This window comes from Oncorhynchus gorbuscha, linkage group LG19 (genome assembly GCF_021184085.1).
Source record: "Oncorhynchus gorbuscha isolate QuinsamMale2020 ecotype Even-year linkage group LG19, OgorEven_v1.0, whole genome shotgun sequence".
Lineage (NCBI taxonomy): Eukaryota > Metazoa > Chordata > Actinopteri > Salmoniformes > Salmonidae > Oncorhynchus > Oncorhynchus gorbuscha.
The window spans coordinates 26,947,231-27,091,409 of record NC_060191.1 but is presented as its reverse complement, the minus strand read 5'-3'; the positions used below and the strand labels follow the sequence as shown (position 1 = coordinate 27,091,409).

The 144,179-nt window shown below is 43.2% G+C and overlaps 7 protein-coding genes and 1 long non-coding RNA gene across 11 annotated transcripts in view; 3 read left to right on the top strand and 5 right to left on the bottom strand.

Moving 5' to 3' along the window:
* znf407 (zinc finger protein 407) overlaps window positions 1-35,802 on the bottom strand; it is a 195,093-nt gene extending 159,291 nt beyond the window's left edge. The window contains exons 1-3 of the mRNA XM_046314326.1: window positions 35,713-35,802; window positions 28,247-32,000; window positions 22,544-22,658 (exon numbers count right to left, since the gene is read on the bottom strand). Coding sequence (XP_046170282.1) covers window positions 22,544-22,658; window positions 28,247-31,919 — 3,788 coding nt within the window. The 5' untranslated portion in view covers window positions 31,920-32,000; window positions 35,713-35,802. The remainder of the gene's footprint in view (window positions 1-22,543; window positions 22,659-28,246; window positions 32,001-35,712) is intronic.
* Window positions 35,803-44,401: 8,599 nt separating this feature from the next.
* On the top strand, window positions 44,402-46,135 carry LOC124006140 (nuclear receptor subfamily 0 group B member 2-like). The gene is made up of 2 exons (XM_046315948.1): window positions 44,402-45,102; window positions 45,364-46,135. The coding sequence occupies exons 1-2, from the start codon at window positions 44,571-44,573 to the stop codon at window positions 45,603-45,605; spliced, it is 774 nt and encodes a 257-aa protein (XP_046171904.1). The 5' UTR covers window positions 44,402-44,570; the 3' UTR covers window positions 45,606-46,135.
* A 5,351-nt stretch (window positions 46,136-51,486) lies between these two features.
* LOC124006410 (keratinocyte differentiation factor 1-like) lies at window positions 51,487-57,653 on the bottom strand. 2 transcript variants are annotated; one of them, XM_046316414.1, is made up of 4 exons: window positions 57,378-57,653; window positions 55,726-56,845; window positions 55,305-55,382; window positions 51,487-52,384 (listed from the first exon to the last, which is right to left on the bottom strand). In XM_046316414.1, the coding sequence occupies exons 2-4, from the start codon at window positions 56,825-56,827 to the stop codon at window positions 52,371-52,373; spliced, it is 1,194 nt and encodes a 397-aa protein (XP_046172370.1). In that variant the 5' UTR covers window positions 56,828-56,845; window positions 57,378-57,653; the 3' UTR covers window positions 51,487-52,370. The 2 variants fall into 2 exon arrangements, with proteins under 2 accessions (XP_046172370.1, XP_046172369.1); XM_046316413.1 differs by having other exon boundaries at window positions 51,487-52,374.
* A 12,668-nt stretch (window positions 57,654-70,321) lies between these two features.
* LOC124006526 (trophoblast glycoprotein-like) lies at window positions 70,322-73,512 on the bottom strand. The gene is made up of 2 exons (XM_046316595.1): window positions 73,079-73,512; window positions 70,322-72,342 (listed from the first exon to the last, which is right to left on the bottom strand). The coding sequence occupies exons 1-2, from the start codon at window positions 73,336-73,338 to the stop codon at window positions 71,946-71,948; spliced, it is 657 nt and encodes a 218-aa protein (XP_046172551.1). The 5' UTR covers window positions 73,339-73,512; the 3' UTR covers window positions 70,322-71,945.
* Window positions 73,513-74,781: 1,269 nt separating this feature from the next.
* On the bottom strand, window positions 74,782-78,002 carry LOC124005909 (transmembrane protein 222-like). Its single transcript, XM_046315552.1, has 6 exons — window positions 77,694-78,002; window positions 77,349-77,433; window positions 77,191-77,222; window positions 76,974-77,070; window positions 76,608-76,738; window positions 74,782-75,216 (listed from the first exon to the last, which is right to left on the bottom strand). Exons 1-6 carry the CDS (start codon window positions 77,804-77,806, stop codon window positions 75,129-75,131), a joined length of 546 nt encoding a protein of 181 aa, XP_046171508.1. The 5' UTR covers window positions 77,807-78,002; the 3' UTR covers window positions 74,782-75,128.
* A 1,030-nt stretch (window positions 78,003-79,032) lies between these two features.
* Window positions 79,033-122,753, bottom strand: LOC124006130 (WD and tetratricopeptide repeats protein 1-like). 3 transcript variants are annotated; one of them, XM_046315924.1, is made up of 21 exons: window positions 122,400-122,753; window positions 121,744-121,871; window positions 121,323-121,392; window positions 121,154-121,227; window positions 120,856-121,007; window positions 93,835-93,980; window positions 90,367-90,502; window positions 90,081-90,164; window positions 89,871-89,917; window positions 89,658-89,769; window positions 89,363-89,550; window positions 88,445-88,627; window positions 88,021-88,115; window positions 87,657-87,772; window positions 87,367-87,439; window positions 86,881-86,974; window positions 86,538-86,708; window positions 86,051-86,286; window positions 85,617-85,785; window positions 81,612-81,804; window positions 79,033-81,134 (listed from the first exon to the last, which is right to left on the bottom strand). In XM_046315924.1, exons 7-21 carry the CDS (start codon window positions 90,430-90,432, stop codon window positions 80,931-80,933), a joined length of 2,031 nt encoding a protein of 676 aa, XP_046171880.1. In that variant the 5' UTR covers window positions 90,433-90,502; window positions 93,835-93,980; window positions 120,856-121,007; window positions 121,154-121,227; window positions 121,323-121,392; window positions 121,744-121,871; window positions 122,400-122,753; the 3' UTR covers window positions 79,033-80,930. The 3 variants fall into 3 exon arrangements, with proteins under 3 accessions (XP_046171880.1, XP_046171881.1, XP_046171879.1); XM_046315925.1 differs by lacking the exons at window positions 93,835-93,980; window positions 120,856-121,007; window positions 121,154-121,227; ... (1 more) ...; window positions 121,744-121,871; window positions 122,400-122,753 and adding an exon at window positions 91,244-91,473; XM_046315923.1 differs by lacking the exons at window positions 93,835-93,980; window positions 120,856-121,007; window positions 121,154-121,227; ... (1 more) ...; window positions 121,744-121,871; window positions 122,400-122,753 and adding an exon at window positions 90,979-91,472.
* Window positions 92,657-112,521, top strand: LOC124006129 (centrosomal protein of 85 kDa-like). Its single transcript, XM_046315922.1, is given in 17 exon segments — window positions 92,657-92,733; window positions 93,114-93,377; window positions 93,579-93,681; window positions 93,769-94,743; window positions 96,626-96,757; window positions 101,482-102,269; window positions 105,729-105,862; window positions 106,296-106,413; window positions 106,562-106,747; window positions 106,931-107,083; window positions 107,351-107,505; window positions 107,723-107,840; window positions 107,971-108,021; window positions 109,709-109,755; window positions 109,757-109,814; window positions 110,277-110,520; window positions 110,989-112,521. Coding segments are annotated over 13 exon segments (2,334 nt in total). The 5' UTR covers window positions 92,657-92,733; window positions 93,114-93,377; window positions 93,579-93,681; window positions 93,769-94,743; window positions 96,626-96,639; the 3' UTR covers window positions 111,153-112,521.
* A 9,866-nt stretch (window positions 122,754-132,619) lies between the features above and the next one.
* LOC124006158 lies at window positions 132,620-136,049 on the top strand. Its single transcript, XR_006833737.1, has 3 exons — window positions 132,620-132,754; window positions 132,950-132,976; window positions 135,767-136,049. It is a non-coding gene; the product is annotated as an uncharacterized LOC124006158 (long non-coding RNA).
* The last annotated feature ends 8,130 nt before the right edge of the window (window positions 136,050-144,179 follow it).

Here is a 144,179-nt window from a genome sequence, read left to right as displayed (position 1 = left end):
CTGTTACAGACCTATATCCATGCTGCCCTGACTTTCTAAAGTCTTTGAAAGCTAAGTTAACCTCTTGAAGCTAGGGGCACTATTTTTATGTTTGGAAAAATAACGTTCCCAAAGTAAAGGCCTATTTCTCAGGACCAGATGCTAGAATATGCATGTAATTGACAGATTGGGATAGAAAACACTCTAAAGTTTCCAAAACTGTAAAAATAGTGTCTGTGAGTATAACAGAACTGATATTGCAGGCGAAAGCCTGAGGAAAATCCAATCAGGAAGTGCCTCTTATTTTGAAACCTCTGTGTTCCTATGCATGCCTATCCTTCATTTAAAGGGATATCAAACAGATTCCTTTTTCTGTGGCGTTCCTAATGTGTCAACAGTCTTTAGACATAGTTTCAGGCTTTTATTTTGAAAAATGAGCGTGAAGGATCACATTGCGTAAGTGGAGAGTTGGGGGCTCTCAGAGTGAGTTTGTGTGCAATTGAGTAAAGCCGCCATTGTTCCTCCCGCTGTTATGGAAAAAGCTACACACTCGGTTGATATATTATCGAATATATATTTTAAAAACTACCTGAGGAATGATTATAAAAAACGTTTGACATGTTTCTGTGGACATTATGAAGACGTCTGCGTTTTCGTGACCGCTCTTTCCTGTGGATTTCTGAACATATCGCGACAAACAAACGTCGGCCTTTTGGATATAAAAAAAGAATCTTTATGGAACAAAAGAAACATTTTCTGTGGAACTGGGAGTCTCAGGAGTGAAAACATCCGAAAATCATCAAAGGTAAACGGTTCATTTGATTGCTTTTCTGATTTTCATGACCAAGCTTCATGATGCTAAGTGTACATAATGCTATGCTAGGCTGTCGATAAACTTACACAAACACTTGGATTGCTTTCGCTGTAAAGCATAATTTCAAAATCTGAGACGACAGGGTGATTAACAAAAGGCTAAGCTGTGTTTCGCAATATTGCAATTGTGATTTCATGAATATGAATATTTGTTAGTGATATAATTTGGCTGTCGCGCTATGCTATTCAGCGGTTGTTGACGAAAATGATCCCGCTACAGGGATGGGTCGCGTCAAGAAATTAACAAACAGATCACCGACCATTTAGAATCCCACCATGACTTCTCCACTGTGCAATCCGGTTTCCGAGCTGGTCACGGGTGCACCTCAGCCATGCTCAAGGTCCTAAACGACATCATAACCGCCATCGGTAATAGACAGTACTGTGCAGCCGTCTTCATTGACCTTCTCTGTATATATCAATGATGTCGCGATTACTGCTGGTGATTCTCTGATCCACCTCTACGCAGACGACACCATTCTGTATACATCTGTCCCTTATTTGGACACTGTGTTAACAAACCTCCAAACGAGCGTCAACGCCATACAACACTCCTTCCGTGGCCTGTTCTTAAATGCTAATAAAACTAAGTACATGCTCTTCAAACGATTTCTGCCCACACCCTCCCGCCCGACTAGCATAACTACTCTGGACAGTTCTGACCTAGAATTTGTGGACAACTTCAAATACCTAGGTGTCTGGTTAGACTGTAAACTCTCCTTACAGACTCACATCAAGCATCTCCAATCCAAAATTAAATCTAGAATCGGCTTCCTGTTTCGCAAACAAAGCCTCCTTCACTCACACTGCCAAACATACCTTTGTAAAACTGACTATCCTACCGATCCTAGACTTCGATGTCATTTATAAAATAGCCTCCAACACTTTACTCAGCAAACTTGATGTAGTCTATCACAGTGCCATCCGTTTTGTCACCAAAGCCCCTTATACCACCCACAACTGCGACCTGTACGCTCTAGTCGGCTGGCCCTCGCTACATATTAGCCTTTCCTTCCAGTTCTCTGCTGCCAATGACTGGAACGAATTGCAAAAAACACTGAAGCTGGAGTCTTATATCTCCCTCTCTAACTTTAAGCATCATCTGTCAGATCACTGTACCTGTACACAGCCCATCTGTAAATAGCACACCCAACTCCCTCATCCCCATATTATTACTTACGCTCTTGCTCTTTTGCACCCCAGTATCTCTACTAAGAAACATCATCATCTGCACATCTATCACTCCAGTGTTAATGTTAATTGTAATTATTTCGCCTCTATGGCCTATTTATTGCCTACCTCCCTACTCTTCTACATTTGCACACACTGTACATAGATTTGTCTATTGTGTAATCGACGTTTGTTTATGTACGTTTGTTTATGTGTAACTCTGTTGTTGTTTTTGTCGCACTGCTTTGCTTTATCTTGGCCAGGTCGCAGTTGTAAATGAGAACATGTTCTCAACTGGCCTAACTGGTTAAATAAAGGTGAAATAAATCAAATAAAAATGTAAAAGACCTAGTCATGTTTCCTGCCTTTTCACAGACCCTGTAACCAAAATACAGGTATCAGGTCTGTGTGAATGGTTTTCTGCTACCATTGTTAAAACACCTCTCTAATTTGAAATGCAAACAGCACCGATGGTTTAACCACACCTCTAAGCCCCCATCCATTCTCTACCAATTTTCCAGTTACCCACTGATATTTATAAAAGGGGTATACCTGCAATAAAGTGGTAAATAAGGGGCTGTTTGAAAGGGGCTCATATAAACATTGCCGTATATTTTTTACGGGTAATATACCACACCACGTATTCTGTCTGAAATGGGTCTCTCTCTCTCCTTTGTACTTCATACACCGTGGTAAACGTGTGCTGGAGTGGGTGACAAGAATGCGAGGTCTGTTTTAATGTTACTTCATTTTTACTCCAAGCGACAATATTTCCGTTAATGTGACATCGTCAAAGTTTCCCTAGACAAAGCACATCTATAATCCCAGCCCCCGTCCCCGCAGGAGGTCTTTTGCCTTTTGGTAGGCCGTCATTGTAAATAAGAATTTGTTCTTAACTGACTTGCCCAGTTAAATAAATGTTAAATTTAAAAAATATATATATATATATCCTACACTGATACGTGTGTTTGGTGATTGAAAGTACAGTGCTTCACGGTCCTGTGTGTGGCCACTCCGGCCAATGTGTGTGTCTCGGTCTACACATGGGGTGCTGGACATCACATACAGTACGCATATGTGCTGTGTAAGCGTATAGACTAACTGGTCAGTCTGAATTAAACCCGAATGAAGCCTTTTCGCTCTAAGGAGTGTTCTCTCCCAGTGCAGCCTTATGCCATTAGCTGTACAGTAAATGGGATTACACGGCAGCCATTGAGTCCTTCACCATGGATTTGCTCTGAAGCATCCAAGCAGGCTTTAACATAGAGAACAGAGAGGCCCATCAACAACCGGCACGTCTAATTGAGCGCTGGTATGTTTAACACAATCACACACACACATGCCCACAACCAGGCTCTGTCCATCGTGGAGGGGTAGGGCCAAGACTGCCATTCCACTACGAGCTAATCGGCCTGGAAGTAATAAAATAGAGGAGTCGGACTAAATCCGTGTCTTTTCAACTGAGCCTAGATCAGATCAGTGAACAGTCACATTATCTTATAAAACGAGGGATTTCTCGACGTAAGTGTCCTCTTGAGCATCGTGTGAAGTTCAACTGGGAATAAATGATAAATCGGGGTTTGCATATTCGAGGCAGGGCGAGTGTCTGTACGACAAGAAGCACTGTCCGTTTCAATCAGGGATATACGGTGCAGTACGCAACGCAACGGCAAGCTGCCAGTGTATCTCCGTTACAGAAATGCTACAAATACAAAAGCAGAGTAAGCCACTTCATCCTCTCTGCTGGTCAATATCTGGCGGCGCCACGAGAAGAGCACTGACCCCAAGAAACACACAGTGTCAGACACCCCCCCCCCCCCCACACACACACACACACACACACACACACACACACACACACACACACACACAGAGCACGGGTAAACTCCACAGATAAAATAAAAACCGAAAACATTTTGTTTTTTCCCAAGGAGGTGCTCCTCGGCAGGTTTTTAACCCGACACTCTAACCCGCGTGTTAATGCTCAAAGAGACATCATGTCCATCGATCCACTGGTGCCGGTGTGTCTTTAAAAAGGCCTAGGGACAACAACACTGGGGTTTTTACGTTTCTGGACCGGTCGCTGCCTCTGTGGATAGAAATACATGGATATGACACGGAAACTTCTATTAGCCCGCTTGCATGTTAAATACGGTTCAATTACATTCATATCTGATCAATTGATCTACAATTACTACTATTATCATCCTCAACTTACAAGAACTTTATGAAAAATGATTTACCGTGTTGATCTGCCTTGAGACTCTCATACACGTTTAACAACAAACCGTATTTGAGATTCAGCACAAAGTTTGCAAATGCACCTGCCTGCAACAGAGGGATAGGATAAAGAAACCACTTCACCCTCTGGTGTTGCATATCCTGTGTGCTAATTATTGTAAAAATACCAATAATGAATAATACATTAAAGACAGGGGGGGGGGGGTCCCAGCCACAAAACATATGTATTTTTAATATGAATCTCCCTGAATCAATACCCTCAATTAGCAACTGCAACCAAATTTCTAGGCGAAGCGTAATTACTGTAAGGTCACTAGGTGTTATTCACAGTCACTTTAGTTTACCACATTAGGACAAGACAGGACGCCAGGCTAAAAATGATAAATTCTGTCCCCCATAATCTGTCCTTTTCTGATTTAGATGGATGAAGAATAATTAACTGCTAATTATTCAGATCACTTAAGGCACTTTCTGGATCCACAAAAGCGGATGCAGCTGTGTCTGTCAACCCACTTCGTCTAGCGATCATTTATAACAATCCTACTTGACCAGGGATGAGTCTTTAAAATTAAAATAACTGCCTGATTTCCCACCAACCCCGTTCTACCTCAGAGTGTCTTGGGAAGCACACTTCCTTTAAATTCACCCATATGCAAATGTTGAGACGTGATTTGCATTTTAAAGTATTTAACTCCCCATATTTATTGGGCTCTGAGGCCTTGCTGATCATTGATTTATGTGCTTCTGGCAATCATATTTCCATATTTTGTGTGGTTTTAATGACAGTAATAATTCAAATATGCAAAAAGTTGTTCTTTGAACGATATCTTTAATTATATCCTCAAAGCATCGTTCCTTTTTATTTTTTTCAAACAAGGATTGTCCTGAAAAAGGCAAAAAAAATCATAATAATTGCAGTGAAGTCTCAGACATTGATGGGCCAAACATATAGGCCTAGTCAGTTACGTGTGTGTATGAAGACAAGTTCTCATGTTTGCCAGTCTAGAAACACAGAAACAGACCAGGTAGAGGACAAGGGATGGTCTGCTGCAGAAGGACCCCGTTCGACCTTGTCCCCAAACCCCTTGATTAATGCTGACATTCTTTCACGACAAATACAATCTCAGATTCCTGAAATTAATCTCCCTGCTCAAAAAACAAGAACACCTTCCCCCTCTGTTATGCCGGTAACATACAACTTTCTCTGTCACATCTGCTTATTAGAGTTCTCGTGGTCGCTGTGTGCTCTTATAAAAAGCCATCATGGTCCAGATGATTAAACGTTTTGGCCCATCAGCGTCATGAAGCAGCCGTCAAACGTGTCCAACGTCCTCGCGCAGCCGGAGCGGGTCCTCGCGCATATTCCCTTTGTCACCCCTGCACGCGGTGGAAACTTTTTAGAATCATTCCTCACTCGTGTACAAACGCGGGTGAGTAATATATTAGAGGAGTCGCGTTCGGTTGCAGAGGGGGGTATATTTTATTATCTTTTCAGTTGTGAGGCTGCATACGGTGTCAGTCGACATAAAAATAAATGAAGAGATAATTTATCTAGACTGCAATCGCCTACTGTACATTGCAGATTTATGATGTGTCCGATAGTTCAGCAAACAGGCTATCAATAGAATTAACAACATATCATATTGCTCCTCTCCTCTGCATGAATTAAAATATATTGAATAAATATACATCTCCAAATGATACAGTATATAGATAATACAATTTGAACATATCAGTATTGGTTGGACTTTTCAAAATGCATATATAGCGATTGATTTAAAATAAAATCAAAAATATATGGTATCTGTCTGGATGTCCATATCACATCGTTCTCGTTGTCAATATGTCTTGTGTATAGACACACATTTACATTCATTATGTACATCTAGTTCTGGATTTATACCCCTAAGACGAAACAGCCTTATTTGTTAACAAGTTAACATGTTAAACCAATTACAATAAGTTGTCATTTAATACTGCCAGCATAAATATTACTATGTTATTCAAATGCATGGGTAAACAAATTAACATCAACAGAACCAACACTATTTTGTATTATTATTATTAATTATTATTCATTATTATTATCATCATTATTAGTAGTATTATTCTAATATATCCACAATATGTGCCATTCAGCACCATTTGACCCTGTGTTATACACAGGGCATTCGTGTTTTAACTGGTGAGGACCGCAGTGGCTGAGTTTAAAACAAGCCCAACACATTAACCCACAGCCCCTTAGAGGGTACACTTCACCCTAATGTTTAACTATCACTGCTGAGCCTTGCAACTGAGTGCAAGCAACATATGTTTCAACCCCCTCTGCCCCTGAGAATGCTGGCATACCACTCTCTCCCTCTCTCCATGCTCACACTTACCAAAGTTTTCCCAAATCATGCATATCTTCAACACGCTGAAAGAAAAATGCAATAACAAAACTAAATGGCAAAACAATTATGGATAAAATACCCTAGCTACTGTATTAAGGTGTAATTTCAGTTGTGATACAGATGCAAGCCAACATGCATGCCCACACACACACACACACACACACACACACACACACACACACACACACACACACACACACACACACACACACACACACACACACACACACACACACACACACACACACACACACACACACACACACACACACACACACACAAGAGAAAGGAGTGGCCAGCCAAACCTGGTTAACAAGGATGGTAAAATAAGCTATTTACAAAGCAAATTTAAAAAAATCACCAGCATGTCTCAGACAGTGATGCCATACAGGAAAACAAACAATCAACCATCTAATACATGACCCCCCATGGTCAACGTGGTAATTCTCAGCAAAAGTTTTTTTTAATCTAGAGAGAATAAATATGTTAGAGGCTGTGAAAACTGTTCATGTATTGCACAATGCACCCACTGTGAATCCCACTGAATCCGATTGTAAACTATTCTCTTCTCCTCTCCCAGAAAGGTTATCGCATCGTATCTTATTGCCTTTACCTGGTCCTATTCACTCTGAACATGCACTGATTTGAATAAGCACTGCACCAGCAGCTCGCTTATCTGATCACAGACCTGTGTGCAAACACAGCAGTATCAAGTGCATCTCTCTCTACTGCATCTGGGATCTGTTGCCCTGATAACAGAATCCGAGCATCAATCAGAAACAGGCTGGAAATGCAAAGTGACCCAAGTAACGGAGAAAGGGATGCAATACCTCTCTCTGAAAATGATTCACTTTACTTTCTTACAATGACTTGTTCATCACATTCAACAACAACAAAAGTGTGTGAGGCAGTATGTGCAATATGTTACGTTTATAATTTAGATCAGAAACATTTAGACATGACATGTTAGATTTTAAGGGAGAGATGAATATAAAATCCTCGTTAATTAAATGTGTTCACACATAAAATGCGTGTATTTTAAGGTGCGACAATGAGCCACATATATAGGCATATGTAATCCATGGTACCTGTTTTTAAAATATTATTTTTTATCTTGGATTGAGATTTTTTCCCCCGGCTACGGTCATGGTCAAATGAGTCCCTAACGATGAGCAGGTTTTGAGTTTAACACCGGGCAGTGTTTGGCTTCCCTGTATTATAGGGCACAGATCAGGTTAAGGAGGCAACAGTCAGTGAGGTAGGCCTGAATAGTAACAATATGACCTCAGAAAAATTATCCCCGGGAGGGTTACACACACATACGCATGCACGTACACACACACAACTGACCAATGCTCATTTCCCCACTCTTTGTAGTTGGCTAACCTGCTCTCTTCATTAGGGTGCCCCTGTGGGGACTTATCACTGTGTAGTCTTTGTCCTTGCTGTAATTGCCCTCTCGGTATGTCGCCTCCCACCACCCCTCCACCACCATGCAACCCCACCACCCACCCAACGTCAGCCCCCTCGTGACAGCACGGCGCGGCGCTCTAGTGGGGGGGCTCTCCTGAGACCGGCTGATCGGCCCCTGAGGTCCGCCAGCGTAGAGGAGCGTGTCCTAGTTAAAGCAGTACCAGGAGGGACACCCAGACTGAGACAGATACCACTGCCTGCCTGTGCCCAGCCTCTCTCCCGCTCTCTCCACCTACACTCACTTCTGTTTCTGTATATCAGAAAAGTCCAGGGATTGAGTCCATGAAAAATGTACCATATTGAAACTAGGCCCCCTGTTAAGTATTAATGTGTGTTTTTTTTTATGCATTTCTTTATATGTTTTTGCATTTCATTATCTTGGTTGATGGTTTTTTGCTGAATTCAATTGTGTATGAAAGCATACTGATATTTTCACGTGGGCATGATATAAAATGGTATCGTAATTTTGGTGAAAAATAAAATATATATAAATAGAATTGCACGTAAACCATTCAACTGTACCCTTATACTAATTATACTGCTAAATTGTACAGCTATTTTACTTCACTTGAATGCAAAAATGTAACAAATATAGATCGCTATTTTAGTATTCATAAGACGAAACAAAGCCGGTACGCTACTTCTTGAACTTTTAGAGGATACATCACATGTGTACCATAAGACCTAAACGTACGACACATTCTGCATTTAGCACAACTCAGACATAACATTATAGAGGCTCTCTTGACATTCTAAAAAGTCAAATGGCGCCATCTACTGTCCATTACCGACTACACACAAAATCATCGACGGTTCTCTCCTACTGACTCCCACGAAAAGGATATTTGAGAACATAAAACTCTCAAAGAGAAAATGTGTACATGCTGTCTTTCATCATCGGTGAAAATAAATATTGGGGCTGGTGAAATGAGGGAGTTTGGCCACGTGGAAGTTAATTTGGAGAGACAAATAGTGGTCCACTGTAACACTGACCTATGTTAGTTGACTGAATAAACTGAATTAATAAATAAATGGTTCCTCACAGAGAGCGTGATCCCCCACCCCCTCGTCGCCAACCCCGTGCTGCTGCGTTCCAGTTCTGGTAATCGATGTGGCAGCGGTTTCACGGACGGCTGCAGGGTTCAGGCCGTAGCCCGCTTGGTAAGGGTTAATGCGGCAGGGAATGAGGAAGACAGTATGGCAGACTCTCGCTGTGGCGGAACTCTGGCAGAACGCGCCACCTCCCTCTGACCCGTGTCTGCCTCTCCCCTACGAGAAGCCAACCGGGTCCGACACTAGTGGATGTCCGAGGGGGAACGTGCGTCTCGGCCACTGTCGCTGACCAGCACCCTCACAGTCTTGACACTTCCCCATGTCCCAAATGTATCCCCCTCGCCCCTTGTGAGGAGCCGGAGGGCAATCTGGTGGCAGTTGTGATGACGGGGAGATTTTAGAGGGAGCCATAGACAGAGCCTGTTGTAACCTCTCAGTGACCAGGGTCCTCCAACCCGCTAAACTCCCACATCAGCCTTTAGGCTAGAGGGGATACAGCCGGGCAACAGGCAGGCAAGCGCATGTATAGGACTAGATTATGTCTTTACCACAAAACATACAAAAACACACACAGGCACATAGGGAAACAATGTGTGTGAGAGAGTAGTGACGCGTATACGAGCGTGCACAGAGTACACACATCGCGCACACAAGCACAGACACATAGGCTATACAAATACACACACAGTACAAAAACAGACATTGTACTGCTGCATCCACATCTACAAGCCTTGGTGGAGTTTTCCTGGGGGCATTTGAGGTCTTCTGAGGGACCTGGAGCGAGGGGGCTTGTAGATATAGCTCACAGAGGATCCCAGTCAAGGACACAAACAACATCCCTCATCCGCCAATACTTCCTCGTATTTAAAAGACGGAAGGCTGTGGGGCTACCTGGGGGGGCCATATATACCCGTCCAGGGAGCCGCGGCTGGCAGGGAGGCCCGGTGATTTCAGGCTCCGAGGGTGTGTTGAGAGAGCTATAGGAGAGCTGGGCGGTGGGAGTGACGGAGGGCTTTCTATGTTTTATGGCGGAATATTTTTGCTGTCAGAGATGGATAAGGAATCGCCATAAGGAGAGGGGCAGGGATACGAGCCTCGAGGGCCACGGTGTCTACTGATCATGTTTACGGTTGACTTTCAATCATTTACTGTAGGTACAGTAGAAATACAATGAATCTAAGACTTTAATGAATCAATTAAGCGGGCAATGGAAAGCACCGGGCTAATATGGTTGTGTAGTCTACGAGCTCTCACAGTCACAGGTCAGAATTAGACGTTAATCTCTTTGTCTCAAACGTCAAAATGTCAAAGTTGTTCCAAACGTCGAATTTCTAAGTGTTTAATGGTTAAATTCAGGTATTAACTCTGAATGGTTAAGGTTAGGGATTAACTCTGAATGGTTAAGGTTTGGGATAGGCTTAAAACAAAAATATATTTAAAAAAAAAAAAAAACGTTTTAATGCTGGATTTGTACTTGCAACCTTTGGAATCAGAGGCAGATGCCCATCCACAACTGAAACCTACTTAAAGATAACAGCACTCACTGCTGCCCCTAGTGGCCAATTCCTAAGTTCTATACCAACATCTTCAGACATTGAGGTCCAATCCTGCCTTGTATCACGGGTGACCTGGCTGGTGGAGTAAATGTCTCTCTGATTGGTTGTTTGAGCTGGCGTGTAATCTAATTTCTAATATCGATCCCATTTATCATTATTGAATATTAACGGCTTTTTCAAAGAAAATGGTGCATATTGCCAACGAAACCTGAGGGATCGGCTGGATTTCTTGAATGTAAAATATGACCTAAAGCACGTGTCAAACTCATTCCACGGAGGGCCAAGCGTCTGCGGGTTTTCGTTCCTCCCTTGTACTTGATTGATGATTTACAGGCACCGTACAAAACTCCCCTCACCTGGTTGTCTAGGTCTTAATTTAAAGGGGGGAAAAATGTACGCAGACACTCGGCCCTCCATGGAATGAGTTTGACACCCCTGACCTAAAGAATTCCTGAAAACATGAATGTTTAAAGAGAACTAGGGCCTAATGTGGTCTACTGGACTGTCTGACCAACTAACTTGGTTAAGTCCTGATTCACACACTCTCCTAAGCAATAGCAGCCGAATCCTAACTTGAGAATAGCACACGTAACTCTTGACTTTATGCAAGGTCCTCAAGTTAGAACACAAAACCTGGGCAAAGACGTCAGTTCAACATCTTATTCTGTTTTACATTTGATGAAGTTGTCAATAACGTGAATTCAATGTGAAATCAACATACATTTGAACCACGACAAGTTGAACAATTCCACAAATTCATTTTTGTTGTTGAAATGGCGTGAAAACAATGAATCAACCAGTTTGTACCCAGTGGGAACCACTGGATGGTTAGTCAACAAAGCACCAGACCGGCTCACGTAAACGACAAGCTCACTGAACGTTGGTCTCTCCTCACAGACAACAAACTGACATTATGATTCCTGACGAGACAGTTCACCTTCCCCCAGTCAAATAAAAACACTGCAAGTGTACTTCCTGTGAGGGAGGATATGAGTCGATTTAGTAAAACGGATGTCCGTTCCCGAGTGTGACAGACGCGGGGCCAGAGTGTGTGTGACAGAGTGAGAGGGGATCAGACATCCTAACCAGGACTACTCTCAGACACAAAGCGCTCCACACACACACACACGTCCCATCCACTCCTCTCCCCTGTCAGAGTAGGGCCACCACAGAGCAGGTACATCAGCTCAATTATGATGATGGCAATGAGTGATTGCATTTAGTCTCTCACCCATTTTAATAAGTCTGGGCCATCACAGATGGAGGGAGGGAAGGAGAGAGAGAAAAGGACAGAGAATGATGAAAGTCCATGGAGAATAAGAGCACCTCCTCCCAGCTGCCCACTGCACTGAGGATAGGAAACACTGTCACCACCGATAAATCTACGATAATTGGGAATTTCAATGAGCATTTCTCTACGGCTGGCCATGCTTTCCTCATGGCTACCCCAACCCCGGCCAACAGCTCCGCACCCACCGCAGCAACTTTCCCAAGCCTCCCTAGCTTCTCCTTCACCCAAATCCAGACAGCTGGTGTTCTGAAAGAGCTGCAAAACCTGGACCCCGTACAAATCAGCTGGGCTAGACAATCTGGATCCTCCGCCATTGTTGCAAACCATATTATTGGTCTGTTCAACCTCTCTTTCGCATCGTCCAAGATTCCTAAAGATTGGAAAGCTGCCGCGGTCACCCCTCTTCAAAGGGGGTGACACTCTAGACCCAAACTGTTACAGACCTATGTCCATCCTGCCCTACCTTTCTAAAGTCTTCGAAAGCCAAGTTAACAAACAGATCACTGACCATTTCGAATCTCACCGTATCTTCTCCACTGTGCAATCTGGTTTCCGAGCTGGTCACAGGTGCACCACAGCCACGCTCAAGGTTCTAAACGATATCATAACCGCCATCGATAAAAGAAAGTACTATGCAGCCGTCTTCATCGACCTGGCCAAGGCTTTCGACTGTGTCAATCATCGTATTCTCATCGGCAGACTCAACAGCCTTGGTTTCTCAAATGATTGCCTCGCCTGGTTCACCAAATACTTCTACTTCTCAGATAGAGTTCAGTGTGTCAAATCGGAGGGCCTTTTGTCTGGACCCCTGGCAGTCTCTATGGGGGTGCCACAGGGTTCAATTCTCGGGCCGACTCTCTTCTCTGTATATATCAATGATGTCGTTCTTGCTGTGGGTGATTCCTTGATCCACCTCTATGCAGACGACACCATTGTGTATACATCTGGTCCTTCTTTGGACACTGTGTTAACAAACCTTCAAACAAGCTTCAATGCCATACAACACTCCTTCCATGGCCTCCAAATGTTCTTAAACGTTAGTAACACTCAATGCAAGCTCTTCAACCGATCGCTGCCCATACCCTCCTGCCCGACTAGCATCACTACTCTGGATGGTTCTGACCTAGAATATGTGGACAACTACAAATACCTAGGTGTCTGGTTAGACTGTAAACCCTTCCAGACTCACATTAAGCATCCCCAATCCAAAATTAAATCTAGAATCGGCCTCCTATTTCACAACAAATCCTCCTTCACTCACACTGCCAAACATAACCTCGTAAAACTGACTATCCTACTGACCCTCGACTTTGGCGATGTAATTTACAAAATAGCCTCCAACACTCTACTCAGAAAACTGGATGCAGTCTATCATAGTGCCATCTGTGTTGTCACCAAAGCCTCATATACTAGCCACCACTGCTGCGACCTCTATGCTCTCGTTGACTGGCCCCTGCTACATATTCATCACCAGACCCACTGGCTCCAGCTCATCTATAAGTCTTAGCTAGGTAAAGCTCCACCTTATCTCAACTCACTGGTCACCATAACAACACCCACCCGTAGCACTCACTCCTCTAGGTATATCTCACTGGTCATTCCCAAAGCCAACACCTCATTTGGCCGCCTTTCCTTCCAGTTCTCTGCTGCCAATGACTGGAACAAATTGCAAAAATTGCTGAAGATGGAGACTTATATATCCCTCACTAACTTTGAGCATCAGCTATCTGAGCAGCTTACCGATCGCTGCAGCTGTACATAGCCCATCTGCAAATAGCCTATCCAACTACCTACCTCATCCCCACATTGTTTTTATTTACTTTTTTGCTCTTTTGTAAACCAGTATTTCTACTTGCACATCATCATCTGCACATCTATCACTCCAGTGTTCAATTTCTCAATTGTAGTTACTTCGCTACTATGGCCTATTTATTGCCTTACCTCCTCACTCCATTTGCCCACACTGTATAGTATATAGATTTTTCTATTGTGTTGACTGTACGTTTGTTTATGTGTAACTCTGTGTTGTTTTTTGTTGCACTGCTTTGCTTTATCTTGGCCAGGTTGCAGTTGTGAATGAGAACTTGTTCTCAACTGGCCTACCTGGTCAAATAAAGGTGAAATACATTGTTTTATCATTTAAAAAAAGAGAGAGAGAGAGAGAGGTGAAAGATAAAGACATAGGGAGAAAGTGAGAAGAAGAGAGAGATAGGAAAGGGAGGAAGAGACAGTCGATGGATGGGTGGCTCATCTCTAGCCGGCTAACAGCATCCCAGATGCCTCCTGGATGGTATCAAACATCTCCACAATGAACTCGCCATGAAATAATCTATACCTACAGGAAGTCAATTAAAAAGTGTCAGGGGAGATTAAAAGCAGCATGACAAGCTTTTCACTGGGACACGGGTTCACCTGATGGCACCATGGTGTGTGTGTGTGTGTATATACACTTGTGTGTGTGTGCACATGGTGGGGGGACCAACCGCTCTCCAGCATCACTGAACCCCCTTTTAAAAGCCCCCTCATGCATATTTAAAAGGCCCTCAGTAGCCGGGCAGCTCCGACACAAGTTTGCAAACCAGCGTAATGTGCCTGTTTGTACTGAGAGGGGGGGCTCACTCCGGATATCAATTAACTCAAACGCTGTCACTCTGAATGGAGGGACAGCCCATTCCCCTCTACACTTCAACTCAGCTTTGCGTCAACCCACACAGTGCCACCCATCTCTCACACTTCCGCTCATCCTCCCCTCCTCTCCCCCTGGCCTCCCTCCTACCGACTCTCACTCCCTCTATCTTTATCAACCCATCCCCTTCTTGCCCTCTTTCCCCTCACTCCCACCGCTCTCTCTCTCTCTCTCTCTTGCCCCCCCCCCCCCCCCGTCTCTCAAGCAGCGGTAACTGAATGCACAAATGACTCTCCCCCTCCACCTTTAACTCCCACTAAATCTTTCCCCTTTTCCACTTTGCTGAGCTGGGATATTTTATTCCTCCATCAAATATGCATCCCATTAATTAAGTTAAATTACTCCTGACTGCCAAATATCCCCTGCCCCAATGGGTGTCAACACAGAAAGGCATGAATGTGAACCTGCAATGACACGGCCGCACACTTAAACATGAGTTACAGCCTTCCTCCGCTTCCATCCGCGGGCATATTACCAGACACTTCAGGAGTGCTGGAATTAAGCACTGTTCTCTCCTTCCCCTGCCGGCTTTTAATAAGTGCACAATGGATGACACACGCACTTTTGACAAAGAGAGGGACTGATATTTTAATTATACACTTTTTTCTCTCCATTCTCTCTCTCTCTCTCTCTCTCGCTCTCTCTCTCTCTCTCTCTCTCTCATCTTTTAATTGCTGTTGTTAATCACTCATTAACTTCTCCTCCCCGGTTGGTGTGCAACTCCTACATCTACCTACGACAGGATTTGCTCAATGGAATCAACCGCTTGGCTTTTATCTCTCGAACAAGGGATTTCTTCCTTTTTAAACTAGGAGATGTGTTTCTGAGCCACAGCAGAGATGTTTGTTCTTCCTTTGCATTAACTGCATTTGAAATCATTGATGGAGTTGCAATTAAACACACCTTCGTTCAACTTACAGACATCCCCATAATGCCTAAGGACATGTGTAATAGTGTGCCATTTGCGGTCCCCTGATACCAACACACAAAGAGAGCAATGCACGGGTGATATCTATCTTACGTACTTTCTCTCCCTCTCCTCATATTCCTCCCTCTATCTCTCTCTCCATCTCTCTCGCTCTCGACCCTCTTCACCTTCCCTCCTTCCTTGCTTCCTCTCTCGCTCTATTTTGTCACCATTCTCACCCCAGACATCGCCATGGGAGCTGTTTTGTTGTGTATAAAACTACGTTGAGACATCAGGTCCACTCGTCTCTTCTGGCGAGATGGAGGTCTCTGTGTGTCGTGATTGGGAGTGACGTGTGCCAGACGGGCACCAAGCGGGGGGGGGGGGACGTACTCACAAGGGCATTGAGCCTTTGGGAACTAGCCAAGTCTCCCTTTCACTCAGAGCGAAGGCCAGAAGAGAATGACAATCATGGATCGTCTGGATATTTAAAGAATATCTTGAACTGACTTTTCCAGAATGTCTAAGCGAACCAATAAAGCATGCCATTTCAGAGGGGAGCATTTTGCGCTTACCGTAAAACAAGGCTGCGATCAGACAAACCCTTCCATAAATCTCTATCATAATCCTAACCCATTGCAGCTTTCTACGTAAGTTTTCATTGTACCACACGGTACAGTGTAGCAAGGCCAATTGACTCCAACAGGCCCACCCAAACTCAGCCAGTGACAATGCAGACTTTTTTGCTGATGTGATGACCAAGCCAGCCCTCCAGAGTGTATGTGCTGAGTTAGCTGCTTTAGCTAAAACACTGATCTTGCCATTTATGGAGCCTGGCTTTTGTTTGTTTTTGTTTGATTAAAGGGGAATGTTTTGTTTTTATAGCCCCTCAGCCCCCATTTCGAGGCCACTAAAGAGGAAGCAGGACCTCGACCTTGACCGTTAAGTGTCTGAAGATCTTACTAAAAGGTAGGCCTAATAGGATGGATAAGCTCAGAGAGAGTACGTACGCTAGATGCAAAAGAGACGCTCAGTTGGGCCCATTCAGCCAATAAAAAAACATACTCACAAATATTTCCACCTAAAGTGTCATTTGAAGCATACATCTGATATTGCAAAAGAGGTTTGGGGTCACATTACTTAGAGTAACATTACAAAGTTTTGATTAACAGGTCTAGACTGATCCCAGCTCACAGAACAAAGATGCTCATTAAATTATTGAATATTTCCTCAATTACTGCATGCCTAATACCAGCATATAGGTCAGTGGAATATACTGTAGAATCTAACGCAAACTGACTGTGAAATATTTACGAACTGTGTTGCATATTGTATATGACTGTTAAAGATACTACCCTGTCATGGCTTTAGTGTGTGTGTGTGTGTGTGTGTGTGTGTGTGTGTGTGTGTGTGTGTGTGTGTGTGTGTGTGTGTGTGTGTGTGTGTGTGTGTGTGTGTGTGTGTGTGTGTGTGTGTGTGTGTGTGTGTGTGTGTGTGTGTGTGTGTGTGTGTGTGTGTGTGTGTGTTCCTTTCTGCAAAAACATTAATTTTACAAACATCAGCCCAAGGCTACTAAACACATCCAATCTATTAGGGTGTGCTTCATCATGTTATAGCGGGCTAACGGGCTGTAAAGCTGTCCCGGTCATAAAGAGCGATCACACACAAAGTGAAGTCAGAAACAGAAGCCCGAGCTCTCCGATCAGACGGACCCCTCCTCGTTATCATCCAAAGAGCTCTGTCACATATCTAACCTTTCTAGACCAGCCTTTCTGCATTATTTTCCGTATGACCTTTAGGGCTACTTCTTTCATTTCCGGATAATGCCGCACTAAATAAAGTTAAGCGAATCAAAGCAAAACGTGTTTGTTTTGGTCGATAAGGATCGTGTGCGCGCTGACGTAATAGTGAAGATGGGTAGCAAAACGGTAAACATTGATACTTCTTTTTAATGTGGATAAACACCATGTGTGTTTCTGATTGGGGGAAGGGGGGAATTATTTTTTCATTTAAAAAGGACAACGTGACCTAAAAAAATAAAGCATACAAAAGAACCCTGAGTTTGGTAAATGCGAGGAGAAATGTCTATTCAATCAAGATACAAGCTCATTGAGAACTTTTTCAGAACGGTTGCAAATGAATTATGCAAACATAACGCGGCTCGTGGTTTCTGGCTTGTTGAGAGTAAATATGAAATGTTTTCATCTGTTGTGTGATAATGAATTCAGTGTTTTTGCATACCATTTCGTTCCGCATGCACATGGGTGGGGGATCCTTTTCGTTCACACAAACCTATATCATTTACTGAGGCAATGAGCTTTCAAATGTCGTCTCCTCACATAAGTACAGAGCTATAGCCTGGGTGTTGTACTTTCAGACACAATCCAAAGCCTAAACAGTGAGAGAGAGACTGCTTCACACCAGAGTAGAAATGCGATGGAGTCGCTAATGCACATGATGATTAAGTGTAACTCAAATACCGACTGTGTTGTTCACCGACCTGACAGGCCGTAATTTCCTGTATTATATTCGCCGGTTTTAATTGCACGCCACCAACACCCCTCTGACACGTTATGAAGCGATGATGTACAATTATTTTGGGGGGCGGCGGAGAGATCAGGGGGGAGTGACGTTGTAAACCCTCCTCATCGGGATCCCAACCATTAACACCGAAAAAAATAGTCTGAGTTAAAACCAGATTCTGTTTGAGGATTAAAGAGTATCACGTCAGGGAGGAAGAGGGGTGGGAGTGGTGGTGGCGGGGGACACACAATGGAGGGGCTGAGATAAGTGACGGCTTTCTCTGGATAAGCAGAGCGCTAAGATGCTCCTCTCCTGTCAAGGCCCGGACTCTCTCTCTCTCACACACACACACACACACACACACACACACACACACACACACACACACACACACACACACACACACACACACACACACACACACACACACACACACACACACACAGGCCTGGGCATTAAGACATATTACAGAGGATGAGCTGGGGAAAGGAGAGGGGAGGGCGGAACTGAACTGATGGGGCTATTCTGGGACCAGCAGAAGACACACTCACAGACGGGGAGACACAAAAGCCTGACAAGAGCCAGCCCTATCCTGTTCCATTCAAATCACATGACACCAACATGAAACGATGACTAAATATACTCACTCCGGACTCGGCTACTAAGTCAACGGAGGGAGAGGGGGAGAAAAGACCTCTCAGATACCGAAAAGACAGACAACTTTTTGGGGGAGATGAAGAGAGTAACCGTTAAAGTTTAAACTGGAGCTAGTTGACGGGTAGTTCCAACTATAGTGGCCGTCTGGCTCGATATGATATCATAGAACCAGGTCCAATGGGAGGACCATCCAGGATGCTGTTAATTCTTCCAACGCCTTGGCCCCCAGATATTAAACCAATGCTTCACAGAGTTTAGACTCCTGATGCATAATTTAACACCTACAAACAGCACTGGCTGGCCATGGCATCTTTGGGGAGGATGAGGCGAGAGCGGTGGGGCTATGGGGGTGGGGGGTGGGGAGGGGGGTGGTACGGGTAAGGGATGCTGAAACGCTGAATCCAGGGCCTTTTGGGAGGAGAGCACATGATGGGGGAAAGGAAATGGAGTGCTCATTAAATGGCCCACAGTGGACCGACACACACCACACACAGAGAAAAGACAAGAAACAGCCTTGTGTTTAAAATGATTTTTGTTTACCAATTAAATACAGTATGAGGAATCTTTCCGTACTGTATGTGCTAGGGAGGCAATTTGTGTTTTTCTGCTGGTTTTGCAGGTTATGTTTTTATGGCCAACTTCGGACTACATCAATCAGTTAGGAGATGTCATTGCTGCAAGATTCAGTATTTTAATTCTTAAAAGTCTAAGCCGGGGGGGGGGCTTTAGGTATCAAAAAAATATATGTAAAGAATTATTTGAAAAATATTGAATTTGGTCTGTACTACTATAGCCCATAGAAATGCATTGAATAACACTTTCATAAATGGCAAAAAAGACAGTCGCAGCCATCTAAAGCACTGCATCAGAGTGTTTGAGGTGTCACTACAGACCCGAGTTTGATCTCGGGTTGTGTCTCAGCCGGCCGTGACCGGGAGACCTATGAGGCGGCGCACAATTGGCCCAACATAGTCCGAGTTAGTGGAGGGTTTGGCCGGCCGGGATGTCCTTATCCCACCGTGCTCTAGCGACTCCTTATGGCGGGCCAGGCGCAGTGCACGCTGACTCTGGTCGCCAGTTGTACAGTGTTTCCTCCAACACATTGATGCGGCTGGCTTCCGGGTTAAGCGAGCAGTGTGTCAAGAAGCAGTGTGGCTTGGCAGGGTCGTGTTTTCGAAGGACGCATGGCTCTCGACCTTCGCCTCTCCCGAGTCCGTACTTTTCCCAGTGATGGGACAAGACTACTACCAATTGGATATCACAAAATTGGGGAGAAAAGGGGGTACAAAATAAATACAAATTTAAAAAAAAACTTGCTGTAAAAAGCTGAGGATATCAGCTAAGAGACGTGTCAATCTGAAGGACAAGAAAGACACAACGAAAGAGAGAGGAACCGAAACAGAAAAGAAGAGAAAGTAACTGTTAGCTAAAAGAAGGGGGGAGAGAGAGAGAGAGAGAGAGAGAGAGAGAGAGAGAGAGAGAGAGAGAGAGAGAGAGAGAGTGTGTAAAGGCATGGTGTACACACGACACAACCTACCTATACTGAACAGCCCTCTCACAGCCGTCTCACGTTTGATTGGCAGCTGGGTCAGAGGTGCCTATCTGTCCTGGCCTTGATTTGCATTTGTTAATTAAATGCCACAACAATATGATCTTTAACTATCAACAACTTCCCAGAGTCCTCTGCGGAGACAAGCAGCCCTCCGTGGCTCTCGGCTCAGCTAAAGTGAGGTGGACAGCAGAGGTGCACCACATCCATTTGGGGGCGTCTCAATCGTTAGCGCACAGTGTCAAAAGCGGGTAATATTCGCAGCCACAGAGTTCACCGGGGGGGCAATCGATGGCGCAGGGAGAAGGACCCCACGCGTATTTAGATTGAGTTAAACAAACGCTGCTCCTCCTCAACATTCTAACGAGAGCAGGATGAGCTCGCTCTGTGACAGCAATGGGAAATGAATGAACAGACTACTAGGTAACGTTACATTGGCTTGTCTCGCAAAGCAGGGAAGCCATGTAGAACCATAGAAATAGAATTACTGATGAATGTTCCAGTCAAATTGCCATGGTCTGAGGGGCTTTGTGCGTTCCAGTAATTGTAACTCTGCGTGTAAAACCACCCCATTTTGCTTAAACGTATGAATTTCAATTTTGTAGTGCCAGAAACGTCGGTCGAGTGAACTTAAAACGAACGCTTCAGCTATAGTAATCAAGATGATAAATCGTAATAAGGAGAAACGATTTCATTAGATAAAGAGGGTTTTGTTTCGCAAAATATCACCTCACCCAGTGGGTGTAACAGAATGCCTAATGGCCAGCCTACATTGTAATCTCACTTTCTAGGTCAGCCCAAACCCGAAAAAGGGAAATTGCATTAACTGAGACATGAACAACCATTAGCAACATCTCTGCATTCAGATTAACCACCAATACGTAGGCCTATATTATTTAATCTGAATACTTTAGGAAGAGAGAGTATGTCTACTTTGGCCTTAATGAGGGTGTTTCTGGTCTGTTCTTTGTTTGCTGCTCTTTAGTCAAGAGGAAAGTTGCCCCAGTGATCAGTCAGTAGTGAGCGCACGCACGCAAACACACACACACACACTCACAGGGCCGATTTGTCACCAGTGTCTGGCTCAGACGGGAGGTAGCTCCTCCATCCGCAGTGATTTGTGAAACCAGAAGCTGTATTTAGTACACTCATTTAAAGGCAGTCAGGCACATTGGAGAACTGCGTTCTCTCTCTCTGTGTCTGTCTGTCTGTCTGTCTGTCTGTCTGTCTGTCTGTCTGTCTGTCTGTCTGTCTGTCTGTCTGTCTGTCTGTCTGTCTGTCTGTCTGTCTGTCTGTCTGTCTGTCTGTCTGTCTGTCTGTCTGTCTGTCTGTCTGTCTGTCTGTCTGTCTGTCTGTCTGTCTGTCTGTCTGTCTGTCTGTCTGTATTCTCTTGGTCAAAGCCCAAACACATTTATAGCACAAAGGGATAAGGCTTTAGCTGGAGGGCTTGTGAAACATGAGCCTTTCTCCTCATTAGAGGTAGCTGTGTTTAACAAAATCCGTTTGCCTCGGCGACAAATAAACACGCTCATTCCACTCGAACGTGGCAGAAAGAAGAGGGAGAAAAACATAGTGACCGAACTGAAACGGAACACATTGAAACAAGCAGTTTTACACAGAAGCATCGCGGGGGACTAAATAACTACACGTCCTGGACTATGTACCACATAGCCGCAGAGAACGTGGTACAAGCTGAAGATCCTGCCATTTGGTCCATTTCCAAATGACACAGAAACACTCCCACGTGTCCATTTGAACACAGTAAGATGGTAGGAAGATCAAGCATGGGAACAGAACCGACTGAACTGAACTTGGCCTAAACGCAGTGCTTCTGTGGCTGTAGGAAAAAGACGCAGAAGCTTTTTACGTTGAGTTTATGGCCTTTAATGTTGACTACGGTGAGATATGACAGATTGTATTGAAACATATCACAATAAGAGAGGAAATAATGGTTTGCCGAGAAAGAGTGTCTTTTTCTTGTGATCCAACCTGAATGGCAAAAAAATGACTTAAAAACTCAATAAGACCTTAGCAACGTAAAAAGGAAAACAAGCGTTTCTTCTTAAGTTCAGATAGTACCTTGCCGTTTCCTTCCGTTTAGGACCTTTTTTCTTCCGTTTGGAACTTAACGAACACAACCCGGGCATCCCCAGTTGAAAAGGTAGTGACTAGTCACTGACTGTGGTACTCACCCACAGATGTGGCACTTGTACTCTCTCATGCCCAGATGTCTCTTCACGTGGTTCCTGGCGTCACCCAGCTGGGCGGTGGCAAAGTTGCAGATTTTGCACTTAAACGGCTTCGATCCTGCAAAACAATAAGTGGCGTCAATTTATCCTACTTTATGTATTGGGGAAAAAATACACAAATGATTATGAACAGTATGATAAAAAAGAAAGGAGTGGTTGTAGACGTAAGGGTGAAGGTAGAGGAGAGCTATAACGCCGAGGAGGGAGGGACATTCTTTACTAGCATTCTAACAGAAAGATCGTTGCACAATTGCAGAGATGGTGACACTGTGAACGATGACGTGCTGTATTCTGGTTGTTAGTCAGGTTGTTGAAATCTGGAGTATTGTTAACAGCTACTGTACTACTTTACTACCCAAGATTGACTGTAAAACAACCAGACGGCCTGAGTCCAGGACATACATCAAAACTATGAAATAAGATGGTTGAGAGAATGCCAAAAGTGTGCAAAGCTGTCATCAAGGCAAAGGGTGGCTACTTTGAAGAATCTAAAATCTAAAATATTTATTTGGTTAAGACATGATTCCATATGTGTTATTTCATAGTTTTGATGTCTTCACTATTATTCTACAATGTAGAAAATAGTACAAATAGAGAAAAGCCTTTGAATGAGTAGGTGTGTCCAAACTTTTGACTGGTACTGTAAAAAAAATTAAAAAAACACAAGCTCCTACAGTGAGTACATGGCTTTTCTCTCCTTCAATCTCCTCTCTATCTTTCCTCGTCACTCTCTCCATCTCTCTTACCTACTCTTCCTTCCTTTGCTTCTGGATGCATAAATTGGATACCAAAGGTCAGGCAGAATACGTAAATCAATTTTGTGTGCACTCACTACCACGTTCCATCATTAAAAGCGCTAATCACTCTGCCTGGCTTTGCAGGGAGGTTTCCTTCTAATCATTGTCACTAATAAATGGGGAGGGGGGGGGTGGCGCTGGCGTTTGAGAGGGGCACAGTCTCTGCCCGCCATTTGTCATTTAAGAGCAGCAGAGAGAGAGGGGGTTGGGGGGGGGGGCTGCTATGGATCATCAGCGCCCATGATGGCTCGAAGGGACACCACGCCCTAGGCTAATAGAACACACCTACTGGGGAAGGCCTATTCAATCAAACAAGCGCTGCAGCATGCTGCAGAATAGTACTGTAGCATTGTAAATATGCCACAGTGCCACAGTGATAACATTTATGCATAAGTCAATTCATGATTGCAACAACAGTGCTATTTTTCCTAAATGAATTTAACCCCAGCCATTGTTATTTCTTTGTGTAGATAGAATATACACAAGATGTGTATGCAACTACAAGTAAGGACCATTCATGTGGATGGGCCAGGTCCCATGCAGACAGCATGCAGACAAACTAGGGCCAGGTCCCATGCAGACAGACTAGGGCCAGGTCCCATGTAGACAGACTAGGGCCAGGTCCCATGCAGACAGACTAGGGCCAGGTCCCATGTAGACAGACTAGGGCCAGGACCCATGCAGACAGACTAGGGCCAGGACCCATGCAGACAGACTAGGGCCAGGACCCATGCAGACAGACTAGGGCCAGGACCCATGCAGACAGACTAGGGCCAGGACCCATGCAGACAGACTAGGGCCAGGACCCATGCAGACAGACTAGGGCCAGGTCCCATGCAGACAGACTAGGGCCAGGACCCATGCAGACAGACTAGGGCCAGGACCCATGCAGACAGACTAGGGCCAGGTCCCATGCAGACAGACTAGGGCCAGGTCCCATGTAGACAGACTAGGGCCAGGACCCATGCAGACAGACTAGGGCCAGGACCCATGCAGACAGACTAGGGCCAGGTCCCATGCAGACAGACTAGGGCCAGGTCCCATGTAGACAGACTAGGGCCGGGACCCATGTAGACAAACTAGGGCCAGGACCCATGCAGACAGACTAGGGCCAGGACCCATGCAGACAGACTAGGGCCAGGTCCCATGTAGACAGACTAGGGCCAGGTCCCATGCAGACAGACTAGGGCCAGGTCCCATGCAGACAAACTAGGGCCAGGACCCATGCAGACAGACTAGGGCCATGTCCCATGCAGACAGACTAGGGCAGCAGTTCTCCAGTATGACAAACAATTATGTCTGGGAACCTCCTATAAAATACTCCCTATGCATTTTTTACAATCCTTTCTCCCAGTGAATATCCCAATACGCATTGCAATATTTATTTCAGGGGCAGCCGCTGATTTGATTAAGCACTTTGTGTAGATTACTAATTCGTTCATACACGGTTCACTTGCCGCGAGCTGGAAGTACGACGCGTTGAATGTTAAACTTGTAACGAAGATTGAAAGGCAAGCGCGTACTAACAAGGCCTGCAAACAGACGAGGGAGGGGCGTTAGCACATGAGCGCCGGTGAATCGGGCCTCTTCATTTAGCCTCGACACACACACCCCTATGATGCGCACCCAAAACAAACATACAAATACACACGCACAGACACACGGACACGCGCCCAAGCCGAGGTGAAGCGAGAGACAGGCGCAGAGGGAGAGGATCTGGCCAGATGGCTGTGTGAGTGAGTATGAGACATGGCAGGAGGAGAGAGATGTAGTATTTCTCCCTTCCCACGTCTCATCATGTTAATACACCACCACTCCACTTAAACAGCCTACATGAAACTGAAATTGACCATCAATGCAGTGTCATGTTAAATTTATATTGCCAACCACAATGTGGCTCCCTCACATCCCAGATGAGATGGGTAATGACTAATTCATTTCCTTGAGAACCCTCCCGCAATGTTTAACCCTCTCTCTCTCTCTCGCTCGCTCTATCCACCCTCATCTCTCCCATATCTAAAGCCTAAGGGATAGTTCAGGATTTTGGCAATGCTAGCAGATACCCATAGACTTCCAGTCATTGCGTTAACGCTAGTTAGCATTAGCTTGCACAACTACCTGGAACTTCCTTCATAGTGGACACTGAGACATAAACATGGTGTCCACGAGTTCATCTGACTCTGGGGAAGTAGATAAAGGGCATCGTTGCCAAAACATCCAGAAATACCACGTCTGTGGTATTTATCCATGTCTGTCTACCACCCCAAGATAAAAATTTTTTTATCAAGAGAGGCCCGATCAGACATCATACAGCCAGACCAACACATACAAACCAAGCTTCTGTAATTAGCTTTTATACACCTTCAGAAACTCACTGTGTCTGTGTGTGTATGTGTTAGAGAGAAGAAGTGTGTGTGTGCACGCATGTTTGGCAAGTGTGTGTGGTGATTATGTGTGTGTGTGCCCATTATTTCAACCCACCCCAGGCCTCAGGAGGTCAGACAGCTCTCTCAAGTGAAAAAGTGACCAATTTAGCTCAAAATGCAAATCCAGTTGCATCCTCATTGGCAAAAATGGAAGTCTTTTTTTTCTTCTCCAGGGGACAAATTGACAAATATGCGTGCAGCCTCCCACCATCTCCTGATTTCACTGATTAATCAGGTAAATAAAATCTTGGTTTAATTAAAACCATCTGGACGTGCTCCCAGTCCAAACACTGGCGGAGCCCACAGTCCTGTTCCACAGCACTGGAAGAAGTGTACACGATAAATGACCACATACAAATAGAGAATAACTCAATGTTATGAGGGAACTTAGCAATAATAATAACTAGAATAAGCTGTCAAAATGCTAAGAAATAGGTGCATTCTACAAATAGGCAAAGAAAAAAAAGAAAGAGCAAACTCATAAATAAAAGAGATAATTCAATCGAAAAAATAACGACAATACTCAGTCGAGACCTCCAAATGTGCCCTTGACTTTGATAAACACATATTCTTAAAGTGTCACTGTTTTCATTTGCTTAAGTAACACTTTTCCTCAGCTGGAACCAGAGTAATGGCGTTGTTTACATGGCAACATGAAACGCTGTAGTAGGCTCATAAACGGATATTACAGAATCAACAAAACATCACACAAAGGATACATCAAAATGTTGATCATTGGGCCTCACAAGCATTCTCTTATTCATGTTGTCCGTCCTTTCTGACTACTCGACTGTACAACAAACAGAATTGCAATTCAGTCTTATTGTACAGTAATGTGTGTCTCCCCATAACCACGTAACCACAAAGAGTGGTTTTGTTGAGCCATTAGAGACACGAGGGGAATGCCAAATTCAAGACAGTTAATTGCTCTGCTCGTATGCTTTTATTTTGCGGAATTAATCAATAGTAGGACGTACCTCAGCAAAACAGACCATTTGCCAACCTGAACCGGTTCGCAATGGTGAAACCACGGTGACTCTTCCCCCATATTAGAAGTTGAGAGGTCATCACAAACAGAAGTAGGCCTCATCATGTCGTCTCAGTGATGGGTGAGGGCACACACTTAGAGAAAGAAGCAGCAGCCTGAGTAGGTGAGGATTCTGACCCACATGACCAGACTACCATAGTGTGTCGTGGCAGCACTCTCATTGACTTTGCTACTGGCAACCTCTCCGTCAACTCTCCGAGACGGTCCACACATCTTAACACTCCGCGGCCATTAGTCAGTCACTCCACACACACAGAGAGAGACACAGACACACACACAGACACATAATCCACCCAGACCCGGCCATAGAGCTCTGCCTGTACTCCAATTAAAGTTCCATTAAAGTTTGGGCTGTAAGGGGGACGTACCGGAGGAAGCAGAGAAGGGCATTTATTGATGGCGCCCTCACTTCTCATTCCTACATTAAGTTGATTTTAAAAGCAATTAATACACATGGTCAAGGAAGAGTAATGGAGCGCCCTCTATTCTTAACCCGCCAGACATTCCCCAGTCATAGACCTGACCAGCCGAACCCTGATTTGCATTATAAATGACAAGATAAATCTTAATGGATTGAGGATAATCAGCTCACCATGTAGGCTGACACACATACACAAATTACACATACAAACACATACACACACAAATTACACACACACACACACACACACACACACACACACACACACACACACACACACACACACACACACACACACACACACACACACACACACACACACACACACACACACACACACACACACACACACACACACACACACACACACACACACACACATGCACACACACACAAGGAAATTAAGGGCTTTGAATACGCCTGCATTGATTATTTTAAATTATTAGCCCACCTCTCTTTGGGTCTCCAATGCTTTTAGCCTAAGCTTTAACACATTTACAGAGACTTATTGACTATAATTACAACTGAGTCTTGGTAATGGACACATCAATTATGAGTCGCACATGTCTTTGACCAGGCGGTGCACAGGGAATCCTAATCTGTGGTCCATTAGCATCTCTCCTCCAGCAGCTCAGTCTTTACCTTCTCCTTTTCTCCAACGCGTGGCCTAAGCTCCCACCACTACACAAACCACGTCTCTCCTCTGATACCTGGCCAGCCCCTAATATAGGCTCGACCCCAGTATCTCAGAACCTGATGTCCAAACGCATGCAATGATTGACACGGCTGGTAAATTCTAAGTGGGGAATACACTATATAATAACACCGATGAATATGAGTGACGCAGTTACCATTGACTTTATAATAACTTGTAAAAAAATGAAGTATGTATCATAAAAATAAAAAACTATATCAGTGAAGGTTTTCAAATAAGTGTGTTGGGAGACGACGTACCTGTGTGTGTGCGGATGTGAGCCAGGAAGGCCATGGAGTTGCTGCTCTTGCACACCTTGCCGCAGTGCTTGCACACGCTGCCCTGGTTCTCCTCGCGCTCGCGGTTGATCTGCTCCGTGTCCTCCAGGACGTACTTGTTGACCTCGCGCAACAGCTCCTCATGCTTCTCCTTGATGTGCACGAAGAGCTCCTGCTCCGTCTCGAACGGGTCCGTGCACTTCACGCACTTGAAGGTGGCGCCGCCTTCCGGAAGCTCCTCGATGCTGGCCTGCTCGTTGCGCAGGTGGGCGGCGCTGGTCAGGTGCTGGTGCAGGTTGCTCTCTGTGTAGAAGGACTTGCCGCACAGCATGCAGTGGAAGTGCTTCTCCTTGGACGGGTGCTTCATGGAGATGTGCACATTGAGGCCGCTCATGCCGTCCGCCACGAAGCCACAGTCCTCGCAGCGGATGCGGGGGTTGGGAGTTAACCGCTTGGACAGACCTAAAGCCCCTACAGGTTTGGTTCTTTTGATCTTCTGAAAACTGCCCGCCCCGGCCAGGCCACTTACAGCCGGGCCAGATTGTCCCTCAACAGAGTGAGCCATTCGTTCTTCATGCAGAGCCAGCTCGGCTTCAGTCAAGGACTTGAGAGGTACGATGCAAGCATCAAATGGCAGTGCCCTGGTGAGCTGTTTCTCTGGGGAAGAGATGTGAGGTTTCTCATCTGCCATCTCAACGTCGTCGTCGGAACAGACTGGCTCTGCCTCTGCCTCTGCCTCGACCCCTTCCTTCTGGCCTTCCTCAGGCGGTGTTATGGTGATTTCTGCTGGTGCTACCTGAGGATCAATTGTACCTGGGGCTTCGTTGCTGGTTAGTTCCGCGCCACCACCGGATGCCTCACCAGCCACCTGGATCTCTGTGTTTTCCTCAACAACACTTCCACTAACTTCCACTATTGGGGCTGCATGCTCGTTCCTCAAAACGTCAGAAGTCTGTGTGGGGTGTTCGGTGTCTGTGGGCTGATCTGTAGCTGTGTCTGTGGGTTGCTCTGTATTGGTGATAGGGGGCTGGTCTGTGTCTGTGATGTTGGGCTGGTCTATGTCAGTGATGTTGGGCTGGTCTATGTCTTTGGATTGGTCTGTATCTGTGTTAGTGGGTTGGTCTGTATCAGTGCAAGGGGGCTGTTCCAATTCTGTATCGTTGGGCTGGTCTGTGTCTGTAGGTTGGTCTGCATCTGTGTCTGTGGGTTTCTCTGCATCGATGATAGGGAGCTGGTCTGTGTCTGTGTTGTTGGGCTGGTCTGTGTCTGTAGCTTGGTCTGCATCTGTGTCTGTGGGTTTCTCTGCATCGATGATAGGGAGCTGGTCCGTGCCTGTGTTGTTGGGCTGGTCTGTGTCTGTAGGTTGGTCTGCATCTGTGTCTGTGGGTTTCTCTGCATCGATGATAGGGAGCTGGTCTGTGTCTGTGTTGTTGGGCTGGTCGGTGTCTATGGGTTGGTCTGTATCTGTGTCTGTGGGTTGGTCTGTGTCTATAATGTTAGGCTGGTCTGTAGTTGTGTCTGTGTTAGTGGGCTGCTCCATGTCTGTGTCAGGGGGCACTGAAGGGGAAGGATCCTCAGTGCGAGCATTGTTGTCAGCTCTGTTCCCCAGCTCCGTGGCCTCCTCCTCCGGCTGCGCCAGGTCTTTCGCCACGAAGCTCTCCAGGTTCTCTAGGTAGACCTCGCTCTTCTGCTTATGCTTGTCCGTGGAGGCGTGGCGAGACATCTCTCGACGCGTGACCGCATAGTAGCTGCACGCCAGGCACACAAACTCAAAGTCCCGGGTGTGTCTCCTCTTCACGTGGAGGTCGAGGGAGGGAATCGAATGAGCTACGAACTTGCAATGGCTGCAGGAGTTGACCAAGTCGTACTTGCTCTTTTTCGGGCTGCTCACTTGTGCTTTGTCGTCGTCTTGCGACAGCTCCCCTCCCTCTCCTTTGGACCCTCCTCTGACTGGACTATTCTGATGTATAGCCTCACCCTCGCTGACCTGAGAGCCTGACTCTGTATTCACGACCTGCACTGATGTATCCAGGTCCACTTGGCCATCGCTGCTAACATCCTCCACGCGTTTAAGGTGCTTCTTTGTGACACAGTGGCGGTCCATGTCGCCTTTCGTCACACAGTTGTAAGAACAAAGCCTGCAGGTGTAGCTGTACTGCCGGCTGTGCTTACGACGAATATGCACGTTTAGATTGGTACTATTGGAGGCGAGAAGGCCACAGTATTCACATGTAGTTGCAGCAGGCCCCTTTGGCCTGCCTCTCCTCCTCTTGGGAGGGATTCTCTCGTCCATGTGCTCTTCCATGTCCTCCAACACGGCCTTCGCAGCCCCAATAGCTTCCTCATTAACATCAGGGTGCAGCTCTCCATCGTGTCTAATGACCCCTACTGCCACGTCATCTGTCAGCATGTCGTCACCGACCGCATCTACGCTCACCTTCTCAACGCAGTCCTCAAAGGAGGACCCTGCGTTTTTCTCCTCAGCCACACGCTGGTGGCTCTCCGAGGACACGTGTGTGTCCATCCACTCGGATGTAGCGGTGTAGTAGTGGCAGACGTTACAGAGGAAGCGATGCTCGCCGTGGTGCTTTAGCCGAGCGTGGCTCTCCAGCAAAGCAGAGTTGCTGACCCTGAATTCGCAACTCCCGCACTGCAGCTGGAACCTGGCACCGAGGGCACGCTTGGACGCCCGGGTCTGAGTCGTCGTGGAGGCAAAGATTTGAGCCTGTTCGGCTGTCTTCTTGTCCGTGGGTGACGAGAGGCCAGAGGATTCCCTGCTTTCCGTGACTCGTTTGTTGTGCTTGTTACTAAGACAGTGCTTTTCGTAGTCGCACTTTGCCACACAGGCGTACAAGCAGAATTCACAGAAGTAATTCATCTCCTTGGTGTGGCGTCTCTTGATGTGTGTATCTAGGCTCGGCTTGTCCTTAAACTCGTGACCACAGTAGCTGCAAGCATGTATAGTCTTTGGCTTGGTGCCCCGTTTACCTACCATCTTCTTACCGGGGGTCTTTTCTTGCTCCTCCTTTGCAATCTCCTCTGTAGCTATTGGAGTCACCTTCCTGTCAAAAGCTTCTCTCCCTGTCCCTTGTTTCTCAGCTATTTCCTCTTTGGCTATTATTGTAGTCACCTCCCCCTCAGAACCTCCTGCCTCTGAGCCCTGACTCTCTGTGGCATCCTGATGTCTCTCTCTGCTGCTCACTTTCCACTCAGTGTCTCCACCTATTTTGTCATTTGAACTCTGTGCTGTTGCTCCGGTTGTGGAGCCATCTATTTCAACAAGTACCTCAGCTGAGCTCACACCCCTGGTCTTTCCTCTACCGGTGTGCTTCCTTTTCGAGTGAATCTTCAAGGACGTTGGAGTTTTGGCCACAAAGCCACAGATGGGACAGGCACAGCCGTGACATGTCTCCGGGGTAATGTTCATCTCAGCCCGAGGGGGCTGGTCTGACTCCTTCCCATCAGCCACCTCACCGCCGGTGTCCTCTTCAATCTCTCCTGTGCTGTCAGCTGTGACATCATCAGGCCTGGGCCTCTTTGCTAGGGAAGGACTTCCTCCACTCTCCATTTCCTCTGTGGAGACATTTTCTGTGTCACCATGATGAGGCACCTTGTCCTCGTTAATTTCCTTCCCTGACCTTAATTCTCCGTCCATGTTAGACACCTCCTGATGCCTTTACATGAGAAGAGGAAATTGGACTCTGTTCCAGCAATCAATTAAGTTATGATCCTGTTCCTGTAAAGTAACATTTAAGATGGGCAATCCACATATAATCCTCATATAATTGACTCATATAATTGACTGTGAACAAAATAATAATCACATAACAATACTGTTTCATATAGCAAAAATGTGTTTCATATTGTATAGATGGAGTAGGCTACTCAGAGATCATTCTGCATGTACAAAATGAAGTAGGCCAAATGTAGCTATTGGTCGCCATCTAGTGCTTTTAGAACGAAGCTGTTCAATGATAAGGTGGTTGATGTTGGATATTTGCATGTGATCAAGTAACTAAATCTAGATAAAAAGAAGCTAAACCCCAGGGAAAGACAGTGAGTGGTCAGTAGCATAGATTGAAGTAGGTTACAATTAATTAGGCCTAGATTCGATTTACCTCTCCCTTTTAAATATATTTAACTTCAAAATATTTTACAATAGACTTTGTACAGCTGTTGACACAGACGAGTCTCCTAAAAATAGTTCACTCTCCCTTCTAGTGACCTATCTACTTGTTATGGGATTTTTATGAATAATGACTAAATTATGTATACATTTAACTTAGAACCATAACTAAACAGAATACTACTATGTTACTTTATGAATGTGAATCTTATTATAATCATAATACTGAATATAATGTGTGTAGTTTTAGTCAAGAATTAGAACAAGGACTTTCTGTTCCTTGTTAGAAACGAATTGAGCTATCGTCAGACCGGCTGGAATACTGTGTTCCTTACAGGACATTCTGTCCCTACCCAGGGAGGGGAGAGACCTTGGGCTTGTAGTAGATTGTTTAACAGGTGGCAGACAATCTGAGAAGGCTTGTGAACTACAGTGCCTTGCGAAAGTATTCGGCCCCCTTGAACTTTGAGACCTTTTGCCACATTTCAGGCTTCAAACATAAAGATATAAAACTGTATTTTTTGTGAAGAATCAACAACAAGTGGGACACAATCATGTGTTCCTTGTTCTTCATGATGCTCTCTGCGCTTTTAACGGACCTCTGAGACTATCACAGTGCAGGTGCATTTATACGGAGACTTTATTACACACAGGTGGATTGAATTTATCATCATTAGTCATTTAGGTCAACATTGGATCATTCAGAGATCCTCACTGAACTTCTGGAGAGAGTTTGCTGCACTGAAAGTAAAGGGGCTGAATAATTTTGCACGCCCAATTTTTCAGTTTTTGATTTGTTAAAAAAGTTTGAAATATCCAATAAATGTCCTTCCACTTCATGACTGTGTCCCACTTGTTGTTGATTCTTCACAAAAAAATACAGTTTTATATCTTTATGTTTGAAGCCTGAAATGTGGCAAAAGGTTGCAAAGTTCAAGGGGGCCGAATACTTTCGCAAGGCACTGTATATTGCCATGGTATCTGAGAGGAGGGACATTTATGACAAAATGTGAGGTATATAAACCAATGTACATGGTATTATGACCAGAGCTCTCGAGAATAAACGCTATTGGCTAATTTTGGTGGCTGGTCTCTGTCCATTTTATGTAAATAAGAACCTTACAAATTCTTAGAAACGGACAGAGTGTTTTAATTGAATTGGTTAATGAACACATAAGAACTAAATTCATCCAACAACACTGCAGTCTACATTTAGGCACCATCTCTCTGGATGTGGTGCCAATCACTTGTGAGAATCAAAACCTCATTGCTATGCAATATCTTTTTCAACCTGATGCCAAAAATATAATTCCCAATTACATGGGACTTCGCCCCACCTTGACATTACATTAACTCATTTTTGTTCCCCATCAAATTTTATGACTACTCTCCTCAAACTTTTAGATACTACGTCAAATTAATTATAAGCGTGGTCAAGTTTGGTTTAAAAGTAGGCAATGATTTATACAAAAAAAAAATCTAAATTAACTAAACCTGACCTGAACCTCTTCCCACCTGTTCCAGTAGCCAGTCTAGCCACCCTCTCACATGCCTTGCCAGGACACGTCGTCAAAGTATTGATTTATCTCAAGATAGTTTCCAAATTGATGAGATTATATTTTTGTTTAGTATACATGCCATGTAAACACAACATGAAACAATTTCTAAGATTTTGCTGAGTTACAATTCATATAAGGACATAAGTGAATAGAAATAAATAAATTAGTCCCTAATCTATGGATTTCACATGACTGGGCAGGGGCGCAGCCATGGCTGGGCATAGGCCCACCCACTGGGCGCCAGACCTAGTCACAGGTGAAGAAACCTGATTTGGAGTACCTGGGCTGGCGTGGTTACACATGGTCTGCGGTTGAGATCGGTTGGACATACTACCAAATTCTCTAAAACTATGTTGGAGGTAGCTTATGGTAGAGAAATTAACATGTAATTATTTGGCAAAAGCTCTAGTGGATATTCCTGAAGTCAGCATGCCAATTGCACTCCCTCAAAACTGGAGACATCTGTGGCATTGTGTTGTGACAAAACTGCTCAATTTAGAGTGGCCGGTTATTGTCCCCAGCACAAGGTGCACCTATGTAATGATCGCGCTGTTTAATCAGCTTGTGATATGCCACTCTTGTCAGATGGATGGATTATCTTGACTAAGGATAAAATGCTCAGGAACAGAGACGTAAACATATTTGTCCACAAAATTTGAGAGAAATAAGCTTTTTGTGCATATGGAACATTTCTGGGATCTTTTTTTCAGCTCATGAAACATGGGACCAGCCATTAACATTGTGTTTATATTTTTGTTCCGTGTAATTTAAAGATTTGAAGTCAGGTGGTTACTGGAGTGAGAAAATACCGTAAACACCGTACTAAAGTAGAATCATTAAGGGCATATTTAATCAGTCAGGGAGTACAATTATATGACGAGCTGTGTTTATCACTTGACAGCCAACCAGGTACATTTCACATATTACTACACGAATTCAAACTTTATTTTCCTGCTGAAGACTCGTTTTTTCAGTCCCTTTCTCCAGGCTACCCTGGACAGCGGAATGTTACGCAGAGCTAGGCTCTTGCAACTGGGAGTCCAGCTTTCCTACCTAGTAGCTCCTTAGCTAACTAGCTTAGCATTAGCCAGTTACAGCCACGCGGGTCTAACTAACTAGCTATCATGGTTGGTCCGGTGGTTATGCATGTACGAGATAGTTAATGTCGACAGTATGCATATAAATTGGCAACAAAATGACTTAACGTCACCTAATTTGACGACACTGCTGGTCGGCTATCACACTGGCTAGTTGCTACCAAAAGTAGCTCAAGTAACCTTAGGTGCGGCAAAACTTCTCAATTTATGGGTCATCCTTCCAAACGTATTTAAAATCATTTGAGAACAAGGGTATCAAGTAATAATCGACTTTGGGGAAATTAGCGTCAAACTCGGTTCGGATGTAGCGTTTTGATTTCGACTGGTTCCTATGTGTCAACCATCAATCCGATTCCGATATGTTCAAAAATATTCATGAAAATACAGACGAGACAGTAATTTAAGTTACGTGAAGCCAGCCCTATCAAATAACAATATTTTCACTGTCGTCCAATGAGTGCGGCATAGAGGTGGGACTTGTTTGCGCATTTGCCCTAAAAACGACGGCAGCACAGAGGCCCAAAAAGGAAGCTAATGTTGACCTTTGAAATACAGGTGTTTGTAAGCTAAACAGTTGCTGTATATAAATTGGAAATAACCATAATGCTTCAGGAATTCCATACCCGTATTTAAGTAATCCTCATGATGGTAGTTTTAATAGCTTACCTACAATTTCCCCAGTATTCTCAATGTCCGCGCTTTTCTCCCTTGGTCACAAGTGGCGTACCGTAGCACGTACTATACGTCACTCTAGCAAGCTGATGCGGTGTTCCGGACAATTCGGAAAGTTCCGATTTAGATGGATGATGGACACTTCATTTTGGAATTTCATCCGTCATTATATCTTCTCCCGTTTTGGTGGCTTCAATTTTATGTTACTTTGTAACAATAACATTGATAAGATTCCTACAAAATTATCTGCTGTTCATAGACAATTCTTAGCGTGGTCGTTAATATATAAAAAACATTTTTACCCACATAGGTATTTAATTTGGAACCACAATGATATTTTGTATAGAAACCAGTCTTTCTTTTTTAAGAACTGGTTTAATAATAATATCCTGCGTGTGAGTCAACTTTTTAATGCAGAAGGATTGTTACTCAATTATGACTATTTTTATTTATTTATCTCATTACAATATCCAGGCTACACCTACAGAGTTCGCCATAGTCTTTGATGCTATTCCATCTGGAACTCTCATGTTATTTAGAGGTGTAGCCAGACCTCTTCTTCTTGACCTACCCTCGCTTAATCCAGTTGACTCTTCAGTAGGGAAAATATGTTTCTCTTTGCTCCCTCAGAAGAACAGATCTTTATTTCAAAGGGATATTGTATCCATTCCTTATGTCACAAGTTACTGGAATACATTGGTCGCTAATATATGTTGGGAAAAAAGTTGAGTTTTACCACACAAATATTTCCTTGTTAACAAGGTCAGAGGCCTCAGAATGACACATAAGTATTACCCTGCGAATCATTACCTGAAGAAACTCAAAAAAGACAATACCATTGATTGTACTTTTTGTGTTGCGCATCCAGAAATAGTTTAGCATTTATTTCGCCATTGTCTACATATAAAGAAATTATGACAATATATTCATAGTTTTATAATTGTTAATATTCTTTCTTTATAGGAGAATGTGCTGCTCGGTTTCCTTAACTATAATAAGGATAAAGAAATACAATTTTACCTCAATCTAATTGTGCTAATGGAAAAATGTCACATTCATAAATGTAAATTCACGAATAAAAAAACACTCTTCCTTGTTTTCTGTAAGGAATTCAAGTAGTACATTAAGAACATTCTACATTATTCTAATAAGAAAGCTGTTAAAACAATCAATATGTTTGTATATTTTCATCTTTGTGTAATTTGTTGTACCCCATAGCCTAGCATGTGTTATCATTGTCCGTTTGTATTTATCCTGTTTTTGGCGATTAAAAAAAAGAAGAATGATTATGGATTGGGGTTTAATGCCGGGTTCATATGCTAGTCTGAACTAGGAAATTCAGAAATGTCTGACTTGCTGAGTCGTTGAACGCAGCACATGTATAACTTCAAATTGTATAACTATTTCAGAGTTTCCTAGTTCTGACTAGTACGTGAACGCGGCATTATGGTGGGGACATCCCAAGGATCACAGATGGCACTGACCAAGATTCAAAACAACTGGGAGCTCGAAAATCTGCCCTCAAAGACATGATAGCCTGGGTGAAATATGGAGGCTGATAACCAGGCTTTCACTTGTAGGCCTATGTTCTTACACATAATTGCAGATGAAAGAAATTAGATGGCAGAAAGGAAACTAGCCTAGTTTTTAGACAATTGAGATGCTCAACGACAGGTATCAAATGATCTCAAATGTGATCAGGGGCTCAGTTCCAGCAAGGCAAGGAAGGCAGAATCAATCTCATAGTGAGTAGATTTGGGACGCAAGGTGATTTGTAGATCAGTGATTCTGCACGGTCTGACTGCAATGTTGTTGATCTCAAACATGCACTATTTCTCACTGTAATTCACCTTCGACCCTAGACTTCTTTTGCACTGTCCCTGTATTCCACTGCTCTGTTTCATTGGCAATTGTATACAGCCCACAAGTGGGAGCATCACTCCAGACAGACACACAATGTATCAATTAACATTGGTCAGTGATTAATCACCGTAGCCGTGTGACATCCCTGTTCGTTGGGGAAGTTTTGAAAATTGATTAATGCATGTGCCTTAATTGATACGGTAGTCTATCAGGTCAGGAGATGATAAATGATGCCCGTGCATTGAGTACACTGTTTACTTTCCCAGTAATTTTGCTTAATTCATCACAGTCAAAATTATATGACATGGATGGTTAGAAACGCAGCCCCCGTCTCCAATTTTTCATAACGTTCATTAGTCATTTGTATCTAGCGGTCTTTACTAAGAGAGGATGGGTTGGCTTTGTTGGACACTGATTGAAACTCTGCCCGTCTTCCTTGCAGGATGCCTCGTCATCAATAAATAGATTTTACGCAACAAACCAGCATTTGCTCTTTGGTCCTTTTGATTAGTTATCTCAAAGAAGCATGACATAATTGCAAGTAGAAATGCAAATGGTTATTGATTTTTAACGACGGCTTGATATACAATTTAATGTAAACCCATTGCAAATATTTTAAAAATTAAAAACACTGCTTGAAAGGCTGACCATGTTTCTCCTAGAAAAACACTAGAGGGCGCTAAAATGTTCCCAGGGTTAGTAATACATGTAATAACACATAACCCATAATATCTGCTTTTAGGTATTTGCCTGGATTAGATACAGAATGGATGGTGCGCAGTATTGCTACCAGGGTTGTGTCGTCTCGTCATTTCTCATTCCTTTATACTGAAGGGGCTGATTTGCGATCAAATCGCTGATTTGCGATCAAATGTCCAGGTGTTTCAGATCAGTGCAGAAATTGAGATGAGAAGAGGACCCCACTTAGGCTTTTAGGCTGCATCCCAAATTCCCTACCCAGAACCCTGAGCAGTCTTGATGAGATGGTCATATTTGACAGGTTTTGTCCCTCCAACGTAGACTTTGGAACAACAGGTTACTTGCTTACTTGAATCGATGAATCACAACCGTATTTTCCACAAGGACGCTCTGTGTAAAACGTAACAACATATGTCATGCAATGCTGTGAAAATCAATCTCTTTCTGAGTTCCTTTGTTACTACTGTCTTGCCCTCGACACAACCTTTGTAGAATACCTGTAGGTTATCACAGTTCAGCAACCTGGAGATGACAAAGAGGAAGGCCTCTCCTTGGCCTTGAACTCTGCTTTTATGGCAGTATTTTTGAATTGGAGACAATAAAGTGAGAAATATAGGTGGCTTCTGGGTGCTGACACACCAAGTGACACAATTCCACTTCAGCCTGAAAAGTCTAGATAATGGGGCTGATGAAATGCACTTTCACAAGGGTCTCTCAACTTTGAATTCAGAACCCTTCAGTAAGAGTTTAGGATACAGGTCAAATTAAAATAGAGTTGGAGAAATAAAATGGTGGCAATGTATAAGTCTCCAAAACTACAGCATACTCTTGAGGAATTGAAACAAATATTTGTATTTTCCCATAAAACTGAATTAATAGTGAAAATAAGAAAAAGCACACGAAAAAAGACTAGTTATCCAAACAGTGAAGCAATGAAAATCACATCCTTTTGTAAGCGTCATGATATACACATACTAGACGGTGTCAGAGGAAGGCCAAAAACTTCCAACAGACTCTAGTCACCCAAGTCACAGACTCTCTGCTACCGCACGGCACGGGGTACCAGAGCGACAAGTCTAGGTCCAATAGGTTCCTTAACAGCTTCTACCCCCCCCCCCCCCCCTGTATATATCCTAATTATTGTTATTATTATTATTATTTTGTAAATATTTTATTTAACTCTATTGTCTTAGAACTGTATTGTTGGTAAGGTCTACCTGTTGTATTCAACGCATGTGACAAATACAATGTGATTTGATTTGATATTGGCCTACTGTACACATTTGAGGGAGCTCCACATCCAGTTGGGAGTTTGACATGGTGTCACGAGGAGGCGACGTCACCGACCGGGTCTGGTGCCCACAAGAACGTTGACTCGTGAACCTTTGTGACATGTATAGTACATCAAGGCCAATAAGAGTTGTGCCCGTACACACACCGAGTTAGACAGGATGGTATTCCCCGCTCTAGAACTCAATGACCGTGGTAGCAGAGAGGAGAGATGCTGCAGTTTACTATCTATTCCTGTGCTTAGTACGTGATGTTGTTCAGGGGAATTGAATATGACAAAGAAATATACCACGATAATTACAGTTGTATAGTATGGCAATAATTCAATTCTTGGTGGAACTGCGCAATAAACTTCCTCACGGGAAAACGTTCCAGTAATGATTGCTATCAAATGTTTCTGTTTTTCCAACACAGTATAAACAGTGTAACAAGCTGAAAGTAGAGGCATTGGACATTGGCTGGGGTGTATTAAAAGCAGTGTGAAAGCAATAAAGCATGTCAACAACTTGTTGCAAGGACGTCACCGCAGGTGACAGCGATGGCCATTGCGTCATACGCCTCAGAGCAAATGTAGCACTTTAGGGGTCTTGTTCTCCAAAGATCGAAGAATGCAGCCCTTACGACATTCTTCCAGAATGAAGGACAGTGTTTGCTTTTTTTTTACTATCTCTACGGTGATAAGCGTCTGTCCTCCGTGCCCGTCTCAGACTGCTCCTCACCTCAATAAAAAAGCAGCCTTATCAAAGGCATTTACAACTGCCAGCATGCCTCACGACTTACAATAGCTGGATGCTTGCCCTGGGACGTGGAGACCTGCATGTCTGACTATATCCCTGTAGAGAATGTATCTGGCAAAATATCCCCATGTTTCCGTTAAACTAGCTAGTTACACCCTTGAGAATACAGATACATTACAAAAGAGCCCTAGGAGACGACGCAATACCGATCTCACACCTCCCTGTGCAGACCGTAACAGGTTATTGCCAGAGAAATGTTGTCTGTCTTAAATTCAGTTGCCTTTTTAGCCAGTTTGCCTCTTCGTCCTTACTCAATAAGGGCTTTATATCTGAAATTATGGATTTCAAGTCAGATGCACACCAATTATGCACACCACTCCACCAATGTATTTCAGCAAACCACATCTTGCATCAACCACATGTTGCGTGAGCGCTGGCCTCCTGTGAGCTACTCAATTTGTTATGGGGGAGAGGTTGAGGTGTTTGGCCTAGTGCGAGTGGCTGAACCAGGGCGGATCCTATTTCCACACCTTCCTCCAAAATCCCCCCAGCCAAGTCCATGGGCCTGTCTCACCCTGACCATAGTTTGCTTTGTATGTTTCTATGTTTTGTTTGGTCAGGGTGTGATCTGAGTGGGCATGCTATGTTATATGTCTAGTTTGTCTAGTTCTATGTTTGGCCTGATATGGTTCTCAATCAGAGGCAGGTGTTAGTCATTGTCTCTGATTGGGAACCATATTTAGGTAGCCTGGTTTGTGTTGGGTTTTGTGAGTGGTTGTCTCCTGTGTCAGTGTTTGTACAACATGGGACTGTTTCGGGTTTTCACGTTTCTTGTTTTTGTAGTTTATTCATGTATGGTTTCATTATTAAAGAACCATGAATTATAACCACGCTGCATTTTGGTCCGCCTCTCCTTCACCGGAAGAAAACCGTTACGGGGCCAAATCCCCTCCCCTTCTGAAATTCAGGTCTAGGTGTACCCCAACAAAATCGGGATTCATCCAAATAATGATGCAAACAGTGATGAAAAAAAAACAGCACACCAGTAGAATAGTTCTTCATAACCCTCATATCCCACAGATGTAGCATGTTGATGTTTTTCCATCTGTTAGGAGAAACTACTCAAAATACACCAATGGGCACCGTCTCATGTCAGAATTGTGTGACTAAAAGTGGAAGTCATGCAAGCATTCAGGGGACTGGTGATGCCATCGGCGACCTGCACCTGCAATATCTGTATTGCAGTAGTTCAGCTTATGACCTTGACCGTGACAACTTTTAGCAGGAAATCTCTGATTTAGACATTTTGATAGCTATGAAACTGTATTTGACAGCTGAAAAAGTGTATCAAAGACTCTAGCTTGATAAAATATTCTAAAAAGCATAAAATATATTGAAGCAATAGTGTTGTGGTAACCAGGGTCCCCCTACTACGCCTCCTTACCCAAACACATGCAGTGCATTTGGAAAGTACTCAGACCCCTTGAATTTTTCAAAAAAAAGTTTACATTACAGCCTTATGCTAAACTGGATTACATTTTTTACCTACAGACAATACCCCATAATGACAAAGCGAAACAAAGTTTATTAGAAATGGATGCTTATTTATTTTAAAAAACGAAATACCTTATTTACATAAGTGTTCAGACCCTTTGCTATGAGACTCAAAATTTGAGCTCAAGTGCATCCTGTTTACGTTTATCATACCTGAGATGTTTCTACAACTTGACTGGATTCTACCTGTGGTAAATTCAATTGATTGGACGTGATTTGATATATAAGATCCCACAGTTGACAGTGCGTGTCTGAGCAAAAACCAAGCCACGAGGTCGAAGGAATTTTCCGTAGAGCTCCGAGACAGGATTGTGTCGAGGCCCAGATCTGGGGAAGGGTACCAAAAAAATGTCTGCAGCATTGAAGGTCCTCAAGAACACAGTGTCCTCCATCACTCTTAAATGGAAGAAGTTTGGAATTTAAGCACTGCATCACGTATGGAGGAAATCTGGCACCATCCCTACGGTGAATCACGGCGGTGGCAGCATCATGCTGTGGGGATGTTTTTCAGCTGCAGAGACTGGGAGACTCGTCAGGATCGAGGGAAAGATGAACAGAGCAATGTACAGAGAGATCCTTCATGAAAGCTGCTCCAGAGCTCTCAAAACCTGAGACTGGGGCGACTGCTCACCTTCCAACAGGACAACAACCCTAAGCACACAGCCAAGACAATGCAGAAGTGGCTTCGGGACAAGTATCTGAATGTCCTTGAGTGGTCAGCCAGAGCCCGGACTTCAACCCGATCGAACATCTCTGGAGAGACCTGAAAATAGATGTGCAGCGACGCTCCCCATCCAACCTGACAGAGCTTGAGAGGATCTGTAGAGAAGAATGGGAGAAACTCCCCAAATACAGGTGTGCCAAGCTTGTAGCGTCATACCCAATAAAACTTGTGGCTGTAATCCCTACCAAAGATTCTTCAACAAAGTACTGAGTAAAGGGTTTTGAATTTTTTATGCATATGCAAACATTTCTAAAAATCTGTTTTTGCTTTGTCTTTATGGGGTATTGTGTGTAGATTGACGAGGAAGAAACAAATGAATCCATTTTAGAACAAGGGTGTAACGTAACAAAATGTGGAACAATTCAAGGGGTGTGAATGTGTGACACATGCTCACATCCTGTCAATTTATCAGACTAATAAAGTAATCCGCTTATCTGGTTCAAACCTCTGTACTAGGCACTGCAAAGATGACAAACCATATCCACCAATTTTTCACATTTGTGTTTTTTCACTAATTAAATCATGGCATGGAGTTGTTCAATGACAGACGTATAAAATCGATCACTTGATTGTTTAAGAGACAAATGTCCCGCTAATCCTGTTTTTTTTTTGCAAAGCTCTTTAAATATATTTACATACTTTAAATGGTTGGGTTAGTTGGAACCAGAGACGGCATCTTGTTGTCTTGGTCTTGAGATCACATAATGCCATGTATGGTAAATGTGTGAATGGTCTTTTCACTGGGTCTGGGTCCCAGCGTCAATGTTCAGGTCAAGGTCGGGATCTCAGTTCATGGTCCCAGACCATAGTTTGTCTCTCGACTCATGTGGTCAAGATATCTCCTGTCAAAGTTACAGTATGTGACTAAAAGTAGGGACACAACACAAACGTGTCAGGGCACCTTGCTTTTTGTGGGAGCTGGGTCTCGTTTTGTGGTCTTGCTCTGGGTCTCGTTCTGGATCTTGTTTTTTTCCCCCAAATTTGAACTGGTCTTGGGCTTGTCAGGCTCTCGATACACTTGGTCTGGGTTTCAGTCTCAAGAGTTTGGTTCTTGGTGTGTGTGTGTGTGTGTCTCAAAAGGTTGTGTATTGGTTTGGTCGGGGTCTGGGTCTGGTATTAATTTGGGTCTGGGTATCGAGAAGTCTGCCGGCCAGATTTGCCCAGAAAATTCAAATTGATGAGACAAGCTTCTGAGTCAGTGTGGAATATATGGTGGGGACACATGGCTGGGATCAGAGTTTAGGGCAGAAGGGCTGTAGCTTCCAAATCCTCACTGAATTACAATATGTTTCATTATTATTTTTCTTCACTAATTCCGTCTGTCATTCCTGGCATTGTACAAAACACATTTTTAAGCTTTTGTTCAATGTAAGACGTAATGTAACATTTTTATCCTAGAAATCCATTCGGTTATGCAGGCCTATTGGTTTAGGAATATTTAGCTCTTGTAAGTTTGAACTAAACTTAGTAAAAAAATAAAAAGTTCTGGTTGGGTACATCGATCAAGGACTTAACTGACAGGTCAGTGCTCCCTTACCTGTTTACGTTGGCCCATGTTCAACTTAGGTGTGAGCTGGCAATGAACGGAGCTATATACAGAGTGCTTGAGTACTCCCACAGTCCTTGGTAGCTTGGTACAGCCTGGGGTAATGACCGAGTCACACAGATTAGGCTCACCCCGCCCAATATGGATATGCTCTTTCCTTTGGTTTCCATTGAGAAAACCTTATCTGCTCTTTAGGGGACGCCGTCAGTCGAGTTGTCTGCTCTTTAGGGGCACTTTGTTTTTCGCCGAGGGAGTATTGACAGGTCAAGGTGCACAAGTTTAGCTCAGTGGGATGTCCTTATAAATAGAAGCATGGTGCAAGGCATCTGCACAACCACACACCACCTCAACAAGAGCCTGTCTTGGTAGTACAAGAACATTTGAATGTATTTCAGCTTTTCATTTTGTTTTTGAGAGTTTGTTCTGTATCTCATCAAAAATGGATAACGTATGTCAATGTACAGATTACAATGATAGGCAGTCAAATGCTATCCTTTACAACATCCTCAATCGAGAAAATTACAAGTCAAGCCACAACAACCCGAACTACAACTTTATGCCTCGTAGATGCAACTGTGAGATGCGACAGACAGTGTGCTTGAAAAGTCCAGCAGACATTTGCCAAGAGGCGTCGGGAGTGCTGGTGAAAACAATTCACTTTATGAGGAACTTACCTGCTTTCAACCAACTCCCACTGAACGATCAACTGTCGCTCCTCCAAAGTGGCTGGGGGCCACTCTTTATTTTGGGTCTGGCCCAGGAAGGCATGCACTTTGACGTCGTCGACACCCCTGCCGATAGCATGCTGAAAAGAATCCTCTTGAATTCTCAAGAGAGCTCAGGGACGGAAAGAGAGCAGCCCACCTTGGCCGGTGTGAACAAACTCAAGGCATGCCTCAGAAAGTTCTGGAGTCTGGATTTGAGTCCAAAGGAGTACGCATACCTCAAGGGCACCATGATATTTAACCCAGGTGAGGTTTGCCTTAAAGCTTCAATACTTCAACCAGTCAATGGAAATGCATGTTCGGTGGGGATTTTACCTCCCCGCAGCTGCGTGATAATCCAACAAACCTCCCTACATACAGAATTCAAAACATCAAATAACTTCAGCGAATCCAGCTGATCAGTAGGTTTACAAAAAGTCTATTGCAATGTCATATACACCTGAAAAGTACAACGGTGCATAAAGCGAAGCTTGTCCACTCATGATACATTTCTGTCCTCCTCAACAGATGTGAAAGACCTGACGGCAGCTCTATTCGTGGAGGACTTACAGCAGGAGGCTCAGCACGCTCTGAGGGAGGTGGTCCAACCGCTCCACCCCGCGGACCGAGGCCGCTTCGCTGGCATCCTGCTCGCGGCCTCCATGCTCAAGACCATCACACCCAACCTCATCTCCGAGCTCTTCTTCCGTCCTGTCATCGGCCAAGCAGATCTACTGGACTTCCTGGTCGATATGCTCTTCAGTAGGTAGCTTACTGTAGAGCTGATGTACAGAGACCTGATTATAGTTTCCCGCTGTGAGGGATATTGAGCCGCCCAGGACTGAGTTGGAGTGCCTGGTCATGTGGTGAAGAGTTTGACAAATAAGTGTTCGTCATAAGGGGAAACAAAATACATGTGTATTCTTTATTCACAGTAACACTATCGCTGATAGGTTTTCATGTCTGACCAAATAGGAAAATGTTTTTTTTCTCAAAAATATGACAACAGTTTGCTATTGTTTACATCCAACTAATGAATGAGCAACATTTTACTGTATATTAGCAACATTTTTGGTAGAAAATTGAGGTCACAATGGCAGGTAGTTAAAACAGACATTTTACTGGTTATATCAGACAGGATACACTCCAGTCTACAATACACATTCCTTAAAACCATGGATATTGTGCAGAATACTGTTTAGATACATTGTTTGTTTTGTGTAATGTTTGCATGAGTAATGTAAATCACTTCTGGGACTGCCCCCAGAATATTCTTTCTAAATATATTTTTATACAATTACTGTGTTATGTCTTTACAATTTGGAATATGGTTTGCGAGATAGGAATACGAACAGAATTAGCCAAGCCAAAGGAGCCAGGGGTCCAGGGCAATGAAGCAGGACTGACGAGACGAGGGACTGGGGACAGGGACCAGAGTCAGAGCGGACAGAACTGTAGCAGAGAGAAAAGCAGAGTCCAGCTAGGGAGAGACAGGCACAACAGGATAACAAGCTCTACGCAGGAACAGACTGACTGAACAGAGCCTACAAACTGGCAGCGTGGAAGTGGCAAGGTTGAGTATTTGTAGAGTCCTTGATTATGGAACTGTTTGCAGCTTGTGGGGAGCTGCTCTGCCTCCAGCACACCTTTCTCCACTCACACAATCACATACACAGAGAGAGAGAGAGAGAGAGAGAGAGAGAGAGAGAGAGAGAGAGAGAGAGAGAGAGAGAGAGAGAGAGAGAGAGAGAGAGAGAGAGAGAGCACTGGGGGAGTGGCGGCAGGTCAGGGAGACAGGACGAGAAGTAGAGGGCGTGGCAGGAGCAGATGTAACACTTGGCTGGTGGGCAGTGACATATTTCAAACCTTACTTATTTAAGTCTGATGGTCATGCCATCCATTGTGTGGATCCTGCTTGAATGCGTTCGGAGGCCACTTTTCCAAATGAATGGGAAATATTGGCACCATCACTCATTCGTTTTGGATTTAGGCCTGCAGATTTCTCCTGATGCAATAGAGGGATCTATTAAACAAATAGTATGCGCTCAAGGTAACTTTTGACTATTAAAATCTGAGCAATATTGAGGTTATGAGGTACTACAAGGTTTTCCACAATATAAACTGAACAAAAATATACATGCAACAATTTCAAAGATTTGAGTCACAGTTCATATAAGGAAATCAGTCAATTGGAATAAATTCATTAGGCCCTAATCTATGGATTCCACATGACTGGGAATATAGATATACATCTGTTGGTCACAGATACCTTAAAAATAAGGTAGGGGTGTGGATTTGAAAACCAGTCCGTATCTGGTGTGACCGGATGCCTCATGCAGCGCGACATCTCCTTCATGTGGAGTTGATCAGGCTGTTGATTGTGTCCTGTGGAATGTTGTCCCTCTCCTCTTCAATGGCTGTGCGAGGTTGCTTAATATTGTATGCTGAAACATGAGGTGATGGAGGCAGATGAATGGCACAACAATGGGCCTCAGGATCTCGTCACGGTATCTGTACATTCAAATTGCCATCGATAAAATGCAATTGTGTTCGATGTCCATAGCTTATGCCTGCCCCATACCATAACCTCACCGCCACCATAGTGCACTCTGTTCACAACGTTGACATCAGCAAACTGCTCGCCCACACAATGCCATACACACTGTCTGCCATCTGCCCGGTAAAGTTCAAACCGGGATTAATCCGTGAAGAGCACATTTCTCTAATGTGCCAGCTGCCGTCAAAGGTGAGCATTTGCCCACTGAAGTCGGTTACGACGCCAAACTGCAGTCATGTCAAGACCCTGGTGAGGACGATGAGCATGCAGATGAGCTTCCCTGAGACGGTTTCTGAGTGTTTGTGCAGAAATTATTCAGTTGTCCAAAACCCACAGTTGTATCAGGTGTCCGGGTGGCTGGTCTCAGATCATCCCACAAGTGAAGAAGCGGGATGTGGAGGTCCTGGGCTGGCGTGGTTAGATGTGGTCTGCGGTTGTGAATCCAGCTGGACTTACTGCTAAATTCTATAAAATGGTAGATAAAATAGCATTTGTTTCTGTGGCAACAGCTCTGGTGGACATTCCTGCAGTCAGCATGCCAATTGCACACTCCCTCAAAACTTGAGACATCTGTGACATCGTGTTGTCTGACAAAACTGCACATTTTTTATTATCCCCAGCACAAGGTTCACCTGTATAATGCTGTTTAATCAGCTTCTTGACATGCCACACCTGTCAGGTGGATGGATTATCTCGGGAAAGGACAAATGCTCCCTAAGAGGGATGTAACCAAATTTCTGCACAAATTTTTAGATAAATAAGCTTTTTGTCAGTATGGAACATATGAGATCATCTATTTCAGCTCATGAAACATGGGACCAACACTTTAAATGTTGCCTTTTTATTTTTGTTCAGTGTACTTTTACACACTGAGGCCCAAATCCTATGAGACAAAAACAACTCTTTCATTGACATCAATGTATGTTTTTTTTATACAAAGTTAAGTTCATGTAGCTTCCTGAGCCCCAGGCATAAAATCACCTTAGACTGGATCAGTGGTATTTCCATGCAATCCCACTTGTGGAGCTCAAGTTCAGATATCACCCTGAAAAACAGAGAGCTTGAAATAGCCCATTCCCCCATACAGAATCATTCCAGATCCTTGATATCCTCTCCCGCGCTTATGGACTGCCCTCTTCAATTCTAAACACAGGTTTTCAATTGGGTTCAAGTCCGGACACCGAGATGGCCATTGCCAAATGTTGATTTTGTGGTCAATTAACCTTTTCTTTGTGGATTTTGATGTGTGCTTGGGGTTATTGTCTTGCTTGAAGATCCACTTGCTGCCAAGTTCCAGCCTCCTAGCAGAGGCAACCAGCTTGGTTGAAGCAGAAAGTTCCTGGTATTAAGTCAAGTTTGTGATGCCGTTGGCCTTAAAAAAAGACACCCAGGACCAGTGAAGCAAAATAGCCCCAAAAAAACAGTGAAGATCCACCACCATATTTTACAGTAGATATGGGGTTATCTTCTGCATATGCATCTTTCTTTCAATGCCAAATCCACCACTGGTGTGCATGGCTACGGAGCTCTTATTGTCATGTAATCTGAGCATAGCACAGGTTCCAATTGTCGTTTAGCAAACTCCAGGCATTACCGTTTGTTGTTTTAGCTGAAAGTGGAGCTCGTTGGCCACGCACACCAGTGGTGGGTTTAGCGTCAAAAGAAAGGACGTCACGCTTCCTGCTTAGCGAGTACCACTTCCTCCTGATTGGGCTCAAACCGAAGCTCGAACCCAGGACCTCTGATAAAGACTTCACCTCTTTATAAACAATGTTTTTATAGATTAGATGTGTTTATTAGTCACATGCACAGGGTGGCAGATGTAATTGCAACAACGCAGGTCAAAAAGAGAAGTGAACGAAACAATAATACAAATAATAATCATATATACACTGAGTATACAGTACCAAACATTAGGAACACCTTAATATTGCTTTGCACTGTGTTGACAAGATATGACCTAAGTGTCATTTTGTATTTATATTTAGTATGGATGCCAAAGCAGCAGCTACACTTTCTGGGGTCCCATCAAAATGAAGGCAGTTAGATACAATTCAAAACATTACATTTCACAACGCATTGGTAATAGAAGTGACTGTGTGTGTATGTGTTCACAGAAACATGTATGGAGCCAGCACATGGAGACTTCCAAGAGGATTTGACTGACATGCATTGTACGGGCAAGACCTGGCATAAACATTTTACTAGACACAACTTTGAATTGTATTGTCTTTTTAAAAATATTATGGAATGTAATGGTATCAGTCAATATGGGGAGGGAGAAACCCTGTGTGTTCTGCACCAGGATCAGGTAACTCCTGTTGTATACGGAATACCACACAGGAAGGCATGACCACTCCGACAGGCTTGCCAAGGTAGCCCCATTACCAACTAACAAAATTGTAGGCACCGTACCTGTATTGGCTGGGAATGACAACAAAAGATGCACGCTTATATTAGCAGAACACTGCTTCTACGGTATTAGGTAAAGCGTTGTTATTCTACATGGGCCTCTTTTAATACAGTTGAAAGTTATCAAAACACTTAGTTTAGAATATCCACCTAAATTCAGCAATTGCATTCTTCTCATATTACCCTGTAAGCTACTGACCTATCCAAAGCTTCCTCCGGCACCTCACCATACATATGGCTGTATTTATTAAACTCAACCTGCAGGAGGTTTGTTTGCGATTGCGTGGTGAGAAACGGCCACGGGCAAGGTTCTGACGGGTAGGTGTGTCTCGGTGTAGCAAGGACAGACCCGAGAAACACCCGTACCAACTCGCGTTTTGGCTTGAGTCATGGCCCGCCACCACCTCTTCAGGAGCAAAGCCAAAAACCAAGGCCAGATCAGCAGGTGCATTTCCTCTTTCAGCTGGAGCAGGGCAACAATTCAGTTATTTGTGGTACGCTGCTCCCTCCTGTGGTGGTCATTTAAACTGACACCAGGGCAAGAAGGGTTCGACTGTCACCTGCATTAGGTTCATGTTTTTAAACACCATACAGTTCTTCCAAACAATCATGCGCACATGAATCGAGATAAAACTCCATGACACATCAAATCTGTTATCCACTGCAAACATGGGCTCTGTGTACACTTAGTGAAACACGTTACCACATAAGTCTATTGAAATATGTCAACATCCAAGAGAAGAGACATTCTCTCTGTGCCACTCGGTTTAGAGAAGGTACATAATAATGTCATGTAACCGGGGTGTGAGGTGTTAATTGTGAAACCATTATTTCACGATGCCTCACACAGGTAGAACTGGAATGCAGAGAGGGGGGGGCAGAGCCAGGGAAAACAGGAATTAATCTCAACAGAGCCTTCGGGACACAGAGAAATTCTCAAAAGCAGGTTTTCAAAGTGCTCCCCTCTGCAATGAACTACTCAGGACAGACAGCAGGATTTGATATCCTTTCTTTTGTCAAGACCAGTCAAACGAGTTCCTCCTTTTTTTCGCTGAGGGCGGAAATAGACTGACGACACACTGACCCGGGGTGGGGGCTGACAACAGTAATGAGAGAGACGGGGAGAAAGAGAGGTGCTGGATAAAGTAGCCCAACAACATTGCACAAACATGTTGCTGTGACAGAGAGAGCAGGCAAAACTTGAGTTTAGGAGTAGTTGGTGTTGAAGGAATAAACAGCGATGCCCGTTACCACATTACATGGGAAGATTGAAAGCTTGACAATAAATTACCAGCACAGGCTTTTTTTCTTTTAATGTAGTAGACTACATTAGCTCTTTTTAACCTTCTTGCTGCATAGCTGACCATTAACATATGATCAAATGACAAATTAGAGACAAACCCAACATCACACCATCCCTTAGTGTTCCTCAATAACACACATCTGTGTGAACATAAGCAGCACAAAGTAATTGAAGACCCAACGGACTGAATCCATCCTTGAGATCTGTGTTTCACTCAAGCGTTGGTGTCAATGGAGATTGCATGCACAGATCAAGTTAGACGCAATTCAATGTGCATACCGAATCCCATACTCTATTAGATTTAACTATATTATCATGTTTTTTAGATCAACAGAGATGAATTAAAACAGTAGCAAGTTGGCATAAAAAGGCAAGGGTATTCATTGCTTTTTTTTATTTTTATAAAAATGTACCTATACATTGACCAACAAAAAAAATACGTTTAAAAAATGCCCCTATTCCAATTTCAAAAGTTATGTTTAGACAAACCAAAAAACCAACGTACACTTGGAAAAAAGTTTTGTACAAAGTTGACACTGAAAGTAAAGTATGAAGCTAAACCTGCTACTGGGTCCAAATGGTAGGGTGCCCTAAAACACACACACACACACACACACACACACACACACACACACACACACACACACACACACACACACACACTAAAACAGGGACGGTTGTGAGTTAGGGTTCAGTCACTTGACTGAGAACGGAGTTTAAAAAGCATGGAGTGATTTTGGTGTCTGCTAGGAGTGGCAAGGCAACAACATAACTGGTATAAAAACTTAAAATATAGCATGCAAATACACAAAAGTCCATAGTTTCTTTCCCGTAAAAACAAAAAAAATCCCCTTGTTTTTTCCCAGTGTTCAGATATGTGCCAATTGGGCACCTGTAGACTGGTGCCACCATCTCACCCTTCCAAGCAGGCCTCCCTCACAGACGGTTCCATGATTTGGAAGGACATGCTGATTCCACACCAGAGAAGAGATGACTTCAATAGTCCCACACTTAAGAGCCTCTCTGTCATTATAGGATGTCCTATTAGTTCCAGGGAGGCAAAATGATGGCGTTGGAGGAGCAACATGTCCCACTATCACACAACAGCCGGCCCCAGTTCGATTGAGGCCCTTGAGAACGTCGTGCCCTGGACGTTGGCGTTGACCTTGTCGTGACGTTCAGAGGACGTGCAGCAGTGGAACTCCTGACGAGTCCGCCTCTGTGTCATGCTGGTAGGGAGAGTAGGCTGTAGCTGAGCTGGAGTCAGCTAGGAGGGCCAGGAGAGAGAGAGAGAGACATTCACCAGTCAGTATTTGAAAATGGACAGAGACTATTAAAAAAAAGGTATAGAAATATTTGAAGTTGCCACTTTAAAATGGTTACCGGACCACACAATACCTTATGGAACAGGTTTCCTGAACACTGGTTAAGCTTCATCCTGGATGTAAAAGCTACAGATTCTCCATTGAGTATTTTTATTTACAGGACTAGGTTTAAAATGTGTCCGGTAAACTGTCCCTTCATCAAATAAAAGAGAAATTACATTTTGATGGCTGATATCCTGGCACACTCCCACAGATGCATATGGTGTGAAAACACCGCAATGTTCCTCTATTCAAACGGCACTGTAACAAGACTCCCCCCCCCCCTCACCATCGTACAACAACAAAAAGCTGTAATCATGTAATCAGAGTTACTCCCCAAATTCCATAAAATTTACAGTCACCTGATACGCTGCCCGAGGGGGGCGATATGCACCGCCACTACCACCTACCCAGAGCATATAGGGAAACTGAGGTGGGATGCAAGGGGTGTATAGGGTGGCAGAGGTGGTATAATAGCCAGGGGAAAACAGCACATGGAAAAAGGAGGAATGCGAAGGCTTTCCTTCTCCAGGAGTCACGTCAAAGCAGTGTGCCACTGGTGATCAGAGAGAAGGTTAGAAAATTCCTGCAGCTGCACTGGGCACTACAGCTGCGTTGAACAGAGCCCCTCAGCTACCATGACTTACCGGAACAGTCAGTTAGGCCAGAGGTTAGGCCTACTACCTCGGTTGCCGCATGGAACCCAGGATTGTGTTCATTAGGCCACGCAGACAGAAGCGTTTTGCGACGGAAAATGAGCGTTTCTAATTGGACAAGTCTAGCTAGTTCTTCCCTGTTCCAGTCACTTTTCTGCTGTTTGGTGCCTAAATGAAGACTGCCCAGGACATGTAAAGAACCATTCCATGAGCCGCAAAAAGGAAAGAATGTGTTATTGTTCTGAAAACATGTATTGGATCAGGTATCAGGTATTTCCAGTGTAGAAAAATTACACAGGTGCTACAGAACCCACCGAACTGTAAATAGATGTTGGCTCAGATTCAAGATATACAGTGCATTCAGAAAATATTCAGACCCCTTAAACTTTCCACATTTGTTACGTTGCAGCCTTATTCTAAAATCGATCCGACCTCCCCCCTCAATCTACACACACACACGTCCAAAATGACAACTGTTTTTTTTTTTATGTTTGCTCATTTATTTATTTTTAACTTTAAAAATTAAAACCACATTCACATAAGTATTCAGACCCTTTACTCAGTACTGTGTTGAAGCACCTTTGGCAGCGATTACAGCCTCGAGTCTTCTAGGGTATGACGCTGAAAGATTGGCACACCTGTATTTGGAGAATAAATCCCATTCTTCTCCGCAGATTCTCTCAAGCTTTGTCAGGTTGGACGGGGAGCGTCGCTGCACAGCTATTTTCAGGTCTCTCCAGTTGAAGTCTGGGCTCTGGCTGGGCCTCAAGGACATTGAGACTTGTCCCAAAGCCACTCCTGCGTTGGCTTGGCTGTGTGCTTAGGGTTGTTGTCCTGTAGGAAAGGTGAACCGTTGCCTAAGTCTGAGGTCCTAAGCGCTCTGGAGCAGGTTTTCATCAAGGATCTCGCTGCACTTCGCTCCATTCATCTTTCCCTCAAGCCTGAATAGTCTCCCAGTCCCCACAGCTGAAAAACATCCCCACAGCATGATGCTGGGACTACCATGCTTCACTGTAGGGATGGTGCCAGGATTCTTCCAGATGTGACTCTTGGCATTCAGGCCAAAGAGTTCAATCTTGGATTCATCAGACCAGAGAATCTCGTTTCTCATGGTCTGTGAGTCTTCAGATGCCATTTGGCAAACACCAAGCGGGCTGTCATGTGCCTTTTACTGAGGAGTAGCTTCTTTCTGGCCACTCTTACATAAAGGCCTGATAGGTGGAGTGCTGCAGAGATGGTTGTCCTTCTGGAAGGTTCTCCCATCTCCACAGAGGAACTGTGGAGCTCTCTCAGTGACCATCGGGTTCTTGGTCACCTTCCTGAGCAAGGCCCTTCTCCCTTGATTGCTCAGTTTGGCTGAGCGGCAAGATCTAGGAAGAGTCTTGGTGATTCCAAACTTCTTCCATTTAGGAATGATGGAGGCCACTGTGTTCTTGGGGACCTTCAATGCTGCAGACATTTTTTGGTACCCTTCCCCAGACCGGTCTCAGAGCTCTACGAACAACTCCTTCCGCCTCATGGCTTGGTTTTCGCTCTGACATGCACATTTCAACTGTGTGACCTTATATAGAGGTGTGAGCCTTTAAAAATCTTGTCCACAGGTGGACTCCAATCAAGTTGAAGAAACATCTCAAGGATGATCAATGGAGACAGGATGCACCCAAGCTCAATTTTTAGTCAAATGGCAAACGGTCTGAATACTTGCGTAAATAAGGTATCTGTTTTTTTGTTTTAATACATTTGCAAAAATATCTAAAAACGTGTTTTTGCTTCGTCATTATGTCGTATTGTGTGTAGGTTGATGAGGAAAAACATTGTATTTAATCCATTTTAGAATAAGGCTGTAAGGTAAAAAAATGTGGAGAAAGGGAAAGGGACTGAATACTTTCTAAATGCACTGCATCTTATACAGTACAACATCTATGGCATGGGGAACTACAGGGTCTTGATACAGTAGTAGTCTAAACACTGTAAAATAAGTGGCAAACAATGTTACTGTAGGGGCAGGTTTGGCCTAGACTAGGGCACGTTTTCAAAAAGCATCTCAGACGAGTGCTGATCTAGGATCAGGTATGCCATGTCCATATAATCTCATTCAGTATGGTATAAAATACTAAACTGATCTTATATCAGCACTCCTACTGTGAGACAGTGAATTCAAGTCCAGAAGTACTTACTTCTTCCACTGTAGTACCTCATCTTCCTGGCTAGTTCGTCCGACTGTGTCAGCTCTGACACTTTCACCTCAGGCTCCACTGTGGTAAAAACACAACAGAGTTACTCAAACATGGATGTATATGAACGAATAGAAAATGGAGACTCAATGATACCGAAGAGGTGAGACAAACAAACACTAGCGCACCAAAAGCATTTCAGCAGAGTAATCTATGGTTTCGGTATGCAACATAAACATGAAGTAAGAATAGGGGAAAACTGGGAGGTTAAATGGGAAAGTAATGTGGAATAGAATTCATTGTTGGATTTTCTGACTTAAATTGAAAGACAAAACTTTGTCACCCTTATTCTCTCAAGACCCTCAATACCTGAAATGCACTAGTTATTTTGAATGGATACAGAAATGTAGTAACCCTCTCTTACTCTCACTGCTGTTAAAGGTGTACGTCATGGTTTCATTGCCACTGTCAGGAAGGAGGGTCCCTCGGTCGTTCCCCTCGTTTGCTCGCGGCTGCTGGTGCACTGGCTCCTGGGCCTGGGAGTTGGAGTTTTTGTTCCTCTTGCCTTTGCGCGTGCTGATGCGGATGACGCCGTGCACCAGCCTGCACTCTGCCTCCTGCTGCTCCAGGTTGTAGTCCTGAGCAATGCTGCAGATCAGCTCGCTGATCTCATTGGTCTTCCTTGAGAACGACGAGTCAGACGTGCACTTGGCCAGTTGGTCGATCTGGTGCAGCGCATAGAGCTCTAGAAGTTTCTTAGTGATGAGCGAGTCAATGTCCGTGCCGCTGTCTCTCAGGTCATCCAGATCCAGGTCCTCCCGGGAGTAGATGGTGCTGGTGTTGCTGACGGGACGCTGGCTGTCGCCCTTGCCGCCTGTACGCGTCCGCTTGGGGCCCGACGATGATGTGGGATAGACCACCGTCTGGCCCCCGATGCGGACGTCCTTGTAGCGGAAGCTGTCACTGGGAGGCAGCTTGGAGGGCTGCTTGGAAGGCTTGATGCTGGACTCCAGAGGGATGCCGCAGGTGGGCTTGGACACGGACATGCCGTTGGGGGGGTGGGGCTGCTCAGGGTCGGCCTTGCTGGGGTGTTCCGTGGAGCTCTCGTTGTTGGCAGGCAGACAGAGATCCCGGCTGCCACAGAAGCCACAGGTGAGGACACAGCAAAGGAGCGCCTTGCAGCCACTCCAGCCCATAGAGGCACACGAGCCACATGCATTTGTGCTCTGGGGGGAGTCTGCTGAGCCAGGGATGAAGCCCAGTGTCTCTGACCCCCGCCCGTTGACGTGTCGTGTCGAGGGGGCTCCTCTGCGGCCTTGCTGCCCTTCAGAGTGACGGGTGTGGTCACCATTGTACTGTTCCCGTGTGTTGTGGTCGGCATGGGCGTCCTTGTAGGACTCTTGGCTGGCGGTGCGGTCTCTAGAGATGGTGTGGCCCTGCTTGTAGCCGTCAGCCCTGGTGCCGTGTCCCCTGTGCTGTTTATCGTGGCGGGACTTCTGAGGAGCCCCTATGCTGTGGCCAGGCATGGCTCAAAGCTCCGGGACCTTTCAATGTGATAGGAACAATGGAATATGGGCACTTTATAATAATCAGATCTAAACACAGTAATTATTATGCTTACTAATCAGCTCTTTGCCAGTCACAGTCACATTAATCATTTCCTGTTGCAACAAGTAGACTATTGACGCCAAACATTGAACCAATACTGCATTTTGAGATAGGCTACTTGTAGGCTACTCTAAAGATACATGTTTTAACAATCATGCAACTGGAGAGAATGCCATAGGAAAAAGTCAAATTCTGATATATTTCAAGTAAATCTAAATCGCTTATCAATTTGGCCTGTGGAACTGTCACAACGACTTTGTTATGGATACATTTTCCGTGCGTGCATTCGGTCTATTTTGATCGGGTAGGCTACCTTTGTAGGGTAAAGAAATTGGGAAGTTTTCAATATTACTTTTCAAAACACAATTAACATGTCATCTCTATGATCACTATGTCAGGCTTGAGTTTAGCTTGTTCGAAATTAGGATACACTTCTTCATATGGTGAACATTTCATTTGTCAACTTACCGCATAAATCGCTTGGGTTACTTTTGTTAACTCTTGACGCCGATAAAATTACGGAAGTCCGTACGGAAAACGTTCTTTCTTCGGATCGAGTTTGTGTGTATCGGTTTCTGAACTCTCCAACTGTGTTTTCTTCACAGCAAAGTCAACTGATTTCAAGACAAATAGCTAGCTACCAACCCTAACCACTGAAGACTAAACTCATTTTGGTCAATTCCAGTGTTCTGCTCCTTCGTCTTCCCGTGTAGGTTATTACCTGCGGCTACAGGTAAATCCAAATTCTACAACACCCACCCACAGGGAAGACGTGACGATCAGAAATGTTCATAATAAAAGTCCCCCACGTAATAGTAGAAAAGTGTCAATAACCTGTATTTCTTCATAATATATGAAAATAATTGTCTAAACATGAACAATATTCATATTGGTTCATATTTAAATTACATTTGCAATACGTGTGTTTTACAACATGTTCCAATGTCAAATAAATACCCCCAATGCAGAGCACTGGACATGAAATATTATTGGCGTATAAAACAAACTATTCAATGTGCCAGAAGAAAAATATTGTAGGGAATACTCTATAGGGTCTGTAGAAGGTAGGCTATATATGGTGTCTTTTCATGGGGCGCTAGATAATATAGAATATTTCATTCCATTCCATTCCATTCCATTGCCCACAATAAGAATCACTCTGCCCTCAAACTCAACTCTGGACCTCGAAGCCAGTTCCACTGCTTGTTTTCATTGTCCCCCCTCTAATCAGGGAACGATTTAGACCCGGTAACAACAGGTGAGTGCAATTAATTATCAGGTAGAACAGAAAACCTGAGCAAAAACTATTTCTAAATGTCGCAATAAAAGTCATGTAGAGAATACTCAGTAGGGTCTGTAGCATCTATATGTGGTATCGGTTCATGGGGAACTGAATAATATGCAGTGTTGCTGGACATTTACTGTGGTCAAACATTTTAAAAAGGGTTGCCTGAACGCTATACGGTACAAATATAGCGCTGTACAGGAAAACGATTATTTGTGCCGATGTTTAATTTTTAATTTTAAATGTTTGATTTCAGTAATTGTAGTGACCGGATTTCACCAGAATCCCAAAAGTTATTTGTGCGTTGTTCAGATAATATGTTTCCTAGGAACGCGAAGCGAGGCGGCTATCTCTGTCGGCGCCGGAGGTACTCGTACTTTAAACAATGCTACCTTATATAATGTTACATACCCTACATTATTCATCTCACATGCGTACGTATATACTGTACTCTATATCATCTACTGCATCCTTATGTAATACATGTATCACTAGCCACTTTAACTATGCCACTTTGTTTACATACTCATCTCATATGTATATACTGTACTCTATACCATCTACTGTATCTTGCCTATGCTGCTCTGTACCATCACTCATTCATATATCTTTATGTACATATTCTTTATCCCCTTACACTGTGTATAAGACAGTAGTTCTGGAATTGTTAGTTAGATTACTTGTTGGTTATTACTGCATTGTCGGAACTAGAAGCACAAGCATTTCGCTACACTCGCATTAACATCTGCTAACCATGTGTATGTGACAAATAAAATTAGATTTTATTTGATTTGATGTTTCTCAACACTGGTGTATCTACCTGAGTGGCCAAACAGCGGAGGTGTGCACCTTAAATACAGCATTATTATGAAATTTCAATGCAAATGTCTCCCTCTATGGAGCTAATATATATATAATATATAGATATATATTTATGTTTATATATATATGTCTGAAAATGTATGATGTTAAAAATGTACTACACAGTAAGGATTCTACTCTTGAATCTTTCCTGCAAATAGGCCTACGCATGAGAACGTTTTGAAATGCCTACCATTTCCCTCCGAATGGACCCTCTCCCATTCATTTACGAGTCAATGTAAACACACCATTATCTGGAGTGGTATGTCTGAACCCTCCATCTGACAAAACATTTCAGTGTATCCTCGCTTATTTCGACGTCAACCTCTCCCGTGACATGCTGCTCATCTAATTAAGTTTTGTCATAGAGCTTAATATTTCCTCATCTGATAAACCTTTACCACAACTTTCTGGGTGGGTTGCACCAACATGGATTAACTCTTAAACTGGGTTAAATCAAGGTTTATCTATTCATCTTGTTGCACCAAATGTTAAACCTAGTTTTAAATGAATCCTAGTTAAAGTAAATCCTTCCTCTAATATAAGTTTAGTTTTCACTTTAAACCTAGATTAATTTTAAGCCTGTTGCTCAATGAATCAAAAAAAAAAAACTTAGATTGGAGATTAATTCTAAACTGCCACTTGAGGTGGTTTAACTGATCAAATGACAGCATATCTACTGTGGAGAGTTCCTATTGAATTGGAGTTCATGATATGCCCAACCTTGGTACGAATTATGATTTTATGCAACATGCTGTAACGGGCCTGATAACGGTAAGATTGTAGTGAAGTAGCATTAATGTTAGTTATAACGTGCATTATACACAGTACATTTGAAAGTGTTAAATCAACATGTTAAGTGTTAAATTTAACACTGTCAGTGAGTACATATGGTCCCAATCTACACAGAGTAAAAAGTACACTGAAAAAAGTGTTACATTTCTAGTGTTCATTCAACAAAAAGTTAACACTGCACTACACTGGTCGGTGTTGATAAACATTTACAGTGCCTTGCAAAAATATTCATCCCCCTTAGCGTTTTTCCTATTTTGTTGCATTGCAACCTGTAATTTATATTGCAACCTGTAATATATTTGTATTTGTATTTCATATAATGGGCATACACAAAATTGTCCAAATTGGTCATTTTTTATAACTTATTTCAAAATACAAAATAAAAAAACGGAAAAGCATATGCATATGTATTCATCCCTTTGCTATGAAGCCACTAAATAAAATCTGGTACAACCAATTACCTTAAGAAGTCGCATAATTAGTTAAATAAAGTCCACTTGTGTGCAATCTAAGTGTCACATGAAATGTCACATGATCTCAGTATATATACGCCTGTTCTGAAAGGCCCCAAAGTCTGCAACACCACTAAGCAAGGTGTACCACCAAGCAAGCGGCACCATGAAGACCAAGGAGCTCTCCAAACAGGTCAGGGACAAAGTTGTGGAGAAGTACAGATCAGGGTTGGGTTTTTAAAAAAGATAAAAAACTTTGAACGTCCCACGGAGCACCATTAAATCCATTATTTAAAAAATGGAAAGAATATGGCACCACAACAAACCTGCCAAGAGAGGGCCCCCCCACCAGGCAAGGAGTGCATTAATCAGAGAGGCAACAAAGAGACCAAAGATATCCCTGAAGGAGCTGCAAAGCTCCACAGAGGAGATTGGAGTATCTGTCCATAGGACCACTTTAAGCCGTACACTACACGGAGCTGGTTTACAGAAGAGTGGCCAGAAAAAAGACATCGCTTCCCAACCCACTGGTGGCACCTTTATTCTTTCATTTGTATTTTTCCATAAATAGGAAGTGCATCCTGCATGACTTCGCTCACATCGGGACACTCGTTCCCTCTTATGTTTCATTGTTCACCGAACTATTCACACGGGCCAACTTTATACACACTCTTCCCTTTATCTACTATCGAGCACCTCAACAGTTGAGGACTGTAGCCTAGTTGAAGGGCTCTTCTAACCCCTACCATGAGATTCACCCGTTAGCAGGTAACCCCAGAGTAAAGGAGACGGAAGGTCAGAAGGCCAATACGCGGATAAGGTCCAGGTCACAGGGCCTTGCCATCAAGAGATGGTGATTATAACTAAATCGTGTCAACAAGATTAAGTGGCCAGGGCACCACAGAATAATACAAGTGGTTTACCCAAGGTCAGGAAGGCTGAGCAGTAAGGGAGTTTGGATAAGAGGCGCATGCAAGAGGCCACAATAGTGAAAGGGTTCAGAACACGGGACCCCACCATTTAAGAATGGTGATGAGAATACAAGAAAAGTGTAACGCATTGCAAACAACACTGAAATGGGCTATGTATACCTGATTAAGGGCATAAAAGATAAAAGAAAGATAAAGATCAGGTGGAGGCCATGTAATAATGGAGGGCCGTCAAACTACACAGGTCTAACATGCTGACCAGACTGGACACGTCACGTGCGCGAGTGTTGCAAAATCAATGTAGAAATCCAAGTTATTCAATTATTGTACACTTTGCATATTGAGTTGGCAGTCTGAGGGTCTTCTCTGAGCAGTTGAAATTTGCCTCATTTAAACTCTTGACAGTCAATAGGTTTTGAACCTGAGCTTCATTTACATTCTCTGTTTGTACTATTTTGTTCAATCTCACCTTGTTGTCACTAGCAATATAATGTATACATGTGTCACAGTCATACAGATATGACAGCCCGTCATTGTTGCAGTCTTTGAAGCAGTTGGCTTCTTAACAAATCGCCTGCTAATAATCAGTATTTGGCACCACCATTAGCGCAAGGCAAGAGTGCATTAAAGTCGTGTATGGAATGGCGTTTTATTTCACGCTAGGGTAAACAACAAAAAAGTGTTAAGGGTTTTGTTTTTCCAACTGATATTCAACACAAAAAAGTAAATTAATTCATTAATTTAACATGCAGGCATTACAACAATAACCAGCAGGCTGTTCGACACAGCACCCTGAAAACTGAACATATTTGGTTAGTAGAACCCCAACTGGGTATCTACCACCCAAGTTTATCTGAGACATCTAATAACATTTTCTCCTTACCAGTGTGTGGTCTAGCAATGACTAAGATATGAAATCACATTAATATGCTTTTGGGCCACATACATGGCTGACAGTGACAACATAACATGCTAAAAAGGTAGCTGTCCATGGTGCTGATATATGTCACACTGTTCAAATGTCAACATAAAGCTTCCTAAAGCTTCCTTTAAGGACTGTAGTGAGTAGACTGGACCCTGGTTTGATCAATCATTGTAGAGTGCTATATTTGTACCGTACAGTGTCCAGGCAAACCACGTTAAGCTGTTTGACCACAGTAAAAGTCCAGCAATACTCCGTATTATTCAGAGCCCATGAAATGACACCCTATAGATTCTACTGAGCCTGCTAAGTATTCCCTACAGTACTTTTACTGCAGCACCTAGAAAGGTTTTTGCTCTGTAAAGCCAATATGTACTCCATAAACAGTGATTTGCATTGTGGTCAATGCAATGGGTGGAGGAAAAGTCCAGTAATACTCCGTATTATTCAGTGCCCCATGAAATGCTCCATACAGTTGAAGTCGGAAGTTTACATACACTTAGGTTGGAGTCATTAAAACTCGTTTTTCAACCACTCCACAAATATCTTGTTAACAAACTAAAGTTTTGGCAAGTCGGTTATGACATCTACTTTGTGCATGACACAAGTCATTTTTCCAACAATTGTTTACAGACATTATTTCACTCATAATTCACTGTATCACAATTCCAGTGGGTCAGAAGTTTACATACACTAAGTTGGCTGTGTCTTTAAACAGCTTGGAAAATTCCAGAAAATTATGTCATGGCTTTAGAAGCTTCTGATAGGCTAATTGACATCATTTGAGTCAATTGGAGGTGTAACTGTGGATGTAGGCCGCTCAGCAAGGAAGAAGCCACTGCTCCAAAACCGCCATAAAAAAGCCAGACTACGGTTTGCAACTGCACATGGGGACAAAGATGGTACTTCTTGGAGAAATGTCCTCTGGTCTGATGAAACAAAAATAGAACTGTTTGGCCATAATGACCATCGTTGTGTTTGGAGGAAAAAGTTGGATGTTTGCAAGTCGAAGAACACCATCCCAACATTGAAGCACGGGAGTGGCAACATTATGTTGTGGGGGTGCTTTGCTGCAGGAGGGACTGGTGAACTTCACAAAATAGATGGCATCATGAAGATGGAAAATTATGTGGATATATTGAAGCAACATCTCAAGACATCAGTCAGGAAGTTAAAGCTTGGTCGCAAATGGGTCTTCCAAATGGACAAGGACCCCAAATATACTTCCAAATTTGTGGCAAAATGGCTTAAGGAGAACAAAGTCAAGGTATTGGAGTGGCCATCATAAAGCCCTGACATCGATCCTATAGAACATTTGTGGGCAGAACTGAAAATGTGTGTGCAAGCAAGGAGGCCTACAAACCTGACTCAGTTACACCAGCTCTGTCAGGAGGAATGGGCCAAAATTCCCCAACTTATTGTGAGAAGGTTGTGGAAGACAACCTGAAACATTTGACCCAAGTTAAACAATTTAAAGGCAATGCTACCAAACACTAATTGAGTGTATGTAAACTTCTGACTCACTGGGTATGTGATGAAAGAAATAAAAGCTGAAATAAATTATTCTCTCTACTATTATTCAGACATTTCACATTATTAAATAAAGTGGTGATGCTATCTGACCTAATAAAGGGAATGTTTACTTGGATTAAATGTCAGGAATTGTGAAAAACTGAGTTTAAATGTATTTGGCTAAGGTGTATGTAAACTTCCGACTTCAACTGTATATACTTTCAACAGACCCTACTGATGATTTCCTACAGTACCTTTCCTGTGGCACCAAGAATAGTTTTTGCTCTATAGGCCAATATGTATTCCATATACAGTGATTCACATTGTGGCCAATGGAATGGGTGGAGTAAAAGGTCATTAAGGTCACTCCGTATTATTCAGAGGCCCATGAAATAACACCATATATAGATTCTACAGACCCTACCGAGTACTCCCGTCCCCACTTTTACGTCGGCACAAATAATTGTTTTTCCTTTACAGTGCTTTATATGTACCATATAGTGTCCAGGCACACCATTTTAAGCTGACCATAGTAAAAGTCCAGCAACACTTACTATAACCTACCTGTTTGTTCAAACTCATCTGATTTGTGTTCTAGGGACTTTACTTGGTAAGTAGACTGGACCAGTCAATAGTTTGTTCTGTACATTGCAATTTGTTTGTACAATACAAAAAAAAATACTGTTACTTTTCTTAAACATCACATTTTAAAATTGCATTCTTCAACAATATTACCAGTAAATCAACTAGAATAATACTATAAAAATAATGATATTTTTATAATTGTAATTGTAGATTTATTTACTAGTAGGCTATTATTATGTTCTTGATATTAATTTACTTAAGCTCCAACCATTTCTCAATGTGCTCCACCTTATAGTTTTCTTTATCTTATATAAAGTAGTAATTCTCTTTAGTTTATATTTTCCTCCATGTAGTTATAATTTTACATATTGCACTATGCAAAGCTGCAAAAAACCATGGACTGTTATTTTGAAGGCAAAACCAGAAGACCGGAAGTCTAAATGTGGATCGTCTCGGGCTAGTTTTGTTGCCATGATGTTCATCACGGAGTTTCTAAACCCAGAGGTGCAACATTGTGAAGTCAATGAGAGAAGTGAGACATTCTTCCTTAGTTGATAATTTTATTGAAATCTAATGGCACAAACTAGATTTGAGCCAACGTCTGTAGAAGTTGGACATGTTATTACTCCAACCTCGTGAAAGTGGAAAACTGACACGTTGCCAATTTTGTCAAAAACGACTTTTTATCGAAGGAGTTTCTTTGATTTTTGACGACCTGCACCTGCGCAGTTCGGTGCCAGACGACAGTATAGACCTGATGATGTGATTCTATGCATGAGTTTAGCTAGCCAACATCGCCTACAAGTGTGATCAGGGATTTTTATTAGAGAAGCAGTTTTAGCCTATCTTCATACTGTAGTCTTTGCGCTAATGAGGTGAAGTCCACAGTATATGTCATGATACCCATAGACCTAGCGGTCAAACAGGGAAATGTTTCAATTGTTTTTCCACAATTCACTTTTCCCATAGGGGATTTTATTAACACTTAAAATAAGGGCTGTGTTTCCTGTAGGTTTACCATGGTGTGAAGTTTTGATAACTGTGTAAATCCCTCTAGGACAAGGTTACTTTGATCAATATATTTACCTCCCAAAAATGAAATGCTAATTAGCTTCTAATGTGGCTACCATAAACTACAAATGCCATGATTATCTGGACGAGACTGCCGAATCAAGGCAAAGGTAAGAATCTCTGGATGAACTGTCTGTTAGCTAAATGTAGTAAATAATAAATTTGCAACATTTCTTAAATGTACAATTCTGTGAATTGTCTTGTGCAAGTTATAAATTGACACAATACCTGTTAGCAAAGGTGTCAGTTAGAAATGTGCAGGAGCTTGCAAGGATTTGTAGTTTTGCATGATGTGTACTTTGACGCAAATTGGCATTTGAGTCTGAGAGTACAGAAAGCTGAAAATATTGATAAGTCACCTTGTCCAAGGGAGATTTGTACGGTAATCAAAACGTCACGCCAGGGTAAGCCTTCACGAAACACAGCACTCCTTTTAAGCATTTCTAAAATCCCCTATTAGAAAAAATTAATGTGGAAAAATGATTGGAACCCTTTCCCTGTTTTCTGGCTTTCTTTGGCTCCCCTCATGTATTCTGAGCAAAATAACATTTCAAAATGTGTGGGGAATTTTCATTGTTGAACATAAGACTGTAAAAACACCAGGAAATCAGCTCCAAGTGATTTTAACATTTGAAGACACGGGATTGTCTACAAATGTAATCTAGGTTTGAAATCATGATGTTCTTGCTGTCAATTTGCAGTCTCAAATCATATCTTCTTAGTCACATGTGTCGAATACAACAAGTGTAGACCTTACAGTGAAATGCTTACTTACAAGCCCTTAACCAACAATGCAGTTTTAAGAAAAATAAGTGTTAAGTAAAAAATAGATAAGTTAAAAAATATATGTTTTACTTAACTTTATATATATATATAACAAAAGAGCAGCAGTAAAACAACAATAGCGAGGCTATATACAGGGGCTACCGGTACAGAGTCAATGTGCGGGGGGGCCACCGGTTAGTGGAGGTAATTAAGATCACATTATGTCCACTCATCCTTTATTTCACTGTCCTCGTAATCAAGCTCCACGTCCGTTTCCTCCATGTGTTGGCCACCAGGCGGAAATCTATTCATATGACATATTTATCATCCAGTAGTCGGCGCAATTTGCAAAGTATTTGACCAGAGATCTGCTGATATGAGTAGCATCAGAGATATGGAACACCCAGTGTCACTTGAAATAAATACATATCAGTCGAGACATAATTAAACGTGGAAATGAGATAGATAAATAGAAGATGCAACACAAGTCGTATTAAATGTCAAATCAGAATGAATGATGCCCCATATTGGTAATCTGGATAAAATACTATCTAGTATAAAAGGTCTTGAAATTCTGACCCTCAATATCTAAGGGTTTTCAATCATCAGTAGGTTGGTGAGTGACTCCCCTTATTTGTGGCGCCCCTCTTCTTCATGGAGCAATGGGAGGTTGATGCTGGTTTGACTTCCCACTCAACTCTATTCTGCTTCTCCTGTCCTTCAAACTCTGACATGTCCAATATCTGAGGAAGTGAAGAAAAACACATGGCTTAAGTCTTGGTTGGAAACAAAACTATATACAAAGTGCAGTTTTTAATTCATCTTGTCGCCCTTCCACTGGGCTCAGACCTCAATTTAATGTTGGTTCAACATAATTTAATTGAAATGAAGTAGAAACAATGTTGATTCAAACAGTGTGTCTCCAGTGGGTTGCTACCTAAGTATTGTGCCATCTTATAGCCTTTCAAAGACTTCCTCATACCCCCAGTGCCCTTCACATCACTGTACCTGTAGAAGCCATCTGAAGCTGGTCAGGCCTATGCCACCCAACACGCATAAGATCTGTCCAAATGTGTGAGCAGAGAGGCCCAAAATACACATCTTTCAGCCTCCTTCCTTCTTTCAGCACTCCCATTGGCCTCCAACCTTCCTCCAGACAGCTCTGCTCGATCCTGCGCTCTCCCCACTCCCAAAATCAAATCAAATGTTATTTGTCACATACACATGGTTAGCAGATGTTAATGCGAGTGTAGCGAAATGCTTGTGCTTCTAGTTCTGACAATGCAGTGATAACCAACAAGTAATCTAACTAACAATTCCAAAACTACTGTCTTATACGCAGTGTAAGGGGATAAGGAATATGTACATAAGAATATATGAATGAGTGATGGTAAAGAGCAGCATACAGTAGATGGTATCGAGTACAGTATATACATATGAGATGAGTGTGTAGACAAAGTAAACAAAGTGGCATAGTTAAAGTGGCTAGTGATACATGTATTACATAAGGATGCAGTAGATGATGTAGAGTACAGGATATACATATGCATATGAGATGAATAATGTAGGGTAAGTAACATTATATAAGGTAGCATTGTTTAAAGTGGCTAGTGATATATTTACATCATTTCCCATCAATTCCCATTATTAAAATGGCTGGGTCAGTGTCAATGACAGTGTGTTGGCAGCAGCCACTCAATGTTAGTGGTGGCTGTTTAACAGTCTGATGGCCTTGAGATAGAAGCTGTTTTTCAGTCTCTCAGTCCCAGCTTTGATGCACCTGTACTGACCTCGCCTTCTGGATGATAGGGGGGTGAACAGGCAGTGGTTCGGGTGGTTGATGTCCTTGATGATCTTTATGGCCTTCCTGTAACAACGGGTGGTGTAGGTGTCCTGGAGGGCAGGTAGTTTGCCCCCGGTGATGCGTTGTGCAGTCCTCACTACCCTCTGGAGAGCCTTACGGTTGAGGGCGGAGCAGTTGCCGTACCAGGTGGTGATACAGCCCACCAGGATGCTCTCGATTGTGCATCTGTAGAAGTTTGTGAGTGCTTTTGGTGACAAGCCGAATTTCTTCAGCCTCCTGAGGTTGAATAGGCGCTGCTGCGCCTTCTTCACGATGCTGTCAGTGTGAGTGGACCAATTCAGTTTGTCTGTGATGTGTATGCCGAGGAACTTAAAACTAGCTACCCTCTCCACTACTGTTCCATCGATGTGGATAGGGGGGTGTTCCCTCTGCTGTTTCCTGAAGTCCACAATCATCTCCTTAGTTTTGTTGACGTTGAGTGTGAGGTTATTTTCCTGACACCACACTCCGAGGGCCCTCACCTCCTCCCTGTAGGCCGTCTCGTCGTTGTCGTCGTCTCGTTGTCCCAAGCTCAGTTAGTCGGGTAAGAGGTTCTCCAAACATGGCTCCAAACCTGGGTGTATAAGCATCTTTGATGGTATGGCGAGATCTTTATCCGATGGTGGCCTGTGTCATTGTCCAGTGTTTGTAGATATTTCTCAGAGCTGGCTGTGTGTCTAAGTTGATAGGAGGGGTGCTGGCCCATTGCTTCAGGATCAAGGGTGGCACCAGGGTATCATAAACTGCCTAGAAATCTGTAAATAAAAAAACACCCATCCAGATAACAATACTGACAAACTTCATTTCGGAGGCAAACGTCAAAGTGCCCCCCCCCCCAGGTGATTTGTGATGTTCCTCTTGTTTGATTGGACTCTTGGAGTTGGGTTATTGTGGTGCTGCCATTAGGTGGCCTATGGTGTGACAGAAGGCAACATGTCATCCCTTTGTTAGATATGTCCATAGAATTAGTGATCTAATTCTATGGGCATGTCCAACAGAGACACAGTAGACTCATACCAGTAGAGGGCACCCTCATACATTTGATCCAAATGGGTTGGTTTCCTGAAGAGTACATTTTTCTTTTAAACCCTGGCCTAAACCCACTATAGGAGCGAGTCACACAATAATAGCAATGCCTCAGCCTAAAAGTAGCATTAACTTTTGTATACTTTTCACTTTACTGCATTAAATAACTGATGAGAATGGAGCTTGCTGGTGTCAAACAGCTGCCTGGCAAATGTTGGTGTGGTGAGGCGATCTTATTCCTTGGTAAAAGGGTGAAAAGGAACTGTTTCTATCACATTCAGTGTCTGTCATAGATTTCTGTTTTCAATTCAAAAAGCATAGAGCAAAACATGGGCCCATCAGTCACTTAAAACCATTGAAATGCTTCCAGGTTACGTTTGTTTCGAGCATACAAACCTTATATCTCCTCTCCTTTGTTTTGTGCTGACTTTCTGTAGGTTATGCCCCTCTCTTCCAACAAATAATGAGTGAGCCGGGAGGAATGCGCTGCCTCTTCTGCTCCATGAGCATGTAATCAGAGGACTGGCTTTGACCTTACTCAGTACATGGTGAATCCCAGCCCATTTACTGTCTTCAGAAGAGTGCATGTAAGACCTTGCTGGGGTTATTAATGATAGCCAGCGTTTCCAGGTGTTTTAGAAATTCTGCCTGTGCGCACCACGTCCTCCGTACACCTCCATCATTTTGACAGCGGCTGAGGCCTGTGAGACTAGTGTATCAGTGCAATACGTCACCTGCCTTGGGATGACTGCGCATGTGTAATTTTTGCTGAAGATACCACTTAATAAATGACTAATTAAGATGGACTCAACATCCTTGGGGAAAAAAAAAGATCTGTAAAACGATTTGCACTTTACGTTACTACAACAACATATCAGACATCATTCAGTGCTATATCATAAGATCACTCAAATAATGCTTACTGAATAGATAAACTCACACAGACCAGAGCCAGTTGCATTGTGGTGGGGATGAATATCTACTGTCAGTGCTGCTTTGATCAATAGCGATCATTAGGTAGAAAGTCCTGCAAATCAACTCGCACACAGGATAGAGATGCAACACTGCCTGCAGAGCCAGCAGGTGCAACTTTGTCTAGCATCCTTCATCTTGTTCCACTTTCCCCCTACAGACACACTTAATCACCCCCCCCCATCTGCGATAAGCAGGAGAATCACACTAGCACTACACTTAGTAACAGAAGGGGGGCAACGGGAGAAGTGTCATTCCCAAGAGTTTCCTGTAGATTTGTAAAGTTAATTTAAGAGTAAATGGAAACTTACTGCAAATGTGATTTGGATAACATTTTGGAAAAAATGGTTTATTGGGCAGCACAAAGGGGTTTTACAATTGTTTCATTTAAATTATCTTACTTAACACGGGTAAATTATGCACATGAGTTTATACACCACACGAGATCCTGCTTCATCACTTCAATACCATGTCACTTCTGCACTCTGGAAATATGTGCCCTTTCTTTCTTGCCCTGTCACGTCCGGTTACAAAGTCAGTTAAGGATGAAAAGATGACTTCGTGCAGTGTGGAATCATTCAATCTTCCCAAAAGAATAGACATTCAAGGTTAGTTTTGCAGTCAAGACCCTTCAGATAGGTAATATTGCTTTGGTTCCATCTAGATATGTCAATAAGACCCACAAAGTATAATAAAATAATACATACAACACCGAAGACAGATGGCAACTTGGTTAAATCTATGCAAGTCAGTAAAATTGTGGCCACAGTAAAAGAGGTATCAAGGCTATGCAGGTACAACGAGCCCGGCTGTTCACACTTAAAATAGGCTCTCCATTAAATAGCATAACTTTTCTGCAGTTTTATGCTTACATTCGTGATGTAATTATATTCAACACATTGTACAGAAATGCATGACACAGATAAGTCCCTCACAAATGTGAGCAGGGTTGGGCAGAAACTGATTATATGTCATCTGATTTTTCAAAAATGTACTTGTAATCAGTGATGTTACCAGCAAACAAATATTGTAATCAGATTAGAGAAAAAAAACTAGATTACTTCTTGGATTACTTTCAAATTCAGAAAGGATGTTTTCTGTTTTCTCAATTACATTTAATTCAGCATTGATAAAAGCACAGGTTTAAGTTTGTTCCACCTGAGCGAGTGTCACAGACCACAAGTCAGAGACCACATGTGTGTGTTGATCCTTTTTTGTCTACTTCTAATAAGGGGAAAGTAATCCAATTACATTACTGAGTTTGGGTAATCCAAAAGTTACATGACTGATTACAATTTTGGACAGGTAACTAAACTGTAACAGATTACCTTTAGAACATAACCTACCCAACCCTGAATGCAAGTTCACTCCAGTCCAGTTCCATTCCAGGGAATGTGGAATCACAAATCCACCGAGATGGAGCCTGGCTTGACCTGTGTGTCTGAGGAGATCTGAACTAAACAGGTGGCAGTGGGTAGCTGTGATATGCGGTTATCTGAGTAAGCCTGTCCAAAACTACCGTTTGTCGGTGGCTTCTCTTCGACTCTGACGTCTTTTGAGAGGTATTCCCGGCGTGGGTCAGTGTCGATCTCATAGCGGTGTTAATACCCCTCCAACACGTCATGGCAGGCATCTCGCGTCTCCACCACCCACTTTTTAATACCTTGCCGGTTGAGGTAGAGCACAAAGAGGAAGACCATGCCCACAAAGCCCAGCACCAGACCCAGGAGGACGTAGGAGGTCTGCAGGGAGAGGTCGCCCACCTCGTCTCTGATTCCGACCAGAGGTGGTGAAGTGACATGGCATCCGATAACTTGGACCCCGAGCCCTTGCAGGGGCCTGTCCTGAAACTCCCAGGGTGAGGCGCAGGTCAGGGCTTCTGCATCCCCCACCTGAGCCTGGGAGCTCTTGAGCCACACGGCAAAGTCTTGGATCTCACATGTGCAGACATAGGGGTTGTGGCTCAGCAGGATGCGGGGGGCTTGCACCAGCCTCTCCAGCTCCCCCAGAGCATCGCTTCAGAACACCCTGAAAGAGTTGCTGGTCAGGTCGAGCAGCTCCAGGCGGCGCAGGCCAAAGAAGGTGCCGTTGTAGACTGATGCTAGGGAGTTGTTACCCAGGAGGAGGTGCTGCAGGCCGTGGAGGTGGGAGAACATCCCTGGGGGTAGGAAGACCAGGCAGTTCCCAGAGAGGTCGAGGCTGAGCAGCCCTCCTAGGCCTCCCCAGCGCAGTGCGGTGGTGAGATCAGTCAGTGAGGTGTAGTTATACAGGGAGCGGCTGAGGTTGAGCTCCTTTAGAGGACTCCCTGGGATGTTGAGGGCTTCAGGGTGGATGAGAGCCAGATGGTTGCAGCTCATGTCCAGGTAGCGCAGGTAAGAAAGGGTAGAGAAGCTGTGGGACGCAACCTCTGTGATCCTGGGAAGACAGATGGTCCATGTTTACAGTCCCCAAACCGATTATTGGACATAGAAGTAATGTTTGCGGAATTGTTGTCATGCTCAAATAGAGGTATCTAAATATTTCATAAATTGGTGTGATGACATTCAGGAGAACATGGAAAAATCATTTTGTTGTAGTTTAGAATCTTAACTCAAAGCTTCAGAAATGTATAGGCAAGGAAATACAAATGCATATGTCTCAATCGTTGAAAATGTTGAATCTCTGCAACGGCAAGAATACAATACCCTTTATTTTATTTATATATATTTTTTCTACCGCTTTTTCTCCCCAATTTTGTGATATCCAATTGGTAGTTACAGTCTTGTCCCATCACTGCAACTCCCGTACGGACTCAGGAGAGGCGAAGGTCGAGAGCCATGCGTCCTCCAAAACACGACCCTGCCAAGCCGCACTGCTTCTTGACACACTGCTCGCTTAAGCCGGAAACCAGCCGCACCACTGTGTCGGCGGATACTCTGTACAACTGGCGACCAGAGTCAGCATGCTGACGCCAGACCTGTCACTAGAGCGCGATGGGACAAGGACATCCCAGCCGGGCCAAAACCTCCCCTACCCCGGATGACGCTGGGCCAATTGTGCACCGCCTCATGGTACTCCCGGTCAAGGCTGGCTGTGACACAGCCCGGGATTGAACCCGGGTCTGTAGTGACGTTTCAGAAAACAATTATCTTTGATGAGAATATTTACTCACCCATTGTTGCTCAAAATGATGGTGGTGACATTTTTCATTTCTTGAAATGTCTCTGATCCAATTCTGAATATATTATTTCCTGTGATGATCACATTCCTTGTGTATCCTGGAATATCTTGTGGTATGGCCCGAAGGTCCTTGGAGACGCATTTCACTGTGCGCGTGTCAGCAAAGCATCGGCAGCCTGATGGGCATTCCAAGCACTGGTGGAGCGTACAGAGTAGCGCACCAAAAAGTACAATAATCACCAAATTATGCATAACTCAACAGAAAAGTTATAAACTGATAAATACCAGAATATGCAGAAAGTGATGGTGAGTCATATTACGCCGTATCATGCACATCAAGGCGTTTAAAAAAAACTCAGATTCCGGTATGGGGTGTTAGCCTTTCTTTAGATGGTGCCGAAAGAATGCCCAATGGTTTGTGTCTGCATTGAGTGAGAAGGATGTTTCATCTGCTGATCAACAGGACCGGCGAATTGTTAGCTTGAGTTTAAATACCGGCGCAGAATCAAGGAGAGGAATAACAGTGAACGTCTTTTAAAGGCACAGACGCTAATAATATTATACTACGGTACACAGAAGTCGACCTCTGTGGTGTCTTTTGTGTGATATGATTTAACAGTTTATAAACAATAAACAAGTAGTCTATGCATATTATGTAGTCTATGCATACATTTATTTCTATTTGTTCCAATAAATAACAACACAAAACAGAGGGTAGTGCGCATTGCCCGTTACATATAATAATTTGGGCAGTGCATATATTTGTCCTGCTACACACAAGTGTGTAATATAAATAAATATAAATGTTAACTCCCCTGAGACACCCGCAGTGAGTGGGGGTAACGGACAGGGTCGCCATTGTCCAGCGCCCCTGGAGCAATTAGGGTTAAGTGACTTGCTCAAAGGCACAGCGATAGATTTGTTTTTCACCTTGTGGATCCGGTATTCGAAACCCAACGCTCTAACCTCGAGGCTACGTGCCGCCCTCAATAACAGGCAGTTAAAGGCTCCAGCCATCCAAGTCATAGACTGTTCTCTCTGCTACCATAAGGCAAGCGGTACCGATGCATCAAGTCTGGAACCAACAGGACCCTGAACAGCTTCTACCCCCAAGCCATAAGACTGTTTTAATAGTTTAGCTAAATAGTCTGGGTAGTTATTTGGTTAACCATCTGCATTGACCCTTTTTGCCTCATCACATATGCTGCTACAACTGTTTATTATCTAGCCTGTTGCCTAGTCACTTTATTCCTAGTTATATGTACACACCTACCTCAATTACCTCGTACCCCTGCACATCAACTCTGTACTGCTACCCCATGTATATATAGAAAGTTTAGCGTTACTCTGTATTTATTATTACCTTTATTTTCTCTCTCTCTGCATTGATGGGAAGCACTTCACTGTTAGTCTACACCTGTTGTTTACAAAGCATGACAAATACAATGTGTTTTTACTTTACTAGCCTGTATGTTATAGCCTATTGCCCATAATTACTGTAATTCTATCAAATGCTTGGTCATGATTATGTACTACTGTACAGTATTTTAACATTCCTGAGCATGTTGCTTCAGAGAACTTACAGTATTGCATGAGCAAATACTGTCTGATAAAATACAGTAAACAATTACAAAGTCAAATGATGTTGAGCTGTTATTATACGGGTTAAATGGGGTTCAATAAAAGAGACCAGTATGAACTTATGACCATAGACAATATATTTACGTTCAAATTCTTGTCATTTAGCAGACGCTATATCAGTTATATATTTGTGGTTATGACTATCCCAAGCCAAACATTCATTTATACGACATTCCTTTCTGTTATCGAGTAAAAGGTACTTCAAAACAAGCCAGAACAGCTGGACATAACTGCCCTCATGAGACCCTTTCTTTCTGATGGATGTCGGAGAGTGTGGATATTAGTACTGCACAAAGAAGTGTCCCATCGGAACATTCCTCTTCTTCATTCACTTTCATGATTACAACTGAGCAGGAAAAGCCCTTGTATTATCTCTCCCCTCCTCCATCTCCCTCGCATGGTCAGTGCAGGTTGAGTGTTAGGATGAAGGTGACAAGGGCTCCAGTCAGCATGAGGAAGGGCAGCCAGGTCTTGAGGAACGACACACAGCTAGGGAAGGACAGAGAGAGAGAGAAAGCACAGTGAGAGTAGTAATGACAGTCATTAAATCTTCAGCCGTCGGTCAAAAACACATACTCCAAGACATTTGTAATCTATACTGCCCTACAAAGGCAAAACGCAGGAACTACACTGTTTTGGTGAAAATTTAGTTAAGACTGAAATCAGGGTTTGTAGTATCTGTTTTATCTTGTGACAAAGTGACCTGGACCAATTATGTTCTGTTTCATAGAAAGCTTGAGTTAGAAGTTTGCAGTAACTACAAAATCCAAGTAAAATAAGCAGTAACTGAAGTTACTGCACTTGGGCTTTGTTCCACCATGTTTTGACTGTAGTTACCCACTCTGCCATACAAAGAGCAGAGAAACTGAGAAAAATGTCTTTAAACTTGTATTTGTTGTCCAGACAAATATGTTGTAGGTAGATAAGTGATAATGCACCGATGTAGTATCTTATTCTTATGCATTCAACCATGACCCCTGATTTGACCTAATATCAAATAAATGACCATTCAAAGTCAAACAGAAAAACAAAGAGTGTTGGATAAACACATTTAGATTGTAGAATCTACACAGTCAAATAATTTTCTATTTAGATATAAACATTCAATGTGATGAAACAGTCCTTACTTTATGGCGGGGAAATGCTTGAGGGTCGCCTTTGCCTTTTGTAGGGCAGTATACAGGGACAGGTAAGGATGTGCAGTCAGTTCAATTTCCCCGAAGCCAGGGTAATTTACACAGGGCACTGAGGGCAGACCAACTCTCTTATCTCCTAGAGGTTTACCCCACTCCCTTCCCCTCACTCCCTCCCTCCCCGTCCTCTACCCTGTCCCCCCCGATCCAGCAGTGGGAGCCCCAGCAGAGAGTTGATGTGGTGATGCAGGGGCCACATCTGGCAATGATGAATTACACGCTGCCCCACTGTTGAAGGACGTGGCGCCCTCGGACGATAATGTGCAGGCTGCACAAAGCAGTGACGCCGGCTCCCTATGTGGGTCGGGGGAGAATAATGAGGGGGTTTCTCAACCGCATATGTTTCCCCGTGTCTGGAGCTCCTCTGTCCCTCCTGCAGAGCGTTGCCAGCTGCATGCTTGCTTGTTCAGACTCGGGGATGCCGTTTTGCAATACAGACCGGTGTTGCATAGTTTGATTCTGCCCATTTCAGAGGCATGTCTGATTCTACTTCCACACCAGTTAGTCAAATGATCCAGAGGAAACTCACACACACAGAGTGATTGGTCAGTCAGAATGATGCTTTGTGAGTGGCAAGTATTGTTGTACAGAAGGTTCCGTGTTCACGCCTTGGTTAGGACCTGAATGAGCATACTCTGTTACATAAAGTAGAGTACCTCTTCATTGCATGATTGCATGGTATCTCACCTGACATGCCTGCCATGGATAAGGGTCTGCAGGCATAGGTTGACCATGTTCCAGGACGTTCTGTTGTCGTAGCGCATGAGGTTGAGGGCCCGGGCCACGTGGGAGTGGCAGTTATCACAGCAGAGGTTGTGCTACAAGAGACAGAGGAAGAAGGCTAGCCAAGTCTAACTCTAGTCATTTTTGTCACTATCGCTCCAATGGGCCTTTACAATCACTGTACAAAACATGTACATATTTACCCTTTGCAATATGCCTTATGAATATGAACCTGAAGATGTTCATTAGAACCTACAAAATAAATATAATTCCACTACTAGACCTTCCTGTCTGTCGTCTGTCTTATTATGACACTGTCGATGTTCATACCGGCCTGCATTTGTACTCCTCCGATGCATCGTGCACTGCTTTGTCCCAGGCAGCTGAGCCAGTGCCACACACCTTATCAACATCAAGCTTCCAGTACCTGTTAAGAGACAAGCAATGCTGCAGATACCTTACCACATAACCGCAATGCCTGCATGTCAATTTTGAGCACAATACACCAGGCCTAGCTCCAAGCATTGAATGAACAAAGCCAACTTACTTTGTTGGTCTTCCAAAGGCCATATTATCTTCCTGAAAGGAAAGATGGGAAATGTTGAGGAACTATCACGAAACAGAAACAGATGGTCCAATAATATTAGGCTTATGCACATAAAGCTGTAGGCCTACTGTCATAATGCATGATCTGCATATACTCACAGACACTAAGTACGATCCAGCGAAGTCTCTTATCACGCCTGCAGAAGTACAGATCCCCATGTGACCAATGAAGGGGAGCAACCACCTGAACAAAACAGAGGTACAGCACTGTATTGGGGGGTCCTGGGAATAAAGAGTGCGCGTATATTATAAGGCATCTAACAGTATGGGCGTTTTAATTCCAGCCCACATAGTATTTGGAAATTTACTAGCTATAATACAAGCTAAAATGATGTTAAAAACATCACTGGTCATGTAGGCTATCAACATGAACTGTCACGTAAATAGTGTCTCCATTTCAGATGGTGAGAACAAAAGAAAACAACCGGAAAAGTGGCTACTCACGACAGTATTGGAATAGGTGTCCAAACGATACAATAAGGATAACGGCTGTTTTTCCGGTCTAATTTTTCGAATCCGCCGTGATAATTAATCATTATGTCCGCCTCCTGCGCCATCAGTAATCTGGCACTCTGACGTAGCCTATGGCTACTAAACGCACAGCTCAAAAATGGCGGCCGCGTTCCAGGCCGTCTGCAAAGCAGTCACGCACCAAATATTACAAAGCCAGCCTGGATATGAATTAAATGCCAAATGCAGACGTTTTTAAATCAATATCAAATCATTTCTCGGCAAAAATTAAGTAAATTAGATTTCCATTAAAATTGGAAAAAAGCTTCTTTTTTTTTTTTTGTTGCAAAAAACTACTTCTCAAAGGTCCAATGTTAAGAAGCTGAATGTGGTGGTCCTGGGCTGACATGGTTAATTAAACGTGGTCTGCGGTTGAGGCCGGTTCGACATCCTGCCAAATTTTCAAAAACGACGTTGGAGGTAATTTATGGTAGCGAAATGAAGATTCAATTCCATGGCAACAGTTCTGGTGGATATTCCTTTCGTCTGCATGCCAATTGCACACTCCCTTAAAATGTTCGATATTTGTGGCATCGTGTTGTGTGACAAAACTGCACATTCTAGTGGCCTTTTATTGTCCCCAGCACAAGGTGCATCTTGTCATACTTGAGTAAAAGGAAATATTCCTTAATATAAAATGACAAGTGAAAGTCACCCAGTACAATACTACTTCAGTAAAAGTCAAAGTATTTGGTTTTAAATATACTTAGTTATTGAAAGTCAATGGAATATCTAAAATGTACTTAAGTATCAAAAGTAAAAGTATAAACCATTTAAAATGTCTTATTTTAAGCAAACCAGACAGAACTGTGTTATTGTTTTATTGACAGATAGCCAGGGGCACACCTCAACACTCATAATTTACAAATTAAGCATTTGTGCTTAGTGAGGCCGCCAGATCAGAGGCAGTAGGGATGACCAGAGATGCTCACTTTAAGTGAATTGGACCATTTTCCTGTCAAAATGAAAATACTAGTTTTGGGAATCAGGGAAAATGTTTGGAGTAAAAAGTACATTATTTTTATGAATGTAGTGAAGTAAAAATTGGCAAAATAGTAAAGTACAGATAACCCAAACAACTACTTAATTAGTACTTTAAAGTATTTTTACTTAAGTACTTTACACCACTGCGGAATGGGTAGTTGTGGACCTGTGTGTAGCCTATTTCTGCACCTGGAACAGTGTGTAGGTGGAAAACATTAGTAATACAATCCAAATCATCATTACCCTGGTTAAATACAAGTCGGAAGTGAAACAAACTCAAGACAAGTGGTTCAACAACATTAGACCTCTTTTATTTTTCTCTTGCAGCAAACTTTGTCGTGGGATTTTTCCCAAAGAAAAATAAACATAAAACATTTCTTAAATTATTTTTTAACAAAAGAAATTACACATGGAAGCCTAGTGTTAGAGGACTCCATCCTTAGGTTTTCTTTGAACCCACGTCATCAGTGAGCTGGTGTTTTGCTGGTCGGCTAGAGGACCAAGAGGCTCATTGTCTAAATTTGCCATTTACAATGTTAACTTTAGACAAAATCTCATAAGTAAAACTCCAACTGCAGCAGAGGACTCATGCTGGGTCCAAAGCTACAGGAAGGGAAAAATCCCTATTCCATTCTTTGCCCCAAAATGTTCTGGGGAAAGCTGAAAGTGCTTGTATAGGGATCCTGAACCCCAAAAGCCACCAAATGGATTGCGTCTACGAAATTGTCTCTATGCCATGCATGAGTGATATTAGGACTGGTGGTATTGCCCTAGGATAGTGAAATACCCTTCGCTCTTCATCACTTTCCCTCTCTCTGTTCAGAGCATCACTTTCCCATAATTCCCTGGTTTTCCAGAAATACTGGTTGGAAGATTCATGATTTCATGCTTATTCCATCCGGATCCTGGTTATCTGCCAACCGGGATATCTCGTAAAAACTGGGAATTTTGTGGAAATTACCAGAATTGTGCAACCTTAGGACAACAAAGTTCGACAGATTCTGACCAATCAACACCTGACTATCAATTAAATCAAACCCCTTAAACTAAACCCCACAACCCTTCCGGCTCTACATCGTTATCAACAAATGACAGAGGAGCAAATGTCTAAGTGTTGGAGAAAATGTGCGGAGCTACTGCTTCAGTTTGACAGCTTTGTCTTAACCTACATAATAAAAGTAAAAGGGAAACATTTTGCATACCTGTCAATAAAATAGGCATATAGAGCGACAAGAAGAACTTCAACAGAGAAAGCAAATGCAACATGGATCCTTGGCCATTATTTACTCTTAAAACTTTGAACAAATGAAGATAAACTTTTTTTTGTTGTTGCCAGACCGAGTTTAAAAGAAACGCACAATCCTAACAACACATTTAAGTTGAGTTGGAGAAACACTTCTAGACTTGTCAATACTTCTTCTGCTCTGTTCCTGTTGACCAATATTCCAACAACTTTAAAAAAAGGACTGTAAATCAAAAACTTTAGGTAGAGACTTTCAGAGCTGGAGAGGGGCTGAGAGTGACCTCTTATACTCCAATTGAAAAGCCCACTAGAGATGAAACAAAGCAACTTCCTGTGGCCTCAAGTCTCATCCTCCAATGAGGACACTGACTATTGGGGCCTCGCTTTGACCTCTAACCTCTGAGCCGTCTGCAGGCTACACTACCAGAGACCTGGGGCTTCTGCTTGTAGTGTTTCCCTCCAACGCACTTCCTCTTGGGGAGGGTTTAGAAGTGGTTGACTCTTAGCTCATAGTGAGAGATTAGGGAGTGATGGAGTACTCTCTTCTTTACTGTATAGGCCCAATACCTCCAGCCTTGGAGCAACGGAGGGAGCGGCCGAGGTGATGTTGTTGGTGTTCTTAAAAGGGGTGAAAGGTCGTTGTCGTCACCCCCGTGGAATCCCCTCGCCAAACTGGTTTCCTCCAATCCTGCCTCGGGATGTGGTGGAGGAGGGCAGTGCATAGTGCAGAGCTGTGACATGACATTCACTCGATGTTGCTTTCGTTTTAGAGGGGCAAATGAAACATTGACAAACGGAATATCTATGGTGCTTTTTCCCCCTCCTCACAGACACACACACAGACGTACACACACACAGACAGCCTCAGGGTTTGGGAGGGGGTAGGAGAGGAGTGCCTTGCATCCTGCTGCCTCCATACTGTATGTGGTGTTGGACCTGCTAGTCTAGCTGGGCCGGCACTGCACCTGGCCATCTGAGCTGTCCTCATCGTCTGAGCCCTCTGGCCCACGGCCACTGAGGCCCGTGATGCGGTAGCCCATGTTGAGCAGCATGACCTCCAGGGGGTCGGCATTCATACGCCGCTGGTTGGCTGCAGCGGCGCCCTCCATGTCCTCCACCACGCGACCGTTCCCACTCTCACTCTCCGTCTGGATGACAGAGGGGAAAAGGATAGAGAGACAGAAAGGTTAAAAAAAGGGTTAACTTCTGGTGTTTTGTAAAGTCAGACTTTTTTCCCTTCTTATTATTATTATTATTTTTTTTTACATCTGACTATTTACAAAAGGAGGCCATAGGAAAGGATAGGTCATAGTGCAGCCTCTATTGTGACAATCAAATAATCAGATGTACAATTGTTTATTTATTGCGTAATCCTTGATAGTTTTTAATGCATGTATTGGCAGTAAACATTTTTTAATCATCAATCAAACATTCAATCAAAGAATCAATCATGTCGGTGATTGAATGGATTGCTTTTTAAAATGCATCAACTCTATGTATAGTGTCCTTGGTGCTGAGGTGTGTTTTTACATCCTGTTTCTTGCTGTATCTAGCCTACTATTCCACACAAAATAAGTTTGCTCGTGGGGAAAATGAAGACATTTGAATAATGTTGTTATAATGACCTCTGGCCTGGGGTTCCAGAGCCGCACCACAGGGTCGATGCCGCTGGTAGCCAGGAAGCAGTAACTGGGGTGAGGCTGCAGGCAGTTGACTATGGACTCGTCCCCCTGGAGGATCCGCACCAGGTTAGCAGTCTCCTTCTCCCAGATGAAAAAGGAGCCGTCGTCGGAGCCGCTCACAATGTACTGGCCTTTACTGTGGGTGGGGGATTATACATACACTGAACAAAAATATAAAACGCAACCATTTCAAATGATTTTACTGAGTTACAGTTCACATAAGGAAAATCGGTCAATTGAAATAAATTAATTAGGCCCTAATCTATAGATATCAAATGACTGGGAATACATATGTTGGTCACAACTTTTTTTTTTTTTTTTAAGTAGGGGTGTGGATCAGAAAACCAGTCCGTATCTGGTGTGACCGGATGCCTCATGCAGCGCGCGACATCTCCTTCATGTGGAGTTGATCAGGCTGTTGATTGTGGCCTGTGGAATATTGTCCCACTCCTCCTCAATGGCTTTGAGAAGTTGCTGAATATTGGTAGGAACTGAAACACTGTTGTACACGTCGATGCAGAGCATCCCAAACATGCTCAATGGGTGACATGTCTGGTGAGTATGCAGGCCATGGAAGAACTGGGACATTTTCAGTAATTGTGTACAGATCCTTGCGACGTGTGGCCGTGCGTTATCATGCTGAAACATGAGGTGATGGCGGCGGATGAATGGCACGACAATGAGCCTCAAGATCTCATCAAGATCTGTGCATTCAAATTGCCATAGATAAAATGCAACTGTATTCGTTATCCGTTGCTTAAGCCTGCCCATACCATGACCCTGCCACCCTATGGGGAACTTTGTTCAATGTTGACATCAGCAAACCGCTTGCCCACATGACACCATACACATGGTCTGCAGTTGTGAGGCCAGTTGGACGTACTGCCAAATTATAAAAAATGGAGGTGGCTTATGGTAGAGAAATGAACATTTAAATTCTCTGGCAACAGCTCTGGTGGACATTCCTGCAGTCAGCATGACAATTGCACGCTCCCTCAACTTTTGACATCTGTGGCATTGTGTTGGTTGACAAAACTTCACATTTTAGAGTGGTCTTGTTGCCCCCAGCACAAGGTGCACTTGTGTAATGATCATGCGGTTTAATCAGCTTCTTGATATGGCACACCTGTCAGATGGATGGACTTTCTTGGCAAAGGAGAAATGCTCACTCAGGGATGTAAATACATTTGTGCCATTTTTGATTGTTGAGAAATACGCTTTTTGTGCGTATGGAACATTTCTGGGATCTTTCATTTCAGCTCATGAAACATGTGACCAACACTCTACATGTTGCGTTTATATGTTTGTGAGACAGAGAGAATGAGAGTGAGAGAAGCAACTGTTAGACCTTGTTTGATACTGCACACAGATGGCAGAGACATTTCCGTAACATTTCATTTGAAGGGTACTTAAATAAGGATGTCATAACGCATTCATAATCAAAACATAAGCAGTACATGAGCATTCTTTCATTCTTATGTCAACTACCCCAATTTGACACCTTATGAACTGCTCACGAAGTTCTTCAGGAGGCACCGACGTTTCTATAGAACATCATCATGTTTTTGTCTTCAAACATCTAAAAATAAATTACTACACGCTTACAAAAAAAAGTTTGGGGTCACTTAGAAATGTCCTTGTTTTCCACAAAAACATATGAAATGAGTTCCAAAATGAATAGGAAATATAGTCAAGACGGTGACAAGGTTATAAAGAATTATTTTTAAATGAAATAATAATTGTGTCCTTCAAATTGAGCTTTCGTCAAAGAATCCATTTGCAGCAGTTACAGCCTTGCAGACCTTTGGCATTCTAGTTGTCAATTTGTTGAGGTAATCTGAAGAGATTTTACCCCATGCTTCCTGAAGCACCTCCCACAAGTTGGATTGGCACTTCTTACATACCATATGGTCAAGCTGCTCCCACAACAGCCCAATAGGGTTAAGATCCAGTGACTGTGCAGGTCACTCCATTATAGACAGAATACCAGCTGACTGCTTCTTACCTAAATCATTCTTGCATAGTTTGGAGCTGCGGTTTGGGTTTGGGTCATAGTCCAGCATCTTTTAGTTTTTCTGCGTCTCATAAATATTCTTCTTTGTAATCCGAACACCTCAAACTTAGATCCTTCTGTCCAATCTTCCTCTGTCCAGTGTCTGTTCTTTTGCCCATCTGGCCAATAAATATTTTTATTGGCCAGTCTGAGATATGGATTTTTCTTTGCAACTCTGCCTAGAAGGCCAGCATCCCGGAGTCACCTCTTCACTGTTGACGTTGAGACTGGTGTTTTGCGGGTACTATTTAATGAAGCTGCCAGTTGAGGACTTGTGAGGCGTCTATTTCTCAAACTCGGCACTAATGTACTTGTCCTCTTGCCCAGTTATGCACCGGGGCCTCCCACTCCTCTTTCTATTCTAGTTAGAGCCAGTTTCAGAAGAAAGTTATTGTTTCTGGCCATTTTGAGCATGTAATCAAACCCACAAATGCTGATTCTCCAGATACTCAACATGTCTAAAAAAGGCCAGTTTTATTCCTTCTTTAATCAGTACGGCTTTTTCAGCTGTGCTAACAATTGCAAAAGGGTTTTCTAATGATCAATTAGCCTTTTAAAATGATAAACTTCGATTAGCTAACACAAAGTGCCATTGGAAAACAGGAGTGATGGTTGCTGATAATGGGCCTCTGTACGCCTATGTAGATATTCCATTAAAAATCTGCCGTTTCCAGCTACAATTGTCATTTTCAACATTAACAATGTCTACACTGTATTTCGGATAAATTTTATGTTATTTTAAATGGACAAAAAGTGATTTTCTTTAAAAAACAAGGACATTTCTAAGTGACCCCAAACCTTTGAACAGTGGTGTATATACAGTGCATTCGAAAGTATTCAGACCCCTTTCCTTTTCCCACATTTTGTTACGTTACAGCCTTATTCTAAAATGGATTAAATAAATAATCCTCAATCTACACACAATACCCCATGCTATGAGACTCGAAATTGAGGTTAGGTGCATCCTGTTTCCATTGATCATCATTTAGATGCTTCTACAACTTGGAGTACACCTGTGGTACATTCAATCGATTGAACATGATTTGGAAAGGCACACACGTCTATATAAGGTCCCACAGTTGACATTGCATGTCAGAGCAAAAACCAAGCCATGAAGTCAAAGGAATTGTCCGTAGAGATCCAAGAAAGGATTGTGTCGAGGCACAGATCTGGGGAAGGGTACCAAAACATTTCTGCAGCATTGAAGGTCCAAGAACACAGTGCCCTCTATCATTCTTAAATGGAAGAAGTTTGGAACCACCAAGACTCTTCCTAGAGCTGGCCGCCAGGCCAAACTGAGCAATCAGGGGAGAAGGGCCTTGGTCAGGGAGGTGACCAAGAACCCAGTGGTCACTGTGACAGAGCTCCAGAGTTCATCTGTGGAGGTGGGAGAACCTTCCAGAAGGACAACCATCTCTGCAGCACTCCACCAATCAGGCCTTTATGGTAGAGTGGCCAGATGGAAGCCACTCTTCAGTAAAAGGCACATGACAGCCCGCTTGCCAAAAGGCATCTAAAGCCCTTAGACCATTGAGAAACAAGAACATTTCCAAAAACCTGTTTTTGCTTTGTCATTATGGGGTATTGTGTGTAGATTGCTGAAAAAACATACAATTTAATTAATTTTAGAATAAGGCTGTAACGTAACAAAATGTGAAAAAGTAAAGGTGTCTGAATACTTTCCTGAACGCACTGTACTCTCCCAAAAAACATAACCAACGTTACAGAATGCAGTGTCTTCTTCAGGCTTGACTATACGTTTAGTCAGCACCTCGACAAAAAAAGAAATGTGTACGTCAGCTCATGCTTTTTACTTTTCCCTTACAGGTCAACAACTAATATTAACAGTGTGTTTAGAATGCATAAGTTATCCGTGTCTAAAATGCTCCACTGACCTGCCAAAGAAGTTGGCCTCCTTGATGTCTGTGGTAGTGTTGCAATGACCACAGTAGCGGTGTTTGTAGTCGTAGCTGCGCTCTCTCAAGACGACCTCGTCTTCCGGGATGGACTCCTTCCTGTTGAACGTGTGGAAGCGGATTGAGCTGTTGCCCTTTTTGTCCTCAGCTGCAAACAGACATGACATGGAAATAAATAAATAAAATAATTAAACAATGAATGATATCAAATCCATACACTAATTAACACGGTATTCATTTGCATAATCGCCCTTGTGGAATATATAAGCTATTTTGAATTGAATCAACATGTAAAAAAACACATTGTAAGTCAATGTGGAAAGGTGACGGAAAAAAAGTCAGCCAAAAACCACACTTTATTTTTTGTGGGGGAAACAGACGATTACCCAACATCACCATTAAACCCTTCTCACCAGAGTCCATCTTGGAAAAGAGGACGGCCTTGATATCCTTATCCAGGGCATCGCAGGCGCTGCTGTGGGCTTGCTCGGGGAACTTGCCCTTGAAGTCATCCAGGCACTCCAGAGCCTCGGCCACGTACTTCAGCTCAAAGAGGCAGCGCGCCAGCCGGAAGTGGGCCTTCAGGTGCCCAGGGTTGAGGGACAGGGCCTTCAGACAATCCCTCAGCGCATCATAGTGGTCACCGTCCCTGGGGGAGAGAGAGAACACATCACACACACAACCGTATATACCACACAGTCACACACACACACACGTACCAGCATAGTGGTAAACTATTTTAAACGCAATGAAACAAGGACGTTCTACCTGAACTCCAATGTTTTCTTTTTAGCTCCAAAACATTTTGCTACAGTATGCCCTACTGAACATTACCATTTTCTGTAATAGGAGAAACACAGAAGGAGAGTAAATGAGGCTACGGGTTAACTAGATGCCTACCACTTGCGCTTCATGTAGGCGGCGGCGCGGTTCCCGTACAGCATGGCGTTGTGGCTGGCCTCGTGGATGCCCAGACTGTAGAACTGGATGGCCTGAGTCCACTGCTGCCGCGCAAATGCATCGTTTGCCTGCTGCTTTATCCGCTCCAAGTGAGGCGGCAGCTCACCAGAACTAGGGAAGAAAGATGAGAGGATGACACGATGAGAGAGTGATGAGAGAGAAACTAGGGATGTCACTCCCCATAGCGTAGTGTTTCTAGAAATACACTAGGACTAGGCTGTTGCCAAATGTAATATGTGGGTGAAAATGAACGATTAAAATCAAACATGAGAAAAAAAGTTACCCAGAGAAGACTTTGCTTTCTGCGAATCGAAGTCGGCTGGCTGGCAAGTGAATTCCATTTGACACACCGTTGGTTGTCTTTCCATTCTGAACATCTGTTGGGATATCACCCCATACAGTTCTGGGCATTACAAAGTTGTACTGCAGCACAGTAAAGAACGTTTGCCGAAAAGTGAATGTAACTGCACTGTCAGGAACATTTTTCAAACATGCATTTCATCACATAGGTTATTGTCAAGTGATTGATAATGACCTTGGTGGTTGATGTCACCCTCTGAGAGAGTAATTTGTCACACAGACAATGTACCTTGATGTACATTGCTGCTGCAATATTTAATGCCCAGATCTGTATATAAACTATGGGCAGACTTTTAGCAAGCAACTACCCTCCATATAACTCATTGGTCATAAATAATACATACTGTAAATGTCATTTTAATGACAAAATACTGTAGTAAGCTTTGGGCGATTTCCATAATCATAATACCTGTTGATTGACACTTTTTGGGAAGCAGATAGGTGTACGGCTTCTGTTTGAACGTCAAGTCAAATAGATACACCTGCAGACAAGAGAAAACACATTCCTGGCAAAGTTACCCTTTTGAATCAACCACAGGTAATCATCAACTTTAATGATTTGGTTTGAGAGTTAAAGTAGTATGCTTGTTGGAATTCAAACCTGACAATCTGAGAAAGAGATGGATTTTTTTTTTGCCTAGTGGGCTGATCTGGAGGTTTGACCTAAAATAAGAGTTTAACTTCTAAAGCCGCCTTTACCTGTTCCCCTCCCATGTTAACTAGCAGCTCGGTGCCGTCGGGGCTGAAGGTGACATAGGTGGCCACTAGGACCCTCAGGCGGTTATTGTAGTCAGGGAGCTTCACTGGCAGGTGCCCTGAGGCAACGGAAACAAGGAGAAGAAGTTGGGTGAGAGGCATACAGAATCACCTTACCTGTCCCACTAGTTTAGTTCCACATATTGTAAATGACTGCGTTATAAACGCACATATTGTCCATGTGTGTTTTTACTGTTTATTATAATACATTGTAGATACTGTATGGGCTTCATAGAAAATGTTCACAGCTGTTTCTTATTAATACATTTTGTGCAATAAGCCAAACCATACGATCACACACACACACCTGCGACATAATACTGCCCCGCTCCGTCTGGGATGGGCTTCTGCCTGTCGCAGAATGTGTGCACTCCTGCCGATGTGCTCTGACTCGCAGACTTCCTGTGAATGGGAGTGGAGGAGAGAAACATAAATGATTACCAAAAACACTCAAAGCTGAGAAAATAATATTGGTATGACTTATGATAGCCCAGAGTAGTAGGGAGACATTGGACGTTCTATCCAGCAGTCGTGCATATTCCTTATGTGATACAAAATTTAAAACTATTCAATTAAAACACTGAAATTTGACAGTCAAGCAGTGAGAGCGAAATCCTAACTTCAGATTTGAGATGTCTTGGACTTTCAGGTAAATTATGTATTGACGCCAATGGAAACATGAGCCACAAGCGTCAATCTCAAGTTAGGATTCGAGCCCGACTACTACACACCTGTGGTTGTGGATCATGCGCATGTCATAGAGGCGTACAAAGGGCCCGTTGGCCCCCACTGCTAGGTAGTTATTATTTTGCGGGTTGACAGCCAAACACTTGGCCTCCACCAGCTGACCACAGTATTCCGTCAGGTCGATGAGCACTTCTGAACGCTTACTGCTCTCCCTCAGGTCATATTGCCTAAAATAGTAGAAGAAAGCACATGAATTCTAATCAAATACTAGACTTTTTGGCAAGGTTTAATGGCAAGGTTGAATTAAAACTGCAATTTGTGTCCATAGCCAGCTTGCTCATAAATAAACAACTAACTACTATACTCTGTACGTGGGAGCCATATTTTGAGGTTGTAGACGACTGGTTGGGTTAGTCAAAAAACAAAACACAAGCCACTATTGAAACATTGGCCCTTTGAGTCATAAGCAGCGGCGGCAGTCAGGCAGTGACGTACTATAGCGAGAGAAGGATACTAACTTCCTGGGTCTGAGCTGAGCTATGAGAACCATCGCCTGAAGCCAACCATGCATCTGCAGTAGCCCACAATATCCACTGCACACCTGAGCTTCGAAGGGTAGTTAAAGGGTATTCTCTGGAGATACAATAACATCCAAGACAGGGTGTGTGATGGAAGTACTGCTGGAGGCATGTGGCCACAGAGACCCAGGGAAGAAGTCCCTGGGAGAGCCAAGGAACTGATAGGGAATACAGCTTGAGGTAAGAAAGGGGCTCATGGCATAACACTTCCATTCCAACCTTACTGTTTCACGTAATCTTTTCACCTTCGATATTCTACTACAAGCCAGTAGAAATAACATGATGCATCTGACAATGTATCTGATGCAGTGTCACCTTAACCAATGAACATCTTTGGATGCGACAAGGATGCTCCAATGGTTAGCTAGCTACTGGGGCTCTGACCTGATGATGCCATCCTCCGCAGCACTCCAGAAGACGTTAGGCCACATGGGGGCTGTAGCGATGCGCTTGACGCGGTTGGTGTGGTCGGAGAACATGTGGATGGTCTCCTTGACAGACACGTCATGCACGTGAACCTTGGTGTCCGCTGCACCCGTCACAAGGATACGGTCACCTGAGTGAGGGAGAAACTGCAAGAGGGGGACGGGAAAAACAAGAGGATAAAATAAGAAACTATAAGAAAGAAGCTTCATTTCTCCACACACAGACTTTCCCATCAAGCAGTTTCTGTTTTTACCTTCACAGAGAAGATGTTTGCTGCATGCCCTGTGTGCATAGTGGTGAGCTTCTTGTGTTTGAAGGGGTCCCAGATGATGCAATGTTGGTCATCTGAGCCCGATGCCAGCAGACTGAATAGAACAAGAATAAATATTACAGATAGGCCAACATAAAATGTAGAAGTGGTAAATACGGTCATTAAATAGAACCCTGCTTTCAGCTCAGTACTTACTCTCCCTGTTCGTTCCATTCCAGGCAGTTCACACACCCAGTGTGGCCCTGTTGACACAACAGATACGGGCTGTCAGATTGGCAAAGAGGTTAATGCTGAATGTGCGCAGAAACACACACACACACACACACACACACACACACACACACACACACACACACACACACACACACACACACACACACACACACACACACACATATATATCACCTGCAACTCTGCCTCCAGTCCAAGTCTATTGATGAAGGGGTCTGTGACATGATACTGCCTTTGGAAGCCCAATGCTCTCTTGTCCTACAGACATTAAGGCAAAACATCACCTGTCTCTCTCCAAAATCTCCTGTCTCACTCTGTCCAACATAAATAAAGCATTTTTGGTGAATACTAGTGTTTATTGTTGAATAGATTGCATTTCAGGGTTGTTAGCAAGGGCAGTTTGTTTGGGTAAAAGAGTACAGTATTTCATAAAAACAAGGTCTTAAAACATTGGACCCACCCTGATCTGCCTGTGCAAGATGTCTCTGGTGATGTTCACAGCAGACATGGCCTCACAGCAAGTCATAGAGCACAGACTAGAGGTGCAGGGTCCAGGGGTCAAAGGTCAGATAGCATCTGCAGTCTCTAGGAATGGGCTGCAATTTGAGAAATAGAACAGAACTGACATCGCACAAAGAACAAGCTTACTTAGATAGGATTAATATGTAAACAGAGATGTTTGTTTCTCTACTAGGTACATCAGTCAATGGACACTGGAGTAATGTACACCTAAATTGAAGAGGGGTTCCAAAGTGTTTGAGGTTTAAATACTGAAACATAACTGTTAGCTAACTAGAACAACAACTGGTTATATCTCTGCTGGCCAAGTGGTGGTCTTCAGATAACCATGTACACACAATTCCTTCCTAATACTAGCCATTGCGACTGGTGATGTTTACATTAGCCAAATAACGTTAACCGTAGCTAGCTGGATTAGCTGCTGGGATGCTAACTACCAATAATAACAAGCCGTATGCGTAGTGACAGCAGGCTGGGTTGGCCTCCCAAAAAGACAGACATACAGCTCCGCCACCGCAGATATTTCTGACATTCCCTAAAAAAAGCGTTGTACCTGTGTCGTCTGGCATTCAACTCGAAATCGTTCCCAATCTTTGTCCAAGTTTCCAGATAACGACAGCGCCTGCTCAGCTACAGTAGCTAGCTAGCTGAGCTAACGTGAGATGATTTATTAAAGAAACAGGGAATTCGCAATGCTCTAGTTCTCTATCTAGCACTTGAGCTACTCCTTACCAATGAAAGTCAAACTGTAACAAGAGCGCTTCATATGAAATATTTTTGGTAAAATTTACAAGTGTTGACTGTCACTGCTTACTTACATGGGTTTATCAACTGACTGAACCCTCCCACTACCCTTACGTGAACTAGCTGACGTGAAATAACATTTGGATATTAATTTTAGGAAGAGAATTATGAGTACACCGCTCTGTGAATTGCACCGCTGTTTTTCTTCCGTTGCGCGACTGTACTGTTGAGTGACAGGTCAATTAGACAAATGAAAAAGTTGCAAAGTTCCTTAGAATGTTTTTTATTTTTTTCCAGTGGTGTAAAGTATTTAAGTAAAACATACTTTAAAGTACTACTTAAGTATTTTGGGGGGATATCTGTACTTTACTATTTATATTTTTGACAACTTTTACTTCACTACATTTCTAAAGAAAATTATATAATTTTTACTCCATACATTTACGTTACATTGTAAATGCTTAGCAGGACTGAAAAACATCCTTGATTATCCCGACTGCCTCAAATCTGGTGGACTTGCTAAACACAAATGCTTGATTTGTAAATTATGTCTAAAGTGTTTGAGTGCCCCTGTCTATCCATAAATTAAAGAAATCATGAACATTGTACATCTGGTTTGGTTAATATAAGGAATTTGACATTATTTATACATTTGAAACTTAAGTATATTTTAGCAACTGCATTTACTTTTGATACTTAAGTATATTTAAAACCAAATACTCTGACTTTTACTCAAGTAGTATTTTACTGTGTGACTTTTACTTTTTACTTGAGTGATTTTCTACTAAGGTATACTTTTACTCAAGTATGAAAATTGGATACTTTTTTCCATGTCTGTATTTTTCGATTTATTAACCTAATATGAGATTGCCTGTGACATTCAGCACTGTTTTCCTGGTGAGATGTATGAAGGAGTGGGGCCCGTGTTACAAAATAATGAATTAATAATACATTTATCCTGAAATAATTAATAAAATAATAGATACATATATCCTGATACATATGTACATGGTCTTTCATTACTCTCAATCGTGATATTACTGCATGCCAGTGAGACTTGTCCAGTTGCATGGATTGGTCCAGTGGTTATTGACTGTACGTTTGTTTATCTCATGTGTAACTCTGTGTTGTTTGTGTCGCGCTGCTTTGCTTTATCTTGGCCAGGTCGCAGTTGTAAATGAGAACTTGTTCTCAACTGGCCTACCTGGTTAAATAAAGGTGATATAAAAATATAAAAAATAAATAAATGGACAATTGTCTCGAAGTGGAAAGCACCTGTAGACATTCACTAGTACTCATTGTCGTATCTACATTATGATATCAGATCAGTGCAGATGAGGAGAGGAAGCTGCTTTCGAGTATTGACTTTTTGAAATAGAGAAGCAAAGAACTCGGCTTTGTGGAAGTCACAGGCGAACCTTGCTGCTTGTGCAATTAACATAACAACCAAAGAGGTAGTGATGGATTTCCCCAAACTTCTTTGCAGCTTCTATTTATTACAGCTGGTGGTCTGTCTTGGTCAGGCAAAGTGTTCAGTTCACAAGCTGGAGACAGGCATCTAAGGGTAAGCGCCCATTCTATGAATGTTCAACTTCTTTCTTAGAGAAATTCTGAATGTGTTATTTAACCCTTGGCAAAGCTTGGTACAGAGGCTTCTTTTACACACTGAAGAAGGCATAGTAGCCAAAACACGTACGTTTGTGCTTTTAATTATGCTTGTGGACATGACAAGATCATAAAGGCATTAACTTGCACCAAAAAATGAAGAGTGACATGGTATTTCTTCAAATATGAACATTTGATCATGAATAATCCAAAGACCACCTTCCAAATGTTTGTACACCTGTTTTCACCCAGGCAGCACCCTCTGCCTCTCATTCTATGATCGATTTGTCGTGCCATAAAATGAAACATATTTTTTCTTCTTCTTCTGTGCATGTCAAGAAGTCAATGCCATGGTTCTGGAGATCGTGTGGAGACTATTGTCACCAGTGCAGTGGAGTCTGTGTCTTTTATCCCTTCTCCTGCTTCTCATAGTATCAATGTTATTATGTGCGATCCGTTCAAAAAGGTAATACTTCTTCCTGTATTATGGCCCTTTATGAGCATTTATTTGGGGGTATTGCTGACATCCTGTCTGCATTTTCCATTACTAGAAAGACATCCAGGTTGTCATTGGCTGAAATGGGACCGATCTCTGGTGAAAGGGTCAGTGTACAAAATAATGTCCCATTCACCTTACCAATTCATTTACATGACCATTTGCTGTTGTTTGTGGATGTCCTGCTCCAGAAAATAGTAAATAAATAAAAACTTAATGTAAAGCTGGAATTCAAATGTATGGAATAATCAAACTGAACTGAAACCAATGGCTCCCTCTACTGGTACTTATATGATTGCTCATTGCAGCCTCCAGATTCAATTGAGGTCACAACCTCAGAACTAAGGAAGAACATCATTGGACCAGCATCCTCAAAAAGAAAGTCAACCCAGTCCCAAAGAAAACACAGAGGTTAGAGTCAGTTGTTCATCACACTTGCAGTTGGACATGTTTCCCCACATCACACTCAGCTCACTGTTTATGTTTCACTCTGTGCAGGGTCTTTCCCAGGGCAGGATACCCCAAGTCCGGTGAAGAAGGCTTTGAGGCAGTTGCCTCCCTTACCTGAGCTGGAGAAGAGCAGTGTCCGACGACACAGCAGCTACACTGGGTCCGTAGTGTACGACGTTGTGGCCACAGAGGTCTGTAATCTATGGCCCACTACAGACAACCAGGCTTCTCAACAACATACAGCAGACTACAGCAACCACCTGGAGGAGAAAGATGAAAAGGGGGAAATTCCGTTCCCTGTCTATGCCAAAGTCAACAAAACCACAGTTTGCTCGAACTCATCAAGACGTTCACCACTGTATGCCAAAGTGAACAAGACTAGATCCCGGACTGTGAAATCGGAACTACTGTTCTGCAGTGACTGATAATAAGTCAACACTGTGACTGACATGTCCTCCAAATGCTATATACTCTACTATGTTTTACGCCAAAAGCTTATTTGAGATAAATGCTTCAAATGCCAATCTGATTCATGTAAACGGATGACAAGTGTAATCCAATAGACAAGAGGAGTAAAAAGTATCACTCACTCACAGAGCCTAATTCATCAAGTTGTTTTGTACTTTCTGAAATGTTCATATGCGTTTCTTATGTTGTTTCCCAGGCCCACAATGCTGCAAAGACACATGAATGACTTCTGTTGTAATTTACTTGAGTCTCAAGACAACAAATTAAGTTGGTTTGCTCTATGTTCAATAATTCTACTGCATAATCTACCAATTCTATTATAATCAGATCTAGACAAATGGAACGTTCCCATGTCTCCATTCTATTTTAAAATGGGCGGGACTCTGAAGTTGCTAGCAGCTTGTGGTGTTGTGAGTCAAATCCGAGACGGTTAGCTAGCTAAACTCTAGAACAGCAGCTCTGGCAAAGGAGAACGATTTCTTGAGAGCGACCGAAATTACACATGTGTTAATCTCGGCACACTCAAGCCGTTCATTTTCAAGTATTGAAGAAACGGTAGGTTTAGGTGACGGAAGTTCTGTTACGCTGTCGCCATGGGTTGCTAGCGTTACTGATGGCTAATGTTATGTCATTAACGCAACTTTGTTAGCTAGCTTGCGTTGTTATTTGTATTGAGCTAACGTTAGCTAGCTAATTTGCTAGGCTATGCAGCCGACTAACTTTTACATTTTTATTAAACAAACAAGCTAGATAACTAACAAACACAATTGACATGTAAGTTAGCCATCGACTTTATAATACAGTTGCGTTAGCTAGCTACCTACTGTTACCTAACTATCTCGTTAGTTCAAGTTGGGGTCCGTGGCTATTCTTCCCCCCCCCCCGCATTGAAGTTAACATTTTAAATGGTTACGGTAGGGTTTAGTGAAAACACGTCCCAAGAATCCCGGATAGCACTGACCGTGTTCGCTTGGTAACGTTATTTAGCTGACCACTAGCTAACTGGCATAAGCTATATCTAGGTAGATGGTTAGCTACACAGATCTCGCTTTCTAACGCAATGAGAGCGAGAATCGTCTGTTTTCCAGTCATGTGGGCTAACTTCAACTGAAATATGGGATCTTCAGCAGATGCTATTGAGTGTTTCTGATACAACTGTGTAACATTCCCCTCGCCCCCTTGGCTCTTAAATTCAGTTTAGACACTCTCACACCCCTCCATTAAACCACTCAAGCTCCCGTTATGTAATTTCGAGGTGTTTGTTCTTGCCAGCACAGTTGGTCTGTGTTTGCCCAGAAATACTGTTCCTGTGGCTCTACTTTGTGGTCTCTTGAGCAATTGCTGGGTTATTATATAACAAGGGGGAGGGAAGGCTTGTGTTTTATATCTTCCTATACTGTTCTGCAGTTCACATTGCTCTAGAACAATCTGTGCTATTTGTCCACTCAAGGAGCACGTTCAGCAGGACACATTTTGAAACGCTCAGATGTAAATATAGTATGTAGAACATATTGTGGCATTTCTATCTGCAACTGAAAGTGGCCCAGAATATTAGATGTTCCAAATATCACTCTCCTTTCTTGACAGGTGACATTTATTTTTAATTTCACTAGGCAAGCCAGTTAAGAACAAATTCTTATTTACAATGACAGTCTAGGAACAGTTCAGGGACAGAACCTTGGCAGCTCTGAGATTCGATCTAGCAACCTTTCGGTTACTGCCCCAAAGCTCTAACCACTAGACTACCTGCCTGACGTGAGTGGAATGACCACCTCACAGAGATACATGTAGTCTAAGCTGACAGGTAAAGCTTACCGTATGCTTCCCAGTCTAAACAGTTTGCACCTATATTATGACATTTTGGTCTTTGGCAGGTTTTTTCCTTGGCTGTTTGTGCACACAATGTGTGTGTGTGTATATATATATATATATATATATATATATATATATATTTTTTTTTTTTTGCAATTTCAAGTTTTGTAGCTGAAGTCTACGCCCATTTGTTGGTGATCGGTCAACATGTTCCCACTCCTACTAGTAGGAGTGGGAACATGAAGTGTTTGTCAAACCACAAAAAAATATGTCTAAGATGTCCTCTGAAAAATCATCAAAATGACTGACAGTTTTCTTGATTTACCTTAGATTAATAAAGACTATTTTGAGTGTTTCTGGTAATGTTACTACTACGGTGGCTCAAGTGGGACAAACAACAATATTGCCTTGTTTTTTTTTCTTAAGCAGAGGTCTTTAGGGAGTATGAGAACACACTCGCTTCGCCTAACAATGTTCTGCTAGGAGCAAACAGAACCTATGTAGCTATGAGGATGCCTTTAGCCTCCATCAAAATGAAGAGGGGGGGATACCTGCTTGTCATGAAATGCTATTAGTGTCACCTTGTGGATGATGGTTGTATTTTTCCCACATGTATGTGTTTCAGCTGGGTTTCCTGACATGGAGTGGCAGACGCCAGCTGTGTCTGAGAAGTTCCAGAGCCGCTTTGGCCGCCGGCCTGGGACAGCGGACAGTGGGGACACGGGGCTAGGCGTCACCCCATCTGACAGCACAGAAGGTGAGAACGTTCACTCTTGCTCTGACTTCCTGGCGTGTACTACCATAACACCCATGCTTATTATGCAGCACGTGGTATAGCTCAGTTCTGTTACACCCCCCACACAGCCGTACATGGTACACACTGTTCTCTACGTTCACCGTGGTGCATAATGTTAGTTACACTGCTGAGTGCTGACTAGCTCACAAGTTTAATGTCTTATAAAATTTAGCTTTTTGTTCAGATTGACCTCTGTGTATGTCAATTTGAAATGCCTTAGTTCCAGAGATGCCAGACATTCATAGTTGGAAAACGATTATCAGGTGTATGAGGTGATTGTCAGGTTTATTGGCTTATCACAAAGCTGTTGTCAGATCAGCACAGATCAAGGTACGTGTTACTCGCTGGACTTACGAATAAGTCATTTTGCAGATGCTCTTATCCAGAGCGACTTACAGGAACAATTTGGCTGGGGGGGATTCGAACCAGTGGCCTTTCAGTGACTGGTCCAACACTCTTAACCGCTAGTCTACCTGCCGCCCTACCTACCATATCAACTTGACAGCAGTCGATGGGAATGAAAAGGAGAAACCCACAGGAGGTTGCTGTTTCTCTCTGCGACTGTTATGTTTGGAACAAGGGGTCGGGGGTCAGCATCCTCTGTTGTTGAGTACAGCCTATTTATAAGCGGGGTGATGTGCTCAGGAGATTTACAGGGGTAGATTATATTCCTTACCAGGTGGCTCTGCCAACCTAATTGAGGGATAGGGGGGGTGGAATGCCAGGACTGGACAGCTAAATGGAAACACTGAACCCTTGCCCCCCTTCTTTGCTGAGTGAAACATGTAATGCTCACAGATTAGCTGCACCTGACGTGGTTTAAATGAGAACATAATTTGGGAAATACTAAGACTGGAAGTGAATGTACTGTCTGTATGCCCTATTGAAGGTGAGACTGGTGTGCTTTAGTAGTAGTGTGTGTGTGTGCCTGTGGTAAGCCTACTTGTGATTCTATAGTACATTTCCTAATAATTGGGCGTGAGTCCATTATTGTAATCACGCCATGCCATCTGCATTCACAATTGAACACCTAAAAGGAGAATTGCATTTAACGAGACATTGCAACTGTCAAGCAAGCTAGTGCAGCTGATTTTCCCCCCGTGCTGTAACTAATAACAGTGCTTAGCAACATGAGTCTTGACTCACTTACTCCAGTCTAAACTGTCAAAGGAAGGGGTCAGTGTGGACATAGTGTCGTGTCAGAGAGTTCAAAGGTCAGTCTGACAGGTCATCCTTCATCGGCACTGATGCGTTGTTTTGGAGGCTCTGGATGAAGTTGTTTGGTCTTTGAATGCCCCTGATAGTAGGATACAATCTAATTGTCTATTTCTATTTGTGATAGATGTATGTTTTGGTCACAGTTACTCCGGTACTGCTGGAGTAGCATTTTATATTATGTCTTTGCCGAGTTAGGTTTTGAGTGAGTTTACAAACCATTACCTGCTGGAGAATTAACTCTCAACTTCAATTCCACATAGGCCTAGTTTGTTCTCCCTCAAAGCGTCAGAGCAGTTTGGACTTGTCCTAGCCAGACAGACTCATGAATCAGTCGAGCCTTGAGGGCACCTGAACGTTTAATTTGAAGAATGTTTTCACTGGAAGAGCCTCTGTCTGCCAGTTCCTTCCCGTTGTGTGCTCACTAATTGTTATTTTCCCCTGCCATTGCTAATTACGTCTCTGTTCAAAATGAGGTGTGTTTTTTAAATATTTTTTGTTTTTTTTAGCCTCCCTCACTGTTTTTAGTCTCGCTTTTGGGGTGTACGCATGTGACGTACGCGGGAAGGTGCTTAAATAAGCAGCCAGCACGGATCACTCTGTAACCTGAGAGTGAGGCTATAAATACCCCTAACCTTTCCTGCCTGTGTCTGTTTGTGTGTGGTTGCTCCGAGCGCTGTACAGGGCAGCCTGGCTTGGTTATTCTCTAGGACAATACTCCCTGCTGTACAAGGCCTTCCTGCCTGCGACACTACACTGCTGTCAGCCTAGAACCTTCAAGCCTCCAGAAAAAATGCATTGGAAGGAATTAGGCAACCGCATTAAACATCTTGCAGCTGCAGCTCACCCCTTCCACTGGGCTGTTAAATGTCACAGTTAATAAGACGTTTCTCCCAGTGTCGGAGTGAGTGCCAGGTGAGCAGTGCTGTCTGTTTCTCTTGAAATAGCTGTAATGAAATGGGGCTTGTGTGTGGGGTCTGCTGTCACACAGGCCCAGTTGTTTTTTACTAGTTTACCAGTGCTTTAAACGCTGATGTTTCTTAATTTGAGATCCAATGTGTCTAACGGTTTCCATTTCAAAATATTGCTTTGTAGCTGTTATCACACAATCAAAATGAGGTGCTGCTTTGGTGTGTAGTCTCATGATCTGAGGTTAGGCTATTTGCCTGTCTGTTCTTGTATGTGGTAAAGAGGCTGTAATGGGTTTCTCGGTTCGTGAATGAATGGTCTTTCTGTTGGCAATGAAATAAAATCAAACACGACTGTCTCTAAGGTTTATTTGAATTAGTCGCTGCCCTTTTTAAATGCATTGGGATGGACCAGGGATGACCCCCTAAGACGCATGTTCTAGACCTGTTACTTTTAAGTTTTTTTATTTTTTTATTGTTGCAACCCCTGTTACTAGCCTGTTCAACCTCTTTTGTATTGTCTGAGATTCCCAAAGATTGGGAAGATGCCGAGGTCATCCCCCTCTTCAAAGGGGGTAACACTCTAGACCCAAACTGCTACAGACCTATATCTGTCCTACCCTGTCTTTCTAAGGTCTTCGAAAGCCAAGTTAACAAACAGATTACAGACCATTTTGATTCCCACCGTACCTTCTCTGCTATGCAATCTGGTTTCAGAGCTGGTCATGGGTGCACCTAAGCCACGATCAAGGTTCTAAACGACATCATAACCGCCGTCAATAAGAGACATTACTGTGCAGCCGTATTCATCGACCTGGCCAAGGCTTTTGACTCTGTCAATCACCACATTCTTATTGGCAGACTCGACAGCCTTGGTTTATCAACTACTTCTCAGACAGAGTTCAGTGTGTCAAATCGGAGGGCCTGTTGTCCAGACATCTGACAGTCTCTATGGGGGTGCCACAGGGTTCAATCCTCGGGCCGACTCTCTTCTCTTTGTGTACATCAATGATGTTGCTCTTGCTGCTGGTGATTTTCTGATACCTTTACACAGACAACACCATTCTGTATACTTCTGTATACCACTCTCTGGACACGGTGTTAACTAACCTCCAGACAAGCTTCAATGCCATACAACTCTCCTTCTGTGGCCTCCAACTGCTCTTAAATGCAAGTAAAACGGCTCTGACTTAGAATACGTGGACAACTACAAATACCTAGGTGTCTTGCTAGACTGTAAACTCTCCTTCCAGACTCACATTAAGCATCTCCAATCCAAAATGATATCTAGAATCGGCTTCCTATATCGCAACAAAGCATCCTTCACTCATGCTGCCAAACATATGCTGGTAAAACTGACCATCCTACTGATCCTCGGCTTCGGTGATGTCATCTATAAAACAGCCTCCAACACTACTCAACAAATTGGATGCCGTAATCACAGTGCCATCCATTTTGTCACCAAAGCCCCATACCCTACCCACCATTGCGACCTGTACGTTCTCGTTGGTTGGCCCTCGCTTCATACTCGTCGCCAAACCCACTGGCTACAGGTTATCTACAAGTCTGCTCGGTAAAGCCCCGCCTTATCTCAGCTCACTGGTCACCATAGCAGCACCCACTCGTAGCATGCGCTCCAGCAGGTATATCTCACTGGTCACCCCCAAAGCCAATTCCTCCTTAGGTCGTCTTTCCTTCCAGTTCTCTGCCTTCAATGACTGGAACGAACTGCAAAAATCTCTGAAGCTGGAGACTCGCATCTCCCTCACTAGCTTTAAGCGCCAGCTGTCAGAGCAGCTCACAGACCACTGCACCTGTATATAGATGGGCTGTTTACAGATGGGCTATCTACCTACCTCATCTCCATACTGTATTTATTTATCTTGCTCCTTTGCACCCCAGTTTCTCTACTTGCACATTCATCTTCTGCACATCTACCATTCCAGTGTTTAATTGCTATATTGTAATTACTTCGCCACCATGGCCTATTTATTGCCTTAACTCCCTTATCTTACCTCATTTGCACTCACTGTATATAGACTTTTCTTTTGTTCTACTGTGTTATTGACTGTTTTGTTTATTCCATATGTAACTCTGGTGTTGTATGTGTCGAATTGCTATGCTTTATCTTGGCCAGGTCGCAGTGGCAAATGAGAACTTGTTCTCAACTAGCCTACCTGGTTAAATAAAGGTGAAAAATCAAGTTGAGTTGGCTAAGGTCTACTTACTAGGTCTGTCAGCACTAGCGGTGTCACCTGACAGGCAAAGTCGGCCACCCACTGACCCCAGTCACGGTGTGTAGTATGCTTTACATCACCATCTGAAAATAGTGTGGCTGGTATTGGGTAGGTACATCATACCAGCTCTCTGTAAAGGAATCTTAAGCCAGAGATTGTTTGGAGAAAGGAAGAGTTGTAGTATAAGGCCATTCACTGAATTCAATGCCACCCGAGTGGCAGTTTTGTTCACCACTTCCCAGTGAAAGCAATGTAAATTTTTATTGTTACTGAATGAATGCTGCTTCAAATTCGTAACCAAATCCAACGGTTTTTACCCCTCCAGATTTCTGCAGTTCCAGCAGCAGCCCCTCGTTTCAGCCCATCCGCAGCCAGATTCCCATCCCCACTGCCCATGTCATGCCTTCCACGGCCGGACCACCGGCCTCCCAGCCCTGTTCCCAAGAAGATTCCCAGGCTTCTGCCGAGGCACACAGGCCCTCCTCGGGCTCCCGAACCTCCAGTGGAACCTCCAGCTCGAAGTCGTCCTCCCTCTCCAAATCAGCCTCTTCCCCCAACCTGGACATGGCACAAGACGGCATGGGGGGAGCCGGACCCAAGCCAGACTGCTTGAGCCGCTACCGCAGCCTCGTGAACGGACTAGACCACTCTTTGTTCCCCTCAGGGGACCACTCTTGCATGGATGAGGGCCAGAGGTTCGACATGCCTGCCATGGAGCCCACAATGAACCAATCTGCCCTGCTGGCGGGCTATAGCCCCGACATCCGACTCAGGCTCCAGATGACCAGCCTGGGGGTGACTCCAGAGTGCAGTGGAGAAGCCTACAGGGGTGCCATGGAGCACTCGTACAAGGCTCTCCCCGAGACAAGGCCAGGGGTCCCCGGAGCTCCAGACCCCTACAGCCAGAGGAGCAGCCAGCCCAGTGGAACTGTGGCTGGGTCAGCAGGTGTGTACCCCAGCTCTCTGTATCTGCAGACCCAGGCTCTGTTGAGGGAGGCCAAGGCCTATGAACCCATGCTGCAGGAGAGATGCAGCGAGATGCTCAGCTGGCAGCAACAACAGCAGCACAAGCAGCAGCTGGAGAGTCTCCGTGTGCAAGTGGAGCAGATGCAGGTGAGCTGAGCATTTAGACGTAAGAAAAGCTAGTGTAAGACTGACCCATTTAACTCTGGAGTACACATGTAGTTAACATTAGACCTGATCACAATTCCCATGTTAGGACAACAGAAAACATTTTACGTGAGTAAAGTGGTTGAATGTTGCCAAATTTAGAGAAGATGGCTTCCTTTTCTAAATTGTTGTATTTATTTTAGCTTTAATATTGTAGCTTCCATCAGTGTAATTGTCTGCATCACTTCCAACCCCCAATATATTATTTTGCATATACATACTGTTGTGTCATTGGCATCCTTAAAACTGAAGACTTATTTATCAAATAACTCTCTAATTATTATTACACGATTAAACTGATTAATCATGTAACTGTAATTAACTAGGAAGTCGGGACACCAAGGACAATATTCAGATTATAAAGTTATATTTTTCCTAATATAACTTTCAAATATTTTGATATCTGAACACTTAGTCTTCAGATTAATGATTTATTATTTAACTCACGTTAGTCTCATTCCAAATGTCGTAAATTGTTGGTTATCTGCACGAACCCAGTCTTCACCGAGTCATCCATACATCAATTGTCTTAAAATCATTTATTTACTAACTAAGTAATTCACAGAAATGCATCACACAAGCAAACAAAATAGATATTTTTACAAAGAAATGATAGGGGGATGTGCCCTAGTGGGCTAAACCGGTATGGCGGCTTGTTAGACAGTGATAATTATAACAATTGAAATGCTAATCCTTTGCACATGAACACTCACTCATTTGGGAACAATTGCAATCAATATATTTACGCTCAAGTGAGTCGTCGGGGTCTCTGTTGAAAAGTTTGTTTCTGTTGGAGAGTCTGTCCGCTCTCGCTCTGTGTGTGAATGACAGTCATTCATGTCGTTATAGAATAGATGTTTCGGCGGTTGTCGGTCTTCGCGTTCAATGATACCGAATTCCTAGCTGCAGACTAATATCAAAGACTTGATCTTATTTTTACTGTATCGATCGTCTAAGAGTTTAACCACGTGGTATGGTTAAAAGATTTATCCATCTACTCAAACTTTAGGTTTATGGTCTCTACTCAAACCTTGGCCCTCTTGTGGTAAGCTGGTCTGCAACCTTTAGCTATCTCGTAATTGAAGTAAGCTCGGTCTCCTCTCAAACCTTGGCCCTCTCGTTATCAAGGTAAGCTGGTCTGTAATAGAAAACCTGAGTGGGGGTGTTATTTGGAAGAGCAGAAAAGGGCCTGTCCCAGGACACCAGACCATAACTGTGCTTATGGGCGGTCCTCTGATTTAGTTAAACTCCAAACGGAATTGGAGTTTCCTTCAATAAAAAGCCCAAAATCACATTACACAATTTCACAAACTGTATCATCCTCACTCATCTTATACAACAATTAGATGTAAGCCCATATCTGAGGCTATTGTATAAACAGCGTTATGGTAATGTGGCTGTATTGTCTACAATGAGTTTCACAAAATTGTACCAAACGGACCAGTTCGTAGCTGGATAACTTCACCGATATTTTATACGTTCTCCAGAACATAAATACTGTTCGGACCTCCAGTTCTGTGAGGTGGAAGAAATTCCTTTGTTCTCTCTGAACTCACTCTCTCTCTCTCTCTCTCTATACTGTGGCCATGAGGAGATCATCTCCTCCAGGAATTTACAACCTGAGGTCGCAGCAGCCTGAGTAGGAGACAGAGAGGGGGGAGGGGGATGGTGCTCACTGTACCCAAAGAGGGCAACGTCATGACAATAGACACACTACCAGTTAGAAGTTTGGACACACTTACTCAAGGGTTTTTATTTATTTTCTACATTGTAGAATAATAGTGATGACATCAAAATGGGGTGACACATGCAATCATGTAGTAACCAAAAAAGTGTTAAACAAATCAAAATATATTTCTTCTTCAAAGTAGCCTTCTTCAAAGTAGCCACCTTTTGCCTTCATGACAGCTTTGCACACCCTTGGCACTTTCTCAAACAGCTTCACCTGGAATGCTTTTCCAACAGTCTTGAAGAAGTTTTCCTTCACTCTGCGATCCAACTCATCCCAAACCATCTCAATTGGGTTGAGGTCAGGTGATTGTGGAGGCCAGGTCATGTGATGCAGCACTCCATCACTCTCCTTCTTGGTCAAATAGCCCTTACACAGCCTGGAGGTGTGTTGGGCCATTCTGGTTGGAAAATAAAATTATAGTCCCACTAAGCACAAACCAGATAGGAGCACATATAGCTGCAGAATGCTGTGGTAGCCATGCTGGGTAAGTGTGCCTTGAATTCTGAATAAATCGCTAACGGTGTCACCAGCAAAGCACCATCACACCTCCTCAATGCTTCACGGTGGGAACCACCCATGCGGAGATCATCCATTCACATACTCTGCATCTCACAAAGACACGGGGGTTGGAACCAAAAATCTCAATTTTGACCAAAGGACAGATTTCCACTGGTCTAATGTCTAATTCTCGTACTTCTTGGGCGAAGCAAGTCTCTTCTTATTATTGGTGTCCTTTAGTAAAAAATAAAGAGAAACCCTTGAATGATTAGGTGTCAACTTTTGACTGGTAATATATATATATATATATCATCACACACACACACACACAGTGGTGTAAAAATCCTTTAAAGTACTACTTAAGTAGCTTTTGGGGTATCTGTAATTCTGTATTTTACTTTACTATTTATATCTTTCACAACTTCTCCTTTTACTTCACTACATTCTTAAAGAAAATTGTGCGTTTTACTCAAACATTTTCCCTGACACCTAAAAGTACTTGTTACATTTTGACAGGAAATGGTCAAATTCACGCACTTATCAAGAGAACATCCCTGTTCATCCCTACTACCTCTGATCTGGCGGACTCACTAAACATGTTTTCTTTGTAAATTAATGTGTTGTGTTCCTGGCTATCCATAAAAAAATAATTGTGCTGTCTGGTTTACATAATATAAGGAATATTGAAATTAATACTTTTACTCAAGTAGTACTGGGTGACTTTTACTTTTCTATAAAGGAATCTTTACTTTTACTACAGTGACTTGTGTACTTTTTCCAAGTTTGTGTGTATTTATTACGCTACCACCCCTCCTCCAACTGGAGCAAACTAGTGAACAACAATGCTTAGACCCTGTATTTCCAGCTTATACATACTATATATATTTTATGGACATATTTTGCTTGCTTTTAGTCCTGGCCTTCCTCTCCCATCTAGTTCTGATGTCCATCTGGTTTGATTTCTATTTGCCATATCTTTCAAACTGCTCTTTCCAAAAAGTTCTTAACCTATATACGTTTTACAGGCACAGTATGTTTTACATTTTAGTTATCTTGCCATTAGTTGTTATTAGTCACAACCTTCAACTACATTCAAACCCACATTGGTTATAAGGCTGTTGGGTATTCTTTATAGTTGAGTCGGACATGTCCAATACATTGTGTGTGTGCAGATGATGACTGCTGGAGTGGGCCAGTACCCTGCTCTCTACTCCACCTCCTCCATGCCACCAGAGACCAGGAAGTGGGAGGCGGCGATCAAAGCCAACGAGAGCATTCTGAAGGAGAAGGAGCTCGTCATTGAGAGGTACACGCCTATTACTTCAGATTGAAAAGGTTAACCAAACTCACTTCGGCCTTGCTTGAACAAAATAATCAGGTGCACGACTGCTGGATAATCCCAAGAAAGTATTCCTTACCCTAGGACACTGCGACTGGTGACTATCCAGGAAAAAAAGGGAAAAGTGCCTGCGTTGATCTGTCTTTTTGGGGGGGGTGACAGACAAACAGGCTTATGTTCTGGCGTAGCGTGCCTTTATCAGAGCCTTGGGTAGGCTGAAAGTAATCTCTGATCCATGAAGACGCTCCTTTAAAGTGTCCGGGGTAAGGGATATCTAATAACCTACCTGGGGGAAAAAACAAATATTTTCTATACACTTCCAGCGGGCTGTGTCAGGGAAGTGTGTGTGTGGTATCTGACCATATCACTGGTGTTTTACTCTGGGCTGTGTTGTTTGTAGACAGAAGCAGCAGATGTCTCAGCTGGAGCAGCGGCTGCGGGAGAGCGAGCTGCAGGTCCACGGAGCCCTGCTCGGCCGCGGCGCTCCGTACGGCGATATGTGTCTGCTCCGACTGCAGGTGAGCGAGCGGAGCACACTCGCACATCCTTTTACATTTTGTCATTTAGCAGACTCTCTTATCCAGAGCCCCACACACACACACACTTCATGGAGCTGAAACTGTATGACCATGGATGACCTCGAAGTCTTTCCTGTGTGCCTTCCAGGAGGCTCAGAGGGAGAATGCCTTCCTGCGGGCCCAGTTTGCAGAGCGCGGTGACTGCGCCGCCCAGGAGAAGGCGGAGGCAGAGCGCCGCCTCGGTGCCGTGGAGGCGGAGACGCGGCGCCTAAACGATGCGCTGAGGGAGACCAGCGAGAGGCACGCCGAGGAGCTGAAGAAGCAGGAGGAGAGGGTGAGAAGTCGGGCCACAACATCACACTGCTACATTGATAGTCCAGTTGCTAATTACATAAACTGATTCCCTTTTCGAATTGCATAACGTCACAGTTATTTCATGTGACTTAGTAACTAGGTGTCGTGTTGCAGTCGGAATTTTTCTATTTATAAAAAGTGACCGTTATTCCATACTGTGTAGATTCGCAGCCGGGACAAGCACATCAACAGCCTGAAGAAGAAGTGCCAGAAGGAGGCAGAGCAGAACCGAGAGAAGCAGCAGCGTATCGAGACTCTGGAGCGCTACCTCGCTGACCTGCCCACTATGGAGGACTACCAGGGCCAGAGCAAACAGGTCAAAACCAGCAGAGACTGCATTAAACACACACATACCTTCATCTCACTCAACACAACTACGTCCTACCTCATCAAAATGACTGGGTGATTATGGTCACATTCCAGGTCGTCTTTTTATTGCCGTCTGGCGATTTTAAAAACATATACATATATTTTTTATGTTCACTGTCTCCGGAGTCTCATTAATAAGATGTATAAATCGTCTGATTTGCCACACTTGAGCGGGCCGTGAGTTTAGTGCTGACATGTGAGGTGTGTGTTTTAGCTGTCGGAGGCGGAGCAGCGGGCGTCCCAGCTGCAGGGCCGGGTCAGAGAGCTGGAGGTGTGTCTGGAGGAAGGTCGCTCACACACCCGGGAGAAGGACACCCAGCTGGAGGAGCAGAGACGCAGGGAGAGGGAGCTGCTCACCACTGTCACCAGGTACACACACACGCACCAATCTAAACTCGACGCTATGGTTAGAAAAGAGCAAACTCTCTGAGCTATCTAACCAGGGCCAAGTATTTTACTACCACACACACAGCTTTACACTCATTCTGAAATGATTGCATTCCAGGTGTGCATGCACGCCTACTCGTATAACCTACGCTGTTTGTATAATGACCCGTTTTGGTCATTTGTTTTTTGTGTGTGTCAGTTTACAAGAGCGTGTGCAGGAGGGCTTGGAGGACGGGGCAAGGTTACCCTCCCTGGATGTGGAAATACTCAGAGGGGAGAACAGCTGCCTGAGAGAGGAACAGCAGAGACTTAAAAAGGTCAGTCTTTTCATCTGGTTCCTTCCTTACATTGACATTTTCACCCGGAAATTAAATTGTGAAATGTTTCTCTGCTTTTTGTCGTCTCGTGCTGGTTCTAAAACGTTCCCGTTCTTCTCTTCTTGTCCAGGTCCTAGAGAAGCAGCTGAGGGTGATGGAGAAACTGGGCGCCCAGATCGTAGTACGTGATAAGAATTCAATCAGTTCACACCTCGGATGATACAGTGGGGCAAAAAAGTATTTAGTCAGCCACCAATTGTGCAAGTTCTCCCACTTAAAAATGAGGCCTGTAATTTTCATCCTAGGTACACTTCAACTATGACAGACAAAATGAGGGGGGAAAATCCAGAAAATCACATTGTAGGATTTTTTTAATGAATTGATTTGCAAATTGTGGTGGAAAATAAGTATTTGGTCACCTACAAACAAGCAAGATTTCTGGCTCTCACAGACCTGTAACTTCTTCTTTAAGAGGCTCCTCTGTCCTCCACTCGTTACCTGTATTAATGGCACCTGTTTGAACTTGTTATCAGTATAAAAGACACCTGTCCACAACCTCAAACAGTCACACTCCAAACTCTGCTATGGCCAAGACCAAAGAGCTGTCAAAGGACACCAGAAACAAAATTGTAGACCTGCACCAGGCTGGGAAGACTGATCTGCAGTAGGTAAGCAGCTTGGTTTGGAGAAATCAACTGTGGGAGCAATTATTAGGAAATGGAAGACATACAAGACCACTGATAATCTACCTCGATCTGGGGCTCCACGCAAGATCTCACCCTGTGGGGTCAAAATGATCACAAGAACGGTGAGCAAAAATCCCAGAACCACACTGGGGGACCTAGTGAATGACCTGCAGAGAGCTGGGACCAAAGTAACAAAGCCTACCATCAGTAACACACTACGCCGCCAGGGACTCAAATCCTGCAGTGCCAGACGTGTCCCCCTGCTTAAGCCAGTACATGTCCAGGCCCGTCTGAAGTTTGCTAGAGAGCATTTGGATGATCCAGAAGAAGATTGGGAGAATGTCATATGGTCAGATGAAACCAAAATATAACTTTTTGGTTTGAGGACAAAGAATGCTGAGTTGCATCCAAAGAACACCATACCTACTGTGAAGCATGGGGGTGGAAACATCATGCTTTGGGGCTGTTTTTCTGCAAAGGGACCAGGACGACTGATCCGTGTAAAGGAAAGAATGAATGGGGCCATGTATCATGAGATTTTGAGTGAAAACCTTCCATCAGTAAGGGCATTGAAGATGAAACGTGGCTGGGTCTTTCAGCATGACAATGATCCCAAACACACCGCCCGGGCAACGAAGGAGAGCCTTCGTAAGAAGCATTTCAAGGTCCTGGAGTGGCTTAGCCAGTCTCCAGATCTCAACCCCATAGAAAATCTTTGGAGGGAGTTGAAAGTCTGTGTTGCCCAGCAACAGCCCCAAAAATCACTGCTCTAGAGGAGATCTGCATGGAGGAATGGGCCAAAATACCAGCAACAGTGTGTGAAAACCTTGTGAAGACTTACAGAAAACGTTTGACCGCTGTCATTGCCAACAAAGGTTATATAACAAAGTATTGAGAAACTTGAGTTATTGACCAAATACTTATTTTCCACCATAATTTGCTAATAAATTCATTAAAAATCCTACAATGTCATTTTCTGGGGAAAAAAAATCTTATAATTTTGTCTGTCATAGTTGAAGTGTACCTATGTTGAAAATTACTGGCCTCTCATAATTTTAAGTGGTAGAACTTGCACAATTGGTGGCTGACTAAATACTTTTTTGCCCCACTGTATCTCTATGAGTAACCAAATGGACTTAGTAGCCATGCCTAACCCATGTCCAACCTCTGACCTGTCTGTAGACCCTGGAGGAGCAGGTGTCTCAGGAGGAGAGCAGCTCCCATGCTATGAGAGGAGGTTTGTTCTAAAGAGCAGGGGCTGCTCCAGCTCCGCACAGCCATGAAGGAGGTGAGATGGTAGGACAGGACTACACGGCTACTGGAAATAATGCTCTGCTCCATGTTCTGATGGGGAATCATCTTGAGAGCCCCAGAGATCATGTTCTGTCCTAATGCATAAAATGATGAACTGGACAGTAGGTTTAATTTCAATAGTTATTCATTAACCATGACATTTTGGGGTGCTGGAACTGTCCATTGTATTTTACATCTATGACGATTAATATAGTAATAATAATAATATATGCCATTTAGCAGACGCTTTTATCCAAAGCGACTTACAGTCATGTGTGCATACATTCTACGTATGGGTGGTCCCGGGGATCGAACCCACTACCCTGGCGTTACAAGCGCCATGCTCTACCAACTGAGCGATTCTCCAGCACCCAACAATTTTAGGTGTAGAAACACGGAGTTGAATATGTTGCCTATTTCTGTCATTCTTAACGGTGTTTTCTCTGCGTATTCCCAGCTGTCGGCCCAGAACCAGGAACTAATGGAGCAGAACCTGACCCTCCATGAGCGTCTGGAGGACTCTGAGAGGGTGAACCTGGACAGGACGTCGTCCTCTCTGCGGCCGGCCGGGGCCCGCCTCACCCAGCGTCTCCATGGGGAGATGGCCTCGTGCCTCTGCGACCTGCGCTCCCTCTGCAACGTCCTGACCCAGCGGTCACAAGGCCGAGACCCCAACCTCTCGCTGCTGCTTGGCATTACATGTGAGTGATGGCCACTGCAGGGTTTAGTAGCATTAAAAGAAGGCTGCTGCTATTTTTCACTTAATCCTGAAACGCTGATCAGTTGTAGCTTGAGCAATGGTAAAAGATGAATGTTTGATCAATTTAAGTGTTGTCGCCACAGAATACTTCCAGCGTTGTAATATGTTGTCGCCCTACGTCATACTTCCAGGTCTGTCACTTATCTTTTGAATGGGCTTGATGATAGTATCATCAATTTCCTGAAAGTGTTTGGTTTTTTTAAGGTGTGTGTTTTTTGGGGGGGGTTGATGAATTTACTTCAGCCAGATGACTTATGTTCTTGTGCTGGAAACCATATGCTCTACATTTTTGCCCGTTGAAGACCATTCAAAAAGCCTAAAGTTATAAAACGACAAGGCTCCATTCTGAAGAGAAGGGGGAAAAAAAAAACGTTCATAGTGTGTAATAACTGTTTTTTCTTCACCCCAGCTCCCCCGCCCATGGCAGAGCAGGTGGAGGATTGGCTGAGTCCTGAGGTCCTCCAGAGGAAGTTGACTGAAGCCCAGCAGCTGCGTCATGACGTGGAAGAGCTCCGCACCACCGTCTCAGACCGCTACGCCCAGGACATGGGAGAGAACTGCATTACCCAGTAGCCCCAGCTGCTAGCCTGTCTCTAAAACAGACTGAACCATCAGGCTAATTGGTTAAGGCTTCCATGTTGGCCTTGCTTCTTCCATACTCCATTGAGTATGAAATGGAATCTCATGTTGGCCCATTGGGGACGGAATCCTTGATCGGGTCATGCATTTCAGTCAAAGGGCTTATGGTGAAAGAGCTGTTCTCAAACCAGTGTGTGTTTTTTGTTTTTATCAATGTTTTACTGATACATTTGTTTCTTTGTGTTGTCAGAGGCCCTCCCTTCTTTTTATGACACTCATGGATGGGGTTGTTGTCTTCAATAAATAACACTATTTTATTATTTAAATCTTCCCTCTGGGGAAATAATGTTGGATGTGGTTGACAATCAACTGAAAATATTTAAATCTGTTTTTGAGTGATTCAACAGGAAATGTTACTAACCCACATTTTTTATTTTTTATTTAATGGCGTATTTGTAGCATAAGACTCTGGCATGTGGGTGGCTTTTAACAGTGGTAGGGCTAATACTGAAAAGACATTCTGTCAGCCTTATAACTGAGACTGTTCAGAGACCTCTGTCCCGTCTGTAAATTATGATTTTATTTTAATGTTAGCAGATGTTTTTCTCAGGTAGTGGGCTTGCTTTGATGTTCAATCGTGCCTGTCTGTGCTTTTGTTGCCATCACCATGCAAGCCAATATACTCCCAGGCAAATTTGCTAGTGGCTTTCTTTCTCGCAACTGTACTTATTTTTGGTGTTTCAGCCGACAGAGCAACTCAATACATTCCTTAAACATTGCTTCATGGGTTGTCCTCGAAGAAGATCTGTCAAAGCTAGTTATGGGGGATAAATGGTCTGTGACGATGTGGACTGAAGCCATTTTTACACACTCAACAGTATTTGTGGGACTGGTTGTTATGGGTCTGTTTACTCTTGCAGAGCAACATACTGTAATCTAACAGGTGAGTGAGTCCATGTGCCTACTTTGTCCTGATACACTGTTCACTTTGGTGCCCTCATCTGTACTAGCAAAATGCTATCTAATAGCAAGACATGTTTGGTTTCAAATGAATAACATAACTAATGGTTGTCAGAATTTTGTCATCAAAAAAAATGTGACATGACTGACCACTGACTTTATTCTTGTTTGTTTCAGTGGTCGAAGAGCAAAAATAGTTCATTTATTGCTGGAATGTCACGTCAAATGCTTTCCTTAAGTTGATGAACATCATGACACTAACTTGGGACAGACTTGTCTAGATGAGACTGAGTTCTCATTTGAGCTTGAACAAAGTTAGACAACTTGCCTTATGTCATGTTTTTATATTGAATTTATCCTTAATTGTATTTACACTGAAATAAAGTTTGTTTTCAATAAGTTGGCTTGGCGATCTCCACATGGTGAATTGTAATTTAATTGTTTTAAAATCTTCCCATTTAAAAAGGTAGTCAGCGACTATAACGTAGCTGCAATGGGTAAATTCTCCACAGCAACTAAGATGATTGGTGCGCCAGGCTAAACGTCTGCTGTTTTGATCCTTTGGCTACGACAAAAGAGCGCGAAGAGAGCCCATGCCCATGTGCAGCACATACTGTGTGTGTGTGTGACTGTGAGAGCAAAGTCTTGCATCTTGCTCATTGCAATATCTGCGGTGCTGCTCGTGCACCGTTATTTTGTTATCTCTACCTTGTAAGCAGTCATGGTTCGAGGTGAATTATCAGCATCAATAATTATTGCAAGTAATTCCTATGGAAATTTAGGATTTTTTTCCCATGTCATGATGATCCTGGAAAGGATAGTTCTGTATGTACGTGTTGGCACCCCCTAGTGTGGCATCCCTATGAGATCTGAATATACATGCTTATGAAAGGAGAGCAACAGGGCGATTGTTGTTCTGTCATTGAGGTGGGCCTGGCCAAGTCCTGAGCAGCATTGGGAGTGAGCCCACAGGAGAGGAGTGACAGTCCTCACTGTACCAGCGCTGTGGGAACACTGATGATGTCATATGCTGGGGAATCTGTCCATCTGAAGTTATGAGAGGGAGAGAGTTGATAGTGATGGCACTGGGCTTTCATAACATGTCAAACAGATGTGACTTAGTTCTGGTATGCAGATTGTCACTGATCATTTGGAGAAATTGCGATTCCCCAGTTAGAAGAGTGGATACTTCACTAGCCTCGTTGGTACATTTTCTAGCACGTCTCCCCCGAGAATATATTTTTTTTCAATGTAGTAGGTGGATCAGCTTTAATATTGCAAATAGAAGCCACAATCAATGTAATTGTCTACATTTACTTTGCGGAAGAAAAAATATATATACATATTACCAGCCAAAAGTTTGGACACTTACTCATTCAAGAGTTTCTTTATTTAGATTTTTTACATTGCAGAATAATAGTGAAGACCAACTATGGAATCACATAACGAAAAAGTGTTAAACAAATCAAAATATATTTTATATTCTTCAAAGTACCCTTTGTGTTGATGACAGCATTGCACACACTTGGCATTCTCTCAACCAACTTCACCTGGAATAATTCCAACAGTATTGAAGGAGTAAGCACAAATACAGAGCACTTGTTGTTCTGCTTTTCCTTCTCTCTGCGGACTAACTCATCCCAAACCATCTCAATTGGGTTGAGGTCGGGTGATTGTGGAGGCCAGGTCATGTGATGCAGCACTCCTTCTTGGTCAAAAATCCCTTACACGGCCTTGAGGTGTGTTGGGTCATTGTCCTGTTGAAAAACAAATGATAGTCCCACTAAGCGCGAACGAGAATGGATGGCAGAATGCTGTGGTAGCTATGCTGGTTGTGTGCCTTGAATTCTAAATAAATCACTGACAACGTCACCAGCAAAGCATCCCCGCACCATCACACCACCACCTCCATGCTTCATGGTAGTAACCACACATGCAGAGATTATCCGTTCAACTACTCTGTCTCACAAAGACATGGCGGTTGAACCAAAAATCTCAATTGGACTCATGAGACCAAAGGACAGATGTCCACTGGTGTAATGTCCATTTCTTGTGTTTCTTGGCCCAAACAAATCCCTTATTATTGGTGTCCTTTTTGTAGTGGTTTCTTTGCAGCAATTTGACCATGAAAGGTCTGATCATCTGAATAGTTGATGAGATGTGTCTCTTACTTGAACTCTGAAGCATTTATTTGGGCTGCAATTTCTGAAGCTGGTAACTCTAATGAACTTAATCTCTGCAGCAGAGGTAACGCTGGGTCTTCGTTTCCTGTGGCGGCCCTCATGAGAGCCAGTTTCATCATAGCGCTTGATGGTTTTTGCGACTGCACTTGAAGAAATGTTCAAAGTTCTTTAATTTTACATATTGACTGACCTTCATGTCTTAAAGTAACGATGCAATGTAATTTCTCTTTGCTCATTTGAGTTGTTGTTTCCATAATATGGGCTTAGAGAATGCCAAGAGTGTGCAAAGATGTCACCAAGGGAAAGTGTGGCTACTTTGAAGAACCTACAATATATTTTTATTTGTTTAACACTTTTTTGGTTACTACATGATTCCATATGTGTTATTTCATAGTTTTGTTGTCTTCAGTATTATTCTATAATGTAGTAAATAGTACAAATATAGAAAAACCCATGTTAACATTTGACTGGTACTGTATATGTTATCCTTAAAAATTGTAAAAATGTATATATAAAAAATATATATATATATACACGCAGTTGAAGTTGGAAGTTTACATATACTTAAGTTGGAGTAATTTAAAACTAGTTTTTCAACATTTCTTGTTAACAAACTGTAGTTTGGCAAGTCGGTTAGTACATCTACTTTGTGCATGGCACAAGTAATTTTACCAACAATTGTTTACGGATAGATTATTTCACTCATAATTCACTGTATCACAATTCAAGTGGGTCATACATTTACATACACTAAGTTGACTGTGCCTTTAAAAAGCATGGAAAATTCCAGAAAAGGATGTCATGGCTTTAGAAGCTTCTGATAGGCTAATTGACATAATTTGAGTCAATTGGAGGTCTACCTGTGGATGTATTTCAAGGCCTACCTTCAAAACCAGTGCCTCTTTGCTTGACATCATGGGAAAATCCAAATAAATCAGCCCAGACCTCAGAAAACAAATTGTAGACCTCCACAAGTCTGGTTCATCCTTGGGAGCTATTTCCAAATGCCTGAAGGTACCACGTTCATCTCTACAAACAATAGTACGTGAGTATGAACACCATGGGACTACGCAGCCGTCATACCGCTCAGGAAGGAGACGCGTTCTGTCTCCTAGAGATGAACGTACTTTGGTGTGAAAAGTGCAAATCAATCCCAGAACAACAGCAAAGGACCTTGTGAAGATGCTGGAGAAAACAGGTACAATTATATCTGTATCCACAGTAAAAACAAGTCCTATATCAACATAACCTGAAAGGCCGCTCAGCAAGGAAGAAGCCACTGCTCCAAAACCGCCATAAAAAAGCCAGACTGATTTGCAACTGCACATATCGTACCTTTTGGAGAAATGTCCTCTGGTCTGATGAAACAAAAATAGAACTGTTTGGCCATAATGACAATTGTTATGTTCAGAGGAAAAAGGGGGAGGCTTGCAAGCCGAAGAACACCATCCCAACCGTGAAGCACAGGCGTGGCAGCAACATGTCGTGGGGGTGCTTTGCTGCAGGAGGGACTGGTGCACTTCACAAAATAGATGGCATTATGAGGGAGGGAAATTATGTGAATATATTGACGCAAAATCTCAAGACATCAGTCAGGAAGTTAAAGCTCGGTCGCAAATGGGTCTTCCAAATGGACAATGACCCCAAGCATACTTCCAAAGTTGTGGCAAAATGAAATCAAGGTATTGGAGTGGCCAGCACAAAGCACTGACCTCAATCCTATAGAACATTTGTGGGCAGAACTGAAAAAGCGTGCACGAGCAAGGAGGCCTACAAACCTGACTCTGTTACACCAGCTCTGTCAGGAGGAATGGGCCAACATTCACCCAACTTATTGTGGGAAGCTTGTGGAAGGCTACCTGAACCGTTTGACCCAAGTTAAACAATTTAAAGGCAATGCTACCATACACTAATTGAGTGTATGTAAACTTCTGACCCACTTGGAATGTGATGAAATAAATAAAAGCTGAAAAAAAATCATTCTCTACTATTATTCTGACATTTTGCATTCTTAACTGACCTAACTGACCTAAAACAGGGGATTTTTACTAGGATTAAATGTCAGGAATTGTGAATTTAAAAATATTTAGATGAGGTGTATGTAAACTTCCAACTTCAACTGTAGGTGTGTCCAAACTTTTGACTGGTACTGTATATTTTCAACTGTGCTGTTATGTTTTACAAAAATTCTGAACCTATATACATTTTAAGGACAGTATATTTTACATTAGTTTTCTTGTTTTTTTGGTGTTATTTTTAGTCCCACCATTCAGCTACCCTCAACCCCTCCCAATATAAATATTTGAACACCATTTAGTTTTGATTTCTATTTGCCATATATTTTTCAACTGTGCTGTGACGTTTCAAAAAAGTTCAGAACCTTTCTATTCTCATAGTTTCTACAGATTGTAAATCAAAGAGAAACATTTTTGCTAAGAGTATTATTTTATACAATGATCGATTGTCAATGACTTTTCAGATCACCCAGTATTTGCAGAGTTCACACCAGGTACAGTCGTGTGAACATTTCGGGCACCCCTCTGAGGCTGCATAATAATTTACTCTGTCGTCACAGAAAATGATCACCGTGGCATGCCATTCATTTTCTAATAAAAGCTGAGTACTGGGGTATTGTCCATGTAGTGTCTTAACACTTAGTACTTATTTATGTAATAAGAAAGACTCTGAATACAAGCAATTGAACTGGAGCTTCACATTTACTCAAACTAGTTAGTACCAGAATAACATAGAACAATACTGCGCATGACCAAGGGCGCTTCATCCTTAAAGGGGACATCAGTAATTAACAGAACATAACAGTCCAGACAAAGATTTTTAGTGTAGCAATATTAAGTTGTATGAAATTAAATCAGATGTGAAAAATAGGCGTTTGCAAAAATGTGCGCACCCTTGTCATTCTGTTGATTTGAATACCTGTAACTACTTAGCACTGATTAATTGGAACACACAATTGGTTTGGTGAGCTCATTAAGCCTTGAACTTCATAGACTAGTGCATCCAATCATGAGAAAGGGTATTTAAAGTGGCCAATCATGAGAAAGGGTATTTAAAGTGGCCAATCATGAGAAAGGGTATTTAAAGTGGCCAATCATGAGAAAGGGTATTTAAAGTGGCCAATCATGAGAAAGGGTATTTAAAGTGGCCAATCATGAGAAAGGGTATTTAAAGTGGCCAATCATGAGAAAGGGTATTTAAAGTGGCCAATCATGAGAAAGGGTATTTAAGGCCAATTGTAAGTTGTTCTCTTTGACTATCCTCTGAAGAGTGGCAACATGGGGGGCCTCAAAATAACTCTCACATGACCTGAAAACAAAGATTGGTCAACATTATGGTTTAGAGGAAGGCTACAAAAAGCTATCACAGATATTTAAGCTGTCAGTGTCCACTGTGAGGAACATAGTGAGGAAATGGAAGACCACAGGCACAGTTCTTGTGAAGGCAAGAAGTGGCAGGCCAAGTAAAATCTCAGAGAGGCGAAGGATGGTGAGAACGGTCAAAAACAGCCCACAGACCACCTCCAAAGACCTACAACATCATCTTGCTGCCGATGGTGTCACTGTGCATCGTTCAACAATTCAGCGCACTTTGCACAAGGAGAAGCTGTATGGGAGAGTGATGCGGAAGAAGCCTTTTCTGCGCACACGCCACAAACAGAGTCGCTTGAGGTATGCAAACACACATTTGGACAAGCCAGCTTCATTTTGGAATAAGGTGCTGTGGACTGATGAAACAAAGATTGCGTTATTTGGTCATAACAAGGGACGTTATGCATGGTGGCAAAAGAACACAGCGTTCCAAGAAAAACACTTGCTACCCACAGTAACATTTGGTGGGGGTTCCATCATGCTGTGGGGCTGTGTGGCCAGTGCCGGTACTGAGAATCTTGTTCAAGTTGAGGGTTGCATGGATTCCACTCAATATCAGCAGATTCTTGGGAATAATGTTGAAGAATCAGTCACAAAGTTGAAGTTATGCCAGGGCTGGATATTTCAACAAGACAACGACCCAAAACACTGCTCAAAATCTACCCGGGTATTTATGCAGAGGAAAAAGTTCTGGAATGGCCATCCCAGTCCCCAGACCTGAATATCATTGAGAATCTGTGGGATGATTTGAAGCGGGCTGTCCAACCATCAAACCTAACTGAACTGGAGATGTTTTGTAAGGAAGAATGGTCCAAAATACCTTCATCCAGAATCCAGACACTCATTAGAGGCTATGGGAAGCGTCTAGAGGCTGTTATTTTAGCAAAAGGAAGCTCTACTAAATATTGATGTGATTTTTCTATTGGGGTGCCCAAATGTATGCACCTGTCTAATTTTGTTTTGATGCATATTTTACATTTTCTGTTAATCCAATAAACCCAATTTCACTACTGAAATATTACTGTGTCCATCAGTTATTTGATAGATCAAAATGAAATTGCTGATCCAAACACCCAATTATTTATAAATGGAAACTGTCAGGGGTGCCCAAACTTTTTCATACGACTGTAAATTCCTGAACCTGTGACCAAAAACAAGCTACATATATGGACAGTACCAAAATAAATTATGTAATGATTATGTCTCTTCGCAGCAAAATCTGACGAGCTGGGATGGTTGATACAACCATCATATACAGTGGCTTCGGACCCCTAGACCTTTATCCACATTTTATTACGTTACAGCCTTATTCTAAAATTGATTTAATTGTTTTTTCCCCTCATCAAACACAATACCCCATAATGACAAAGCAAAAACTGGTTTCGAAATGTTTGCTAATTTATGAATAAGAAACATGTCACATTTACATAAGTATTCAGACCCTTTACTCAGTACTTTGTTGAAGCACCTTTGGCAGCAATTACATTCTTGAGTCTTCTTGGGACACCTGTATTTGGGGAGTTTCTCCTGTTCTTCTCTGCAGATCCTCTCAAGCTCTGTCAGGCTGGATGGGGAGCGTTGCTGCACAGCTATTTTCAGGTCTCTCCAGAGATGTTAGATCGGGTTTAAATCCGGGCTCTGGCTGGGCACTCGAGGACATTCAGAGATTTGTCCCGAAGCCACTCCTGCATTGTCTTGGCTATGTGCTTAGTGTCGTTTTCCTGTTGGAAGGTGAACTTTCGCCCCAGTCTGAGGTCCTGAGCTCTCTGGAGCAGGTTTTCATCAAGGATCTCTCTGTAGTTTGCTTTGTTCATCTTTCCCTCGATCCTGACTAGTCTCCCAGTCCCGCCACTGAAAAACACCCCCACAGAATGATGCTGCCATCAGCATGCTTGGATGGTGCCAGGTTTCATCCAGACGTGATGCTTGGCATTCATGCCAAAGAGTTGAATCTTGGTTTCATCAGACCAAAGATTCTTGTTTCTAATGGAGTCTTTAGGTGCCTTTTGGCAAACTCCAAGCAGGCTGTCATGTGCCTTCTACTGAGGAGTGGCTTCTGCCTGGCCATTCTACCATAAAGGCCTGATAGGTGGAATGCTGCAGAGATGGTTGTCCTTATGGAAGATTCTCCCAACTCCACAGAGGATATCTAGAGCTCCTTCAGTGACCATCGGGTTCTTGGTCACCTCCCTGACCAAGACCCTTCTTCCACAATTGCTCAGTTTGGCCAAGCGGCCAGATCTAGGAAGAGTCTTTGTGGTTCCAAAATTCTTCCATTTAAGAATGGAGGCCACTGTGTTCTTGGGGACCTTCAATGCTGCAGAAATGTTTTTGGTACCCTTCCCCAGATCTGTGCATCGACACAATCCTTTCTCGGAGCTCTACGGACAATTCCTTCCACCTCATGGCTTGGTTTTTTCTCTGTCAACTGTGGGACCTTATATAGACAGGTGTGTGCCTTTCCAAATCATGCCCAATCAAGTTGTAGTAACATCTCAATGGTGATCAATTGAAACAGGATGAACCTCAGCTCAACTTTGAGTCTTATTTTGCAAAGGGTCTGAATACTTATATTTTTAATACATTTGCAAAACCTTAGAAAAACCTATTTTTACTTTGTCATTATGGGGGTATTGTGTGTACATTTTTTAATTTATTATTCCATTTTAGAATAAGGCTGTAATGTAACAAAATGTGGAAAAATTCAAGGGGTCTGAATACGTTCAGAAGGCACTGTATATAACATTCTATTGGTTGCAAGAATTTTGTATAATTTAAATTGAAAAACTATTATGTTTTGAATCTGGTGTCGTTTTGTGTATCAGTTCATAAACAATGTGCCTGGTACATTGAAAATCTCTTCGCAACTATTTTGCAATCTGTATGTCACAGCTGTCAATTTGTTGGTCCTTAAATGAAACTGGTATACTTTTTATATTTTCTTGAACCTATTTTGGTTGTTAATGCAGGGTCGACAGACAAGTTCTTTACCTTCTCCCCCTTCCATTTGCCTCTTCCAATTTTGCGGTATGCAAGATTTTAGTTCTGGGTGTCTGAGATTAACATGACCCAAAAGTCACTGTGACTAAGATGAAGTACTGTGAATCCGATGGACTTCCTGGGCAAAATACTCTGCACAGCATTTTGTGGTAATGGCTCCCAACCCACCTGTACTTGTCCAGATACTGGTGCAGGTGACCTATGGTCTCTGAGAAGTGCATCTTCATGATGTAAGTGTGCTCGCCATCCTCTGACTTCACCCTCAGTGTGGTGACATCACGGGCCGAGTTGGGAGGGGGTCAGTCTCATGCAACTCCAACCTAAGTTAGAGTAGGAGACAACAGGTTCATAACCCACATTAGCAAATGTGTGTCCTTCTTCCAGGGTCTCCTCTGTCACAAGGTCCCACAACGCCCCCTAGTGGTGGAAGTGAAAGTATTGTGCATCATTCTAGACACCTGCATACCTCTCTTTCAAGGCCTGTAGCACTGGTGTGTCTATGAGGGTCACCGCATGGCTGTTTGGAGCATCAGAAGAGCCCTAAACACAAGACACGGGCATGTACTAACGTATAGTATACTCACATTCATCATCTACAGGTATCAGCAGAAACATGCAACAGATCTCAGTCTCACCTGTAGACTGGCTTTCACTGAGTCCCTGATGTCAATCACTCTACCAGCCTTCACCAACAATTTGGGCAGCCTGTTCAGCAATTGGTCCATTGTCAGTGTTCTGCCTGTGGCTAACTCAATGTTCAAGTCAGAGCAAAATAGTCTTGGGGTGAATCTCAAGTGATGTGCATATAGTTGAACCAACTTCAAGTATGACATTCAATTATTTCACTGATTCCTTGCGTCCCCTCCCCTCGCCTCCTCAAAGAAGATCCAAGGTTTCTTCCCATCTCATGCATCTTCAGGAGGAGACAAGGAGAGAGGAGTCGAGGAATCCAAAAAAAACACAATTGAGATTCCACCCCTGCAGTTGGTTCAACTAGAGTGTAAAGTGTAGCACATGTTTTCAGGAACAAATTGAAGCGATACAGAGGGGACCAACCGGGTATCTGGGAGACGGCACAGTACGCGTGTTCTAGTCTGTCTGTTGATTTCTCCCCCTCTGTCCATCCCAGGGAACTCCGCCCACGGTCGCCTCTCTTGGAACTCCTCCTCTCACCTGTCGTGAACCTGTGTACACCAAAAGACGACGTGCCACTACTCACCACATAACAAACAGGAAATACATTGTCCATGTAGTCCGTTTTCCTACCGTAAGCACATTTGAAATCCACGCATGCACACAAAGCACACACACACCCGAAACGGCACCTCATCTGCACACCTGTCCTGTAGGTCAGAAGGGAAGTATCCGTGCATCACTTCTTGCATGCACTGCTGTAAAGTCATGTGCGGCAGGATGTCAGACACATTGGACTGAGATTCAAACGGAGCTTCCTGTACTTAGTTATTCTGTCCGCTACAATCTGAGAGAGTGTCAATATATGGAAACATTGAAATCAAAGAATCTTCAGTGAAAATGTAGCTAAAGCCATGCCTGGTTCAAATATCTTGTCTGCTTCAGTGCCTGGTCTAGGTAATGTTGTACTCTCTCGTAATAGCCTTAACAGTAGCTGATTTGTTTCTGGGTGCTGAGACTATGTACTGACTAGCCAGTTAGAGTGTAGAGAGTATTCCCTATACAGTCTCTGTCTGTACCTGTGTGCTGGTTTCCTGGTAAGAGCGGAAGGGCCAATTGAACACGAGGATGCCATTGCTGTAGAGCCTTAGTGGAATGAGGTGCTGCTGGGCCAGCTGTGCTCCTCTGGACGTGACCCCGACGAAGGACTCTCCCTCCCCAGCCAGCATGTTCTACTGCTGGATGTTCTGGAGCACCAGGTCAAAGTTCATCTGGACGTTTCTCCTGGCCACAGAGGTCTCTGCAAAACACAGGCCACCATAATAAGTGAACACATACTTGAAGACAGTCTATTTGAAAACCATCCGGGCATCACACGAGCACAGCTCTGTGAAACTTTACTGCTGCATTGAAAGAACATCAAAGTTGTGACAGAAACCACTCTTCGGGGTTGTTTGGCAACTGCTTCGTACGGTTGGAAATGACAGTTTGAAGATGTGATTTGATTAGGTTTCACTTCACGTGTATATTGAAAGTGAGGCTTAAGGTGAGGATTAGTGGGTTACTGAGTACTGGGGCTGCCTGTTACGGAGGGTGTACTGTTACAGCGTGTTCAGATAGAAATGTATCATGTAGAAAGAATATGATTGTCAGAATAGGGAAATCTTAGCAGCTCTATTAACTGCTTTTCAGTCACTGCAGGCTTCCCTTTATGGTCTCAAACGGGTCTTGAATGTACAAAAAATTCAATTCATGACCTTTACCAGAGCTAGAACTCTGCCAGAGAATGTTAGCGTTGTCACATCTGGTGGCTTATCCATTGAAAAAGTGTCATCCTACAAATACCTACGTATTTGGTTGGATGACAAGTTGTCCTTTAAAGATCATGTGGATAATCTTGTGGCAAAGTTTACTTTGAAATTGGGTTTTTATTTATGTAATAAGGCTCGCTTCCCACTTATGGCTAGAAAGAAGCTTGTTCAGGCCACTTCTCTCTCTGTAATTGTAATTGTAATATGGTGACTTGTTGTATATGCATGCAACAACCTCTGTCTTACAGAGACTGGACTCTGTTAATCATGCAACAACCTCTGTCTTACAGAGACTGGACTCTGTTAATCATGCAACAACCTCTGTCTTACAGAGACTGGACTCTGTTAATCATGCAACAACCTCTGTCTTACAGAGACTGGACTCTGTTAATCATGCAACAACCTCTGTCTTACAGAGACTGGACTCTGTTAATCATGCAACAACCTCTGTCTTACAGAGACTGGACTCTGTTAATCATGCAACAACCTCTGTCTTACAGAGACTGGACTCTGTTAATCATGCAACAACCTCTGTCTTACAGAGACTGGACTCTGTTAATCATGCAACCACCTCTGTCTTACAGAGACTGGACTCTGTTAATCATACAACCACCTCTGTCTTACAGAGACTGGACTCTGTTAATCATGCAACCACCTCTGTCTTACAGAGACTGGACTCTGTTAATCATGCAACCACCTCTGTCTTACAGAGACTGGACTCTGTTAATCATGCAACCACCTCTGTCTTACAGAGACTGGACTCTGTTAATCATGCAACCACCTCTGTCTTACAGAGACTGGACTCTGTTAATCATGCAACAACCTCTGTCTTACAGAGACTGGACTCTGTTAATCATGCAACCACCTCTGTCTTACAGAGACTGGACTCTGTTAATCATGCAACCACCTCTGTCTTACAGAGACTGGACTCTGTTAATCATGCAACAACCTCTGTCTTACAGAGACTGGACTATGTTAATCATGCAACAACCTCTGTCTTACAGAGACTGGACTCTGTTAATCATGCAACCACCTCTGTCTTACAGAGACTGGACTCTGTTAATCATGCAACAACCTCTGTCTTACAGAGACTGGACTCTGTTAATCATGCAACAACCCCTGTCTTACAGAGACTGGACTCTGTTAATCATGCAACCACCTCTGTCTTACAAAGACTGGACTCTGTTAATCATGCAACCACCTCTGTCTTACAGAGACTGGACTCTGTTAATCATGCAACCACCTCTGTCTTACAGAGACTGGACTCTGTTAATCATGCAACCACCTCTGTCTTACAGAGACTGGACTCTGTTAATCATGCAACCACCTCTGTCTTACAGAGACTGGACTCTGTTTATCATGCATCCTTGTGCTTTATTACAAATGCCAAGTCACTCACTCATTGCACATTGTACCAAAAGGTAGGTTGAACCTCACTTTATATGCGCAGAAAGATACATTTGTACTGTATGTGTTCATCTACAAAGCTCTTTTGGGTGAACTCCCTCTTTACCTCTGTAGTCTGGGTCTCCTTCACCACCAGCAGTTACCATATCCGGTCTGCTAGGTGGTTGCTACTTAAAGTCCCCAGGACACTCACAGTATTCATCAAGACTACCTTCTCTTCTTGTGCACCAGACGGATGGATTAATCTGCAATCCATGCTTCATCTAGATATGCTAGTGCCCCTGAATTAATTTCAAATATTGACGGGAGACTGTTACGGAGGAGTGTAAATGCTTTTTGTTGTTGTTGTTTCCTGGATCATGTTGTACTGTATTGTTGTATGTTTTAATCATGTAATGTATTGATTGTTGCTGCCTTCTTGGCCAGGTCTCCCTTGAAAAAGAGACTCTGGGTCTCAATGGTCTTTTCCTGGTTCAATTTCTATCTGCACCATAAGGTTCAGCACTTAATACCGCCCTGGTTTCTTTACCTGGCTGCCACACCCCTCCCTCAGAGCTCTGGGTCTGCTCAGCTTCCTTTACTTCCTGTTGTGTTGAGCTCCTCTCCGCACCCCACCCAGATCATGCCGTAGTCATTCAGAAACCACTGGGTGGTTAAAAAACCCACTGTGAGTTCAAAATTTTAAAAAAAAAAACTTTAAAGAGGTGAACTAAACTATTTAGAACAGACTTAAAGATGAGTCAACCACCACAACTCAACGTATAACTATGTTATACTGTATGTAGTAAAGTTCAAGTCTAAATTGGACAAGCACTGACTAAGATATATTGTGAATCACACAGACACAGAGGGCCGGAAAAAAACATTGCAACAAAAACATTGCTCCGTTGTATCACCATGGCGATGAGAACACTACATTCTATAAATATACAATACTAGACCTACGTTTGCTGTGACTGGAGCTCTGTGGTTCTAGAACTGTATGAGATATGCGATAGGCTGAAATAACTGTTTCCCCGTTTTGTTACGTTACAGCCTTAATCTAGAATAGATGAAATGGCTTTTTTACTCCCCTCATCAATCTACACACAAGACTGCATAATTACAAAGCAAAAACAGGTTTTTAGAAATTGTAGAAAATGTATAAAAAAATATATCACATTTACATAAGTATTCAGACCCTTTACTCAATACTTTGTTGAAGTACCATTGGCAGCGATTACAGCCTCGAGTCTTCTTGGGTATGACGCTACAAGCTTGGCACACCTGTATTTGGGGAGTTTCTCCCATTCTTCTCCGCAGGTCCTCTCAAGCTCTGTCAGGTTGGATGGGGAGCGTCACTGCACAGATGTTTTCAGGTCTCTCCAGAGACGTTCGATCGGGTTGAAGTCCGGGCTCTGGCTGGGCCACTCAAGGACATTCAGAGACTTGTCCCGAAGCCACTCCTGCATTGTCTTGGCTGTGTGCTTAGGGTTGTTGTCCTGTTGGAAGGTGAACACTCACTCCAGTCTGAGGTCCTGAGCGATCTGGTGCAGGTTTTCATCAAGGATCTCTCTGCTCCATTCATCTTTCCCTCGATTCTGATTAGTCTCCCAGTCCCTGCCACTGAAAACATCCCCACAGTATGATGCTGCCACCACCATGCTTCACCGTAGGGATGGTGCCAGGTTTCCTCCATACGTGATGCTAGACTTTCAGGCCAAAGAGTTCAAGAGTGATTATCGGGTTCTTGGCACCGCCCTGACCAAGGCCCTTCTCCAACATTTGGCCGGGCGGCCAGCTCTAGGAAGAGTCTTAGTGGTTCCAAACTTCTTCCATTTAAGAATGATGGAGGCCACTGTGTTCTTGGGGACCGCCAATGCTGCAGACATTTTTTGATACCCCTCCCCAGATCTGTGCCTCGACACAATCCTGTCTCGGAGCTCTACGGACAATTCCTTCAACCTCATGAAGACATGCACTGTCAACTGTGGGAGCTTATATAGACAGGTGTGTGCCTTTCCAAATCATGTCCAATCAATTGAATTCACCACAGGTGGACTCCAATCAAGTTGTAGAAACATCTCAAGGATAATCAATGGAAACTGGATGCACCTGAGCTCAACTTCGAGTCTCATAGCAAAAGGTCTGAATACTTATGTAAATAAAGTATTTTCTACAAACATTTAGAAAAACCTGTTTTTGCTTTGTCTTTATGGGGTATTGTGTGTAGATTGATGACAAAAAAAACAACAATTTAATCAATTTTAGAATAAGGCTGTAACATAACAAAATGTGGAAAAAGTCAAGGGGTCTGAATACTTTCTGAATGCGCTGTATACCGTATATTCTTATGGCGAAACATTTCATGGGTAGTTGCAGTAGCTACTTACACTTCTATATGGCAAAAAAGTCATTAACTACTGAAAAGACTACGAAGATTTGAATTTCGGTAAACTGCCATCAAGCTACTGCAAAATGTAGGTACATGACTATTTCAATGGCATAGTGGAACTACTCCCAAACACGGTCTGTTTTCAACTCGACAGCACAACTTTGGAAAATATGTTGCTGTTTGAGGAGGTCTCTTATTACCTCATCATACAAACTATAATAAATATCTTGTCATTCAAAATATGAGAAGTCTCTTATACAAACTATAGTATAAGGTGTCTCTTGTCAAGCAAACTATAAGGAACAAAGGTCAACTATGGAATACCGATGCAACATCCACACATTCACACATTTGGTAGATTTTGTGTAGAAAACATTTACCGGCACCATTTAGCTACTGCTCACACATACTGTAGCAGGAATATGTGTAGACTTAACACTTGTATGACGGGCATCCTGTATGTACAAATTCATCAGCACTCTGTGGTTGAGCTTTCCTTTAAAATGCATGCTTTTGATTGGGTGTTGCGGAGGATCACAGAGGTCGATGTGGTTGAGGTCGATTTCAGATCTAACCAAAACCCTCGTCTTGCTGGAGGTGTTCACAGAAGCTGGATGCAGAGTTGTTACAGGGTTTCCCATCGTTTTCCCATTAAGCGTGTGCTAAATTACTCAAATGTAATGTACAATGTCATTTCTATGTCTGAAGGTGTGTCGTACTTGGCTCCCCTTGTGGTCAACGTCCAGGGCTTGGGGTCTTCACCTTGGTCTCCAGCAGGGTCAGCCTCTGTATCATGGAGGGCATTAGCTCAAAATCACTAAGGGGTGCACCTGGAGGGTTCAGTCAGAATTCACCAGATCAGGCAGCGTAATACCTGTATAATAAAGGCAACACTCGGCAGATGTTTTTTTCTCCAAAGCGTCTTAGGTACAGTGATGCAAACATTGTTACTAATTCTGAGAACACTCTGATTCAATGTTACTGTACATTATCAGAAACTCAAGCTGGCTTTTTTTGAAACCCACATGTGACCACAGTGCTGTAGTAGGAAAACGAGACACTTTTTTTGTGCTGTCCATGCACACAACATACTAATCTAACAACCACGCATGAGATTTCCAGTGTTATCTAAATTGTATGTGCTCACTGCACTTATTTTGAACATGGTTGTGGTTGTGAATATTTCTGCACAGGGCAAGTTGCAAGGACATCAAAGAAACATACAAAAGGAGTTGCTTTTCCTTTGTTTGACGGTAGATTTCAGTTGTCGTGGTTATTTTGTTCTCACTTTTACTTTGTCACTATTATAAATTGCATGAGTTATGTTACGGGTCTCATTACCATCCCCCCTAGACTGTCGGGCCAAAAGGGATTCGTAACACCAGGTTTTTAAAGAACTATATTCAGAGGCAGCATAGGTTTCAAATCATTGGATATCTCATAGTTAGACTACAGCAGGATTCCCCAACTGGCGGCCCGCTGGACGAATTCGGCCCGTGGGTGATTTTATCTGGCCATCCAAGTTTTATGAGCAATAAATAATACTAAAATGTTTTTTTACATTTTTGTTGTTGGTCATAAACGACTAAAAACATCAGCAAAGCAGCTCCAAGTGATTTTCATTTTGGAAATCTATTCCAAAGTATTCCCACGCACCATAGTGACAAACGTAAGCACGGTTTGAAATGATTATGATTAGTAAAATAGTATATGTTCTTGTGGTCAATTGTAACGATCTGGGTGTAGTGGGTGCGAAGTCAGGCGCAGAAAGCAGAGAGTTCAGGCGAGTGCTATATAATGCACTAACGGCGAACATAAGCCACCCCACGACACACAGGGCGCACACAAACCAAATGCCCCAAACACGGGGACTTAAACAGTCCAGCAAAACCCCAAGAAATGGGAAACACGTAAACCTCATTCGTGCACACAAGTCACACAAAACAATCCCGCACAAAGAGCAGGCGGGACTCTTGGTAATTATAGCCCGACTAATCATCCTAAACACAAAACAGGTGAAACCAATCAACAGAAAGGGGGGAAAGGATCAGTGGCAGCTAGTAGGCCAGAACAGGAAGGGGAGCCACCTTCGGTAGTAGTCATGACAGTACCCCCCCCCCCTAACACGCGGCTCCAGCAGCTCGCTGACATTGGCCTCGAGGGCGGCCCGGAGGGCAAGGCGCAGGGCGCTCCGGGTGGAGGCGATGGACATCCCTCAACAGTGACGGGTCCAAGATGTCCCCCACCGGTACCCAGCATTTCTCCTCCGGGCCATACCCCTCCCAGTCCACGAGGTACTGCAGGCCCCTCACATGGCGTCTCGAGTCCAGAATGGCACGTATCGTGTATGCCGGGGACCTCTCAATGTCCAGAGGGGGTGGAGGGACCTCGGGCACCTCACCTTCCTACAGGGGACCAGCTACCCCCGGCCTGAGGTGAGACACATGAAACGAGGTGTTAATACGATAATAGGAAGGGAGTTGTAATCTATAACACACTTTGTTTATCCTCCTCAGGACTTTGAAGGGCTCCACACACTGCGGCACCAGCTTCTGGCAGGGCAAGCGGCGGGGTACGTTTCGGGTCGAGAGCCAGACCCTGTCCCCCGGTACAAACACGGGGGCCTCACTGCGGTGTCGGTCAGCACTCCTCTTCTGCCGTCCACCGGCTTGTTTGAGGGATTCCTGGATGGCTCTCCAAGTCTCCTCCACCGCAGGAGCCTCGGTCTGAATCAGATGCCATGGTGCCAGGGCCGGCTGGTAGCCCAACACACACTGAAATGGTGATAGGTTCGTAGAAGAGTGACGGAGTGACGGAGTGAGTTCTGGGCCAACTCCGCCCATGCGACGTACCTAGACCACTCCCCTGGCTGGTCCTGGCAATATGACTGCAGAAACCAACACACCTACTGGTTCACTCTCCCCCCATAGTGCCGGAAGACGTGGGTAAATAGCGCCTCCGCAGTCTGTAGGGCTGTAGGGAGACCGGGCAATGGGAGGAGACAGCAGGACTTAGAAAACCGATCCACAACAACCAGGACCGTAGTGTTTCCCTGAGACGGGGGAAGATCGGTCAGGAAATCCACTGACAAGTGAGACCATGGCCTTTGTGGAACAGGGAGGGGCTGTAACTTCCCTCTATGAAGGTGCCTAGGAGCCTTACTCTGGGTGCAGGAAGAGACATAGAACCTAACGTCCCTAGCCAAGGTGGGCCACCAATACTTCCCCCTGAGACCCCGCACTGTCCTCGCCACACCAGGATGACCTGAAGAGGGTAGGGTGTGAGCCCACCGAATCAGTTGATCACAGACACCAAGCGGCACGTACTTGCGACCAGTTAGACACTGAGGAGGCACAGGTTCCACCCGTAACGCCCGCTCGATGTCCAAGTCCACCTCCCATACCACTGGTGCCACCAGCCTTGAGGCTGGAAGGATGGGAGTAGGATCGGTGGGCCGATTCTCCGTGTCATGGAGACGAGACAGCGCGTCGGCCTTCGTGTTCAGGGAGCCTGGTCTATAAGACAGGGTGAACCTGAATCGGGTGAAGAACATGGCCCACCTTGCCTGACGCGGATTCAGTCTCTTAGCTGCCCGGATATACTCCAGATCCTGGTGGTCGGTCCAGATGAGAAAAGGGTGCCTAGCCCCCTCAAGCCAGTGTCTCCACACCCTCAGGGCCTTTACCACCGCTAACAACTCCCGGTCCCCCACATCATAGTTACGCTCCGCCGGACTGAGCTTCCTCGAAAAGAAAGCGCAGGGGCGAAGTTTCCTACCCAAGCGCTGTGGTAGCACGGCACCCACCCCAGCCTCGGACGTGTCCACCTCCACTATGACTGCTAAAGAGGGGTCCGGGTGCGCCAAAACACGGGGGAATCTGTGAACAGCACCTTCAACCTATTGAAGGCTCTGTCAGCCTCTGCCGACCACCTCAAACGCACCGGTCCCCCCTTCAACAGTGAGGTAATGGGGACCGCTACCTGGCCAAAACCCCGGATAGCCCGACTAATCAGCCTAAACACAAAACAGGTGAAACCAATCAACAGAAAGGGGGGAAAGGATCAGTGGCAGCTAGTAGGCCGGTGACGACGACCGCCGAGCGCCACCCTAACAGGAAGGGGAGCCACCTTCGGTAGGAGTTGTGACATCAATTTGCAGTCTACAAATGACTTGTAATATGTTCTGTCCCCCTGGCGATCTGCTCTAGAAAATAATCTGCTTTTAAATACCGTAATTCCATAGCTGCAAATGGATTCTCCTTGAAAGGCACTCATCTCTTATTTGAGCAAAATTAGCAATCATCAGTAACGCAAATAAACACGAACATCCATCTAATTGCAATACGTTTTGTCTTGGAAAAGATCCACTTTGTTTTCTCTCGAACATACCCTTGATGATTCATGGGCCCAGGAAGAGGAAGCTGTCGGTTTTTCCCCAACATTGAAAGTGGTGAGCTCATCTCCTCACATTCATTAAACACTAGGGTTCGATAGGATGCACAAATTGGCTAGCAAACTAGTTTACAGAGGTCATTTTGTGATTCAACAATGAATGTAAAAAAACACAATAGTTATGAGCACCTGGCTGACATTGACATGGTTGACATGCAAGCACAAAGCACAAAATAAATGTTCTGAAAGTCTAGACTTGGTTCAGTTATTAAACTCAATAAACGAAAGTAACTTTTATTTGCCGTGCAATGAATTTAGAAATGACTTAGAAATGACTTACAAGTGACTGGCACTAGATTCTGTAAGGTTGGAATACTATTACTAAATGATTGTTTGGAGTTCATTGCGATTGGTAACGTGGATCGTGATAGTTCAGTGGCTCGTTGCTGGTTCCAGAATTCAATATACCCTCTTTCCCACCGTGAAGAACCCGCCAAAGGGATACGTTGTAATTCAAAGTGATACATTGTAATTCAAAGTATGTGTCACGATCGTGGTAAGGAGTAGACCTAAGCGCAGCGTGGTTAGAATACATTCTTCTTTATTAATGATGAACACGAAGAACACTTAAACAAAACCAACAATTGACCGCTATATAAACAATGTGCTAACGTATAACATAGACAATAACCCACGAAATACCCAAAGAAGATGGCTGCCTAAATATGGTTCCCAATCAGAGACAACGATAAACACCTGCCTCTAATTGAGAACCAATCTAGGCAACCATAGACCTACATAAACACCTAGATGGACACAACCCCATAAATCTACAAAACCCCTAGACAGTACAAACACCCTAGGTGAGACAAAAACACACATACCACACTCGTCACACCCTGACCTAACCAAAATATATAAAGAAAATAAAGAATACTCAGGTCAGGGCTGAACAGTATGACATTGTCATGAACGATGTATCCAAACACCAGTCTACTTTTATTTCAAAAGTTGTCACACACCTAGCCCTAGATCAGAACACATACTAGGCCTGCTATACAAAACATAACAATACAATACAATAACCTACAATGCACTGCAACACAATACAATAAATAGGCTATCGACCTATATGGAAAAATAGAAGAATAGAAAAATACCCATCTGTTTCATTCGTGCCAAATAATTTGTAGGCCCTTATTAAAGTTAATTTACACTGCTCATGACTGTAAAACAAACGTCTGTTCTTGTGCACATGCAGTCATGGTGCACACACCCCTTTCAGACCCATCCTCTTCTAGCTGAAATAAACACAGATACACTGTTGCTGTTCAGAGACTCAACCCTCTTCAACATGAACAAAGCTCTGGTCTGTGCTGTCTTCATCTTGCTGGTGCTGTCTGTGTTCACAGAGGCCATGGAGGGGAATCCTTTAAACCCAAATGGCAAGGTAAGAACCAAAATATCAGTATTAGTAAACTATTAAGTAGAGATTAAACATATTAATTGTAGAGTTCAGCAGTTGTACCCATATCATCAATAGCACTAACTTGTGGTGATTCGTTTCCAGGTATTGTGTTAACATATAGGTAACAGCCTAAAGTGTGGTGAGATGTCTAAAATGGTCCTGTCTTTCGTCTTTCAGGTGAATGCAACCAGCGCCACAGGCAAGGTATTCCCATTTTTTACAAATTGACTGAGCTAATCGGTGAATTGGAGATAGAGAGGGGAATTGTAAACTAAGAAAGTGTCTATAGGCCTACTCACCATAAGGGTTGTTCTTGAATTGCGGTGCTATTTGGGTGTGGCATTTTGGAGAAAAAAAGGAACTTATTTTTTCTCTATTTTTTTCAAATTAAATGTATTGGGTACATCTTCCCATTTGTAAATGAACTAATAAGCTTAATAATGACTTTTAATCATGTTTTGCTATTATGATAACATCGTGTCACCAGCAGGACTAGTTACACCAGTGACGGTAACTCCAATGGCAACATTTTGGTAATTGAGGATTTTGGAAAATGGAGGGCACAGATGCTCGAATCTAAGGTCATTAAACCTTTAAAAATAATTGGCCAAAGTGTTTTTGATTCATAATTTTGCTCACAGTGTAATTTCCCTTCATTTAAAATTTGTAACACCAATTACCCTATTTAGACACACAAAATGATCAATGGAATCCTCAAATGTATGAGATACTAAAAGGGCGTATTTAATATAGACCCTTCCAGTGCAACACTTTTCCACTAGAGGTCAATGCAAGGTCCTTGTAAATCTTTGCAATGAGTGATTTTCAAGGGAGTTACACCAATGGGGATAAAACTTAGGGACACATATTATATTTGTAAAAATAAGAGTAATTGTAATAGCCTGTTTTGTTTTTATTGATAAGTACAATATACAGTTGATGTCAGAAGTTTACATAAACCTCAGCCAAATAAATTTAAAATCCGTTTTTCACAATTCCTGACATTTAATCCAAGTAACTGTCTTAGGCCAGTTAGGATCACCACTTTATTTTAAGAATGTGAAATGTCAGGATAATAGTAGAGAGAATGATTTATTTCAGGTAAATTCTGTCCCATTCCTCCTGACACAGCTGGTGTAACTGAGTCAGGTTTGTATGCCTCCTTGCTCGCACATGCTTTTTCAGTTCTGCTCATAAATCTTCTATGGGATTGAGGTCAGGGCTTTGTGATGGCCACTCCAATACCTTGACTTTGTTGTCTTTAAGCCATTTTGCCACAACTTTGGAAGTATGCTTGGGGTCATTGTTCATTTGGAAGAACTATTTGCGACAAAGCTTTAACTTCCTGACTGATGTCTTGAGCTTCAATATATCCACATAATTTCCATCCTCATGATGCCATCTATTTTGTGAAGTGCACCAGTCCCTCCTGCAGCAAAGCACCCCAGCAACATGATGCTGCCACCCCCGTGCTTCACGGTTGGGATGGTGTTCTTCGGCTTGCAAGCCTCCCCCTTTTTCTTCTGAACATAACAATGGTCATTATGGCCAAACAGTTGGAGCAGTGACTTCTTCCTTGCTGAGCGGCCTTTCAGGTTGTTTTACTGTGGAGAAAGATACTTTTGTACCTGTTTCCTCCAGCACCTTGCTGTTGTTCTGGGATTGATTTGCACTTTCGCACCAAAGTACATTCATCTCGAGGAGACCGAACCTTCAGGCATTTGGAAATTGCTCCCAAGCATGAACCAGGCTTGTGGTCTACAATTTTGTTCTGAGGTCTTGGCTGATTTCTTTTGATTTTCCCATGATGTCAAGCAAAGATGCACTGAGTTTGAAGGTAGGCCTTGAAATACATCCACAGGTACACCTCCAATTGACTCAAATGATGCCAAATAGTCTATCAGAAGATTCTAAAGCCATGACATCATTTTCTGGAATTTTCCAAGCTGTTTAACTTAGTGTATGTAAACTTCTGACCCACTGGAATTGTGATACAGTGAATTATAAGTGAAATAATATGTCTGTAAACAATTGTTGGAAAAATGACTTGTGTCATGCACAAAGTAGATGTCCTAACCGACTTGCGAAAACTATAGTTTGTTAACAAGAAATGTGTGGCGTGGTTGAAAAACGAGTTAATGACTCCAACCTAAGTGTATGTAAACTTCCGACTTCAACTGTATGTAATGCTTTTGTTAACTTTATAGAATTCAAAAAATTATACATAGATGAATAGCTTTAAATCCCCCAAAATATGTCACTATATCTGTACTTTAAACAATGCATAAACATAATGTTTTGCATTATAAAGCACTTGCAGTATGTTTTATGACTGATAAACAGTCCAATTTAAACAGATAACATGTATAATGTGTAACTATTTGTCATTTTGAAGTGTTTTTTGTGTGGATGTGAATGCCACCGCAATTCAAGAACGACCCATAAAGGGTTATTCAGCTGTCCCAGAGAACCCTGTTGGGTTCCAGGTAGAATCTTATCACCAAAGGGTTATTATAAGGTTATACCATGGTTTGTTGGGTAAGTTGGGTTCCACATCGGTTCTACATCGGTTCTACATGGAGCCAAAAAGGGTTCTCATACAGGGACAGTGGAATAACCTTTTATGATTCTAGATGATTCTAGCCCCTTTCCTAGGAGTGTAGAAATTCAGTTCCTTCTCTCTCTCTCTCTCTCTCTCTCTCTCTCTCTCTCTCTCTCTCTCTCTCTCTCTCTCTCTCTCTCTCTCTCTCTCTCTCTCCCTCTCTCTCTCCCCCTCTCTCTCTCTCTCTCTCTCTCTCTCTCTCTCTCTCTCTCTCTCTCTCTCTCTCTCTCTCTCTCTCTGTCTCTCTCTCTCTCTCTGTCTCTTCTCTCTCTCTCTCTCTCTCTCTCTCTCTCTCTCTCTCTCTCTCTCTCTCTCTCTCTCTCTCTCTCTCTCTCTCTCTCTCTCTCTCTCTCTCTCTCTCTCTCTCTCTCTCTCTCTCTCTCTCTCTGTAGGCATCCGGGACAAGCACCTTGACACTTCCGTTTTTGCTGCAGTTGGGGCTGATGGTTGCACCTGCCTTACTTCAAACTCTGCTGTAGCACTTGCTACACTCTGCGGAACGTCTGCAAGAACGGGGGCAACAACATAGCAATAGCTTCAATGACTAGGCCTACTATATTTACCGGTACTGTAGACCCTAGCTGACCCATTTCCATGATTGAACACCGTGAAATTCTTAACCCAAATGATCTTGTAATAACCATACAGATACAGAAATAAATGTGTGTATCTACACTCTTCTTGATATTTTCTTTCTCTGTCTGATAGATGGAGCCATGTGCAGACTATGCCTATGACCTATTGTTGGCTAGGGATAGGCTAGGCCTTGAAAACAATCACAAAATGTTGATAGTGCTGGAAAACTCACAGCAGGACATAGAAGAGACAAGATGTCAAATGAAAAGCAATACCTCCACCTGTTTTCAAAAATGCTTTCACACATATACTATAGAAAGTCTATACACCCTTGAACATTTATTTATTTATTTGGCATTACATAGTGGGATTGAATTATATTTAATCATATTTGTTTTTGCCATTGATCTACACAAAATACTCCATAATGTCAAAGTGAAAAGAAAATTCCACACATTTGTACAAATTAATAGAAAATGCATAACTAAACAATAGTTGTCACATAAGTATTTACCCTCTTTGTTTACGCAATCCTAAATTAGTTTCGAAGTCAAATTTGGGGCTACTCCCGAGTGGCGCATCTGTCTAAAGCTGCATCGCAGTGCTTGAGGTGGCACTACAGAACCGGGTTCGATCCCAGCCTGTGTCACAACTGGCCGTGACCGGGAATCCTATAGGGTGGCGCACAATTGGCCCAGCGTTGTCCGGGTTAGGGGAGGGTTTGGTAGGGGGGCTTTACTTGGCTCGTCGCACTCTAGCGACTCCTTGTACCGGGCCGTGCTCCTGCAGGCTGACTTCGGTTTTCAGTTGAACAGTGTTTCCTCCGACACATTCTTCTGGTTTTAGCAGGCGGGTGTTAAGGAGCGCGGTTTGGCTGGTCATGTTTCGGGAGGACGCGTGACTTGACCTTCGCCTCTCCCGAGCCCGTTGGGGAGTTGCAGCGATGAGACAAGATCGTAATTGGATATCATGGAATTGGGGAGAAAAATAAGTCAAATGTAACAAATCACATACTAAGTTATATGGACTCACTCTGTGTGAAATAATATGATTTTTGAATAACTATCCCTTCCTCTGTCCCCCATACATACAACATCTATAAGGTCCCTCAGTCAAGTATTGAATTTCAAGCACATATTCAACTAAAAAGACCAGAGGGCTTTTCGAAAGCCTCATAAAGAAGAACAGTGATTGGTAGATGTGTAACAATAACAAATCAGACATTAAATATCTCTTTAAGCACGGTCCAGTTAATTAGAATGTATGCACACATGACTGTAAGTCGCTTTGGATAAAAGCGTCTGCTAAATGGCATATATTATTATTATTATTATAATTATGCTGTGGATGATGCATTAAACTACTTAGACACATCAAAGATGCAGTCGACCCTCTGAACTGAGCTGCAGGACAGGAAATGAACTGCTTAGGGATGTCGCTATGAGGCCGTTGGTGATTTTAAAACAGCTGCATAGTTCAATGGCTGTGATGGTAAAAAAGAAAATGAGGATGGATCAACAGCATTGTATTAACCTAATTGACAGAGTGAAAAGAATAATACAAATATACAGACAAAAATATTCCAAAACATGCATACAGTATGTACGCAACAAGACACTGAAGTAATACTGCAAAAAAATACACTGCAAAGGAATAAACATTTTGGCCTAAATGCAAAGCCTTATGTTTAAGGCAAATGCAACACAACACATCACTCAGTAACGGCCTCCTTATTTTCAAGCGTGGTGGTGGCTGCATCATGGTATGTGTATGCCTGACATTGACAAAAACTGGAGAGTTTTTCAGGATGAAAATAAATGTGATGGAGCTAAACAGAGGCAAACTCCTGGAGAAAAACCTGCTTCAGTCTGCTTTACACCAGACTGGGAAAGGAATTCACCTTTCAACAGGACAATAACCTACTACACAAAGCCAAATCTACACTGGAGTTGCTTACCAAGAAGACAGTGGATGTTTCCGAGTTGTCAAGTTACAGTTTTTACTTAAATCTGCTTGGCAAGACTTGAAAGTTGCTGTCTAGCTATGGTACCCAAAACCTTGACAAAGCTGGAGGAATTGTGAAAAGAACAATGGGCATATATGGCACAATACAGGTGTGCAAAGCTCTTATGAGACTTATCCAAGAAGACTCACAGCTGTAATCGCTGCCAAAGGTGAGTCTAACATGTATTGACTCAGGGGGTGAATACTTATCTAATCAAGGTATAGTAGTGTTTTATTTTTCATTCATCTTAAAAAATATAACACATTTTTCTTCCACTTGGATATTATAGAGTATTTCATGTAGATAGTTGCCAAAAGGGACAATTAGTCTAAATCTTTTTTAATCCTACTTTGTAAAACAATAACATGTGAAGAAATCCAAGGGGATTGCAGACTTTTATAGGCCCTGTACACAGACTAGACATACAGTGGGGCAAAAAAGTATTTAGTCAGCCACCAATTGTGCAAGTTCTCCCACTTAAAAAGATGAGAGAGGCCTCACAGACAAAATCACAGACAAAATGAGAAAAAAAATCCAGAAAATCACATTGTAGGATTTTTTATGAATTTATTTGCAAATTATGGTGGAAAATAAGTGGGAGAACTTGCAGAATTGGTGGCTGACTAAATACTTTCTTGCCTCACTGTATAAATGAAATCAAATTTTATTGGTCACATACATATGGTTAGCAGATGTTAATGCAAGTGTAGCGAAATGCTTGTGCTTCTAGTTCCGACCATACAGTAATATCTAACAAGTAATCTAACAATTTCACAACAAGTGTAAAGGAATTAATAAGAATATGTACATATAAATATATGGATGAGCGATGGCCGAACGGCGTAGGCACGATGCAGTAGATGGTATAGAGTACAGTGTATACATACTGTATGAGATGAGTAATGTAGGGCATGTAAACATTATATAAAGTGCCATTGTTTAAAGTGACTAGTGATGCATTTATTACATCCAATTTGTAATTATTAAAGTGGCTAGAGATTTGAGTCAGTATGTTGGCAGCAGCCACTCAATGTGATGGCAGTGACGGCTGTTTAACAGTCTGATGGCCTTGATGATCTTTTTGACCTTCCTGTGACATCGAGTGGTGTAGGTGTCCTGGAAGGCAGGTAGTTTGCCCCCGGTTATGTGTTGTGCAGACCTCACTACCATCTGGAGAGCCTTACGGTTGTGGGCGGAGCAGTTTCCGTACCAGGCGGTGATACAGCCCGACAGGATGCTCTCGATTGTGCATCTGTAAAAGTGTGTGAGTGTTTTTGGTGACAAGCCAAATTTCTTCAGCCTCCTGAGGTTGACGAGGCGCTGTTGTGCCTTCATCGCCACACTGTCTGTGTAGGTGGACCATTTCAGTTTGTCAGTGATGTGTATGCCAAGGAAATCATGTTTACTATGGAAGTTCTAACAACTAATTATAACAAATGGTGCATATTGGCGTTATGATTGAGCACTTATTTGTTATTGAATTAAATGACTATTTAAATGTTTTATCTCACAAACTGAATTATTGAAGACCAAGTCCCATTCTCATACACTGAATATAAATAATGATTAAGTTATTACACCAAACACTGTTAGGTTAGAACAAAAGGCACACATTGGTACAGAAATTAAATCAGTCACTGGAGGGGAGAAGTGAACGAGGGTAGAATTGAGTGAGCCCATTTATTTGAATGAAACGCTGGATTTAGTAAATTAAGTTCCTCCCCATTCCACCTGGTGTCACTGTAAATCAGAGCAATGTCTGTAACCATCCGGCAGACCAGAGAAGATAATAAAGCGCCTGTGCTTGTTTCAGATCTACTACATTGCAGTCGGACTGCGCACAATCACTGATCAACAGAAATCCTCTTGGGTAAAACAACTACTCATTATGTGATGAAGATTAACGTATCTGCACAGATCCTTGCTCAAATGTATCCCCTCAAACAGGCTATCTACCAGAGGTGGGACCATGTCATTACAAGTCACAAGTAAGTCTCAAGTCTTATCACTCAATTCCCGAGTCAAGACAGGCAAGTCCAAGTCAAGTCTCAAGTCCTAAACTTTGAGTTTCAAGTCCTAAACAAGTCATAATGTGCTCTTCACCAAATGTAATACCACTTCATATTTTTAACAAGAGTAATAGTAGATTACATTTACGCAAATCATGAATGCTTTTAAGAATATCTATATATTTATTACTTTCCAAATAAACGTTATATTTCCATGGAAATACATGGGTAGCCATGAGAAAGAATACAGGCTCCAGACATCACAAGCCAGCTAAAAGAAACTCATGAAACAAGATACACACACTCATAAACACACAACCTCGTGTGATGGATAGCTGTTGGCTATATTAGCCACGACTTACCGTTCTTTGTGCAGCTTCTTATCGTTCTTTGTGCAGCTTCTTACCGTTCTTTGTGCAGCTTCTTACCGTTCTTTGTGCAGCTTCTTACCGTTCTTTGTGCAGCTTCTTACCGTTTGTGCAGCTTTACCGTTCTTTGTGCAGCTTCTTACCGTTCTTTGTGCAGCTTCTTACCGTTCTTTGTGCAGCTTCTTACCGTTCTTTGTGCAGCTTCTTACCGTTCTTTGTGCAGCTTCTTACCGTTCTTTGTGCAGCTTCTTACCGTTCTTTGTGCAGCTTCTTACCGTTCTTTGTGCAGCTTCTTGACCGTTGTCTTTGTGCAGCTTCTTACCGTTCTTTGTGCAGCTTCTTGACCGTTCTTTGTGCAGCTTCTTTCTTGTGCAGCTTCTTGGAGACTCTTGAACAGCAGGTGAACAGCACCGTTCTTTGTGCAGCTTCTTACCGTTCTTTGTGCAGCTTCTTACCGTTCTTTGTGCAGCTTCTTACCGTTCTTTGTGCAGCTTCTTACCGTTCTTTGTGCAGCTTCTTACCGTTCTTTGTGCAGCTTCTTACCGTTCTTTGTGCAGCTTCTTACCGTTCTTTGTGCAGCTTCTTACCGTTCTTTGTGCAGCGTCTGTAACTTTCTTCCCGCATGTTTTGCAAGTTGCAATCCGTTTCTTGTTGATACAACATTGTCTTTATATCCAAAAATAATCATTTGGGGTATCATCTTTCCAAGGGCTCCATCTGACTCTGCTATCTACCATTGCTGCCATCAGCGATGAGACACGTCTATGGAAACAGTTGACTGTACAGAGAAAGGACAGCAAACTAGTGAAACACGGTAGAAACACTCAAAAAACAGATGTTGCATGACCCACAGGCCTAGTGAAACATTGTACACAGAATCATCTGGAACAGTTGTTGGTGCTTGTAGAATAGGGGTTTCAGATGGGGGAGGCGAGAAAGCTCCAGAAGAAACTGAGATGGATTGAGCATCTAGAGATCGACATTTCACAATCTCTCACTCCAGAAGAAAGAGTTAAGGCACAGAACACCACCTCACTTCTCATCTTCATCCGTAGTTTTAATACAAGTCGTGCCACGAGCGCACCGGTGCTTATTCCACAGTCCCGAATAGATTTCCCTTGGTACTAATACTCCCGGATATGACTGTACTCGCTCCCACGAGAGATCTTGATGTAGCACCTTAATCCCCCAATACCATCTTTGCAGGTTACATTTGACATTATTACACTCTCGATCGTGAGTGGGTTCAATTGAGGCCACTCTCAAAACACTGCAACCTAGCTGGAGCACATCAAGACTGAACAGCTGATCATTAAATCATTTCACCCAAGTGAGATAGAGAATCATAATCTTGAGAAATATAGCGGTAAACAACTTGGGTTCTCATTAGGTTTTGGCCGAGTTTTAGATGTGGTTTTAGATCAACCTCATCTACACGGGCACTACTTGAATATACCAAATGTAAGCATAACACGACACCCTTCTCTTGTGTCGAAATGTATCATGCTTTTCTCATTTTGATTGAGTGTCATTGTCATAGGGGTTTTGGCAATGAATCGCCATGTAAAAAGGGGGCGGGGGGGGTTGCGTTTATAAACCCTGTATTGCTGATGCTATGAGAGGCTTTGAAGCAACCGGTCGGCCATCTTGGCACTCCCTAGCAGGAGGCCTCCATAGATATGAATGGAATTCTACAGTATTTCAATTAAATATTTCTCTCTACAAAGTGACATGTATTAAAGTATTTTTGTTGTTGTAGTGGGGACAGTAACATTAGTACTCGCAAAAAAATATACTTTGTAGATCTTTTATTCGTATTTTTGATGTTTCGCTCACATAATATAATTTCAAAGTATACATTAAGGTGTCTGTAATATAATAATTGTGTCAAAAACGAATGTAAACATTAATAAATACATCTCTGTAGCTTCCAAAATATACTTTTACAATTGAGGAGTGCCAAGATGGCTGCGCGGTGGCTGCAATACAGCGCCCCCCTGTCAGTCATTCAGGGTTTATACGAATCGTTGGGGGGGCACATATCAATAGTCTACAGTGGTCATTTTGTCTCCTTTCCTTCGTCAACTCTGATCTGGAAAGACATAGGATCGGTGACAGTACTATAACGGATGGATGTCTAAGGATGTCTTTTATCAATCCATCTCTTCTCAGATCCGTCCGGATGAAGGAGGGGCGACGTGAGACTATTGCGACGTACCCAGGGAGATTTCTACGGTCGTTGCATGTCATTATTAACCTAAATGATGTTCTAAGCCCCCCCCTGCCCCTCCCCCTCCCCCATCTTCAGGTCTTCAGGAAGGCGGAGCTTCGCACCAGATTGGCTGAACTTCTGCTGCAGCTTTCTGGCCCCCAGCAAACTCCAGGGATTGTGGGAGAAGGAAAACATGAGGAGATGAAAAAGTGTAAGGAAAAAGAGAGAGAGAGGGAGGGAGAGATAGAGGGCGATAGGGGAGATTAGCATCCCTGTTCACAAACTGTAACATTCACTTTGATGCTTTGATCTGGCTTGAGTCTTGCCGACATAGGTCAAAGTCTTTCTTTCAAGGCATCCTAATGTATTGGAGTAGTAGAGGGGATAGTAAGTCATGTAGCCATCACTTAGGGATTCCTTCCACACAATCACGACTGGGCACACTCTCCCAGGGCTTTGGAATATCGAGGGAATACCAGGGGAAATTTCCAAATGTATATTTATGCACTCTGAGATTATACTTGTAATGAAAAGTGCTATAGAAATGTAATAAAGGATTATCATTGTTCGTAAGCTTGCTTGTGTGTCTATGGCTTAGCCTATGTACTGTCCTATATGTCTGTGCACGTGATGTTTTCCTGAATGTGACTGCACTGTCAATTCACTCTAGGTATTTGGTGTGTCTTTTGTTGTTGCTCGGGCACAGTGGAGCCACCTCTGAGGCTCTTCCATCGCACAGTCCCTCTCCTACCAAGATCCCCAAAATCCCCAAGATACCCAAGGGAGAAGCAGAGCCGACAGGCAGACAAAAGAAGACTGGCAGTCAGAAGGAGACGGTAACGAAAGGAGAGACAGGAAGAAGGGAGGAGACGGGAGGACGGAGAGAGACAGGAGCAGGGGGAGAGCAGTCAGAGCTCCTGTCTAGCTGTGACCGACACAAGCCCCAAGGAAAACCAGGAAGGTGGGGTTATCTTTAAACTAGGGTTTGTAAGATAATGTAGACACATTCTCATACTCATTGGTATCTCACAAATGTACTGTGATTGAAGGAAAGGAAATATGGAAACAACTTGGTAGGCTCCCAGAAATCATATCACAAATAGTTTCAATCTGTCCTTCCCACTTGGGTTGTGTTCATTAGGGCCCATTGCGGGCACACTGTTGCAAAACGCTTCACAACAACAAACCAAAACAACCATTTCATAAGTTCAGATCGTACCTACCTGTTTCAGTTTTCTTCTGCTTCGTGCCTACTGAACACAAGCCTGATCTGTCTGTTTCTTAAAAACAGAATTAGTTGCACGCTCTAGAGCTGACAAATACGTGTACAGTAACTATTGATCAACTAAGGTTAGAGAAGTGATGAGTCAACCATGGCTGTTTTAGTCTCTCCCAAATGTCCATTATCAGGCCGGAATTCACAAAGTGTCCCAGAATAGGAGTGCTGATCTAGGATTAGTTTAGCCTTTTAGGTAGTACTGAATAAGATTGTATAGACAGATCCTAGATCAGCACCTACTCTGAGATGCTTTGTGGGTACTTGCCCAGGTCCCTCCCTGTCTTATTCTTTATGATATTATTATTATAAAACATTTTATTTAACTAGGCAAGTCAGTTAAAGAACAAATTCTTATT

What these genes read in the sequence shown, in the direction of transcription:
- LOC124006140 (XM_046315948.1), top strand. Translation starts at nt 44,571, where the DNA reads ATGGATAACGTATGTCAATGTACAGATTACAATGATAGGCAGTCAAAT. An exon ending in CACCATGATATTTAACCCAG is followed by an intron (nt 45,103 to 45,363) that starts GTGAGGTTTGCC and finishes CCTCCTCAACAG; the next exon opens with ATGTGAAAGACCTGACGGCA.
- LOC124006410 (XM_046316413.1), bottom strand. Translation starts at nt 56,827, where the DNA reads ATGCCTGGCCACAGCATAGGGGCTCCTCAGAAGTCCCGCCACGATAAA. An exon ending in CACCTTTAACAGCAGTGAGA is followed by an intron (nt 55,383 to 55,725) that starts GTAAGAGAGGGT and finishes TTTTTACCACAG; the next exon opens with TGGAGCCTGAGGTGAAAGTG. An exon ending in GAGGTACTACAGTGGAAGAA is followed by an intron (nt 52,375 to 55,304) that starts GTAAGTACTTCT and finishes TGGCCCTCCTAG; the next exon opens with CTGACTCCAGCTCAGCTACA.
- LOC124006526 (XM_046316595.1), bottom strand. Translation starts at nt 73,338, where the DNA reads ATGCATAATTTGGTGATTATTGTACTTTTTGGTGCGCTACTCTGTACG. An exon ending in ATCATTTTGAGCAACAATGG is followed by an intron (nt 72,343 to 73,078) that starts GTGAGTAAATAT and finishes CTGTCTTCCCAG; the next exon opens with GATCACAGAGGTTGCGTCCC.
- LOC124005909 (XM_046315552.1), bottom strand. Translation starts at nt 77,806, where the DNA reads ATGGCGCAGGAGGCGGACATAATGATTAATTATCACGGCGGATTCGAA. An exon ending in GCCTTTGGAAGACCAACAAA is followed by an intron (nt 77,071 to 77,190) that starts GTAAGTTGGCTT and finishes GTCTCTTAACAG; the next exon opens with GTACTGGAAGCTTGATGTTG. An exon ending in ATCCATGGCAGGCATGTCAG is followed by an intron (nt 75,217 to 76,607) that starts GTGAGATACCAT and finishes GTCCTTCCCTAG; the next exon opens with CTGTGTGTCGTTCCTCAAGA.
- LOC124006130 (XM_046315924.1), bottom strand. Translation starts at nt 90,432, where the DNA reads ATGACTTGCTGTGAGGCCATGTCTGCTGTGAACATCACCAGAGACATC. An exon ending in GAGGCCAACTTCTTTGGCAG is followed by an intron (nt 81,805 to 85,616) that starts GTCAGTGGAGCA and finishes CCCCACCCACAG; the next exon opens with TAAAGGCCAGTACATTGTGA. An exon ending in TCTGGAACCCCAGGCCAGAG is followed by an intron (nt 81,135 to 81,611) that starts GTCATTATAACA and finishes TCTGTCATCCAG; the next exon opens with ACGGAGAGTGAGAGTGGGAA.